A 144,179-nucleotide genomic window follows, 5' to 3' on the forward strand; every position below is an offset into this window, starting at 1 on the left:
TTAAAAGTGAGAAGTAATTAATTATGATCTACTATGATAGCAGAATTATTTACTGCTTAGTTAATAAATACTTTATTAATAAGCTTTAATTAAGGAACACTAGTAAAATGAAAGGATGTAGGATATAGGGGTGCTGAGTGAACTGCAGCAACCGCAGATTTCAGGATTGTGTAACTGCAACTGCTAAAAACAATAATGAAATATAATGACAAAAGAAAGTAAGCGTGTACACTATATTGCCAAAGGTATTCACTCACCCATCCAAATCGTTGAATTAAGAGACACTTTTTAATCCCACAAACTGGGAAATTTTACCTCCACATTTAACCCATCCGTGAAATGAAACACCACATACACACTAGTGAACACACACACTAGGGGGCAGTGAGCACACTTGCCCGGAGCAGTGGGCAGCAACTGGGGGTTAGGTGTCTTGCTCAAGGATACCTCAGTCACGGATGTGTCAGCACTGGTGATTGAACTGGCGACCTTCTGGTCACAGGGCCAGTTCCCTGACCTCCAGCCCACGACTGCCCAATTCGGGTGTTCCAATCACTTCCATGGCCACAGGTGTATAAAACCAGACACCTAAGCCTGCAGACTGCTTCTACAAACATTTGTGAAAGAATGGATCGCTCTAAGGAGCTCAGTGAATTCCAGCGTAGTACCGTAATAGGATGCCAGTCCAGTCGTGAAATTTCCACTAAATATTCCGCAGTCAACTATCAGTGGAATAATAACAAAAGTGGAAGCGATTGGAAACAACAGCAACTCAGCCACGAAGTGGTAGGCCATGTAAAATGACAGAGCGGGGTCAGCGGATGCTGAGGTGCATTGTGTGCAAAGGTAGCCAACTTTCTGAGTCATTCGCTACAGACCTCCAAACTTCATGTGGCCTTCGGATTATCTGAAGAACAGTGCATAGAGAGCTTCATGGAATGGGTTTCCATGGACAAGCAGCTGCATCCAAGCTTTACATCATCAAGCGCAATGCAAAGCATCGAATGCAGTGGTGTAAAGCCCCGCCACTGGACTCTAGAGCAGTTGAGACATGTTCTCCGGAGTGACCAATCACACTTCTCTGTCTGGCAATCCAAAGGACGACTCTGGGTTTGGCAGTTGCCAGGAGAATGGTGCTTGTCTGACTGCATTGTGCCAAGTGTAAAGTTTGGTGGAGGGGGGATTATGGTGTGGGGGTGTTTTCAGGTGTTGGGTTCGGCCGCTTAGTTCCAATGAAAGGAACTCTTAGTGCTTTAGCAGACCAAGAGATTTTGGACAATTTCATGCTCACAACTTTGTGGGAACAGTTTGGGGATGGCCCCTTCCTGTTCGAACATGACTGCGCACCAGTGCACAAAACAAGTCCATAAAGACATGGATGGGCAAGTTTGGTGTGGAAGAACTTGACTGGCCTGCACCTCCTGACCTCAACCCGATAGAAGACCTTTGGGATGAATTAGAGTGGAGAGTGCGAGCCAGGTCTTCTCATCCAACATCAGTGTTTGACCCTATGGATTATGGATGGGATGTCACTCAAGTTCATATGTGTGTGAAGTCAGACGGCCGAATACTTTTGGAAATATAATATATATTAGGCTAGTTAGACTAGTTGTAGGCTAGTTCTGTGTTTTAAACTTAAAATTTTCAACCAACATAATTATCTCCCACTCCTATTTCATTTTTTAGTAATAATCTCCCTCTAGATGGGTTTGTGTGTATCTTGACTATAGGTGTAACACAAGTGCTCCTGGCTAATATACATTTTTAGGTATTAAATATTAGTCCCTCACTGGCACTTACTAACTTGTCCTAACTTGAAGAGTGTAGAGTGAAGAGACTGCAGATTAAAGGAAAAAAAGAAAAGAAAAAAGAAAACATAAAATAATAACACAAACTCAATCCTAAAACATACACACATGCAAGTTTTAACTTTGCTCACATTGTTTTGAAGTCCAGGCCTTTTATTTTTATTTAGTACAAACCCAAATCCAAAACAGTTAGAACAGAACATGTAAAAAAAAACAGAGAGTTGAAAACAGTACAATCACAAATTATTTAATGTTGACCTAATTAACTTTATTGTTTTATTGCATATATGCTTATTCAAAATTTTATGTATTCAACATGTTCCAAAAAAGTTGGGACAGGACATGTTCACCATTGTGTTGCATAGACTTTCCATTAAAAAACAGTCAGTCAATCAGTGATCATTTGGTAACTGAGAACACCAACTGTTCAACTGCTCAACATTCTGAGGGTCTCTGTTGTCATATAATGCACATCATAATGTGCTGCCACACATATTCAATGGTTGACAGGTTTGGACTTCTTTTACTACCAAGTCACTTTGTTGTAACACATGCAGAATGTGGACTGGCATTGTCTTATTCAGGGACATCCCTGAAAAAGGTATAGAATAGATGGCAATATATGTTGCTCCAAAATACAGATGTACCCCTCAGCATAAATCCCTTAAAAAGCCAGTGCCTACTGGTGTGCCATGAGTTCTATTACTCACTTTGTAAACTAGGAATAGATCAGGCAGTTTGTACTGGAATCCCTTTAGTTACTGGATAATACTAATAGTGTGTCATAAGCCTTTCTGGAATGTTTAGGCATGAAGAGCTTAATGTCACCTTCACAGATGTGCACGTTATTCATGCCATCGGTAGCAACACACCCTCACACCACAAAGAATGCTTGCTTTGTGTTGATAAAAATCAAATTGGTCCTTTTCTTTTTTGACCCAAAGAACACAATATCCATTGTTTTTTAAAATAATTTAAAAAGAGGACTCATCAGAACACAGCACATGTTTCCACTTTGCATCAATCCATCACAGATGACCTTTAGCCCGGAGAAGTCGGCAGTGTTTCTGGATTTTGTTGATATACACTCACTGGCCACTTTATTAGGTACAGCTCACTTGCTAGTAAATGTTTGGACCCCTTTTGCCTTCAGAACTGCCTTAATTCTTCATGGCATACTTTCAACAAGGTGTTGGAAACATTTCTCAGAGATTTGTAGTCCCGTGCGAATTGTAGTCTCAGTTTCCTGTTCTTAGCTGACAGGAGTGGCACCCGGTGTAGTCTTTTACTGCTGTAGCCCATCTTCTTCAAGGTTCGACGTGTTGTGCGTTCAGAGATGGTATTCTGCATTCCTTGGTTGTAACGTGGTTATTTGAGTTCCTGTTGCCTTTCTGTCATCTCGAACCAGTCTGCCCATTCTCCTCTGACCTCTCACATCAACAAGGCATTTTCGTCCACACAACTGCCGCTCACTGGATATTTTCTCTTTTTCGGACCATTCTCTGTAAACCCTAGAGATGGTTGTGCATGAAAATCCCAGAAGATCAGTAGTTTCTGATACTCAGACCAGCCCGTCTGGCACCACCAACCATGCCCCGTTCAAAGTCACTTAAATCACCTTTCTTCCCCATTCTGATGCTCAGTTTGCACTTCAGCAAGTTGTCTTGACCACCTCTACATGCCTAAATGCAGTGAGTTGCGGCCATGTGATTGGCTGATTAGCTAGTCGTGTTAACAAGCAATTGTAAAACAATTGTACCTAATAAAGTGGCTGGTGAATGTATGGCTTCTGCTTTGCATAGTAGAGTTTGAACTTGTAGATGAAGCAATGAACTGTGTTTACTGACAAGAGCTTTTTGAAGTACATCCCAAGCCCATGTGGTTATATTCATTACAGAATCATGTTGGTTTTTAATGGAGTACCATCTGACTGAAAGTCATTGACATTCAGTATTGGTTTTCAGCTTGTCCTTTTTGCACAGAGATTTCTCCAGATGCCCTGAACCTTTAATAATGTTATGGACTGTAGATGTCGAATTTACTAATACAGGTCCAATACAGGTATTTGTGTTCATTCCACAAACTTCCTAGTCTTGCTTTGCCCCTGTCCCAAGTAGGCATCAAATTAGGAACTGACAGATTTACAGCAATCAATAAGGTTGATGAGGTAAAACATTACAAATCTCTCTTTAGTGTTGTCTTAAATTGAATAGTTGTAAAAGACTGCTTTTATTTGCATTTTACCGTCACTTGCTGAAATAAAGGTACGAAACTGTCACTGGGGCAGTACCCCTCTTGTCACTTGGGTGGTACCCACAAAGATACATCTCAGTAACTTTAGTCTGGGAACATAATTGTACCATAATCAATTTAAAATTATATTTTTTATTTAACTGACTCCACACACCCTGTATTGTCTCCATCTAGTCTCTTTTCATAGGATTAGGTTAGGATTAGAAAAAAGTTATTTAATGACCACAACTGGACCTTAAAACCACTCTTTTATCTTTGAAGGTACATTTACATTGTTTGCATTGTTGGAATAGTATCTGCACAGCAACTTTATTTCTAACAGTGTGTTGCTCCAGCTTTTTGTTTATTTAGCAGTTACAGTTAAACAATCCTGAAATCCGATGGTGATGCAGCCCCCCTCAGTACCCCTACTTCTCACGTCCATGCGACCAGCATATTGCAACGTCCACCATGAGCTGAAGAATTCCTCCCTCCAGTCATCTTTTCCCTTTGCATATCTATCATGTGTCTTCTGACAGAAGGAACACTTTAAACTCTCTCTCTCACACACGCTCCCTGATACCTCCCTGTCTTTCTATCTCTGTCCGCTTGTTTGTGCCTCTCTTTCCTTTGGGCAGTTTGATAGGCAGCTTGCACATATGGAAGCAGTCTCATCAGTAATAATGACTGTTAATTTCAAAGCGAATACGTCCACAGTGCTTTCTTTCTTTCTTTGAATCACACACTATTTGCAACGAGCTGTGAAAAAAACAACAAAATTTCCCCCAGTCCGACTGGGCCTGAGCAGTTCCCCTTATCTGCTGAACTGCCACTGAACTGGAGAACTAACCAAATCAAAGTCTTTACCTTTTACGGTGAACGGCTGTATCTGTAACACACACACGCACAGCACTGGATGACATTCCTCTTTATTAATGAGGGTGCTACTAGTCTGCTTGGAGCTGTTTCTTCTGTTATCTCTTTCTGTTTCTCACACACACACTCAGCAGATAGAAAGTGCTCATTAATCTATTTGCCGTTTAGCCAGATTGTCTCATTGAATTAAAACAGTTCTAATTTTCTATTGTGCATTTCGTATTCTCAGTAATGTGTTTAGTACAACCCTAGGCAAATGTTCAGGTTAATAGACCTTCAGGTCTAAGCGTGAAGTAAACACACTGAATTTCTTTGTGAAAACAGTGAAAGGAGGGCCCTTTTTAGCAGCAATAGTTTCCAGACAGCAGCTCTTCACCTCTGTAATCTTTTCATTCCTTCCTTCGCCTTCATTTTTATCTCTTCGCCTTTCATCTCAGTCTTCAGTCCGAACTTCTCGTGCTGTTTTTGGTGATATAGCTGATCATTTACTCTGCTTTGGAAGCTAAATGGGTCACAGGCAAATACCACAATAACAAGTCGGACCCAGCAGTACTCCCAGCATCAGATGCTGGGCTCACTTGCTGGTATATGGACAGTCAGATATTTATTATTCGCTAAGCTGAAAACAACTATCCAAATTCTGTTATGCTCTGATAGGATATCCACCCTGGCATTTGCAGGTACATCTGTTGAATGGGTTTCACTAGTTTAAGCCCATAAAATCATTGCATACTAAGGCTTATTATTCAGTAACTACAGGGACTTCAGTGCAAACTAGTTGAACTATTCTGAGGTTCTAGAATTGTGTAATAAAACTTTGACAGGCCCTCTCCATATAAGGGGTTGATGGAAACACTTTTTTAAACAGTTGTCCGCTCTACACACTGTGACAACAATGACAGTGTCAGAGCAAGATATAGCCACTGGATTGAAGAAAGTTTGTAAAGTTTATGGCATCTTGTCTGTAAAAGCTATTCAAGATTTTCCTTTAACTCAATTAACAAGTAGTAAATCAACTATGCTTGCAAGTTTGTTGATAAGAATACAACTTTGTTTCATGTGAGTCTGTTTTTAATTTAGCACCATTTAGACAGTCACCAGAAGCCTCGTAAAGTTAAGGCTGAAGACAACGTAGGAGAGACCTCTTCAGTGCTTGGTCACAAACAATCAAGACAGCCTTAGTTGGCTGTGCCAACATAGGCAGTCTGAATAAGTCTAGTGTGCCCAACATTTTGATATATTTCTTGCATAGGTTCATCGTCATTCTTTAAAAGCTACTTTATGTTTTATGTGTACAACTTACATTGAATTGCAAACTCTGGTGCTTTCTTATCCACCTGCAGGTGTTTCCAGCATTTTTAAAATGAATTTTCAAACTTGCAGTGCACACAATGGAGGTGTGGGGAGATTCTTGGCCACATTTGAAAGATTCTACAAAATGGGACTTGGCCTAGCTTGGCTGCATCTTTGGCTTTGAGGCGTGTCTAGAGAATGCAGCTGCATGCTTCTACACATCATGCAAAAACAATGACTGCATTTACATTCACTCAGTAATCTGATGATCATAATCAGATTTCAGCAGTTAACTCATTATTCAGATGATTATGTAAACACCACACTCTGATCTAGACATCTGATTAAGAAATCTAATTGAGAGAGCTGTATTTTAGCTCAGTAATCAGACTTCTCAGTGCATGTAAACTCTTGCTCTGATTTCTTTCAGATTTCTCAGTCTGTGCATGTGCAGAACAGACTGCTGTGACAAAAAAAGCTAGACAGAAAACACTTTTGGAGCAACTCTGAAACCAATAACATGCTAGACAATTAAAAGATTTTAATATTCTTCATTTTCTAGATGACATTTATTCATATTTTCAGATAAAGTGGCACTGTCACACTTGGCTCCTCCCACTCCCCATGTGCTTTTTGTTTACCTTTTGATAGTCCAAGTGCTTCTTTGTTTTGGTATCCATAGTCCTGCCCCCTTGTTTTGTGACTCCACCACCTCGCTCCCCTACATTACAGGCACAATGTTTTTTTTTTGTTTTTTTTTTAAAGCAGCGGCATAAAGTTTGAGTTTTACTTGATGTTTACCTCATGTCTTCTGTGAGTTTATTGCCAGTTGCAAAGCAGAAATCTGATATTGTCTGACTCATGTAGACCTGGAGTTTCATATTATCTGATTACTCAAGTGCATGTAAACACATTGATCGGATTACTAACAAAATCTGATTTTCTGCAGTTATTGGATTATTAAGTGCATGTAAACACACTCAGTGACTTGTGGTTAGATGGTTTGTATATCAGTTGAATGATCTCTTTCAAAATTCTTAGCTATGTTGAGAGACAAAACCCACTGATACCTTTTTCTAGTATGTAGTTCTCAGTTACTTTTCTATTTAACATGTTACTTAATTGCAAGTAAGTTATTTATTTAAAATATTTTAGAAAGCTTGTTGTCTTCAGTGACAGTTTATTTGTGAATTTTGAGGTTTTCATACTGTGTAAGTGAATCTGCAGATGCTAAAATTCTGCTGACTCCCATTCAGTTGTGGAGCGATCATGGATGAACTTATCTCAGATGTCATTGGTTCTTCATGGCTCTTCATTTTCATTTCATACTTTATACTGTATCAGCCCTTAAAACTTTAAAGAAGCCACATTTGGTTCTGATTTGTATGTTTTATGTTGAGAGTAACACTGGGACCTTTTAAAAGGTGTGTGTGAGCAACGGTAAATTTCATTTCAGCAAAGGTAAATTTCATTTAAAAGAAACTGCTGCTTTGCTTAGAAGCATAAACTTATGTAATTGCATGAACTAAACTTTGCACACTTGTAACCAAATCTACTGCTAGGCTGTGATTTTTCTCTTTTCTTTTAGGCAGCTTTTTCCTAATCTTAAGTGCAGAGTAACTTAGAACTGTTTATTTGCTTCTTTCTTTTTTTGCGTGAAGTATGATAACAGAAACTAAAAGCAGACCTGAGTGTGTATTTGCGGACCCCCCACAAGCTAACTATTTATTCCACAAAGTGACCGCTGGAGTCAGTCAAAGCAGAGCGCTCTCCAGCCGGCCTGGGAGACAGTAAGAAGAGTAAACTCTCTGAGTCTTAGACATGTGAGAGAGGAAAGGTTAGCTGCTCAGCTGTACACACACTGGGGGAAAGCATTTAGGCTCAGAGCGACTGGAGTTGGACATTTAGATAATTGCAGTGCTGAGGTAAAAGCCTGATGTGTGGCAGAGCTTTCAGCCGGCTACTGCACATAGCTGACATTTCAAACCAGTCAAACCACACTGCTTCACAATGATAGCCACTCTGTGTGTGTGTGTGTATGTGTGTGTGTGTGTGTGTGTGTGTGTATGTGTGAGTGTGTGTGTGTGTGTGTATGAGTGTCTTAGGAACACCTGTCCCTGAACCTCACTCTTCTTCACGGCTGTCTCACACACAGCCTCACTAATTGCTGATTTGGCATAGTTATTCTGACAACATTCCAAGGCCCAGTTACAGGAGAAGACCATTCACGCACACATGGACATATGGACATATGGACACATACTTAACCACGCACCTCACTTCAATGTCAGAAACAGGCAACAATTTCCTTTCTTTGCTTATAGCGCTTATAAACATTTCCCAATGCTGCTTATGAATAATGACTGTAATAGCTGAGAAAGTGGCAGTGTCTGTGCTGAGTAAAGCAGGATTTTGGAGCTGAGCTGTGCTCTCGCTGGGCTGGGGTCTGGCCTTTCTGGATCTTGGAGTGTCCAATAAAACCACGAAACCTCAGATGTCTTATAAAATAGGAATTATCATTATAAATCGTACCCTTTCAGACTTTAAGGCCCTGTAGAAGCGCCATTCATTTTCCACAACTGCACTGCTCACACATATTTATTATTCTTTATTATACACTCAAGCACACACAGTCTTTTAAAGGCATATTTTGACAAAAAAGCAAATCTATGCAATTTTTTCCTTACCCTAAATGTAGTTAACCAAGACACATTTGATTGCTGACATTTGCTTCTTTAGTTTTGAACTGGATGAGGTTAATGTAGCTAGCAAGTCACTGAAGCTTAAAGCTACTCTTAAGTATTGTGCAAAACGCATAGCTGAATCATCAGGCACTTGCTTCAAACTGCATGAAGTTATCTCAAATAGACTTGCTTATGTGGCTTATGGTGTGGTATGACATGCAGGCCTTGAGATGCTGCTACTACTGTTAATTATGCATTGTTGTTTTGCAAGAAGAGCACACTGGCACGCAGTTTGCACAAGGCTTATTGTTGACTCTAAGCTCCTTTTACTTGATAGCTACATTAACCTTGTAAGTCCACTGCAAAACTAAGAAGCAAACCTCTGGCATCACATTAGCCTTAAACGTGCAATTGTCTTTTTCACAGATGTCATACTTAACAGATTAGTCTCTATCCACACATACATTATTCACCTAATATCTATCAGTTCTATTCTGATTGGCTGTCCACCCTTGTGTGCAGTGGCAGTTTGATCAGTCTGATGGGAAACAAACTTTCTACGAGGAGTTGCCTGCTGTGTGAGCCATGACTGAAATTTTCACAGCAATATTGTCGCTCTAATCTCATGAATTTCATGGCATGACATCCTTAAAAGTTTTTCAAGATATTTCCTGGAAGAATTTCGTAGCTTTTAAAAGAGATATCCTCATGAGTTTGCCATAGCGTGTTTTCCTTTAGACCCATTTTATGAATCGCGAGCTCCTGCACATCCCTGTCTGCCAGAGGACCCTTACCTTCAAAGTAGGTGGGTCTTGGCCATATTAAGTAAAAAAGTGTACCAGACAGTTAAGGGTTTTCCATCCATCCGTTTGATGCAAATTTTGAAAATGTGCATAAAAAACTGAATGGCAAACCAGAAATATGGAAAATCTAGAAAGACAGAGAGGTTTATTGATAAAGAAGAAGTGCAAAAAATGGTGATGGAATTTAATGAATTATTGATTGAAAGTTGCATGTATGGTGCTATGTCCTCTCAGAACTGTTTGCTCCTTTGGCATTTGCAAGGCTTCAGTGGGCAGCGGTGGAGTGGACAGCAACTTCAAGCCTCATTAAAGGGGCCTTTGCTGCCTTCACCCAGCGTCTCTGGACTTTTTGGGCTACAGGCATGTACAGCTGACAGAGAACCGTCAAAACTGCTCTTCAAAGAACTAATAAAGGGTTGAATCTCTCATTGTATATGCCACGCATAGTGGGTGAGCCTTGACTCGTATCACATGATGCAAGAATAGCAAACTAGTTATGCAGTTTGCATGTTGCATATTGTTGGCTTTAAGTTCCCTTTAACTTGTAGCTCCAATGCATTACAAAGTATGGAGATGCACATCAGTGGTAAAAGTGGGCAACTTTTTCCTGAACTATTCCTTTAGACCCAAGTGTGATGTTTCCAGGCCTATGAGGAACTGTCTTACTCATCTCTGAACGTCCAGGACACACAGTTCACATTCTGCTGCAGTGCTGGAACAGACTCCTCTGCAGCGTCTCCGAGACTCGATAAACACAGGCCGCTCTCAGCGAGGTGGGGAGTCCCCCAGTCTGCCCCAGCCAAGGCCCTGCGCCTTCCAGCCTGACGTTATGTTTGACACATCTCTCCTCTTGCAGCTTTTCCCTCTCACTTTCTTGTCATTTTTCCTCCCCTCCTCCTTCACTCCTCCCCCCATGCCTCTTTTCCTGCGTGCGTCATAAGCGCTGGTGTCTGCAGCGGCTTTTTAATAGGCCTGAAAAATGTCGCCACAGACTAACGGTAAACAGCATGTCTGGTCAGAGCCCAGTCCCAGCCAAGCCCCCTTTCTCTCTCTCTCACTCACACACACACACACACACACATACAAGATGTGCACATACCCTCAAGCCCCATGTTTTTAGTTTATTAAATTTAGCAAAAAATAAATTCTGCAATCCTGCCCTCTCTGTAACCGCAGTGAAGCTATTAATTATGCGTAGGCCTCCCAGTTTCAGCCTGTTACTGCATACCCCAGATCACTGTGCATGTGTGTGTGCTTCAGACCACTGCGCTCTATGAGTGCCCCACTACACAGTTAACTAGCAAAATTACAGAGGGGGGCCTGGCACGACATGAGTCCGGCACATACGGTACACACATACACACAGAATGTGTTCTCTCTGTTTTTAGGTTTGTTTATGCAGTGGACCGTTTTGGTCTGTTTCTCTGGTCAGAAAAATATTCAAATATGTTGACTGAGGACACAGACCAGCACAGACTACAGAGAAAGCAAGCCACACATGCACACGCACACATGCATCACCGAGGAATCCACAGGCGAGAATAGAAATATTGCAAAACACATTACCAGTTAGCCACAATGATGCTGGGGTAGGTAGTTTAAACTTTCAAACAGGAGTACACTGGTGTTATCATAACGTCTCCGTCAGCTGTTATTATGTGTGGAGAGCTGTCGTTAACTGTGACTATAAGAGCTAGGCCTTCAGTTCAGACCATAAATGTGAAAAAAAAAATATATATATAATTATTTATTATTATTATTAAATAATAATAAATAATTTTTTTTGCTAATGCCCCTATGGGATTCCAGTACTATGTACTACTATTATACAATGCTAGAGTAATATTAGCTCTTACAAGTTGCTGATCATGCTGGTGTGATCAAACCAAGGCAAGGCATCACAGCATAAAAAAATTGTTTGATGTTGAGACCAAGACCAAGCAAAAGGGAGATAGAATAATATAAATAAAAGTCATATTTACACAAGCGTAAAAGTATACTAAATAGGATGGGGCTGGCATTGCATTTGTCATTTAACTTGATATCTTTGTCATTTTTGTTATCTATGGAGAAAAACACATTAAACAGTAGAAATAGTTTTTGTGGTGGCCAGAAAAGATTATTAAACTATGTTTCATATATGTAGCAGTTTTACGGTGACTCTTTCTGACATACAGCTGCTGCCACTGTTTTTCATTTCACACAGCAGTCATGCTACCAGCGAGTGATGCAACTTCCAGAAGGCCTAAAGTGAAGTTTTATCTAACAGCAATTGGTCAAACCCGCTGAAAACTGATTGGTTGATTGCACTGCCACTTCCTACACATGCTGGTGTGACACTTTGGCCTTTCAGACCAGCTTCTGAAATCCTAGTCAGTAGTAGAGCTTGCTTGGCGGTACCTGGGTACCCAAATGTTGATCTTTTAAGGTTCAGCAGAGTTAATAATACTTCTTGTAAAACTCCTTAGGAGAAATAGTGTTGGACAAAAAGGAGATATGGGATCCTTCTGGCCCAGAAGGCTCTTAATTATAACAGCACCAACACTGAGAAGACTCTTCATAGTGCACGCAGTGAGATTCCTTTCTTTCGTTTAGCAACAGATAAACATGAACATTATTATCCTGGCAAAACTGAGAGAATGTGTGACTATATTGAGAGACTATTGCTGAGGTATAGTGTATGTGAGCTGTAGAAGACTCCTTTATCTTTCCATCTGATCTCATTGTTGGCCAGCAGAAACTATAAAGATACTAAGGAGATCATTTTTTTATTTTCCTTTCCAATGTTACCAGATAGCAGCGCGAAAGAAAAATCTTGCTTGGACAATTTTCTGTTGAACGTTTCAGGATTCAGGAACCTTTTTGTCTCCAACAACAACATCAAAATGAAACTACATACATGAATTACAGATGTTTTTTTTTTTTATTTCATAAAAAAAAACATTAGTCCTTCTCTGAAGAGGCGAGGAAAGAGTTTCCCTACGTATTACACACACTGTCTAAAAGCACTCATGAAGTATGATTACGATGATTGTCCATAAACACATGCTCTTCAACACTGATGTCTAAAGTGACACTGAACATTCAGTAAGATGTATTTCTCTAAGCTAGTCTAATAGCTAACAGGTTTCCATGGAGAATTGAAATAAACTCAAATAAGGTGTGTGTGTACTGCTGCGTGTCACCCTGTAAAGCCTGAAATAATCAATTAAAAGTCAGAGGTGTTAGATTGAATGTTGTTGTTTTTCTGCATCACACTTTGTATATTAACGTTACTCGCACAGGCTCAAAAAGAAGGTCCAGCTTGATCTTTTGATCTCATGTGCAAAATTAACATTGCACTGATAAGATATGGTGAAAGTAGTAGATTATTCACTTACATCCTCTTAAGATACGTTTTGACTGAGTTCTCTTTGAAAACTCTTTCAGTGTGCTCGCAGTCATCAGATTCATCTGCTCAGGAAAGGTGTCTGAATCACAACTGACATTATAAAATGCTCTGCATGCAACCACATGTCCACCAGAGAGGTCTCCAAATCCCCAGATCTTACATAGTGTAGCTGTAAGCTATTTCTGTATGGATGTAGCTAGTACCAGCTTGGGGAGAAGCTTGCTAACGTCAGATTGGCTTCAGTCTACATACTTGTTTATGATGGGATCAAGATGGGGTTTTGGCCCTGGCTAGCTGGACAGTTTAGCTGTCCAGACCATAATAACTAACAAGCTTATGCTGACTATCCCCTTTACACTCTGTACACTGATGTAAGTGTGGCCTACGAGAAGGAACATTAGAGAAAAAGGAAGAGAGTGAGAATGCGAGAGAGGGAGAGATGCAAACTCGTCCCCCAGTGCAAACACAGCTCCGCAACAGTAGCGTTCATTTAATACTGGCTCTCCCAAGCACTGCAAACACATTTGTGAAAGAGGCTCTTTAACTGCGAAGTATAGTCTACACACACATACGATGAATGAGCTTCTTCAGCTCTGTGGAGAAGTGCAGGATGTTCCCCTTCTGGTCGTATTGGAGATTTTAGACTGCAGGGAACCTGCAGGAGTCAAAAACCAACACACGATTTTTGATTAAAGAAAAAAGGTCTAAAGAAAGTTTTACGGTCCATTGCTTAATGTATAAATAAATAATAAATAAATCTAAATGCAGCACATTCCTCATAGCTTTCTCATGTGCTGCCTGGTTCCCTCTCACACCGTTTCTGTTTACGCTCTTTGATCATTTTTTCTTTTTGTTTATGCCCTTTGTAATTTCTTATCTATTTAACTGTAAATGCTGCAATGGGTTGTTTTTCTTGAGGAGAAATGAATAAAAAATGGAAAGCAGCGAGGCTAAAATGAGAATGTGAAGTATAACAAGAACTCGCTGCTGAATAATGCATTCATCCAAGCAGAAAACAATATAAAATAACAATCAAAAAGAATAACAATGAACGCATGCAAGAAATCACAAAAAGATTCATTTCATAGTGTGTTTATTGAAAATGTTTTTGATTGACAGTAAAGTTCTGTCAGGCACAGACTGCGAGTGTAGAGGTTCAAACCCACCTTGTCTCTGTGGGGTGGAACCGAAATACAACGGAATGTTCCAGAGAGCAGAGACACAGACCAAAAAGAAGGTATTCATTTCAAACTGTTAGTAAACTTTTGTTTCCCCATTCATGTGTTAGACAGAGAGAGGAGTAGATGGAGGCTGAAAGACCTGGGTACGCGAATTCAGCAAACTTCATTCCCTCAAAACATATGAGAAAATAAAAAAGTCTACATGGAATGCATTGTCTGACTACGTCCTTTGTGAGAAAGTACTGTCACTTCTATCAAAAAGAATCAAGTCACACACCTATATAAAATCTACTCGATGTACAGTAATAATCTGCAAATTAAAACTATAATTTAACTTAATATCTTACTCCTAATAAGAGCTGAATGGCGCTATCGAATAGAGCTAAAAGAAAACAAATTAAAGACGAATGGATGAATGGTCATCTGACCGTATTGCTTATCATTCCAACCAGTTCGAAAAGTGGTGGGAAAAACAACGATGTTTCAAAGCGCTGTCACAAAGTTCATGTAAACATTTTCCAGGTCACTGGAAGTGAACTCTCTTCAAACCCCAGAACACTTCTTGGCCCTACCTCCATCTTGGAATACGAAAGCATCAAGATGTTTACATCTTTGTACGTAAAGTCTAGACAGAAATCATAAATACTTGAAATAAATAATGCAGATTTTTAAGTGGAAGGGGAAAAAAGACCAGCTGTACTGAGTGAAGTACACAGTGCTGGTGGGGGGGCTTTCAGTAGTAGAGCAGAGGATACGGAGGTGAGCCAGGGGTCCAAGGGTCAGGAGAAAGCATGTTCTAATCAATATACATGCAACTCCAAACAAAACGGCAGTTAAACACCCGGCGCTCTCTCCTTTAGGAGAACGGCCTCCCTCGCCTGGAAGAAGAAGTAGAAGTAGAAGAAGAAGAGACTGAACATTCCGCATGAATGTCTCGGATGTGTCAGGCTGACAACAACAGTAAAGAAGTGCCTTACAAAAATTTGTTTTAAGAAACACCCTGCTTATATCCCTGTTGCTGTGGCTGTACATTCAAAAACCTCTAGCAAAATATCGAACCCTCGGGGGCCAGGCACTTGATGAATATAAAAATGGGCCGATAAGAAGAAATCAGAGAGGAGAGAGGAACAGCATCATGCTCATCAGGTATCAAATCTACAGTTTTCTCGTTTTAGCAGCAAGCACGTCACCATGCTGTCTCTTCCTTCGTCCCTTTATAGATTATTGCCGGTTATCTGTTCGGAGCGCAATTGTCTAAATACACCCTGAGACCCAATCAAGACATCTCAGAATGCTTTGCTTAAATTTACATGGTCAGAGACACTCGAGTAACATCAACGCACTCTCAGATCGAACAGCAATGAAAGGATCTGTGCTCATTTTACATACTCAGAACAGAAAGGAAGATGAAGAGTTTGGCACTTTTACAAATGTAGCGACAGAAGATTACCTCGGTTCGACATTACATTTCCGCTTAGCATAGATGAACAAAAAAAAACAAAACAAAAAAAAAAAACCACACTTTTATAAAACGGTTTGACCATATAGTTACTACTGTCTTAGTTTATGCTTTTGGGTTTTAACCACAAAGCATTCCTTCATATCATAGAGCAACATAGAGGACCACAGTGTTCATCCTCAGAGAAGACTGTCAGACTGTCACTGCTGTGATATATTTATTTTCCCCTAATACAGCTTTGAAGAGAAACTCTAATGTTGATGTAGTTATATGATGACTTTTTTAGAGCTTGTATCAAATGATAAATGCTGAGAAATTCATGACTCAGTGCTGCATTGTGTATTGTGTGCTTGACCCTCTAGAATTCTGCGCATTTCTTCTCTGGAGAAAGTCATGTGTGGTCATCATGTGGCGCAATTCAAAACTGAAATCACAGTCAAAACAACATAAAACATTTGGCTTCCTTTGTTCGTGTCTCAGAATTTGACTTCTGATTCATTGTGTTACACTGATACTTATATTGCCAATAGTGTTTGTGTACATTCCTGTCACTGTAAACAAAAAGATGGAACAACAAAAAGAAGAGGAAGAAAAGATGATGAAAATAACAAAAACCACTGGCTGAGAAAATGTTGCACCTCTGTGGTAAATAACTTATAAAAATTAAAATCTGAAAAAAAGAAAACAAAAAAAACAAAACCCTTTGTTTACAGTACCAAAAACCCTAGACTATAATTTTAGACCTTAAAATCCTTATGTTAAGTCTATAAATAGCTTTACAAATATACATGTTAATTCAAATAAAACCTTTGTTTTGCTTTTTAAGATTAAATGTTTACATGACCTCAACAGTGTATGCTCATTTGCAATACATGGTTTTCTTAAAACTCGCTTTAAAAATCAATTTCTTTCTCTTACACTGCTGCTGATTGCAATATGATACATATTTATATCTATATATTTACAATAGAAAATTTAGATACATACAAAGCACACAATTATATTCGCTCAAATCAAATCTCACATGTGGGGCTCTTTTCTTCAAAGTTCACTGTGAAAAAGGTTACAGAGTAGAAAAAAACATGAAACTGGCCTTGTGTTTGAAAGCAATGATTTGAAATCAGATATTGCGGTAAATGAAAAAAAAAAAAGCTTTTCCCACAACTTCCCATATTGTCCTGTATGGAATGCCACTCTGTGTGTCACTCCAAAGTGTTGCTGCGCTGTGACACGTTTCTCCACTTTTCTTCTTTGCCCTGTCCAGCTGTTTCTGCACTAGTTCAGTAGGCACGGAATGGTTTCACCCTTCAAAATGCCGAGAGGAAAGGAAAAATAAACTGGCCGAGTAGAAAAATAGGAATTCTCTTTTGAAAAAGCAGAATGTCGGTTTGGAAGCAGAAGAGGAGCAGGAGCAAGAGGGAGAGGACTAATGTCCGTCCTTTGTGTCCACTCAGTTCAGACTCTACACACAGCCTTTCCCACCCTCCAGCCTCAGTGTGTGGGGCTAGAGGGCTGGAGTGCTCTGTGCAGTATAATGACACTCAAGCTGGTCCACGCAGCTATATGGAGGGCTATAGGGGGTTTTCCTACAGCAGGGTCTCTATGACCCCTGAGCCCTCTTAACTGTGTTGAACGTTTAGGGATCTGATGTGTATACGATGCCGTTGCTGTGGTGATGTTAAGGCCGTCTATGTCCGTATGACGCCATTGCTGTGGTGGTGTTTAGGTAGGCAAGGTTCATCAGGCAGGGGGTCATGAGCAAACACAGAGTCGTCACCGGACGAGCAGGTGCTGTTGGAGTCTGGACAGGTGGGAGAGTACTGCTCAAACGGCACAGAGAGATCCAAATACTCCTGTGGAGTTCATAAACACACACAAATACACTCAGGTTTATGATAATGCATAACAGCTGAGTACACAACACTCATTATGTAGTATACACTGCAATGGCTCACAGACCAAAGGTTTGAAAGCAAAGCTAACTTTGTAAAAATAAACGTGAAAATTGTAACAGACGGTTTAGAACAAAAGGCTTTGACTGACAGTTTGCAGCAATAGTGAAGCCTACAACTAACAGATCCTTCATTCGTTTTGCTCCTGGTGCTCACACCGCATTTTATTGCAGTGTTATAACAAAATTAAGAGCTTTGTAAATAAAAACCTGGTCATGTAAAGGGCCTGTTCTCAAGGAAGAATGTGAAGACTTTACCATATAATACAGTAGAGCACAGGTTCTCAGACCTGGTCCTGGAGTACCCCCTGTCCTACACATTACAGTGTTTTCCCTGTTTCCAACATAACTGTTTCAACAATCCAAAGAGGAAACACTTTAACATGTGCAGAACAGGGGGTACTCCAAGACCAGGGTTGGGAACCTGGACTCTATATTAAGAGCACTGTAAATCATGTAAATCAATGGCTTTGTCCCATTTAACATTTTGGAATTAACCACCAGGTTGGTAACAGTGTATGCATGTTCAGATTGGGCATAGTAAAAAACTAAAATAGCAAAATTCTTGCTTTCTTATTATATTTTTTATTATGGCTGTCAAACCAAATCATATTATGTATCACATTATGTATGTATTATATTATGTATCATATATGCAGTCTATGGCTATAAGTCCTCCGAGAGTCCTCTTGCTCTCTCTTTCGTTCTTGTTCATATGGCTCTTTTCTTGTTACAGTGGGAATTCTCAAGGGTAGCTGGATATTTTCACTTTGCTAAAGTGAGTGGTTGGCAATATGCAAAAAATATTACATCAAGATGCTTCAAGAATATTTCACCATACACTGTATATCACAATATTTTTTGCTCACATCTGTTGTGTTGAAATAGGCAAAAAGTCGTTCTTCCAGCATTTAAAACTATCAAAAACTGAGTACAAATGATTTTCATGTAACATTCCAACAATTTAACAATCCAATTAAACAAGACTAATTATGCTCAGTGTTCTATTATGCTCAGAAATGTTTCTGGTGACATAATGTATCACAAAAAAGATAAACATATTTCCCAACCCTAGCTGAAAGTATAACTTTAAAATGCATTTAAAAAGAGGGCTGCAATCCCAGATATTATAGTAACATACAGTGAGAGAACAGCTGGAGTTCAGCATGGAGCACTACATTCAAAGGGTTAAACTTGGGAAATGTGTTTATGAGGTTAAACATTTTCTGGTGTTCATAATTTATCATGTTAACACTGTTAAACAAATGCACTTGAACTGCTGTGTATATTTGGAGACACTGAGAAGGAATGTGATGAGGAGAGAGACACAGAGAGAGAGAGAGAGAGAGAGAGAGCGAGAGACAGAAAGAGTGAGGATGAGAGCGCTCTTACATCAGTCGATGTCATGGACAGCACTCTGTCGTGATCTTCCACCAGCTGTCTGAACGTGGGTCTCTGAGAGGGAACAGCATGCCAGCACTCACGCATGATCATATACCTGCCAAAACGACACAAGCATCAGAAACATCCTATTCTTTCATTCTGACGAAAACAAATCTCAATGAAAATAAAATCACGGATGTAAGAATATTGCTCCTGCTTGAAGCTAGTGATAAAAGAATGCAGTATGAAATCTGTTTTGAGTGGCTTGAGTGGCGTACAGTTCGTGAGTGCAGTTGGCGGGCTTGTCCATTCGATGGCCTTCCTTCAGCAGCTTGAAGAGCTCCTCCACAGGGATGCCAGGATACGGCGAGCCGCCCAGTGTGAAGATCTCCCATAGCAACACCCCGTAAGACCAGCTGCAAGAGCAGAAGAGGCCAAAGGTGAATACACGCCACCAAATAGAGAAAGAACATGGGTGGACAACAGAGAGTAAAACCACAATGCTATATGGACAGTGTGATTAGTTCAGTGGGCGAGGGATTGCCATATGCCATTTTTCTAGTTTGACCTTTTGAACCATCTCTAGTTCCAGCCTGAAGTTTAATGGAAAGTTCCATCGATGGCTGTCTTGACAAAACCAAAGTTATTTCCAGCTACTGACATGTCCTACATTTGTTTACCACTGAAATACATCAAGTCCAATGTTGCATTTACAAGACAAACACAGCAATGATGATGAGATTCACCATTTAAGGTACAATGGGAAAATTCAAACAAGAAGCTGACGAATGAGAAGCTGACTTCAGCCTCGTAAAAAATCGAACATCGTGAAACACTTTACAAGATAATATTCTAATTTTGAGGAAAAGTTTCCTGCCGGAGATGCGAGAAAACCAGCTATAGCTGAGCTAAAGTGCAAAGCAAAGTAAAGTAAATCTGCATTTTTAGACTGAAATGTATTTACAGCCAAGATGTCAAAATGGACATAAGATATTGTGGCTCCCAAGGTGGCTTGATTAACATTTGGTTTGCCGACCTCTGGGTTAGGCTAACACGCTGACACACAAAAACTCACTGAACTGTTGATTTGCTTATTTGCATTTAATCTAATATTGGTGTTTTTTTATGAACAAATAAATGTTTATAGCCCAGATAAACAGCTTTACATATCATTTTTTCAGATGCTTAGGACTTCTGGACAGTACTGCATTTCTTCATTAATTTGCATCTTTAAGCTGTTTAAACACCTTTGCAAAGCTTCAAACCTGCTCTCTCTCTCTCTCTCTCTCTCTGGGGTGTTAGGTTGTTGGCGGATGTGAGAGAGCAGTATTGTTGGTTCTCAGTGAGGCCTATAATGTGTGTCTGTGATATGAGAGGCGAGTCTATTAAAGCAGTGTGTGTCTATGTGTATGTGTGTGTGTGTTATCACAAGCTGTTCTGTTAACCCAGGGCTCTTTTGTTTGGCCTCATTCCTTCCACACCACCACTGAGCAGCGCTAATCAAATTAGCCACGCTAAAAGACAACAGGAGCTAAGAGCCAGTTAACGCTAGCCAGCTAAACTCCTCTCTCTCTCTTCCTCCCTCTCTCTCTCTCTGTGCTCCTCTCCCACATCCACACCATAAGAGGCCCAATGAATGCTGAATAATTGGCCCATCATCACATCAGTATCCATTCATTAGCTTTATGTCAGACTCAAGTCTTATTCATTCATATCAGCAGGCAATGAAACAAGAATTCTTTGGGAACACACATACACATACATAAATACATACATACACCACACTGGAGAGCTAAAAACAAAACAGATCGTCTGAATTAAGGCCTATTTCCAGCACTGCAGTGCCTAGGGGAGTGTGCTGATAATATGATTTCACTACAGCAATCCCACTGAGCTTAGGCAGCAATGATTACATTCCATTTGAGACACATGGGAAAAAACAGCACTGTGTGTGTCCATGAGAAGACCTGAAGGACTACTGTATTGCTCTGTGACACACTGACATGCTAATCAAAACCTGGTGTTTGAGCAGACAATGAACAGAAACCTGTTCTCCCACCTCCCCATCACTATTAACGTGGGATGGAATGTGAGTTTGCTGGTTTAGGTATAATAAAGCATGGCGGACAGTAAAACATACACACACTTTCTCAACCCCACGCATGGCTGTGTTTGATGCTAATACCCGCAGTCATGGTGTTCAAACAGTGGCATTCCTCCGCCGGTTTATGAGCGGGCTGGATGGAGGGATGGCATGATGGAGAGAAAAGATGGAGTGAAGGGGAAAAGAAGGGATATAGGAGGTAGTGTAAACTCACACATCGCTCTGGTGCGTGTAGACCCGGTCAAACAGCGCCTCCGGTGCCATCCATTTAACGGGCAAACGACCCTGAAAGCACACAACGGTTTGGTCAGAACAAGAGAAAAGCTGAAGTGGCAGAACACACAGATGCCCAGATAATATCAGTAGCGCTTCTGGCTAATCCTCTACTGTCCCATCTAATACACAGATACTCCAGTAGAGCACATCTGATCATTCCCACTAGCTGAAGCCCAGTGAGATCCAGAACTGTTATCATAAATAGGGTTCTCCTGCTGTCCACTCGTATCGCTTTAGTAAAGCTCTTTACAGTATGGAAAGTCAGTATTAACCCCTCAAAACAGTAGGTTATTATTCATTTATTAATCTCAAGATTTAATCAATACCTAATTGGGGTAGGGGAGAGTGGGACATAAAGTGAGGTCACACAAAACAAGGATATTTAACTTCAAGTTGAATGTTCTTTTAGACAGATATTTCTCAAGATTAGATTACTGAGTTGTGTGCGTACGTCAGAATTCACACCAATGTTATGTCAATCACCCCCTTTATGGCTGTAATACAGCACTATTTGAAGCATATCATTCACAATGAAACAATTCACAGTGAAAGCTAGCCAGGCTAAAGTACAGCATCCACATGGCAGAGTTAGTTTTAAAACTGCAACTACAACTAAGCCTGCTAAAATAAGTCCATATCCTCACACATATGGAGTTAGTTGTAATGATCATAAATGGGAGGTGGTTTGTTGATATTTTAAAATGCTTCATTTTTATCTACCATGTTTCATTGTAATATTCATATAATCTAGGTGCAGTGCTTTGACCTCAATGGATTCTAACATAATAATAATAATATCTACATGATTTGACAGTGCCATCAAAAATAAAACACAGCATACAACGTAGCTTTTGTCGCTGGTGAATAACTAGCACAACAGTGCAGTGCCTCTACCGCAATGAGATTAAGAATCATGTCTGACTTACATTGGTGGTCTTCTTGTAGTAGTCTATGTTATGCACATCCCTGGCCAGACCAAAGTCTGCAATTTTCATGACGTTATCTTCCGTCACCAACACATTCCTGGCTGCCAGGTCCCTATGGATACACTTCACACACACAGAAAAGGAGAGGTCACAAATGGCCCTAAACTACTCTCAGGGACCTTGAAGCCCTGCACAATTCATTTGTATTCATATAATCAAGTGTAAGAACACATCAATAAAGCATTCATGAGATTGAGGTGTTAGAACAATATGTAAGTTAATGTGAGTGTAAGTGTTTTACCTTCTGAGAGGCCAGGTACTCCATGCCTCTGGCCACCTGATAAGCACATGACACCAGGTCTTTGAATGTGAGTGTCTCGTTGGGAATCTTACAGGTGTCGAAGGAGTAGTCCATACCAGGAGGCCTCCGAGCACGCAGATACTCCCTCAAGTTCCCTTTAGAGGCATACTCAACCAGCACATAGAGAGGACCTACACACACAAACACAACACATTTAATTACAGTCATAACATCCAGGTATGTGGGATGGTGTGTTTAAGTGTTGTTTTTGTAAATATCCACATGATTTTGTAGGAAAACTAGTGAAAAACCGAGCTTATATCCTTTAATAGGACCACTGAAATGGACTGACTTTGTAAAGTGCTTTTAATCAAAATCAGAATCAGAATAAAACCATTGTTTTCCTCACTGAGATTAGAGTTAAGAGCTAAATATAATATCGTAACACTTGAAGGCACTTTCATGATACACTATATGTGTCACATTTCATTTTTCTGAGGTTTGATAAGTTGGAACAGGCAAAAACACCAGTAGTGCCACATTTAGAGAATACTATCAAAAACTACCATGATGCATTGTACTACATTGTACTATTATACTGCAGTGCACTATATTCATATAAACATTACTAATTATGATCTCTTTCTAATGACACAGGCAGTTGGTTACTTCTTCTTAGGTACTGACATTATAGATGATGACATAATTTATCACTATAATGATGAAATATGTTCATACTGCCCACCTCTAGTTGTTGCTACATATATGTAAATACATATAAAATATATAATATATATGGGACATAGATATGGCTTCATAAAAAGTATAAAAGTGGCATAAAAACAATTTTGTGTGTGTTCACTGACCATCTTGTGTGCACGCTCCAAGCAGGTTGATGATGTTTTTGTGTTTACCAATCATCTTCATCATCTCCATCTCTGACACCAGATCAGACAGGTCCTTATCTGTGCCATCATCTTAGAGAAAAAATATTAAAACTCTTATTATATCCTTAAAAAGATAATTACCCAACAGATTTACATGCTATGACAGCATTTACTGGTAGTGCCTTTGTCTCACACACCTTTGAGCATCTTTACGGCGACCGTGAGAGGCTTGTTGGGTTTCTCTTTATCGATCCCAATGGCTTCAGCCATCACCACCTGCCCAAAGCAGCCTTCCCCAAGAGCCTTCCCCAGCGTTAGTCTACAGCAACACACGCAATAGGACAATCAACTGAATTAAAGGAGCTAAAACAATACTGATTTATAATGAACACATAGGAAAACAGTCAAAAAAAGAAAGCAATCTAAATGATCTGCATTATCTTTTAAAACCCAATGGCCTCTATGTGGGCACACACTAAATTATTTAGTCATGAAATCATTCATAGTAGTTACTGATTAATAAATATTAAGATTAATATAAGCTCGCTGTTTAAGGGGTTAACATTAGCCTTGATATGTATCTAGAAGGACAGCAAGATATAATTTGTTAATGGGTATCATAATATTAGCCTGTGTAAAACTGATACTGTAAATGAGCCCTCTGGCTAATCAGTATGTTTTTTCAATGTGTGCTTTGAGCATTTTGACCAATCATAGTTCTAGATGAGTGTTTCGACTAATTAAGGTATTCACATAAACCAAAAAAAGTAAACTATTTTGGTCAACATAATGCAGGCCAATCTTAAAACATGAAATTATAATGTATGCTTCAATGTGTATGTGTATATGTGGCAATGTATGTAGGCAGGGAACTCACTTTGAGCGAGGAAACTCCCACTTGGGGTCAGAGGGCAGCTCCAGTTCAGAGACGTTGGGCAGCATGGGTCCATCGCTGGACGATAGGCGGGCGATCCTGACCAGTGGAGTGTTGGAGTTCATGGAGGAGTTAGACTCCAAGGACACCTGCTTGAAGGAAGAAACAGAAGAGCATGTTGTCATCTCTGCCCAAGAGAAGAATACGAGGAAGGGTGTGAAATGGACGGAGGGAGAGAGTGAGAAGGCAAACGCTGAGTGTGTATGAAAGTAAAGAGATAAGGATGATGGTGTGTTGTGGGAAAAGCAGTGGCCGCGATGTGCTGGACGGAACTCGTCTCTTTGCAAGCTCTGAGAGACAGAAACATGCCGGCTGTCCGTTCTTCTCAGCCACAGATCCACACAGAGAGAGGAGCCTGCACCTGCCAGCTAAACCGAGACAGAGCAAAAAGACACGCAAACACACACGCACGCACACGCACACACACACACACACGCACACGCACACACAGACTTATATGTATTACTGCTGTCATCTCGTATCCTAAAGAAATGCCTCAGGGACTGTCAGCTCACCTGCTGCTTCTTGTCTGCTGCCATACTTATTGTCAGTGTCTCTCGTTCTTTCTGTTTCTCTCTCCTTTCCTCACTTCCTCTCTGTCTCTCTTGTGCATTCTCTTTTTGGTTCACCCTCTTGTCTTTCTTGCTCTTTCGTTCGCTCTCTCTCTCTCTCTCTCTCTCTCTATGTCTCTCTCTCATGTTCTTTCCTTATCTCTCCCTTCTGTTGTGTTTCTGTCCTTTTCTATGGATTTTTCTTTCTTCTTTCCTTAACTTGGTCTTTCTCTCTCTTCCTTTCTCTCTTGTCTGTCTCTCTCCTTTTCTCTTGATTATGCTTTCTCTCCTAGTGTTCTCTGTTTCTCTCTCCTTTTCTTTCTTACTCTTGGTCTTTCTCTCTCTTTCTTTCTCGTTCTGTTTCTCTCTTGCTCTTGGTCTGTCTCTCTACTTTTCTCTACTGTTTCTCTCTCTTGCTCCTGTTTCTTTCTTGTTCTGGGTGTTTCTCTCTCTTATCCTTTTGTTTTTTCTCTTGTGGTTTCTCTCTCTCTTTCTCTGTTACTCTTGGTATTTATCTCTCTCCTGTCTGTGGTCCTCTCTTTCTCTCTCTCTCTGTTCTCCCTCCTTCTCTCTCATGTACTAAGTCTATATCTGCGTCTTTCATACACTGACTGTTCTATCTTTCCCCTCAGGTTGATGGATGGTCCTGCTAGAAATAGAGAAAAGTCTATCTCAATGATCTTTTCTCCTTTTCTCTTTACCTCCAGGGTATTTCTCATTACAAACAAACTTAGCTATCTCTCTCTCTCCCCTCTTTCTCTCTCTGTCTCGCTCCCCTTTCTCTCTCTAGTGGTGTGAACATCAAAAGCTCAGTCAGTGATGACTCAATATAAGTGCTGTCAGAGCTGCTTTTATAGTCGACTCTACAGTGGAATATCAAACAGCTGAGAGACAGCGGGAGCATGAGGTTCCTCACAATCACCACACACATTCGCTCTCACTCACACCTGGGTATGAAGTGTCAAAGACAGGCAGGCAAAGACATCACTCCAGCTAACACTGAGATGACACCTGAACAAATAAGATGATGACTAGAGACAGGTCAAAGAATCAATGAACTTTCATTGATTGGAGCTGAGGTAGGCTGAGATAACTGTCTGTGTAGAGTCCAAAGAGGAAGAGAGAGAATGAATGAGAGAACATAGGGGAGAATCTGTTTGTGTGTGTGTGTGTGTGTGTGTGTTTTCAGCTGCAGCTGCTGCCGTTTAAAATCTTTAAAACAACTGAGAGAGACTGGGTTGCAGTGAAAGTGAAATATGATCCACACTCTGGCAGTCATGGGACAATATGAATAACCTGCTGCTACATTACAGCTATGACAAACTCCCATTCTCTCTCTCCCACGCATACACACACACACACACACACACACACACAATCCATACTGTATACTCAACTCTGCATACAATAGTATGCAAAATCATCCTTGACGTATTTAATTTATTTCACTGTTGTCAGAATAAAATCTCCAAAATGGCAACTTTACAGAAGAATGGAACCTTGACTTTTTTTCATTTTGGTCCTTTTCTTTTGGTACATTCATCATGAAATTTTAAAACAATATTAGGGGAAAGAGGCATTTTCAATTTATACCAAAAACTGAAAAATGACAAAAACGGAGACACAAGTTTTTGTTCTGACAGCAGCGACTTATGAGAAAATTGCACAGAAGTCTTAAGTTGCTCGTTATACCTCTCAATCATAAAAGCTTTAGGTCCTGTTCATCTAACGGTGACAACCTCCTCAGAAATATCACCTGAAAAATGAATATATTGTACCTCCTGACCATTTTGACTGGTCTGCTATATCAACCACCACAACATATGCTGCAGAGTTACAGTGAAGAAAGATAACTGGATTAAAACTAAACGAAAAAGAAAGAAAGAGAGCGTGAGTGGGGTGGGGGGGTAGACTGATCAAATCTTGTATCTACTTTCTGTTACCTGTCTCTTGAGGGGAAATTTGGAGAGCTTTTGCACAGGAGGAGTGGGCAGGGTCTTCTGCGTGTTCATGCGCATGCGGCAGAGGATGATGATGATGACAGTGAGGATGAAGAGCACGCAGCCCGTGCCGTAGATCAGGAAATCGGCGTAGTCGTCCTCCTTATCCAACTCCACGGCTGCCACAGGGCATAAAGGTTAGAAACACGCATTGGAATATGATTTATTCAGTATTAACACTGAATTGCTATTTTATTTGATATATTGTGGCCTGTGATTAGCTTTATTGGGCCCCATTTATCAAATCAAACTGGAAGAAACCTTTACCTGCGCATTGAGAAACGTAATGAACAAAAAGGCAGTATTCAGTTTTAGGGAGGGGCGTGGTTATTTGAGTATATGAATACTGAGTACCTGAACTCATCTTTGAATTCATATCTTTGTTATTATTTGTATATATGTATGTATTAGTTGGGTGTTAGGTGGTTGGTTAAATTACAAGACCTAAATCACAAAGATAAATAACAAAATCAAGTCGACAGTTACGTCATTGCTTATTGTCAGTGTCATATCAAATTCACACTTTTTTCTTTTTTAAAATTTTAAATAATTTGAAAAAAAAAAATAGCTGCATGAATTATCAATCCTTCAGTGTTTTCTTTTTTTATCCATAATAATATGAGATATTTTCTCTTTGGGTTGTATACAGTACTGCGCAAAAGTTTAAAACGTCTGGGAAAAGTTGCAGGTCACTGAGTCAGTGGTAAGATAGCAACCAGCTGACATATTTCTTCATGAATTCAGGTTCAAACACATATGCTTAAGCATCATTTGTGCTGAAAATGCTGACAAAATCATAATCAGACATTGTTTTTCCAAGTAGCACTAGCTTAGCTTTTTTGGCCAAGTTACCTTATGTCTGTGTGTTTAGGAAACCCTGCCTTTGGTAATCTTGCATGGAATGATGCCACATATTGTACTGAGGTAAAAGTGGTTCCACATCGATTTGTCTGCATGAAACAAATAAGGATCTGGAGGCATTTTGAGTGGGTTAAGAGGAGCTTCTGGGCATTTATTTATTGAGAAGAGTTTGGTGACAGTCTAGGTCCAGTATTTGTTAGTACCATCAGTCCAGCATCTCCAGCAAACTTCAAATACCAAGCATGTCTAGACTGAACAACTGCATCTGGGATGAATGACAAATTATGTTAATTAGATTTTTTGCCATTATATTTCTTTAAACAATGTGCTTAGGTGCCTGAGGTGACTTTTGCACAGTACTGTATATGCAAATACTCAAACAGTAAACAAGGTTTCAATGCCCATCCCTAATCCATAGCTGAGCACATCAGTGTCTATCAGTACTGTGTTCTTCATAGAGCAGGTCATTAAGCTAAAAGCCCACAACCAATTTACAGGCTCATTACAAACTAATTAAGCAGCTATCATGCGCCCCTGCAGGTACACACATCCCATAATGCTCCATTCCCAGGGGAGACCATTATTCATGTGGCATGAGTATCCAAAGCTCCCCAGAACAGGCAAAAAAAAAAAAAAGCTTTTTTAATTAAAGAAGAGACTTGCACGTGTTTGTATGTGTGGACGGCTGAGGACTAAATGTGTGTGTGTGTGTGTGCGCCGGTTTTTACTGCAGCTCCCCGCAGCGGTGTTAGGAATAGAGTAATGAAAGTGAGGTTGAATAGCATCAACACACACTGAGCTACAAGCTTAGAGCTAAGAGCGCCTGACATGTTATGAAGCCTCAAACAGAATCAATGAATAAAACCCCACCACATTCAAAAACCCATTCTCTACAGCCCACTTTTTCTGTTTTACCCTGTAGGGACAGTAAAAAGCTCCTCTATCGTGTTTCTCCCATTATCCATGCAACACATTCAGCAAAGAAATTTAGTTTTTGCATTTAGAACTACAGTAATGTTTAAGAAATAATAAGAAGACAACGGTGAGAAGGCAACACTTCAAAGAAGTACAAGAGGAGTTGAACCCTCTGAAGTTTGGTTGTTAATGCTAATGTGGATTCGCTATACTACTTAAACATCAAATAATTTAAGTAATCAATGGCGATTACTCATTTTATTTCATGCAGCACTTTGCTATTGCTTTTGTTAGTTTGCTGCTCGTTGATTTATCTGTTGCTCTCCCATGAGAACCATCCAGCGTAGCCCATTAAATGTGCTAGAGATTTTGTTTTCAAAGCCATTTAAAAGCTGCATTTGAAAGAGATGGACAAAATCATGGATTCTACCATGACAACATGGAGCACATGATTCATATCATCCCTACATACTCTTTTATTTACGAGCACAAATGTGATATCAAATGACAGTTTTCAATCTACACATTTGACAGAATTTTGTTTCAATGAGCAATAATTCAAATCAAACCATGTTCATCTTTTACTTTGACTTCAACTTCTGAGGATTAACATGAGATGCATGTAAGGAAAAGAAAGGCAGAAGACAAAGGGCAGTGAGTGGTCAGACAAAGGGAACAGCTGGTTGTACCTGGTATAACGGTAAGCCAGGCAGAGTGATAGGTATAGCCAATAGAGTTCCCCGCAAGACAGGTGTACTCGCCCGCATCCTCATAGGACACATTGGTCAGGAGGAGAACCTCCAACTCCTTATCCGTAGTGTTAATGCCAGCCGTCTGGAGGAGAAGGGGGCGGAGGGAAAGGGAGAAGGGGAGAGAGAGAGAGAGAGAGAGAGAGAGAGAGAGCTATAAACCACAACCCCTGAGAGACAGAAAAGGGTGAAAATGGAGCCCATCACCTAGAAAAAAGCAGTTATCCCATCACCAGATAAATATCAGCAAAGCTTACTGATGACACCTGGCTGCCACTGAAACAGCCTAGAAGAAATAAAGACCATCCACCTTATTGCCAGCACCATCAAGCCACATGGAAAGAGTGTTTGAAATGGTCCCCTAATCACTATTTACTACACTGGAAAGGCAAGTTACAATAACATTGCGTTTTTATTTAGTTTGTATTTATTCATTTTATTTTATTTAGTTTGTCACAAAAACTACTACTTGAATAAGTAAACATATGAACTGTCACATTTTATCATGTTGTTAAATAAATCATCAAGTGTTTGCCAATCCAAACTACACTCTGAATGAGCTCACTTGAAAAAAACACTGCACAAACAGCAATAATGGAAGCCTGGTGTATGTTGTATACAGTGATAGACAATGGCAGCACACAGAAAGCTCTGAATTTACATGCTGATGTGTTTCGCTGTGGCCAAATTCTCTGCATCGTGGATGAAGTGTGCTTGCTAGGGCTAAGAGTACACTCCATATGTTATTCCCCACTGTTTTCAGACACCATTAAAAAAATGGAAGACTGAAAATAGCGCTCTATATGTTGAATAAGGCCTAGTCTGGGACACCAGAATTTACATCCGGAGTGGGAGGTTGATTTGTCAGAGGTTTAGGAGCCTACGCTTTCCAGACTGTGTGTTTTCAGTGGCGCTTCACTGTGTTCTGTGTCTGTTTCCTATTTAAGTTGAGTTTAAAATACTCTGTGGTGAGGTGGCCATTAATGTCTTTAAGGCTTCTTCAAGCTCTCTGTAGTTAACGCTGCCATCCATTCATCAGAGAGGGCTGCCAAGTTTGTGTGTACGTCTGTGTGTATGTGAGTGCAAGTGTGTGTGTGTGTAGTAACGGTTCAGTTGTGGGTAGCAGTGTATGGGAAATCAATATAAATGTGTGCGGATGTATGTGTGTGTGTATTTCAGTCCTGGTTTCCATTATAGTTCAGACCCTGTGTTTCGCATCGATTGGAGAAGATGAGGAAGTGCAGAGTATAATGAAGCAGACACAGATGCCCTGTGTCCTCAAAGCAGGCCTGACATACAGTCCAAACACAAACAAGAGAGTGCAAAACAAAAACTAGAAGTCCACAGAAGCCACCGCCACCGACAGGAGAATATGATTCACAGCTGCTGTTTTTTGGGAGGCTATCTGAGGCGTTTGGGGGCGGGGTTTACCTGTTTGGCGCACTCGCACTGTGAGCCAGAAAGAGATTTCAGACTTGCCTAAAAAGTTGGAGCCTGTGCAAGAGTACTGTCCTGCATCCTCCTCTGTCACATTGGACAGAGTGAGGGTAACAAGAAACTCCTTACTCGTACTGTTCAGACTCTGCAGAAACACACACACATGCATGCATACTTAGTAAGGGCCAGCAAACTCATTAACAAAAGGGGTACACTAGGGGTGGGCAATATGGCAATACTGTAGGATCACAACTTGAGAATTTTTTCATGATACACTATCAGAATATTTTTAATATTTTGATTGATCAAATTCTGAGTAGTGCAAAATGCAGTTGGTCAGTGTTCTCTAAGTACTGGTGATACCCACTGACGAACCATGTCTATTAGAGCTAGATATTTTGCCATAAATGTCCAGAAATGAGAAGAACAGAAGCTAATTTCCACTCGTCTACCTGTGATTTGATACTAGCTATAAGCTTACATTGGTGCAAAATAATAAGTTTTTAGATGCAAAGCATGCAATGGGACTGGGTTGTAACTCATTCATTGAATTCAGCAGGCTGAAAATTCTCGACATGGAGTTGCTGTTAGCACTCAAACAGTTTCTAATGCTTAATAAAAACAGTGTTTTGAATAAAGGACACTATAGGCCGGTTTTGTACACCCAGATAAACGTAATCCTAGACAACAAAGGCTTTTTAATGCTAAATCACCTCTGACATTACAGTTTTTGATAAGACTTAATCTTCAACAGAGACATTTGAAGCCTTTCAAAGAAATTCCATGTATTTTGTTTGAATCTTTTAACAGGCAAACAGACATAAATATATTTTACTTTGTGCATTGCAGTTTTACAGTGACAGTTTATATTGATATATCGCCCACCCCTAGGGCACACATTTATAATGAGTCGCAGTGTTCTCCATCTCTCTCACACACATCATGTACTTCGATACCATTTCACTGTCAATGATGGTAACCAATACAGAAGGAAATCAGAAATCTAATATAAATGCACAGAACAATTTGAGCCAGCAATCACTGCCATCTGCGCTGATGATGCTGGTAATCTCTGCATTGATATCAGCATCAAACCAAGCCTTAATTCTCTCCTACACGTTTCAAAGTGCTGATGAGTTTAAAAGCAATTCCGCTTTCCCTCTTATTCCTCCAAACACATCTCACACTCTTTTATTTCACTTCAATTACACATGTGCTTTGTTCTCTCTTCTCTCTCTTCCCCTCTCTCTCCCCAGACTCTGTGCCACATATGATCTGTCGCTGTGTGCTGTGGGACGGGGGAGGGGGAGGGCTTTTGGAGGTTGCGCAGATGAGTGCAGTGGGGAAGGGTGCGCGGCTCCCACTAAAATACTGTTTCAATTATATGGAGTCGAAAATAGAGCGGCGGTCTGGCCAGCCGACTCTCTCCCCTCCTCTGCTTGCTGACTCGGCCCTTCCCTCGCTTCCCCCGCTCATTTTTTCCATGGCTTTTTCGGGCGCCTCGTCCCTCGCTCCCTCACTCCTCCTCCTCTCTCTGCGGAGAGAGAGCGGCTGTCTCCCCGCGTGACGCCAGAGCGGCGGTTAGCTTAGCCCAAACCAGATGTGTGTTTGTGTGTGTACCTTCTCGCTCCCTCTCCCTCACTTTTCCTCAGTAGAGAGACTGCCCCCCCTACAATCTCTCCTGTGGCAGGCTGCAGAGGCACTGCTGAAGGAGTGCTGCTAACATGGGTTGGATGTGTGACTTTTCCCTGTTTTCTTTAGCTGGAGTCCAGGGCTCCATCTAAATAGTGGTTGACTGGCACAGTGTATCACCTCATATACAGAAAATCAAAGGTTCAATTACCCATCCAGACAGGAATGCCACTGATATGCCAATAAGAGCAGCTGATCTAGACTTACAACACCACATTAACCAGTCATTGTATATCATACTTGATTTAGCATCTGCTAAATACATAAATGTACAACTTAAACAGTCTTTTAAAAGCTGGCTAAAGAACTTTGGTTCTTACCATACCACAAAAGAACAGTTTCTGACATATTTCATATTAAAGGGCCCATATGATGGAAATTGAACTTGAAATTGAATCTTGCTTTCTTGAAATAAAAGAGTTTCATGTCATATATAAACACATTTTTCCAAAACATAACTTTCACTCCCCACTCCAGCCCTTATCTGGAAACTAAGCTGCAAAAACATCCCATTTTAAATTCACTGTTTCTCTGAAGTAAGGAAAACTAATACATTTACCTAAGTCCACCTATTCAAGCTGGCTTTAGCCCTAGTTTAGCTCTATCCATTCTCACTGAAGTTCTAAATAGTGTTTCAGACCAGAGTACTTATTAATTGAGGCAAAATACAGAGCAGCCAATCAAAACAGTGCTCAATTACATATATATCAGTCTTAAAGATGCAGAGATGTTTACAATGCTCATGTAAAAATGAATTATGTCTGTTTTTGGGACATAAAAACACACTCACATTATAAGTGAACCTTAGGGGAAAAAATAAAATACAAGGTAAATGTGGGATATGGACCCTTTAAAACAATACCCTAAAACGCTCTATCTACACAAGTGAAAGACAAAGAAAAAGATAGAAGCAAGTTAATGTTAAAAACTATTTAATGCATCTTCATCATATTATAATGTCCAGCACAGTCTACAGCACAGTCTGGTCATTTCCCTGCTCAAACATACCTAATAAATCTGGTAAATAGCTGATGCATTCATTTAATCAGATGTTTTTGACTGGGTGCACCTGGTCCCCCTGGACCTGAACTGGGCACATCAGATCTAAATTGTGCATTTCTTATCTTCGAAAGAGGATTCATGTTTCATAAAAGTAATTTGAGATGTCATAATTTATTGTAGCTTCAACTAAACTATGAAGCAAACCTCAGATAACAAACATTTCTCTGCTGACCGACTGAAATTTGGGTGGTATTGGTGTACCTTGAGAACAGTGACGTAGGGGGTGCCGTTGGGGCCGAAGCGGCTGCCGTTCACCTCAATGTGTTTCAGCCACTGTATGTGAGGCTGGGCATCACTGTACACCTTACAGTAAAACTCCACATCACTGCCCACCACCACCGTCTGATTGGCAGGCAGACCCGCCTGTAGGATGGGCCGGTGTGGTGAGCGCTCTGATTGGACAAGAAAAAGGCAGAGAAAAAGGTGAACAAATGCATAGAGGAAAAGGAAAGTGAGATTTTGCTGGAAGAGTGAGTGCATGTGCTTTTACCTAATACATCGAGCTGGTAAGTTTGTGTGATGGTCCCGTATTTGTTCTGCACTACACAAGTGTAGTTCCCTCTGTCTGATGGAACAGCACTCTCCATTACCAAACTCCACTGCTGATGCCTCAGCTAGAGGTGTAGAGAGAGAGAGAGGGACAGAGAGAGAGAGAGAGAGAGAGAGAGAGAGAAAGAGAGAGGTAGAACAAAATAAAAAATAAATTGTAAAATAGAAAAAAGATTATACAGTCATTGTCCATATGCAAGTCCACATTTCAATTCCTCACTCTTATAACCATAACTTACATAATCTTATAAACAATCAGTTTCCTAGAAATTACTAAATAATTTGTAGCAGTTACTGAATATTTTGTTCATTTGTATGTAATAATACATATCACAACTGCAATATCTATCAATTACAAAACTGGTATTTGTCCATGCAGCCCTAATAATTAAAAATAAAGCAATAAGCCATGAGAGGCCTCTTCATGTCGTGCCTAAGAACACCCATCCCTGTGATGAAATAGCAGTAATGCACAGCCCCAAGTGGCTTGTTGCTTTTACAAAACGGTGGCCAACTTAAAATATGATTAAAGTCAGACTTTTTCAAGAAATAATTTATTACTAATAATTAACAGCATCAAGCAGTCCGCCAAGAAATGTTGTTCCTTTAGAGTATGGTATCGTTGCCAAGCAACCATAGTCACTGAATGAAGGGAATGTTCGGTTGCCCATTACTGTATATTGCATCATTTCATAAATTTTGTAACTTTTTGTAGTGTAACAATGAGCATATGATAACACTGCACTGTTTAAGGCAAAACCTTCACTTTTGGTCACCAAATTACCACCGCCAGTCTTATTTAGCACCAATCCAGTTGTACCCCTCTTCTCAAATGCTGGATGTGGCAGCCCAACGTTGCAAAATATAGGGATATTTAGGGAGTACAGAGTCATTTGGGATCCAGCCTAGGTTTGACGCCATTTCTGATTGAAACACAAACATCTGAAGTATGTTTTTTTTTCTGTGCTGTGGCATAGTAATAGACAATTCAGTTGCTGTGAGGCAGACATAGGTCTGAGTATATTGTGGATTTTACAACAACTTTGAATGTGGCTCAGTCAATCATATTTTCGCATAGTTTATATACAAAAAAGTCACATTTTATTTCACGTCTATTTTCTAACATCCCTTTATCCCTTAGAATTAAATAGGCTTATATGTGTAAATCGGCTCTGTTCTGACTGGCTGCCCTATATTGTGCCTAATTTAAAGAGGACTGCAAAATTCCTTATAACTTCAGCATAAATGGGCAGGGCTAAACGGCTGGAAACTGAATAAGCAGGTATATTAAAATTTCATGACATCACAAAAACAATAAAAAAATGGTCTGGTTTTAAACTTTTAGCCATGCATACATAACCATCAAACTATACCAAACATCAAACTCTAATTTGCTATATTTCTACTTACTACATAGTGCACTGTCTAGGTCATTAAACTGTAGACCTCTACACCCGAATAGTGCACAAAATGTCAGAAAAGGAGTCATACAGCTTTACTTGAATATAAAAGGCTTCTCATTAGACATATAATGTACTATTTGGCCACACAGCCTGTTATTTCATGACCTACATAGCGCACTACATAGGCAGCAAATGGGGAGCCATTTGTGAAGGATTAAACGAAGTGGCTGTAAAATTGTTCTTGTTATTAAAGTGTTATGTGTAATGTACATGAAACCTGCTACAGACCAAACAGCATGCAGACAGAGTTCCTCTACATGCACACATGTCTAAACGCCATGTCAACAGTACCACTCACATGGAACAGTTAACATCACCAGACTTGGAAAATGTGCCGATAGGTCACAAAGTATGGCTCTTTAGTGTTTACACAAACCCTTAACCTCTACACTTACACTCGCATGCACATACACACACTCACAAAGGGCCTACCACCCATTCATACTACTATGAGAGAGACTGTACTTATAGACGCATGCTTTCTCTCTCTCTCTCTCTCTCTCTCTCTCTCTCTCTCTCTCTCTCTCTCTCTCTCTTTCCCTCTCTTTGCACTTTGGAGGTCGGAGTGGAAAAAAATTTAACTGTGTAAATATTATGGGCTGTGTTTTCGCACAGTCGCATGGTAACACTGACCGGCCTTACACACACATGCCCCAGAAAGTTGGCAAGTGTGTCCGGTGTGCCCCTCGCACCCCTCCCCCTGTTCTGTCGCTTCTCTTCTCCTCCTCTGCTCCCCCCAACTCTCTCTTGCCGCTGCTCTCTGAGTCAATGACTCTTAAGAGGCTGCTGACGGACACGCTGCATCAGAGTGTGTGTGAGAGAGATGGGCTGAGTGTGTGAGTGTGTTGGGGAGGGGTGAGGGTGGAAGACTGTATTATTCTGAGGTTGGTATCATGTGAGTTTGCAAGATATTCATCTGAGTGGCTCAGTGAAAAAAAAGGCTTTAGAATTCTCAGCTGTTCCTGAAACAGTAAATCAATCCAAATACTATCTACTGAGGGGGGGTTAAAGCAGAGTATGAGAGAGAGAGAGAGAGAGAGAGAGACAGAGAGAGAGAGAGACAGAGAGAAAGAGTAAAAACTGAGAAAGAGGGAATGAGACAGCAAAACAAGAGAGAAAGAGAGTGAGGGACAGCAAAGAGGGAGAAAGAGAGTGTGCAAGGAGGTACGACAGAGAGACAAAGAAATAGAAAAAGAAAGCAAAGAGAAAGAATAAAAAGAGAGAAAGAGGGAGAGCAAAAATAAATAGTGTGAATAATGAGAGGAATAAGAGGAAGTAAAGCTTTTTGAGAAAGCGAGTAGAGAGAGAAAAAGAGGGAGCAAATATAAAGAAAGAAAGAGATAGTAAAGAAAAAGATATAAATCAGTGAGCGAGAGGGAGCAAAAGACAACAGATAAAATGAGAGAGCGAGAGAGCAGAGAGAGGTGGAGCAAGAAACAGGAGAGCAAGAGATAGAAAGAGAGAAGAATAAGAAAAAGAGAGGGAGCAGATAGAGGGAAAGAAAGAAAGCATAAAAGAGAGAAAGATGGAGAGAGAGCAGAGAGAGAGGGAGCAAGAGACAACTGGGAAAGAGAGAGAGAGAGTGTGAGAGAGAGATAACCAGGAGAAAGTAGAGCTCAGTGCGTTTGTTCCACTGTAATCCCTTTCAGCATTGTGATCGCTCCAGATTAAAGAGTTTGGGGATGAAGCTGCAGTTCGGAGAAAGAAACAAACACAGGGGATGCCGGCAGAGAGACAGAGGACAGTAGAAGAAAGAGAGAGAGGGAGAGAGAGAGAGAAATAGGGAGAGACAGACATCCAGATGTTGATAGCAGGTAAAAGGAGTAAAAGGGAGAAGCAAAGGGCAGAAAGTTGAGATTTCTCTAATGTAAGTGAGTATAGGATTTATGGCGGTGTCAGGATGGTGCAGGCTCGTTCAGACAGCACAGCGCTGCTTAATTTGACCCACAGAGACAGGAAGCAGAAACTACTGACCCCTGGGCCGGTCATTAAAACGACAAAACTCTCTCACTCTCCCTCTGCTTTTCAGAGCGGCGCAGAAAGCATGGCTCTAATTGGAGACACTGAAGTTCCAGCATCAAACAAATCCATCAATCTTTTACGGACTGCCTGTAATTACATACACACAGATGCACATGCACATACACACACACTCACACACGAGGATACACACAGTTACATGAAAGATTGATCAGAGTTCTGAAGGCTAGTATGCATTCAGAAAACCTCACATGAACACTGATACAGCCCTCTGACTACTTTTAAACAGAAAGGCTCAAAGAAAACCAAAGTAGTTTAGCAGGGACGTGTACCAGCAGAGAGCAGAGAACCTGCCCTTCCACATTCACTGTTCACACACACACACACACACACACACACACACACACACACACACACACACACACACACACACACACACACACACAGACACACACACAGACACACACACACACACACACACGTAACTGGAAAAATTTTCTTAAAGGGACACTCTGGACAAGTTAAACCCTTGTGTGGTGTTCATGTTTTGTGACTCACATTACTGATTTTTAAACCAACAACCAGCTATAAGAAATGTAAATATGTAAAAATACCAGATGAATTCAAAATATCATAATTGGTCAACTTAGGGCTATCCTTTAGCAGCTGTAGCCAGTCAGCAGCCCGGCCATGTTGTCCACCCTCACACACACACAGACACACACTAAAAGCAGACCATGTAGGAGGAGAACAGAGTGAACAGCACCTCCACACTGTTTACCCCAATACCACATGTAATATAACTGTGTAGGGGTGAACAGAGTGAAGTTGCTGAAAATGAGCAAAGACCAAAGAATCTGAGGTTGAAATAATAATAAAACACATAATTTCTTCTTTTGGGAAACACTGAAAATGGGTCCCACAGACCTGAACATCACACAAGGGTTAAAAATAAACCATCACTACATCTGTTGTAAATACGCCCACTACCTCCTATAGTGGCGCTGCTGTAGTCTTTAGCGTGAGATTTCCTGGTTTAAAGACTAGGAGAACCTCCTTCTGATGATGTATCTTGAAGGTAGAAGTCAATTTTGAGAGATTGATTTAGGGTCAATACTTGAGGGAGGGATGTTTGAAAAGACATAAACAATATAAAGTTGTAAATGCTGCACTACAGAATAGCACATAAATACCATATCAAATACTAAATTTCGGCTGGAATTCCCTTTTAACTTTAATGTACGTTAATGTTACAAGCTTTTATTCCAAGGCAAGACTGATTTATGCAAATATCTGAACATTCACTTTAAATAAGTGTTCCATAATAAACCTCAAACTGAAAGTAAGAGTAGCCCCCACTGAAGGCCATTTAAGAAAGTCAATGACATAGATGTCTTAATACAGCGCTGCAGACGGACTTGTTGATTGAGCTGTTTAATGTGTCGTAAGACGTCCAAACACACCAACCCAACTCACACACAAAAGTCTCAGTGTGTGTGTGTGAGTGTATGTGTGTGTGTGGCGTGACTAACCTGTAGCGCCACAGATTAGCATTTGAACAATGAGACCCTGGTAGCCATATGTGACCATGACGATAGCCACGCCTCCCCTGTCAATCAATGGCTCTCAATCGCCACGGCAACACCTACACAGACCCGCCCCCTTCTGATGACTCAATAGAGGGATGACCCTTGACCCCTCAGCCCTGCCAGTCGGTTCAGTGCTCGTGCACGTGTGTGTGCGTGTTTGTCTATACAGCCGAAAGCTGTGGGAAAGTCAACTGTTTCAACAGCATACTAGACAGTTTTGAACAATAAGACTACAGGCAGCGGCTAATTTTCTTACATCTAGAGCTCATTAGGCATTCGTGGCGCATTTACACACTATTTATCAAACTCTGATCACCAGACCTGAAAACAAAAGCCCTATTACCTCACTCCTGACTACAGCTCACAATAGCGACACAAAAGTACACTATATCCCGTATCATATACAAAGGAGAATCAGAGGAACTTTGAATGGAAAACCGGATCAGCCATTAATCTGAATAGTACAACTGCCACTTAATTCCTTTTCAATTGTATAAACCTACAACGCACCACTCGTGTTTTAGTCCTGATGGCTTTAACACACAGAAACATGGTTCACAACAGACTTAAAACCCTGATGCTTGCCTATAAGGTCAAAACTGGGCCAGTCACTCACTCCCTTTGAGCTTTAAGCACCATCCCTCAACATGTACAGAATCGAACAAGAAGACTCTTCTCTGCATCCAGCAGATTGAATGAACTTCCCCTGTGAGCAAACAGCAGTCCCTCACTGTCTTCAAATGCTGACCGAAGACACATCTCTCTGTGTCTACATTTAATCACACACTTATTGAGTTTTCTTATTGAATGCCTTGTGATCACACTTATGTCTTATGTATTTTGCATTCTTGTGATAACTTAGCTAAAGATATTTTCTGAGTGGACAACAAAGCACTTTTGTAAGTCACTCTGGATAGATGGCATAAATGTAAATAAAATATTCACAACACATACACATTGGCAGGTGATACAATCTTTTGAATTTTATTACAAAAGTGAATTATGTATTATTGCCGGTAGGTGCTGCTAGACACTTAAACTAGCCTCAGCTTTTAAAATTAAAGCTCAGTTTTGAGTAAAAAAAGTTGTCTTTGTCACCACAAAGTCAGGATATTCACATTTTGTCTTTGATTGTAAAACACAATACTCACACATTCAGGGCACATTTACATATGCATGGCTATGAGGGTTATGACTTTAAGTCTGTTGCTTTAACAAAGGTTGAAGGAACTCATTGTGAAGCTGTCAGACGGAGTCTAGAGCCCTGACCCTGACCCTGTCTGTGTATCCATGTGGATGAGGGTCAGTGGTGAGGGGGGGTGGATAATAATAAAGCTGTCAATTCCATCTTCAACTCTGACCATACAGATGAACTTATCACTGCACAGCTGAGCATCAGAAACGTGTGCCAGTGAAAGACAGAAATCCTCACGATTTTACCTAATTCTGAATTTATTTCTAATCTACAATGTAGTCATAAATTTGGAAATGCACTTCAGTTGTGGGCAGGGGTGTGGCAGTGTTATAGTTGTCTGTCTCGCAAAGTCTTACCATATTAAAAGCTAATTGGTTTGGTTTATTAAGTCTGAGGGTAGTGCTAATAAAATCCATCAGGAATATTTGAAAGTCTACAGCACAGATGTGAGTCTCTGTGAGTTAGAACGGATTTGGTTGTAACATTCCACCTCTAAAGTCTGTGTGTGTGTGTGTGTGTCTCTGAGTGTGTGTACTTGTTTTTGTTCATTTTCCAAGGAAAAATGTGCTGACCACAAAAAAGCAAGCTACAATGGCAAGATCATCAAATAGTCCTGACTTTGTAAAGTGCTTTTTACAAAAACAATGTTTTTTTTAACTGAAAGCTGTGCAAAAGTTGAAATAGAAAGATGAAAGCTTTTTATATATTTAATTTCTGTGCCAAAGTCAGATAAAAGACTTTTTATTTTATTTCCACCAAATGTGCATTAAGTACAAGTTATTAGTTTTCAGGAGATTTTTTGTAAAGAAGGTGAAAATCAAGAGAAAAAACTCCCAATCACTGTGCAAAACCTGGTAGATCACCAAAACTGCAACCATCAGATAAACAGTCCTTAAAGCTCTCATCTTCAAGAAATATTGCTTCTGATATGAAACAATCCACAGGTGCTTCTGTCCACCCCAACACTGTGAGAAGACAAATCAACACTATCTAGTCAAAGTCTGAAAACTAGTCTGAAAAGAATGTGAAGCTGTAATAAATAGACAAAAAGGAAGAAAAAGCGCAAATTGAACAAAGAAGCTGTTGGCATTCCTAGAACAATGGACTGACCACCCCAGAGTCCAGGCCTCAATATCACAGAATAGGTTTTAGGCTCATGAGAAATGGAAACTGAACTTTAGAGGTGAATATATGTTCCCTGATGCTAATAACATTTTATCTGACTTTTGCACAGTATTATAGGTACATCCATATAATACATGTAGTATATATCGCTGCTGTTGGAGCAAAACATTTTCCTGTTGCTCTTCACATTGTTTGTAAATCTCATAATGAAGTGACCAAAAGAAGTGACTCAAAATGACTTGGAAAAATGTCTGGTTCCATTGGCTTTCAATAAAATTAAAGTGCATTTTTTCCTTCTCCTGTAAAGTTACCATTTTGGAGATACAAGGTTTTGTTCCAACAACAGTGATATGTATGACCCTACATTCTGACACTGGACATTGCATAAAACAAGTGTGTGTGTGTGTGTGTGTGTGTGTGTGCATGAGAGGGGTGTGTCTCTATGCTCCTGAAGGCGTGGAGAGGTCAGTGTTTTATTTCTAAACATCTCTTTCTAGATCAACAGTTGTTATAAGGATACATGTTAATAGCCTAATAACACAGACTGCACTAAAAGTATGTGTATAGATCTGAGTACATCTGAATGTATATACTTGTACTTCTTCACTGGGACAGCTATGGTTGAAAACACGACAGTATTTAATTAATTTATATCTGTCTGTAGCTCTACCACCAGTGAGAGAGAACATGCAAACACACACCTACTTGTAAAAATACATAAATAAATAAATAACAGGAGGACCACTCAAAGCACTGATACAACTTCTATAATCCTTTCAGAGAGACATCAACAGGTGCACGTTCCCCAGAGAGAGAGAGAGGATAAACAGAGAAGGAGAGAGAAGGGGGTGCAATGTAAACTGTTAATATCTAAATGCTAATTAACTGTAACCCCCCCCCCTCACACACACACACACAGTCATACACACACATCACAAAGAGTTCAGCACTCATCTCACTGGCCAAGGAATGTACCTTAATGCCACCCATCCTCTGTTCACCCTTAAACTCTTTGCCGTTCTTCAGCCAGTGGATGGTGGGCATGGGGTTGCCTGCAGCAGCGCAGCGGAACTTCACTGTGTTGGCCGCAGGAACAGCCAACAGCTTCTTCTCCATCCGCTGAGGATGCGTCCAGTATGGTGCTTCTGGTCAGAGGAATAAATATGTTTTATTAATACATCAAACACTTATTATTCAGTTAAAAATGTTAAGACTTTTTATATGAAGCTAATATACATATTATAAAAGAAAATGAAATGGGCCCATACAGTACCGTGCAAAAGTCAGAGACTACATTTGAAGCAAGACTTTATCTCAAAGTTTTTAGCACTGAAATTTTTCCATAAAAGTCAATATCATGAACTTCAAGGCTGTTTTGACTGGAAATCAAGTAAATTATGGGTAGCCTCTGGCTTTTGCACAGTACTGTATAGAAGATTTGAGGGGTTAAAATAATCTAAAATCTACTGCATAAATGTACTTTTTTTTAAACGACTGCCTCGATTACGGCTTTTAAAAAGTAAAAGAATCCTTATTTATTCTATGGTAACAGACCATATCAAATGGTACAAAATTACAGTATAATCCAGAGTGCATGTTTGCACTGTTTCTCAAGAAGTATGTTTATATGTGTGTATGCGTGCGTTTGGGGTCTATAGCCATTTTCTAAAGTGAGGGTAAGGGGTGTTCCCTTTCCATGTATGTGTGTGTGTGTGTACTCGTGTCTCCGTGTGGGTGAATGTTTATGGAAAATTTCTCTTGCACACTGTGGCAGCGTCAGACTGGCTGCCTAATTCCCAGACTGAATAAAGATTTGTTTGGAAAGGAAAACACACACATATACACAGTAGGAGTGTGAATCTATGCTTGAGAGCCGAGATTCTGAAAGACCTTTCTTCAGAAATATTAATGCACCCTGGTAGTTCTCAACCATAAAACATCAATCACTGATTTTGACTGAAATCGTTTTTGATCTCTTAGGTCAACACATACTCCGAGATGCCTGATAGAACTACACCCAAATGAACCCATTCAACATCAACATTTATACACATCTAGCCAACACTGCAAAAAGTGGAACAGGGCAGACGTTTCTGGAAGTTTCCTTTGATGTAAAATAGTAATTTTTTTAATGTAAACTGCTGTCATTTAAATGTTGCTTTGTATTGTTTTGTTCAAACTATTTTTGTGAATTGAATGAAAACAGTTAAACTGTCTGTATCCATATAAAGTATTTTTTTTAGGTTGAGCTAACAAACCATTTTAACAGTGAATGTTCCTCGATGTCTGTGCTGAAGTTTTATGAATGCACGCATTGTTGGGGTGCTGTGAAGAAAGGAAGTACTGATAACCTGAAGAATAACTTGAAGGTCTGAAATGACAACTTCATAGGAGAGGGAAAAACATTCCCAGCCTAAAAGCTGCTCATGTAACTTAATAATAGTATGTATGCATGTGTGTGTGTGTGTGTGTTTCTCTATGTGTGAGTCTATTGTAATCTGTAGGAAATGTCTCATTGCCTAGGGGTGGGCAATAAAATGAGTTATCCTCATTTAAATAGGCTTATCTAGATACATTATGGGTACTGTCAGTATTTTTACTTCTCTGATGTATTGTCTATATCATAAAATGACAAATTGAGTTTTCACAAACATCAGAAAAACTAAACATCATTTCTACTTACCCTAAATACACATATTGTGCAAATGTATTATATCAAAGTAGAGCTGTAATGATTCAATACCACTGCACCAATGAGAACTATGCCACATGGTGTGATGAAAGCCATGAGAGGTGGCGTGAGGATGGTGACTAGTCCTGTGCACCAGCGAGAGCAGCGAGAGGTGGGGCGAAGACGACACGGAAGCCCTGAGCACTGACGGGTACAATATTGTGTTGTATTGTACTGTATGGCAGTGCATTATATTGTATCGTTGCATCGTGGCTAACATATTTGCATATGGCTAGAGTGTACTAATATGAGCCATAATTTCACACACTCCATATTTGTGCTGTATTGAAACATGTATTGAGTCCAGATACCACTGTATCACATTGAATCGCTATTCAAAAGTATTCTGATGTTATATATTTGCCACATTGTTGGCCCTATTCTTTTTATGTGTGTAGTTCTAATCCCAGGCCTGTTTTCAGCTCTCTAAAACTACTGCAGCTGTCAGCAGCTGCTTTGCCACACACTTAATCACAGCAAACACAGCAGTGGTGTGCAGGACGAGTGAATGGACACAATCTAAAGTGGGTGCTCTACGGCAGACATCAGGATGATCCGGCCAAGTAAGGAAACAGGACAGGCCTTCATCTCATCTCAATAATTCACTCCAGACCAGATTAAGCCTGTGAAGCCATTTCACACAAATGCACACACATATATAATAGACTCACAAATAGAGAAACATGCATGCCTGAGCCCAATTTAGGGACTTAAAGAGAGAAAGTGGGCAGAAAGTAGCCACAGCATGCAAATGATTCTAAGCCAAAATGACATTTTTTTTTCCCTGGAAATTGCTTTTTATTGAAAATAAACTGGAAAATTTCTGACAGATACAGTGAAAATGCAGATTTAAACCCATCATTAATTATTTTTCCTTCCCTCTGTTCTCTGTCTCTGGCTGTTAGAATGCTGGTATCAGAGATCAGAGTGTGAAGGGTGATCTGCATGCTGGAATTTCCTCTGGCATAATGAGTGCAGGGGTCCGGCACACACACACTCTCACGAACGCACGCACACACACACAAACAAACAAACACATGCAGTACTGGCACATTACACTTCTGTGAAAGTCTCAGATGATTTGCTGCTGGTCAGTAGAGCATGTTAAGCAGGAGGCCAAGAATGGCTCAGCCGTCTGTGTGTGTGTGTGTGTGTGTGTGTGTGTGTGTGTGTGGTATTTTGACCTCTCCGACACTCTTGTAGAACTCACTAAGGACAATCAGAGCTTTGAGTGGACGACCGCAACCCTGCCAAAATAAGCAGAGCACAACTATACAGAGCTGCCTTAAACACTGCTGGACAGTGTTGGCAGAATGCTTCAAATGAACACACCAAAACTGAACCACCACCAAGCCACTGTTGTAAGTACATTTAGAAGAAAACTCAGTATATGTCGCTAGACCGTTAGAGGCCCACTTTGTGCAGTGGACCAATCATTGATTAAGAGTTCAGTTCATCAAGCAGCCCACTGTGCTGTATGAACTCAAAACACACCATTGTTTTGGCCAAAGGAACATCATTTTGTTTTGAAAAGTCATTTTCTTTTCCGCAATGGAGTATTGACCATATGCATTCATTGATTATAATTATTTTCAACAAAGTATCTTTTTTGGCCAAAATGAAGACATTTTGACAAAAGTGCCCCTCAAAAAGCCTGTATTTTTATGTCTGTATTGTCTGTATTGCAGTTCCTCTGTAGTCAGTGTGTTGTTTCTTTGTAACTACATATATTAAATAATACTCAATCGTACCAACTCAAACTGTGATGACATTTAATATTTCACAACTGATTGAATTGTTTCCTAAATAACTGCAACTGAATCATATCACTGTGAGGTCACACATGTAAAGTACAGTTTTTCAGTTCCAAAGCTGCCTTAGAACTTTATTAACTTCAAATAATAAATTTAACAGAATGCAAAACAGTTCTTGTTCTATTAACTCTCTATTTGATGTTTAATGAGCTCATAATTTTCAGCAGCCAGGTTTCTTGCTTTTTAAGTTAACATAACACATCTATTACACAGTGCAGAGATTTACACCATGGGTCATGTAAAACTCCAGCCTTAGTGACATCATCGCAAACCATGATATGTATCATGTGCTCAGTTTCTGAAATGCAGCTGGTGGTAGTCTTGTTTGAGCATAGCAAGTTTCTATGGAGGACTAAGAGCACCTCTTCCTTTCTTTTCAGCACAGAATGGAGCTCTCTGTGCACACAGAGGCCTGATGTATAACAGAGTGATGTCATCAGACTACTCACATGTTCTAAATCCACAAAAAAGATGAACTTTCACATGATGGCTCTCTCTCTCTCTCATTAGAGGTGGATTACTGGTCATTAAACTCTAAAGGGGTTTTAAGTTTTCTCCTAATCCCCCCCACCTACTCCCCTACCCAGCAGCCACAGGCAGTGCACACACACACACACACACACAATGCTTAATTGTTTAACGGCAGATGGATTTCTCAGTTCAACATTACGCATTATGTCAAAAATGAGCTCACACAACTCTTCCTCCATCACCTTTGGTCTGAATCTACTTAACACACATGAATACATTCTTATACCATATCAGGACATGCAGTCATACACATGCCCATAAATGATATATAATGTTGTCAGCAAAACAAAACCATCTAAGATTATAGAAAGATACCAATAACTCTGAGTTGGTAACTATTTATAATTACAAGACAAGGAAAAACATTCTTAATTACTGTATTTTCATGTAAAGAGATTATATTCTATATCACTGTGAACCTTTCCTGTTGGAACATTCATCACAAAATGTTCACACAATGTAAAGGCCTATTGGTAAGTTTTGATGTGAGAGTGACAAAAATGTTTTAAGCCTTTCAGTTTAAAATACGAAATAGCTTTTGTAAAAAAATGCGTTTTAAAAAAGTTGTCAGAAAGGAGAATTTTGTTGGTGTTGGACAGGTGGGTTAGGCCTGTTTTTCTAATGCTGACTTCAGACCTCAAGTGACAAGGCATGCTCAGAAAGCCTACACCACTAAATGACTCTCAAGCATTGTGTTGATGAAATAGAGAGTGATTTTTCACTAGCAAGTCACTAGTTAGTGTGCAAAAGTAGATGCAAAGTATACTTTAGCACTTCTTGTGTGCATTGTCGCCGCATGACGCATCTTGGTGTCTCGTGTAAAATGGACTGCAGTTTTCTGCATAGTAACAACATTCTGTCCAGATAATATACAGAAACAAATATGCACACACAGCAACCCTGACTGTCAACTTTCTGTCTGTTTTAAATTTTCACTTGAAATAGTGTGTAAAGCTAAGCAGGCTCAGCTAGAATCACATTAGATCTTTCTTTCTGCTTCCTCTACCACCTATCCCCTCTGTCCATAGAGCCACAGGAGCTGTCAGCAAAACACCAATGATCTCTCTCTCTGCCCTAGTTCACACACACACACACACACACACACACACACACACACACACACACACACACACACACACACACACACACACACACAGTATTGCTGGCAAGCCTCTGTTTTTCGGTTCCATAGGAGAGTAGATGATGAAATGAAATGCAAGCTGAAATCATGAATGACAGGCCCAGAATGAGCTTATTAAAATACAGAAAAATGGAATGAAACATCTAATTCCAAAAGAAGAATTTAAAATGAAAGGATGAAATGAGGGAACACACCATTTCCATTACCTGCATCATCTGGCTCTTCATCGTAGTCTTCATCGTCACCAGATGAGAGAGAATCTGAGAGAGAGAGAGAGAGAGAGAGAGAGAGAAATAGAGAGATTATGTTACCTCACAGCACAGTGGTTTTTCTCACACAACAATGAATCTGTTCATAATCCACTGAAAGGAGAAAGTGAACTGATAACAAATCAAAAGCAATTATTGCACACACAGAAATACAACTTTTGACAATGACCCCCCCCCCCACCACCCCCCAAAAACACAAACAAACACACACACACACACACACACACACACACACACACACACACACACACACACACACACACACACACACAGTGGTTAATGGCTGGCAGATGTTAGTAGGCACTCTGTAAGTAAAACGTCCATGAGATTTCTGACAACAGCTGTATTATTACACAACCCCTCTCTCTCTCACACACACAGACTGAGAGACTCCTCCCGTATGGTAGTTCTAAATGAACTCATTCAGAGGGAGGAAAAAATAACATGACCCTGAAAAAAAAGAGATTATTCTTGCAGTTCAACAGTCGTTCACACAGGTAGCGGCTCAGCACACACACACACTTTACACACACAGGGTTTCACAACTAATCACTCGACTCTAACCCCAACCTGACTTTAGCTCTCACTAAACACCCTGTCTTCCTCTGAGGCTGGGGGAAGGCTAAAGCCACTCAGACCTTACACAGCTTAAGCCTTGTGTGGGGTTCAGGTCTGTGGTACCCAGTTTCAATGTTTACCAAAAAGAAAAAAATGATGATTTATTATTATTTCACCCCCAGATTCCTAGGCCTTTGCTCATTTTCTGTGAAGAACATATAAAGTAACACATTTTCAATGACTTCACACTGTTCACCCCTTCACATTTATATTATATGTATATTATATGTGGTGTTGGGATGAACCCATGGGGCATATAAGTGTGGAGGTGCTGTGTCCCTTTACTCTGTCATTTAAAATCAGCAAGATTTTAATGAATCAATATTAAGGTACACTGCACTCATTTACACTAACAACTACTTAATTCTAAGTAGGCTGCCCAGATGCCAGAGTCAGTATTGATGAGTTCTGAATAATACACACTCTGTCTAAAAAATCGATGCATCCCTAATTTTCATATTAGTTCAAGACAGCAGGTTTTATGCACGTGAGCAAGTTGTACCAGGCTTTACAGCACAGTGGTTAAGTAATTTGCTTTACACTCCAGAGTCAGAAGAGCACACGTCTGCTGTAATAGTAGATATAGCTTCTTGCCCTACATTACCACCAATGAGTGCATTTGCATGCAGTTAATAATCTTATAATTGCAGAAAATCTTTTTTTTTTTTCATTAATCCAATCAACATGTTTACATGCACTTGAGGAATCAGATAATTGGAAACTCCAAGTAAGGCAGTAATCAGATTTGTGCCTTGCAACCAGCCAATAAACTCACAGAAACGTTAAACATAATGTAAAACTCAAACTTCATGCCATGGCAACAGTTCACCTGAAAATATTAACATACATCATCTAGAAAATGAGTATTTAAATCCTTCATTTCATCAAGAATGTACTTGGTTTCAGTGTTTTGCTGCCATCTTGCAGCAATGCTGCTCGCTTGTTTCCGGTACAGCAGTCTGTTCCGCACATGTGCTGACTGAGAAATCCGAAAGAAATCTGAGTAAGAGTTTACATACACTGAGAAATCAGATTACTGAGCTAAAATCCAGCTCTCTTTATTGGATATCTTAATCAGATTTCCAGATTGGAGTATGGTGTTTACATGACCATTTGAATAATCGGATAACTGCAGAAATCTGATTATGATCATTGAGTGCATGTAAACACAGTTTAATTACATCACTCAGGTGCTGTATATGTCTACTGTATTTTGAAATGTTCTATCATATCAGGCCCTAACAATGTGCTCATCACAGAAACTCACTGTGATATTGATATACATATGATTAAACAGGCAGCCCTAGTGTATACTGGGCTACATTACATTTCTGTGTATACAAAAATGTTATCAAAGAGTCTGGTTATGTGTGTAGTCTGAGTCTCTGTTGTGTGACGAGGTGTGTGTTTGTTTGTACTGTTTTACTGATGATGAGATGTTTCACAGTCTTTGGCCTCCTTCTAAGGAACTCAGAGTGTGTATTTGTGCTGCCGGTGTCTTTGTTCTGTGCTGTTTGAGTGTTCTGTTGAATACTGGAGTGTGTGTTTTTGTATTATTGGCAGTAGAGGCATGTGTTTAAGTGGCTGGAACAGGATATTGCTGTCTTGTGGACATTTTATCGATGTATGGTAATTGGTGCAGAATTTGTAGCTGATTTTCCCCCCTCTCTCTCTCCCTCTACTGACGGAAGGCTGCAGAGAGGGGCTGACTGGACTTGGAGTAATGCCAAACACATGTGCGAAAGAAAGAAAAACTCTCTTTTCTTTCTCTCTCTCTCTCTCTCTCTCTCTCTCTCTCTCCATCTGGTTTAAATGATGAGGTGATTCCAGACAATTGCTTTCTAATTAGTTGTCAATGAGCGACTCAGCTGGTGTCCCTCAGTTTCTGAGTTTACAGGACCTCCGTCTAACCCATGCTACCATTTACACACACACACACACACACACACACACACACACACACCCACACACACACACACACACACACACACACACACACACACACACACACACACACACAGCACACACCCATACAGATCTGAGCATTCCATAATTGGAGTGAGAGTGAGTTTATTTTCTTTGAGTTAATTATATTTTGTCCTCAGAGTATAAACGTGTTTTACCCCCTCTGCATGTGTGCGTGTGTATGCGAGGGTGTGTGTGGTTGGTGGGTGTGCCATGTGCGTGTCTGAGGGTCTAATGTACAAAGATAACTGTACTGTACCATTTGCTCTCTTTAGAACAGGAAATGAATGAAATGTTGATTGCTGAAAATCGGGGTGGACAAATATAAAAATTTGCCCTGGCCACTCAGGTCACCAAGCCAATTAATGCTGTAGCCAAAGTTAACCCTTGTGTGGTGTTCAGGTCTGTGGGACCCATGTTTAATGTTTACCAGAAGAAAAATTATGTGGTTTATTATTAATTCAACCTCAGATTCATTGGCCTTTGCTTATTTTCTGCGAAGAACATATAAAATAATACATTTTCAGTGACTTCACACTGTTCGCCCCCTACATATTTATATTACACGTGGGGTGTTGGTAAACCCACAAGGAATAAAAGTGTGGAGGTGCTGTGTCCCTTCACTCTGTTCTCCTCCTACATGACCTGCTGTTAGTGTGTGTGTGTGTGTGTGTGTGTGTGTGTGTGTGTGTGTGTGTGTGTGTGTGTGAAGGTGGACAACACAGACAGGCTGCTGACTGGCTACAGCTGCTAAAGGAGAACCCTATGCTGACCACTTGTAATATTTTAAATATCATCTGGTATTTTTATTTACTGCTTATTGGTTTAACAATGAAATATATGGTGGGTCCACCAGACCACTGAGTAACAAAAACATGAATACCACACAAGAGTTGAGAATATAAATATATAGAAACATATTTGTCATATATGCATTGTATTTATAATTAACAAACAGGCTCCAGTACCAAAAAACAGCCCCTCTGACAATGTTTATTAAAACTTGCATTAAAAAGAATTTTGCTGTGGGGGTGACTGTAGTAGCCCTCGCTGCCTATCTGGCCCCTAGTGTCATGCGATGATTTGCTGTAATTAGTTTGTATCCGACCAAACATTTTTATTAAAATTTGGCAAAATGTGAAATGTGGTATGCAAAACGCAATGTCTACTCCTGCTGAAAATATGAAACAACAGCCCACTCTTCAGCTCCTCTTCTTCTTACTCTCCCTCTCTCTCTCTGAAATGAGCATTTAAGATGTAACGGACTAAAACACTGTCTGCCACGCCTCTTTGAGAGTTTACTCTGCATGGAGTGCGAGTGTTTTGTGCTTTTTGTTTCACAGTGTCGCAACACATCATTACCTGTAGGTATATCTGACAGCATTATTTCATAAGAGCAGTGGGACAGGAATTCTGATTGGCTGCCAGCCACACACACACACATGCATATCTATCAGTGCTTTACAAGCCTAAACACGAGCTACACGGCTCCATTGTGAGAAAATAGCAATCATCAAGCTCCAATTTAAGACAGCAGGGGTGAGAGACGGAGAGAGAGAGAGAGAGAGAGAGAGAGAGAGAGAGAGAGAGAGAGAGAGAGAGAGAGAGAGCGAGAGTGAGAGTGAGAGAGAGACAGAGGGGGAAAGGGGTGAGACAAAAGAGAGTGTAAGAGAGACAGAGAAAGATACAGTGGGAAAGTGAGAGAAATAGGGAGAGAGAGAGAGAGAGAGAGAGAGAGAGAGAAGGACAAGATGAAGCGTGCACTGACCGGTGATTCTGACAGTGTAGTTGCTAAGCAGTGTGTTGCTGTGAGCGTGTCTGCAGGAGTAGACGCCCGAGTCCTCGTATGACACGTTGATGATGCGCAGCATCTTCTGGCCCAGTCGTGTACGGTTGCTAGGCAACACAGTTCCGCCATCCTTCTGCCAGACGATGGGCATCAGGAAGTCATGTGGCGTGCAGGAGAGATCCAGAGTGTCCCCCACACCTGCAACATAGTCCTCCAAAAACACCTCCGCCTCCACTTCTGCCTCTGCCTCCGCCTCACTCGATGGCCAGTCTGAAAGAGTGAGAGAGAGAGAGGCCTTTAAAATTCACCCTTGTGACAGTACACACCGAAAAAATTACGAATAAGTATACCTAATAAACCACCTTATTTAAAACATTATTTAAATTTCAAATGTAAAAGCCTCCTTGTCATGAAGAGCACATAAAATATGAGGAATTTATCTTAGAAAGTGCACACATGAATAACATGTAACAACAAATAACACATTCATAGAAAATAAGACATATTAGCAAGAGAACAAGAAAATAATATAAAAGATAAAATACAAAAAAGGGCAAGGTACTAATACTATTGCTAAGTTCTGATATGAAAATTTTGCTCATTGAACTCAGTATTTACAGCTCAGTATTTACAACTCAGTATTTATAAGTATTTACCTACATGTGAGACAAACTAATGTTAGAGAGTACCAAACAAAGTTACATTTAAGTTGATGTGGTCCCATCTTCACTGCAAGCAGGCCAGTGCCAGAGCTTTAGATACAGCTTTTACTAGGATGATGATGAATTGCTGATGAAAGCGAATTGTTTAACTACAAATATATTTTAAACATCTGAGAGAAAATGTGATTTATGTTTTTGGTCATTTAATCAGGAATATGTTATAGATTTCAGCTTCTTTCATTTTATCAAGACCAGGCTTTTAACATCCTTTTGGGCATTAGTTATTAGTCCTCTGTCAGGACTATATATGTCATAAAGTCGCAATTACAAAACTCTGCAGATGTCTTTATATTTGAAATGGTACATGAAGAAGAAACGTGTGGTGACACTCAACCCAGTCTTTTTACATCTATGGCTCTGTCTAACTAGCTAACATTGATGCAGTTTAGGGTTAGGGTTAGGGTTAGGGATTACATTTGCACTGTAATGTTATTCTCCTTTTAAGTTCAAGGCCAATTAATTGCTAGTATTATTATAATTATTATTATTATTCTGTCGTGAAATAATGGTGCTGCTAACCTAACATTAACCTAAAATGAACTCATAATACTATGAATCATAATACTGGTAATGTTACATCATTAAATGTCAGTAAAATATTTGCCAGTGGTGTTTATATTTGGAAAGTGACTTAACTTCAGTCATGTTTCGATAAGCAGCCCCTAGGGGGCTGGACTGTGGGCCTGCAATCATCCTTGATTATAGGCTTTCCAGATAACAGATAATCCTCAACTAATAATGGTTAAATAATAACTAAAATAAGAAAATCTGCATCCCTAATATGTATTCCTGTTCAAGACTGTGAACGTCCTGCAGTAATGTCTGCTGCTTTTTTGAGCATTAGTGCAGTAGGTGTGTCTGAGAAGGAATCAAAGCTTCAAACGGTCATTCCACAGTCGGGCCTAAACACACAAATGCATAGTGGGAAAAATAAACAGACAAACATGTTTACCCGCCACCCCACTGATCAGCACAGAGACCCTGCAGAGCCGGAGATGGAGGCACCGACGGCAAATGAAAATTTAGCCTGACTGAGATTTTCCTTCATCTCACACTCTCTTGCCAGCTGCCCCCCCTCCTTCTCTCTCTCTCTCTCTCTCTCTCTCTCTCTCTCTCTCTCTCTAACACTGTAGTTCTTAGTCTCTCCCTCTGTGACTGAGTGACATCACTTCTATTCATCTTGTCACCAAAGAGCTGCGTCTGCAATAAAGAAGTATCTTTTTGCCTGCGAGTGTGAGGTGGAAGAGTAGAGCAGATCGCTTGCAGACGAGACTCAGACGAGACCCGGCTTGAGCGGAATACAGAATCAGACGTATGAATTATAGATCACCAGGGCACAGCTCACACACACACACACACACACACACACACACACACACACACACACACACACACACACACACACACACACACACACACATGCCTACACACACTTACACACACGCATCCATGTACACATGCGTGGGGAATTCACTGTGTGTAATTGCCTCACTGTGTAATCAAACAGATAAGAGCTAAATCGTGCAGAAGGAATCCTGCATTTTATTGATTATAATATTTTTCCCACCGTGGATGGTTTTAACCCCTTAAACTCACAGCTTTGTTATGTCCTAGGGATTATAATTAGGGTTTATTCAGTATCTACATGGACTGCAATGCAAACTGACTTCATTGTCCTACACTACTTCTTGATTAAGATGGGCAATATAATGATATTTATCTTTATTGTCATACATTCTTTTACATTTATGTACATTTTTTGAACACATTGTGGATATCATAAACACTTAAAGAACACTGATCAACTGCATACTTCTTTACAAAGAGAACATAATTAGTCTTGTTTAGACTTATTGTAGCACAGTGTGTGAAATATGTGGTCATGTAAACACCATTCTCCAATCTAGAAATCTGATTTAGAAATCAGATTAAATAAATCTAAATCCGATAAAGAGAGCTGGATTTTAGCGCAGTAATCAGATTTCTCTGTGCATGTAATCTCTTACTCTGATTTCTTTCGGATTTCTCGGTCCGCAAAGGTGCGGATTCGGAAATAAACAGTGTTGGAGCAAGATGGGGCAAAACACTTTTGGATGCTGAAACCAACTTTATTCTCAACGAAATGAAGAATTTAAATGTTTTTCATTTTCTAGATGATATATGTTCATATTTTCAAAGTGGCGAAATGTTTAAAAAATCCTTTCACATCCTTTTAATGAGTTTATTGGCCTGTTACAAAGCAGAAATCTAATCACTGCTCAACTCATGTAGACCTGGTGTTTTCACATTATTTGATTACTCAAGTGCATATAAACACATTGATCGGATTACTGACAAAATCTGATTTTCTGCAGCTGAGGTTTTCAAGTGCATGTAAACATAATCATTGATAAATAATGAAAGATCCTCTATAGACAACACATTTCTGCTCATTTATTACACAGTTACTGTTTGTTTGCTGGATTTCACATACTGGACAAAAAAAAACATACAATGTGGGCTGTGAAAAAGAAATGTAACATTTTAGATTTTTTTCCAATACATACAGAAGTGTGACATCTGTAGAGATTGTGTTAACTTCTTTAAAATCACAAAACATATCATTGGTCTGTGAGTGTTCAAACTTTTTGCATACGACTGTAGAAGTCCTTAAGAAAATTTGGGGGTTAATTAAGTTTGACTAAGTAATGATTTATAGTGTTGTATTTAAGATAATATTACCCAGTGCTACTCACAAGGTCATTTATCCATTAATAAAAAGGTAAAAATATTAGTATGTCCTTGTATACCTGTGTATTAGCACGTACTTGAATACTTGTAATAGTAAGCCTTTGGTACATCATTTATTGAAAGAACGTGCAGTTGTGTGTGTGTGTGTGTCTGCATGTCTGGGGAGTGAAAATCCCCCTAATGTGTGGAGGAGGATAATAAATAAATATCATAAATGACTCCTGTGAGTAGTCTGTGGAGAGGTGTGTATAGAGGAGAATGGGGCCAGTGTGTGTCGTGTGTTTTTACAGTGCTGATATAGGAACCTCGCGGGGGCTGTAGCTCAGCCATGTTTCAACCATTCATGAAGTCTTCACACAAGCCTACCTCCACTGCCTTGGGTCCAGTGCATAAACACACGCGCTCTCAGGACAGTGTTTCTTTGATCAGTGAACGATGAAATGTTATTGTGCTATGCATGGCAAACAGTGAGATTGGAACAGTGATTCAGAGTCAGCTGCTCTGTGTAAGACAGCAAAGTCAGTAAAACTGTTTCTGCAGCTTTACTACAAATAAAACATACAGGTAAATGGGGCATTTGTGTGTCCGTTAGACTCTGTATGCGTGTGTGTGTTTATGTATGTATGTCTTCTTTGCATGTTTACGTGTTTGAATGTGTTATGTGTTTGTGTGTGTGTAACTCAACAGAAAAATCAAATTCCATCGTAATTCAACAATTGCTTGAAATTTCTGAAAATCTTTATACTAGTCTTTGTTACTACTGTTACACACACACACACACATAACTATTCTGTTCTTTTGCTCCTGTTTCCTGCTGTCATCAGCCATTTGGCATAATCACATTAGCTGTCGACCCCCACTGTCATACGACCTTCAAAGTGCATAGAACATAAAACACACACACACACACACACACACACACACACACACACACACACACACACACACACACACACACACACAGGTTTGTTTTTTGTACAATGTCAGGACATGGGTCCTTACATATCTCCAAAATGGTAAGCTTACAGGAAAAGCAAAAAACATACATTATTTTTAATGTAAGTCAATGGAACCACTTTTTTCCCTCCAAGTCATTACTGGCCATTTCTTTTGGTCCATTCATCATGAAATTTACACACAAAGTAAAGGACAACAGGCATTTCCAAATTATGTCTGAATATATGAATACATATTATAACAATATTATGTGCCAAATAAATGGATCTTGTGCTTTGGTAATCCTGACACTGCAGCCCTTTCTTCTCTGATCTTCCTATAAAGTTTGAAATTTTTTGTCTTAAACATGTATGAAAACAAACACACAGAGAGTTATTGTCTTACTTGCTCCTCTCTTTTCATTCAGCTGCTGTTTTTTGGCTAAGAGTTACATAAATGTGCATATGCTTGTTTGCTGACTGTATTAAAACTGATGTGTTAAAAATGACGCACAATGTTGTTTGTATTTTGTCTGCGTGTCCAACCAAAGCCAACACACTTTGTGTCACCTTTAACGCATATTTAACATGACACAACACAAAACGTGTTGAAGTAGCTACAAAAAGTGTGACGGTAATAAACACATCATTTGTCAGCGTGAGAGTTTGTGTGTGCTCTCAGATGGCGGATGTAAACACCTGTGGATAAGGTCCTGAGTGTGTGTGGCTGCTGTGAAAAGGCTCCAGTGGAGAATAAGAGAGAGGGAAGAGTGATCAGGGTTCAGAGTGAATGGGAGGTGGGAGGGGAGAGCTTTTCGGCTTGTTGCCTCTTTTCTTCTGCCCTGTTGAGGCGTGTGTGCGAGAGAGAGTGTGTAGCGCCGCACACCCCCCGAGGAAAGTCTAAGACGGGGTTGCAGCATCCAAAGGCCTTCTCACACACAATCCCGCCTCACTGCACTAATTAGTAACGGAAGCTACAGCATTCAACCTCACAGTCCCCTCCGCCTCACCAAAACCTTTAAAATACACCCACACCTTGTCTCTGAGCTAAGAAATTCACTGTCTTTTCTGTCTTTCTCTCCCTCGCTCTCATACACACAAACATACCCAACTTGTCTTTCCACTTAAAACTCTCTCTCTCTCTCTGTCACACAAACACACATAAACAAGGACTAGGCTGTCTTAATTGTCATTCCACAGACAAAATGGCCTACTTTCAAGCCCTCATAAACTGTATGGTATAAACTCTCAAAACCACACTAAACGTGCTCATATGTTGAACACAGCACAGTGTTTTTTTCATAGACAAATTAGCAGAGTTAATTCTCAGGTTTGGGATAACACCCTCCAGTCTTGCTCAATCTTCCTGAAACTCACAAGCAAGCACTTTTAAAACTATATAAGGAAAAGATGACAATTTATTACAATTTGAGTTCAACAGAAAGTTTAGCTATTGTGCTTTGTGGAAGAAAAAGCACTACAATGTTACATTTTCGACACATTTTTGTCAATTCAAAACAGAAAAATGTGCGGACATGAACCTGTTTGGTACAGAATAAACACATGTAAATTAAATTTATTAAATATCCAACTATGCAATTAAAGTTAAGCAGCTCTAGACCTTGATGGATTATACTACTCAAAGAGTAGTAAAAAACTGGATTTATATTACATTATTGATGTTCCCTTGACGACACAGCAGGGAATCAACCTTAAATCCCAGTGGCATAGCTAACATCTGCACTACTACACATTGCTTTCAGTTGACACTTTACCCCTTCATTCAAATGTGAGATGTGTGCAATACTTAATTCTTTCAAATGATCCGGTATGAATTACATAAATCAACAATAAAAAACAAACTCAGAAAGTAAAACTTTACAGAAGAAGGGAAAAACAATGAAACTTGTCTTAATGTAACTTGAATGTCAGGTGTACTGAGGTAGAAAACACCTGAAAGTGTGCACTGCAGTGAGTCCCCAGGATTGGAGTCGAAAAACAATGACAAAGTAATCTGAAAGATCTGCTTTTCAAAATTTATACAGGTCCTTTCAACGTGAAATGGTTGCACAACATAAAAGGAAACTGACATTTTCAAATGGTGTGAAACAAAACAAAAAACAACAACAACAAAAAGGGTTACAAGGGTTTCTTATGACAGTGATGAAAGGCTTATTCTCTGAGGATATTGTCAGTACTGCAGAGTAAGACATTGCTTATTAGAGCAGGATCAATAGATCAGTAGTTGGTCATTTGCATGTGAGTGGACGTGGACACTAGGCAGAGTTGACACCTTGCCCTTTCACCTCCTGACCCCAGGGAGTGTGCATCCAACCGAAAGGACCTGCACATGGCTGCACACACACACACACACACACACACACACACACACACACACACACACACACACACACACACACACAAACACACACACACACACACACACATATACACTCTCTCTCTCTCTCTCTCTCTCTCTCACTGCTCTGCTGTTAAGAGCTCTAGTAGTACACAACACTCCAGCACTGCAATACAGAGAAACGAGGCAGCACCCATAACAGAGTTGTCATGTCACTCCCTCAGGCCCTTTCTGCTGCTTTTTTCATCTCCAGAAGAAAGAATAAGGAAAAAAAAGAGAGAGACTAGTCAAAAAGATGAAACACAATATTTTGCTTTAACTTAAAAAAGTTAGTGTTTGGGCTGCCTTAACACATTGAGTTGATGAAATTTTGAAAAGCAAGCTAACAGAGCAAAAATCTGTTTTTTGCCCTATGAACCTCTTATTCACACTTAACATTTTAAGGCAGCCCTGACACTAACCTTTTTATGTTAAAACTCCCATTTTGTCCAGTAGATTCAACACCTTGAATGTTCACTATTTGACAGGCGATTGCCTGGGGTTAAATGGTCAAACTAGACAAATTGGAAGGAATGATGGGGGGTACAGAAATGGAGTAAGAGAAGAAAACCAATGACGGTATATGGAGCAGAGTCACACAGAATTTCAGCAGGTTAGCTGATTTCTGTGTAGTAGCTCTTCTTTTTCCTTCAAATTAGAAAGAGAGAGAGAGCGAGAGAGAGAGTGAGAGAGAGAAAGAGAGAGAGAGAGAGAGAGAGAGAGAGAGAGAGAAGTGAGGGGGGGTCTCTCCAAGCAGGAACACTCCTAATCCCCTTCTTCCCTTCCCTACAGACTCTGACACACACAAACAACTGGCAACAGCTGCTCTGACACACACACATACACTGAAACATACATGCACACACACACACACACACACACACACACACACACACACACACACACACTTACTACACTGAGATACCCACACACACTCACAAATACACACATACATGCACACTCATTCTCTTTCTCTCTATCTTCCTCCTGCCCCCACCCCTCCTTGTCATTGATTTTTACAATTTTTTATTAAAAGAAAGGACAAGCAATGCCACCACCTACCCACACCAACACGGGACAATTCAACATAATACAAGGACACATTTAGCACTGGAAACGTTAAAGCTTCACAACATAAACACATTATAGAGTTAAGCACTCAAGAGGAACTTTACATCATTCCATGCATTAAGAGTTTATTCTTCTGAGTGAAAGTTCCAGACAGAGGATATCCAGGAGTGTGTGAGGAAAGTGGTGTATGGACATAAAAAGTAGCAACCAACACTGAATGATGACTTTTTTGCTGTTGTTAGGCCGCCCAGATTTTCAGACACTGTGTTACTGCTTCAGCATCTGAGAGCATCTCCTCAAACAGAGTCCGGCCCTAATGAGCACAATAGGATCTGTTACTGTGTACTACAAGCCTCGTTACACCTCTATAATGCATTATTAATGCACTGACTAACTTACTGAAGCGTTCTATCAAGTCAGAGATCGAAACATATGAGGTCACAGAGCAGCAGAACCGCACAATCATCTCACAATCATCACAGGAAGAGAGTGAGCATGTATGTCTCCTGACCACTCTGCCGATAAAACAGTGCCCCTGCTCTTCAGCACCATCAGTATCACTGTGTACCGCTGTGTGTGTGTGTGTGGGGTGCGGTGGGGGATGGCGGGGTCGATTCATGGGTGGCTAAGGAGGGGTATGTGCGTGTGTGTGTTGGATTTCTTACAGCACATAACGGGCCATCTGTTCACGACTGCCAGCAGCAATATAAGAGAGCTGAGGGAAATCAAGAACACACACACCCATACACTCTTTCGCATACACCCAGCACACACACATGGCTCTTAAAAAACACAACAAACACTTTTTACGCATAAGAAAGGCCAGTATGGTTTATAGAGCAGACTGATAAGCTGCTTCTTATCAAAAGAACAGAGACAACTTTCCCTCAAGAGACATTGCAATCAGCCAGACACAAAGCAAAAGTCTGATACATGCGTTTGTTGCTGATAACATCAGGATATTTGGTCATACATGTACTGTACACACAAAACATACATAAATCTACTTAATGTAAGGAATGCATCAACAGCACATCAAGATATTATGTCAGTGTATTCAGATGCTTCTCTACTGCTACTCCACTGATATGCTGTTCATGTGTTACTATAATCTGTTAAGCATTTACTGATCATCTACAAAGGGCCATTCCAAATAGAGTGTTACTGATTTATCCAATATTTTGACATTCACTCAGATGTCTTTCTTGAGATTTGCTCTTCACTTTGTGATGTCTGGATATGAATTTTTATTAAAACCTCCTTACTGATGTTTTACAGCTTTCTCAGTCATTTTACAATCATCTGCAGCTCCGTTCATCATTCTGGACACACCTAGCATCTCTTCATTTTTAATCACAGCTTTCTAGCATCCTGCTAATTCTTTGAAATATATAAAGTAGAACAGGACTATCATATTAGAATTGTTTTATATATTTTTCTGTAACCCGATTGGCCGTATATGATTTCAAACTTCTGAACAGTAGTGTATGCATCTTACATGTTATATTATGTAATTACCTATAAGCAGGGCTGGACAATTTGACAATATGTATTGTTATCATGATTCATTTTCTCACAATACAATACACTAGGCTCTTCTGAACATACTGTGGACATCGTCAGTACTCTAACCAAGTGCAAGTTTCATTACAAAGAGAGCAAAATTGGTCTTGTTTAACTGGATTTTGTCCACCACAATGGCAAATATTGAATAAAAATTTTTGATAGTGTTTTTTAAAATGCTTCTTTTTTCTCTGTTCCAACTGAGCAGATATCTGAAAAAAGAAATAGTATGACCTATCATGTACTGAGAAAATTCTTGAAGTATCACAATATGATATTTTTGCCATATCGCCTACCTCTCTAAGTAATACAAATTTTCTAAGTCTAACTCAACACCCCAGCTTAACATCAGGATTAGCCCATTCAGTTTAAAAATTGTGCAGTTTTTAAGTTCCCTCTTGTGGTTTCCTTTGTTTTTCACTTGATTTTCTACAAAGTCAAGATTGTTTTGTGGGCACTGACATTGTAGGTTCCCCTGTTTTTCACTTTCCTACAAACTCAGGAACACTCTGTTGGTCCTGAAAATGTACAAAAACAAATGAACAAACACACACACACACACACACACACACACACACACACACACACACACACACACACACACACACACACACACACACACACACACACATGCATACAAACACACACACACACTAACAACTATATATGAGGAAAAAAAACACAGAAACCTCTGTTCCATTTCTTGGAACCATGACCTAAATTTTCTTTCAAAACAGTGATTTAAACTCAAATTCCCATCATCCCACCTGACTGCAACATTAACAACCTAATCAACAGGCTGCAAAATGTTCTCCAACAACCTTCAACTCTCTCACGTCTATCACTCACTCAATGTATATCTGTGTGTGTGTGTGTGTGTGTGTATGTGAACAGGTGGCTGTAGATTATGCTCAGAGAGGGAGAGTCACTGTGTTCATCCATAATTCATTGGCTGACCTGCAGCGAGATTTCAAAGAGCATTAATGAGGGGAACACACCCCAACTAACCACATACAACCGTGAACACACGCACACACACACAGGAGTGCACCTTTGAGTTGCGCCAGCAAAGTATGACACTCCACTCACATTTGAATTTTTATTGGCCGAAATATACGGAAAGGCCTCAAAGACAGAGAGTGGAATTCATCCAACAAAAGAGTCTTCAGCAAACAAATTTCAGCAACCTCTGTCTTAATTAAATCCACAAATGAGGATTTCACAAAGAGGCAGATAGGAAATAGTCCTGGTGAACCCTAGAACCAACAGCTCCGGACGGATAGAGGAGAAGTAAGCCTATAAGTAGTTTACCCATTTTAATAAGGAGGCACAATGATATCGGAATCATATCATATCAAAAATTAACATTGGGCAAATGTTTAGATTCGATTGGATATAGATCTCGCTGTTGTCAGAACAACATCTTGTATCTCCTAAATGAGAACTTTACAGGAGAAGAGAAAACCTCCTTTAGTTTTAATGTAACCTAATGAAACCAGATTTTTTCCATGTGGTTTTTGGCCGTTTCTTTGTGTCAATTCATTGTTTCGAAATTTACACAACATAAAGGGCAACATGCATTTTCAAATTATGTCAAAAAATGAGAATTCATCGGCTATATATATATATATATATATATATATATATATATATATATATATATACACACACACACACACACACACATATATATGTGTGTGTGTGTGTGTGTGTGTGTGTGGATTTAGGTCCACTTAATTTTTTTACAACTGTTTACGTATCAGCATGGCAGACCTGTACACAATAAATACCCAACGTTGGCCCAGAATTCCCATATCAGCGCATCCCTGTTTGTCAATGCATAAGCCCAAAAGCCAGTTAGTGTAAAAAGCTCCTGATTTGGGAATGATAACTGTAATGAGCAACTTAAGCATCAAACAATGTTATCTGAACAATTCAGTGGGTGAATATTATTCATTGTAAAGCAAAAATGCATTACATGCCCTGACTGTAGCCATGACATGAGCACAACACTCACATATACACACATTCACGTCCCTATCTGTCATGTAATCCGCTCTGCAGCGCCCAATCCATCAGCCTCTGGATTGTGTAATAAATCACCAGCTCAGACTGTGCTTACACAATAACAGCTACAAGCTCTCACTGAAAGTGCCTAGACTGCTGGCACTGCTCTTCATCCACTCCCACACACTCACACACCACTTACACTCTACTCCAGAATGTATTTTCTTAGTTGACAAAATTCCTATTATAAATGGCAAACTCTTACATTAAAGACGAAAGCATTTATTTACAATGTTTTTATCTTGTCAATAACTTAGTAACTCATATAGGAGGAACTTGAAAATGGCCTAAGATTGAAATAACACTTTGAACACTCTGCACATCAAACGTTTTGGCACACCTTAGCCTCATTTGAATTTTGTCACTTTCACTGTTACTTTTCAAAAAACCCTCTAAAGAGTGTGTTAACACAAAATAGCTACATACTAATATCTTAGATATGTATTCTTATCAAAAGTATACCAATAAATCTTTTCCTTTTCCTATCTATCAAAGCTAGGTGTCCCTAAACTTTTGATGGGCAATGTGTGTGTGTGTGTGTGTGTGTGTGTGTGTGCGTATGCATACATATAAAGGCAATATTTGGCAGAAAAATAAATACATAAAACACGAAATGTATAATTCTAAACATATAAATTATAAAGAAACAGGGAGAGAGAGAGAGAGAGAGAGAGAGAGAGAGAGAGAGAGAGAGAGACTGCTGACCTGTGGGCTGTGCTGAGGGCAGGTGGGCACTGAGTACGAACGGAGGGATGATGGAGGAGAGGTACAGGAGGAGGCAGAGCGCGATCATCCCGGCCTGGGGGCGGGGCCCAGGGTCCTCACCACGGCAACCACACTCACACATCCTCTACACACCCATGCATTGTGCTAACACCCACTCTCACGCGCTCTCACACACACGCTGCGTAAAGCCACACACACTCACACACACACAACACACGTGTGCCTGGTCCACTGTCCACCTGAAACACAGCAGCAGAGAGAGCCTATTTAATATTCATCAGACACAAGCACGTCTCAGTGAACGAGAAACAAACACTCGCATAGTTTAAGAGGTGAAAACTCTAAAATGTTCCAAACATGCTGAAACGATAAGAAGTGTTTGCTGTCATTCTTCATGGGACACGCTATTAGTGACTGTTAGCTGTTCTGGCGGGCTGATGTTGACATGCTTTCAGCAAATTGCTTAGGTACACTGTGCTGAGAGAAACAGGGTGATAATTGCCTGGACTGAATAAAACGGGATTGTTTCGTTGTATTTGTCTAATGCAAGTTTATATTGCTGGATTTGTTGTAAACTCTCCCTTTTAGCTGCTTCATTCTCTCTCTCTCTCTCTCTCTCTCTCTCTCTCTCTCTCTCTCTCTTCTTCTTGTTCTCCTTCACTTGCTCTCTCCTACCGCTCTGAAACACGTCTTTCGACTGAGCTAACACAAACACACTTATCTCTCTAAAGAAAACACACGCTCCCCTCGCACACTGCGGCCTCTGTGTGTGTGTGTGTGTGTGTCTGTCTGTGCAAGATTGTGCTTTGCCACATAGAGAGTTTACATTAGTCACAATAAAAGGAATGTAAAGTGGTCTAAAATGCACACATGCACTCTACGATTTTATACCCCACAGTGGGTTTTCTGCTTTGAGTATTAAAGAGCTCTGTTGTCTTATACTTTAACTCCTGTTATTTTAGAACAGCCTCAAACACTTTCAGACACACACATAGTGTTTGTATTCACGTTAAATGATGGAATTTTTGTAGGACAACCACAGATGACACACACACACACACACACACACACTCAGACACACAGACACATGTACACACCCTCCTGAGGCTGGCGCGGAGCTGTTTTTCCTTCTCCTGATGAGCAGAGACTCATATCTTGGTCAGCACAAACTGAGAAGAGGTCCAACTCTGAGAGTCTCTGCTCACCAACACACACACACATAGGGGTAGCGGGTTAAGTAATGGTGTGTTTTCTCTGGCTGGGCAGAAAAGCAGTGTGTTCAGCGCTGTAGAGTGATAGTGTATCAGGTCTATTTGTATGAGAGAAGGGTGTATTTGTGGAGTCTATCTTCAGTGTGTATTTCTGGAGCATGTGTGTGTTTGTGTGCGTGTGTGTGTGTGGCTCCTGAGGTACCTTACAGTAACACACTGATTGGAGCTCTAACTGACGTAGCACCAAACTCACAACTCACTACACTGTGAAAAACAGAACAAGATTTGCAAGAAGCTGATTTGAAGTGTTTGTGAGATTTGATTTGATTAAAAATAAGAATTTTATTCATCTGAATCTCAAATTTCCTCCCAGGGATCAATATTGTACATTTGTCTACTTATCTACACTCTTAAATACATATGTTCCAGAAAGGCATATTTGGGTGGTGCCAAAGAAGAAGCACTCTTGACTCAGTAATGAACTTTTTAATGGGCAGATGTGCTCATTTGAATACCCTATTTGAAACATTAGAATCTGTTTCATTTAAAAAACGAGGTTTTCCATGACATGGGCCCTTTAAAAACCTTCCCAGGGAACCAAAAGTGGACTGTTAGGTCTGTTATCTGTTGGGGTGTAATGATATACAAAATTCAGAATTTGCTTTGATACATTTTTCAATGCAGCAAAAAGAAGAAATGGCTGAAAATGTGCTTTACAGTAATATGTTAATGTTGCTATTTTCAAGTTGTTAAAAGATTCAGCATTACAAAAGGAAAAAAATCTGAAACCGAAGCTGTGCTTTTGCATCTCAAGTCAGCCCCATATTAACACACTAACCACAAGCTAAATATAATACAATACAGATACAATATGATACACTACAATACAATAAGATACAATACATCCCTACTGTGTATTATTTTGCTTTGCTTTACTTTAACCCTCTAGACTCTATACTTATTATTCAATTATTCCTTTTTAGGACTGCTCATTCTAAATTAATAATCTCAAGGCTAATTTTCCACTTCTATGAAACTTAGTTATGTGTTTATATGAGTGAGAAACTGAAGTTTTGGCCCACATACAGACCCTTAGGGTATAAGAGGTTAATCAAAGAATTTATTTTGACTTGACTTAAACCAGTTAAACCACTTCTTACCACATGTACATTTCAGGCTGAAGTGACAATACACTTGTATAACAAACTGCTACTACTTTCTTTAAACAAGGTCCCATACAAAGCCCCGCAATTGTGTAGTTCGCGGTGAGAGGTCAAAAGGCCGAGCTAAATCTCAGCGGCTGAATTCAGTCTTCAGCACAGCCTTTCAGTAACACACTGCCTGTGCTTTCATGTACTTTATAGCTAATGCTGGAGTCTAAACACACAGCAAGTGTGGCGGGCAGGACAGGCTATTATGACTGATCAACAGTTAACAGTGCAAATTGACCAGAACAGTCCATATTTATCCATGGGATTTACAAAGAAATTGATTTGGGCTGCTGCGAAATATGAATCCTACCAGTTTGGCCTGTAAATGAACATGCTGGTTACCACATTTAGCTTTTTCTGTTTCTCTCTCCATGCGTCTCTGATTTGGGACAAGAATCAAAGGGAAATATCCACGAAAAACATCTCATACTGAGGCTAAAGCAGGCAGAGGCTGTAGGCTGGATTCAGTCACTAGGCTGCTTGGCACAGAGAAATGTTTGTGCATCTATGTAGCTGTGACTATTTTGTGGTAATGGCCGAGGCACTTAAAATATGTATACACACTTTAACTGCTCCAGTCTGGGTACTAAATATCTAGTGATGGTTAAGACTTTTGTTTTTAAGCGAGAGAGATCAAATGAAGAGAGAGAGACAGCGAGAGAGAGAGAGAGAGAGAGAGAGAGAGAGAGAGAGAGAGAGTGAGAGAGTGAGAGAGGAAGAGAGAGAGAGATTACTGCAGCATGCTAGACACATTTTACAAAAAAAAATCTGTAAATTGTAATAACTAAAATCCAAATCAGCCAGCCTGAAAAAAGACTGCCATTTAACGCAAGACTGCAAGAGCGCTGGGGAAAAGCTGAAAGTCTGAGATGTCTTTATTACAGTTTGAAGGAAATCCTTTCACAGTCTCTCCTCTATCTCCCTGTGTGCTGTGCTGTAGTGTAGACGCTGTAACCCATTTTCACCAAGCTATATTAAAAAAATCCCTTGAAGACAAAATGTAGTCTTAACAGCTACTCCTCCACAACAACACAGATGACAATAGGCTCTTTTTTTAATAAGGTGGAAAAGCAGCTGTTTGCCACTAAAAACAACCATTCCTTTCAGCAGGTCACAGGAGGGCTTCAGGAGACACATCAGGAGAAGACAGCTCTTCAGGTCTACCAGGCGGAGCCCTTTATTGAGCCTGTTATCCTTACAAAATGAAATCGCAAAGAGCTGCTGATTAAAAACAGGACGAGCATGACATGGGATTGATCTGAGTTTGGTGCTGCACAGCTTTCGCTGTTTGAGCTCCTCTGAGTGACGCACTGAGCTTGACTTGGGCTCAATCAAGAGGCTGCTCTTTTTAAGTGCTGCCACAGTTTGTCAATGGGGCCAGTCGAAAAATCCTTGTTTCTCCTGGAAAGAAGGGCACCTTTGCCCAGATTTCTTCTTCAAAACGTCAAAATTGTTTAGGGACACGGAAGAAATGTCAAGAGTCGGATGGAGAAAGCTGCACCCGAAGTCAAACTCTAGATTGAGCCTCACTGCAGACTATTCAGCTGAGACTCCCAATCTAATGGCATAATTTAGCTCAACACCTGGATAAACCAGGTGCTGAAAAATGCTCCAGGGGTCTTTCAGGGCAATCTTGCTCTTAATTTGTTTTGCTACTGTATGTTTCAGGAGATATGAGCCATTATTTTAGCATCTATGTCAAACCAGCATCATTATATTTGCCTGCAAGTTTAAAATAAACGCACTCTGCTCCAGGGGAGATTCCACCACTGTATATTAAATAAAAAAAGGCTAGTGCTGGCTAAGGCAGCCTGCATTGAGCATGAGGGACACGGTCCTGAACGAGAGGTACTTTAGTGGTGGTGCCTAATCACCCCCGGTAGCCCCCCGTTAACACCTGGGGAGACGTTAACTGACTCTGATGTGCACAATTGGTTTCAGATGTCCAGCGCCTATATACAGTAGCGCAGAAACGGACCCACACTACACGGGCCAAAAATACACAGCCCTTCTCGGGTGACTTCTGAGGGAATATGCAGTAGTGTAGTAGCCCCCTTTTTGGCGCTTATTTTTGAAACTATTTTAGGAAAACGCCGCACAACAACAACTCGCCACAGGAATTGCAGACGCCTCGCGGCTAAAGGTCTGTTGTGGTTTTGTGAACCTGCGCCTGTGGTTCAGCAGGCAGAATTAAGCTAATGAATTAGCCTAGTTTACCACTCATTAGCCTGTTAACACGCTTCGTACAGCCCAAAAGTAAACGATGGATAGTGTCTCGTTTAGCTTCCAACACCGAAGACTGATTAGTTTTTCTTTCTGTTATGCTAAAAACATCGCAGAACATCTAAACAGCTTAACAAGAGCCTTAGTGGAGGAGCTCAGGTGCTGTCTGCTTAATAGAGTCAGAGCCGCGATAACCGTCGCTCTGGCTTTGACTGAATGGGGCGGAAGGAGGCTGCGTCCAAATCCACACACTGCAACATTCTATACATACTCGAATAAACGTACTGTTCTTATACACGTTCTGCGAATGGAGGCACACTCTTCAGGGCGGCAGGGTTCGACTTTGGACGCAGCCTAAAACTCAACAGACCTGTCTACGGCTACGACAAGGAAACGGCAAAAAGGCACATGGTTGCTACTGACATATTTGCAGTCAATAAACAATACCAACAGCACCAGCAGGTACAACAACGATGATGATGATAATAATAATAATAATAATAATAATCACCTAAAGTCTCCCGAGTTGTCAGTAATCCTTTCCGCAGGTAACACAAATTACACCATAAATCGTTCAACCGCTCTCAGCTGTGTGGAGCTCAGACAGATTAAGTTAGTCCACCGGGCTCCGTTCACTCACTCACTGCTTCAGTTCATCCAGACGGAGCAAATCCAACAAAGTTGAGTTCTTCGCGAGCCCAGTCTCCTCGTTCCTCGCCCTGGCTGGCGCGCGCTCGCCTGCTGTTAGTGCTGAACAGAAAGCCTCATTTACTAGCAGCCCAACTCGTCCAAGTAAATGGCAACGTCAGAAAAGCCCAGAAGTTCGAGCCAGATGTCTCATTGCTGGGACCTGAACTCAGGGGGCTCCGCCGCCGGGAGGTGTGTGTGTGTGTGTGTGAGAGAGAGAGAGAGAGAGGCGGCGGGGGGGTAAGAGTGAGAGAAGCAGAGCTCCGACCTCCGCGCGCTCACGTCTGGCGCTGTGTGAAAGCCTGCCACGGACTGCCACTAACAGTTTAGAGAGTGAGAGAAAGGGGGGTAAAAAAGAGGAGGGATCAGATTTCAGCCCCAGTCCCTTCTTCGCCTGCCTGCCTGCTGCTGCTGCTGCTGCTGATGCCCCCTCACGAGCTCAGGGCAGAGAGAGAGAGAGAGAGAGAGAGAGAGAGAGAGAGAGAGAGAGGGTGGGGTGGGGCTTAGCGCCGGTCACGCCCACACCAAAACCCAATCGTCCAATCAGCTTCTCTCCCTCCAGCGGTCGCTCACTGTCAAATTAGCTGTGCTCAGCGATCCCAAACCGCTAGCAGAAAAACCCGATAAAACACAGACTGGCGCAGGAGCCGCGTGTGCCTCTCCAGTACAGAGCAACCACAGGTAGATGTTTCATACAAGAATGCACCAACGAAGCTTTATTCTGAGCAACAGCTAGCGCAAAAATAAGCTTGAGCGTCAGCTATCTGGACTTCATTAAAGCCGGGCTGCGTGGTTGCAGATGGCCAGTGAGCACACATTGAGTGTTCAGATAACGCTGTTAAAGTGTATTATTGAGTTAGCACCTCATAGATGTCTGATATGAGCTGCAGCTGGTTCGGTGTGGCTCGGCTAAACAGTTCAAACGCTCCAACACTGCGTTTCTTTACTGAGTGTAAACACTGCTTGCTGTGTTAGATATAACAGCAGACTGGAAACAAACTCTGTTAAAAGAAAGTCAATTTCTCAGCAAGCTGGATAACGTGAGCCCAAAGAGTGGACTAATTAATCCCTATTACCATTTGTATTGGACAGTCTTGAATTGTGTCTTAAATTCCCAGGTTTATCATATGCCTTATTATTCAGCAGGATCTTGTAAAACAGTGCGGTTATTTTTATCTTACAGAAGTGAGTACAAAGCCTGGACGTTTAAAGGGCCGATAGCCTACATTTCTCTTGTTTTGTTTTCCCCCTTGCAGTCGACTTTAACGTTTCTGTGATTTTATGCAGCAAACACGGCCATAATTCATTTTTATATGACTACTTTACAACCTCTCTCTACTCTTAAAATTAAATAGGCTGTGTTTGTTCATGTGCCTTTGAGACTAATATATGTAAATGGACTCTCTTCTCATTGGCTGCCCTGCCTTATTCAAAGAACAGGATTGAAACGTTCCTTAGAACTTCAGTGCATGGGTGGAACTAAACTGCTGTGCACTGAGAAAGTGGATATATGTAAATATGTTGGGTTTCATGACATCATGATCACAGTGAATTCAAATTGGGCTGTTTTTACAGTTTAGTTTTACATATATGGACTGTGTGAACTGCAGAGTGAACGGTGCATTTTGAAACTTGAAAGTTTATGTACTACATCAAACTGAAAATGAGGTGTCCCATAATATGGGCCCTTCAGGGGGTTATGCCTAACTGAGAAATCAGTTGTGAAAAGCCACAAGATTATACACTGATCAGGCATAACATTATGACCACCTCCTTGTTTCTACACTCAAAAAATATTTAAGGTTCACGACCGGACCTTAAAACAACTGTTGTACCTTTGAGGGCAAAAAAAGACCTGTTTGGAACAACAGTGAATAGGTTAACTGGAAACAGGTGAGTGTCATGATTGGGTATAAAGGGAGCATCCCTGAAAGGCTCAGCCATTCACAAGCAAGGATGGGGTGAGGTTCACCACTTTGTGAACAACTGCGTGAGCAAATAGTCCAACAGTTTAAGAAAAGCGTTTCTCAACGTACAGTTGCAAAGAATTTAGGGATTTCATCATCTACAGTTCATAATATCATTAAAACATTCAGAGAATCTGGAGAAAACTCTGCAAGTAAGCGGCAAGGCAGAAAACCAACATTGAATGCCCGTGACCTTCGATCCCTCAGACGGCACTGCATTAAAAACCCACATCATTCTGTAACAGATGTTACCACATGGGCTCAGGAACACTTCAGAAAACCACTGTCAGTGAACACAGTTCGTCGCTCCATCTACAAGTGCAAGTTAAAACTCTGCCATGCAAAGCGAAAGCCATATATCAACAACATCCAGAAACGCTGCCGGCTTCTCTGGGCCCGAGCTCATCTGAGATGGACTGACGCAAAGTGGAAAAGTGTCCTGTGGTCTGACGAGTCCACATTTCAAATTGTTTTTGGAAATCATGGACGTCGTTCAAAGAAGAAAATTGCAAAAAACAATAAAGTTTATCCGTTTGAACATTAAATATCTTGTCTTTGCAGTGTATTCAATTGAATATAGGTTGAAAATGATTTGCAAATTATCGTATTCTGTTTTTATTTATGTTTTACACAATGTCCCAACTTCACTGGAATTGGGGTTGTAGAGTCAGAGACGATAGCTCATCTGCTGCTGTGTTGGTCATCCTCTAGTCCTTCATCAGTGATCACAGGACGCTGCCCACATGACACTGTTGGCTGGATATTTTTGACTGGTGAGGTGTTGTTTAAAAACTCGAACAGCACTGCTGTCTCTGATCCACTCAAACCAGCGCAACACACATTAATGCACCACCACCACATCAGTAATACTGCAGTGCTGAGAATGATCCACCACCCAAATAGTACCTCAATAGTCCCCAGTAGAGTCCATGGGGTCCTGACCACTGAAGAACAGGGTAAAAGGGGATAACAAAGTATGTAGATAAACAGATGGACTACAGTCCGTAATTGTAGAACTACAAAGTGCACCTATATAGTAAGTGGAGCTGATAAAATGGACAATGAGCACAGAAACAAGGAGGTGGTCATAATGTTATGCCTGATGGGTGTAGGTACACTGTTCTGTGCAGGTACATTTTTCGTCCATCACAGTACAAACAATGTAAATGTGCCCTCAAAGGTACAACAGTTGTTTTAAGTTCCAGTCGTGAACCTTAAATATTTTTTTTCCTAGTGGAAATGTTTGTATTTGTACCTTTTCATAACCTAATGTTTTAAAACAGAACAATAAAATAAAAAGCCTGGAGACGAGATGAGGTGTGTGCAGCCACTACAATTTAGAAAATATAATTTCTATGGATTGTGGTACAATAATGTTCCCTCACTAAAGGTACTGAGATGTACCCTTGAGGGTACCACCCCAGTGACAGATTCATACCTTTTTTTTCTGAGAGTATGTGTATGCTCTGATAGCTGATCGGACAGCACCATGTTCTAATATAGCTCACACTTCAGTTCTCTTCAAAATGATGCAGAGACTGATACTACTCCTGATAAGGCACAAAACACCACTCGCTTTAAAACTCAGCAGTAAAACCATAATTGCTACGTTCTTTTGCCCTCATGCACTTTTTGGCTTTATTTTTTATTTTTTTCATTTAATTTTAATACTTGTCAAACTGTAACACTTCTCCTCATTCATCAAAGTCACGATCTGTGCTTTTACAACAACAAACCGATGACAGTGATAAAGCTGAAGGGCTGATGTGGATGTGCTGCCACCTTAAATTTGCAGACTGAGCTTTAGATGCATATGCTGATAGTCAGTAACCTGATAAAATGTGTTTTGAAGCTCTGATTGCACTGTTGACAGGAACTTTTTAGAAATGAAATCAAAAACCTTCATTTATTGAGTTTTATTGGCTTGGTGATTGTTTATATGCAATAAATGTGATGGAAGCAAAAGCATCTTAAAACCCATTGGCTTTAAGTGTAATTGTGCTGCTAACTGTGTGAGGATGCATTTGTGTGTGTGTGTGTGTGTGTGTTCCTTGTCCCTACCTGGATCATAAAGATGTCCCGCGTGTGTCTTGTGAAGGCTGATTAGTGGTGTGTAAGTGCTGATGAGTGCTGTAATTCTGTAGAATAAGCAGTAAACAAAGACTTAATTACTGCTGCAGCTGTAAACATGTTTGCACTGAGAGCTTTATGAGACTATAAAGAGGAGAAATTTCTTCTTAATCACAGACACACCGAGAATGTGTGTGGTGTGAAAGGGTGTGTGTGGTGTGAGAGAATGTGCTGTCCTTCAGTAGATGTCCATCTGTGTTTACTCTAAGTGAAGACCCGTTGGCTCCTAAGTGTTATAATCAGCGTGTAAACGTGAGGACCCAGAGAGTCACATCAGCACCTCCACATACACAGAGAAAACAGTTAAACTCACATTCTTACACACTGTTCTACATGGACAGTAAAACGTGCAGCATGTGTTTATACATATTGCACACTGGGGGAACCCACAGGGCCTTCTGGGCCTTCACAGAAATACATATCTGTTATTTATAGTTTATTTTTTTATTTCATGTGATAATCATGTTTGTTGTGTTTAAACTCTGAAAGTATTGTAGCAATACATGATACTCATTTCATTGTTGACTTTTGTTTGGAAATGAAAGGGTTATATTCTTCAAATGGAATAAAAATGAATCCAATTAGGATTATTTTGTATGTGGTATCTGAGTAGATACAAAAGAATGTGTTCTCCTATTGGTTAGGACTTCAAGAGCTGAAGGCCCAACACGTAAGGCATATTATATAATAATGAGGATCTGACTGCAGATGTTTTGATTTCCACTGGATGAGACCAATTTTGAGATAGAAAACATTAATCTAAATCTTCTAGAATTCCTAGATATGCCCTAGACTGTATGAGTAGACTGACCAGTGTGTTTCCGTCAGCTGTTAGAAATGGGAAAGAGCGGCTGCTCTAGAGCTCTTTACTTAAAGAATCACTGTAAAGTTGCTACCTACAAGCTAGTATATGTGTTATGTCTGTTGAAACCTTCAAATAAGACATGCAAATGGTTGTTAGCTTAGCACGGGCATGCTACAAGAATCCATTAGGTGCACAAGCAGAAATAAGCATTATCATAGAGGTGGGTTTTTTTGACATTTATGTCCTGTACTGAAGACCTAGCTCTAATAGTCACAGCTCATCATTAAACATTTTGAGTTCATTGAAAATCTAATAATAGGTTATCAAATCTATGATCTGTGTTTTGTGTTCCGTAAACTTTATTATTTAAAGTTTACTAAAGTCAGTGGTTTAAGGCACTGTGGTTACATACCCAGTCATTTTTACAACGAATTAAGGACCATTTTGTTGGTCCTGACATTGTAGGTTAGGTAGTACATATTTGTCCAAGTAACTGCAATTGTATGGAGCCCTGCTGGTGACATCCCATACAAAGAAAAGTAATGCGAGATCCTAATGTGTGACAACGATTTAGTAAGGCGCCCTCCCACAACTTACAAAGTTGTGGCCATGCATTAGCATCTCATTCCCATGCCTTACTAAGTCATGAACATGACTTAATTATCTTGTTTGCATTATTGCCTTAATAAGTCGTGGCATTATTTATACACCTATTCTATTTATGCATCTATTAAAGTACATGCCTAAAGTGGTCAAACTGACTGATAAACTCTCCCTTCCTAGCAAGTATACTTTACAACTAATGACAGACAGTTTGAGCTCAAATAAACAAACATTATTCGTCGCTGCCCTTTAGAGGTCACCACTCAGATGTTAGAAGTTTTTGCTCAGCAATTGTGTTTCTGCTTTCTTTTGTTTACATGTGTTTGATTCAACTCAAGTGTTGAAATGTACCTAATCCACATTCAGTTGGTTGCGAAATTGTGAAAAGCCTACACATGCAAATGTTTGTAACCTGTTTGTAACCACATGTAATATAAATAGTATTAATTTTACTCAACAGTAACATACACAATGTATTTTACATGCTTTACTCAACATTGAAAGTTTTTTTAGGACACCAAGACGTTATTAAAAAATAAGTAATGTGCCTTTATTATCTACTCCTAGTTAAAAGTTTTCTTCCCCGTTGATATGAGCGATTCTGGATATGAATTGTGTAACAACTTCATTCTCAATGTTTCTCTGTAATTTTAGAGTCATATGCAGCTCTCTTCATCATTCTGAACACATTTACATACAATTCTTAATTTTTAATATCTTCCTATTAGTCACGTGAAACCTGTGAAGCTGCACAGTACTAGCATTGCATTAGAATAAATAGAACTTTATACATCAACTTAATTGGTTTTACATTACAGTAATTCCAACCTTAGCAGTGACTGCAGGTCCCCTTCCCTGCCTCACTTCAGCGGCGCGTTGTCACAGTGCACCAAAGTCAGTAATAGCATCCAGCACAACCAGTACTGAGAGATAATGTATTCATGCATTTATTGACAGGCTTGACTCAGAGCTGTTAGCAGTGACCACTGACCTGTGTGTGGGTGCTTATGGCAGCATTTTAGCAGCACTCTCGCACCAATGGAAGCACCAGGCCACTTCCATTACAGCTTCCATTACAAAAAAAAGGCAAAACCAGCCAAAGATTCAACTAAAGGAGAGGAATTTTACAGCAGTCTACCATATGAGCAGAACTGGCTCAGCAGATTGAGTGTGTGAATTAGTTTGAAGCGAAACGTATGGGATGAAAGGTCTGTTGGACATGTGACCTCCATCGCTACGCTGTGGGGTGAGAGTGTTTGTGAGGAGGAGGATGATAGAGAGTCAGACATTTTGAAAGCTGATAGACAAACTAGCCTTACTCAACCTCACCAAACAGCCCTGTGACCCCTCAGAGCCACCAGTAAGCATATCACTGCTGTCGGAACAAAACCTTGTATCTCCATGTTTCAGTTTTTGACATCCATTGAAAATGCCTTTTTATGATAACTGGACAAAAAAAGCCTGGTTCGATTGACTTACATTAAAAGTAGAGTTTTTTTCTCTTGTGAATTCTGTGAGTCAAATGTGTCAACCGATTGTACATAAATATGTACACCACAAAATTGCTTTAATTTTTGACTATGTTTGGCATGAAGTTTGTTGACACATGTGAATTATATACAGTTTAAAATCATTATTGTTCAGTTTACACAAGACAAGAGGGTAAGGGCTTCCAGTTTTATAGTCACCTTCCAAAGACAGGTGTAAGCCATTTGATTAAAAAGACTCATGAATGAAATGAGTTTACCGGCACTGTATTTCCTCCTTTCATCATCAAAATGGACAAAAGTATGGATAACATTCAAGTTCAATACTGTTATTTTTTTTAACTATCAATGTAACTTTATCCATTTTTTATGACAGCATACCAAAGTTTCAGAAGCCACATAAGCACATTTCAGTATTAACTTCAATAACGTCACGCTTAGCTATTATTAAATAATATGAGCTCTTCCCCAACTACAGATCCATAAAACAGCTTTCAATTTTTTGATGTACACAGCTATACTTAAAATTTGGGTGTTCTTGTGAACTGACATGTTTTGTTGATTTTCTAAGTGAAAAGTTACATATCTTCTGACATTTTAATGCATAATCACCATTTATTTGCTGAATGTATCACATTGGACATGTGAACTTGCACACGACTGTGTATATATTTAGAGTCCCCTCTTCTGAAACCCAAACTATGTCATTGTAATCTGAGGGAATACTGGCCAAGTTTCATGTTGATAGTGGTTCACAAAATCATAAAGAAGTGACTTCAGCTTGCTGAAAACAGCTCATGCCTGACCAGGTACCTGGAGAATAACAATACACAGGAGTTTTAAAATTTCCAAATATAGTAAAATTAAGTCTGAACCCAATTACATACATATCGCTGCTGTCAGGACAAAACCTTGTATCTCCTTTTTTTGTTATTTATATTTTTTGATCTAGTTTGAAAAAGGCAGCTGCCCTTTTTGTTGTGTCAAAATGTAATGATGAACGGACCAACAGAAATTGTTCAAATTACTTAGAAGAAAATATTACAATTACTTCCATTGAAAATTAAGAATGCTTTTCCTTGTCCTCCTTTACAGGAGAAGCTAAAATTTTACTTTACTTTTAATGTAAGTCAGAGGAACCAGACATTTTCTGTGTGTGTGTGTGTGTGTGTGTGTGTGTGTGTGTGTGTGTTGACTCTTTTTGGCAATTCAGCTCTTATCTGCGTGCATACTTTTACTGATAACCTTAGAAGCTGATAATGATGTATTTGTTTTCCTTTGAGTTCTCTCTATGCTTCTCTCTCTCTCTCTCTCTCTCTCTTTCTCTCTCTTTCTCTCTCTGTTGTAATCATTAAAGAAACATATCTTGCAGTTAAACCCTTTTTTTACAAGAAGAAATGTCAGATGAAATCATCAATGCAATTTTTCTTCTTTGTTTTCGGTTTGGGGATTCAGAATGACTTACCTAATAAGTTGATTAAAACAAGACCAAAACTGTATTATAACATTTCCTCACTTCCTCAGGCAGGAACGTACATAATTCTGTGAGCTTATTGCTCAATATTGACACAGGTTTAAAATATGTTCATTTATGTATTTGCCTGTTGACTTTCTTTACTTTGATGAAGAAAGATATCCAGAGTACCAGTCAGATAGCCAGTGAGCTTTCACATTGAGGTCTCTCCATGTTGAGTTTACATTAAAAGTCAGCTTCTAGCAGACAGACATGTTTTCTGTCAAAACTACGGTCAGTTAGTCAGTTCTCATGTCATAAAGCTGGATATCAGACTTAATATTTGATGAATGAGCTCTGATAAACCCAGGAGTGGAGATTGCACTGATACACTCTGAGCCTCTTTCAAGTTCCTGTTCTTCAAAATCCAATAAACACTTGTATGCTGTTTACACAGATATAAAAATATTTGGACATGAATATTTGCAAATTTGTAGGGCTTTGAGGCAGGAATGATGATCCAAGCTTTTTTTTTTTTGGTAATCCTGTTTATGAGACATTTTTCTACCATTTTTCAACATTTGCCTATGTTTTATAATTTCATATACTTTTTTTATGAGACCAGATAGCTGAGAACACTGGAAAACAACATGTGTGGACAAAAAGCTTCTAAAACCAGTTGAACCCAGTTTTTTGGTTAAGTGATAATCATTTCTATTCTATATTTCACTGTGATTCATAGGTAGCTATTCATCATTCTACGTACAGTCATGTAAGTGCCCCCCCTTCACACACACACCCCCACACACACACAGCAGAAGCCGTGCATTGATTTCCCAGAGAACAAGGTTAGGCAAAAACCTTGTATTATTTAGATTTGACGGTTTTGAGCAGTGTGAAATGAAGATGTTCATAGACCTTGATATTAGCCGTTTCTGCTTGACAGCAGAAATGATGCAAGATTGCCCAGAATTGAGCCTTTCTCATAAGGCTCAGTGCTCACATTAGAACTCTATTTACATCCGTTCTCTCATTCTTTTTCTCCCTCTCTCATTCTCATATTAATGAGAGCCATGATAGAGAGGGGAGGGCAGAGAGGAGAGAAACAGCAGGTCACGGCTGACAACATATTACCCATCATCCTCTCTGCGCCACAGGGACCAGTGTCATCTCACTCTGAGAGCCCCTCAATTTCCTCTGTGTGGGTGAGTATGAGTGTTTCTGGGGAAAAAGCCTGGGTAGGGCCAATCTGCCAGACCGCCAAGGAGACAAACAATGCCAAATGAATGAAGCACAATTCAGGCATTGTAAAGCACTGACTCTGATCCCTAATCAATGTTAAACGTTACTCAGCAACAGGATACACAGAAGAGATATACATGAATGAGCATGTCAGTTCATAATCACCCCAAGTTTAAAACTATATTTTAGAGCAGGGATGTCAAAGTCTAAAAAAGCCACTAAAAATCTCAACAAATCCATGGACCAGATGTGTTTTTATTTGATTATTACTTAACACTGTGCCATGACCCCAACTGGCCATTGTTTATTCAAAATACGCAAAAACTACAATGGCAAAAAACAGGCACTGAATTATTAAACAATTAAAAAATCTTTTTAAATAAAAACTAATTGTTTTATATAAAACAGTAGACTGCATTAGATGCATTATAACTGTTAATTCTCTTTAAATGTCCTTAATAAACAGTACTTTTCTTAAAACTGCATATTTGCTTGAAATAGACACCTGGCTTTTTTTATTTTTGGTCTTATCCCACAAATTGTTGGGGAGATGGAGGGAGCCCACATTATGTTGCAGTGCATGCTGGGAACTGTAGTGCAGCTGTAGTGAAACAGACTAATATTAATTGAAAATTTAAATAATTTTGCATGGGGTTTCCAAATGGGATTGTGCCCCAGGTCTGATTTGGCCTTGTGTTGTCACACTGGATTTAGAGAAAAGGTGAAAAATTGACTCCCTGAACCAAACATAGTTAATCAGTTAATCATAGTTAAGCAGAATTTTTTGCTTTGCTTCTCCAGTTTTGCTATAGGCTATTGTTGCTAACAAATAATAGAGGTTTGTACTTGCCAGTTAGCATGGAGCTTGCTTACTGGATATTTACTTCAAACTACAACAAACCGAGCTGTAATTTCAAATAGGCTTTCTTATGTAGTTTCCGAGACTGTATGTCAGACTGTTATGTATAAAACTGGACAAAAACATGGACATAATTTCAAGAATACTGTTACTGTTCTCAGCTTAACAGTGACCTTTGTCCATTTCTGTTGATAATATTATGACCTACAGTGTCAGAAACCAAATAAGCAAGTCTATTTGAGATTATCTAACTGACTGAGTTTGAGGAAGGTTTGTGATGATTAAGGCATGCTTATGTTTCTGTAAAGCTGATGCAAAACATGGTGACTTTACATGATTTCTCAGCTGTTGCCTTTTTTGGCATGTAAAGAACATCATACAAAAAAGTTCACAGATTCTTCTTTTTTTCTCACAAACTACAGTTTCGAACAAGCAAACACATGACTAGGAATACACACATGAGTCACATTTAATCTTTAACATATATCCCAAAATAAGGACATTTTTTATACAGTGATAGAAAACAGGGAAGCACACCCTTACAATTAGCAATAACTCTACACACTGAAACGTTTCACTCTGGTCAGCGTGGACATATACATCCTCTGGCGGTAGAAATTTGACCATCATCAAATTCTCAGAATGGATCGCCAGCAAGACACCTGGTTTCATAGGGTTGATTGGATGCTAATAAGCTTCCGTTACATGTTAGCTATATTATCTTTGTAGTTCCATGTTAAATTTAAAGAGCCAAATTTCAGACACCAAACATGTCTGGGCTGATAAAAAACTATCACTTTAACACCTAAATTAAAGTCTGGCAGGGCAGAGTTTAGCCTTAAACCAACTGAAGTTGATTGGGCTTTAATTGAAGTCAGGCCTGGAGTGGGATCCACTCTGCTTCTGTCTTTAGCAGTGTGAGACTGCTGGCCAGTGGAGAGTTTAGAGTGTGTGGAGGCAGAGCTGTTGCTGATCCATATCCAAACACAGCAGCACTGGACCCTGATCCAGGAGGCATCCCTGGAATTCCTGCCCCCCCTCTGCCCTCTCCACCCCAAAGCCCTGCTCCGTCTTCCCCTAATCTCCTGCTCAGACACCCAGAATTAACGCCACATTCTGCGCTGATAAGAGTTTAATACAAGCCTCTGAAGCATCAGGCTCCTATAAAGCTGATAGTCAACAGACAGATTACACGCTGCATTTCTCTCTGGTGATTTTAGCTCAACGTCCGAGACATGATTAGAGCCCATTTATCAGGCAGGGAGGACCACTTTCAGATGCACACGCACGTCAAGACGCTTGATGGTTTCAGGGCATGGAGGTAATATCAAACATAATGTTTGGAGAGCTCATTCCTCCCACTCTCCTATAGCTTTTGATGAACAATATCCATAGTTAATCCATGATGGTGCCCAGGAATGCTAGTTGTGAAACTTTTTAGTTTACAAATTGAGCTTCTTAATGCCAAATTAAGACTCATAAGCTCCTTCATTGGGATCTCATTTGAGGCATGCATGTAGCAACCATGCTGTGTCAAGCACTGAAGGCACTGTGGTCATTACTATAATGACATCTAAGAAATACACTCAAAATTTCTGTTAATGAGAACGTTTTTGAGATGAATCACCTCCTCTCACTGTACCGTATCAGTCAAAAGTTTGGATACACCCATAGAAGGATTTTTCTTATTTTTACTATTTTCTACATTTTAGAATAATCATAAAGCACACACAAACCTATGAAATAGCACTCATAGAATTATGCAGTGACTAAAAAAAGTCAGTTAAACTGACTTAAAATTAGCCTCTGTTTGCCTTGATGCTCACTCTTGGGATTATTTCATTCAGCAGAACATGACCACCTGACTGATTGCCATGCTTCCTATCGTATTGCCTGAAAAACCATTTGAGTCAGTCAGCTGCATCAGAGGAGGCCACAGTCTTGGGGCCATGTGTACACAACAAGCTGAGGAGCAGCTGGTCCTGAAAGCTTTATAACTGCATACGGGTATGATAATGTAAATGCTGCTCCATTTAATGTGAAATGGAGAATTAGAAGATAATAATAATAATAATAAGAAGCCAACATCGGCCTTGTAGAAATGAAGACTTAAAACAACAATTAGCACTGTTATTACCAGGCCTGTAGGGCAAGTGTTGGAAAGCAATGTTGACAAATTAATCTAAATATTGTTCAGTTTTGTTTGTACCGTTTTGCTTTTTGCGTATTTACTCTGGTTGTTAAAAAATGTGGGGCCTCCAGGAATAATAAATCAATGTCAGTCTACTGAAATTGGTGCACTTAAACACATAAAAATGGTTTAAATTTTTAAAAAATGTGTGTGTATCCATGCATGTCTAAACATTCATATGCACCAACATATGTTAACATCAACATATGTTTTGTTGATTTTCTAAGTACAAATAAGTTAAGACATTCCTGCCCATTGTAATACACTTTTACTGTTGCTACATTTAACATAGCAGGAAAAATAATGTAAAGCGTGGCCTGTGCAAAGGTTATGGCTCATTTCATATTATATTTCATATTACATTATGTTGTTTTTCCCCAATATGTTAAATTCAGCAAATAAATAGAAATTGTGCGCTAAAGTTGGTTCCCTGTAAATTCCACGTGGCACAATCCCACTCAGCCCGCAAAATTATTTTAATTTTCTGTTAATATTAGCTAATTTCACTGAGAGCTGCACTACAGATCCCAGCATACATTGCAACATAATGTGAGTTCTCACTCCCTCCCCAACACGGGACAGCACCACAAAGTGTTCAAGCAAATGCAGTTTTGAAAAAACTACTGTACGCTGCGGAATTTTAAGGAGGTTTATGAGGACAGTTCTCTGTAGTTTTGGGATATTTTGAATAAACAATGGTCAGTTGGGGTTGTGGCTAAATGTTAAGCAAAAATAAAATAAAAACTCAGCTGGTCCCTGGATTTGTTGAGATTTTTTAATATGGATCTTTTAGTGGTTCAGCTTGACTCCCCTGCTGTAGAGGATGTGTTAACTCCTTTTTACTTAGAAAATGGACAAGCATGTAGTTTGTCCTTGTGTTCATGGGCCTGCTGTGCTAACACAGCAAAGCTTCATTAAAACTCTCATGTGTCTGAATGCTGTTTTCAGCCTTAACCTGATTAGTATATCCAGCCTCCGCACTACGTCTAATGAACAAGTGTCCTAAAGAGCTGTGAGTCACAAGAGCAAACAAAGAAACACCCTCAGCTGTTCACACACACACACACACACACACACACACACACACACACACACACACACACACACACACCCATACAGATGCATAAACAGGGGACAAACACGGCAGTCCTGTTGGTAGCCAGAGTGGAGCGTCACAGTGCTGTTTGCAGAGGGATTTTGGGAGTAAATCTGCTCCTACATTCCTATTGAGATTCAAACTGAGCCGTGTGAAAGAGCCGGATTACTGCCTTGGCTCTAAAGACACCACTGTACACTCACTGTGCGGCTTAGGAGCCCAACACAAATCACTGCGATGGAGTTAAAGGGGGGTTGAATTTGGCACTCTAAATGTCTTTACTCTGTGATGTAGTCTGTTTTTATCAAACTAACAGTGTTATCTAATCACGCAGCACGAAACCGAGACCGATATCTTACTTAAATAGACAGAGCAAGGGAGTGTGTGCTGTGTGTGTATCCGTGTGCGAGTGTGTGTTTGTGTTGGCACCCTGCCCCAGTGACAGAGTGCAGTAAGTTAAGGGTTTATTGAATAAAGGTGTGGGTTGAAGACATTATTAAGACGAATGGTCATTGGGAGCAGTGCAGAAAAAATCCTAAGAGCTTTATAAAGGTTGAGAATGAATTTTAAAGGAATGGTATATTTTTCAACCAAATCTGTACTGGCTGCATCTTTAGCATATGGTCAGTTGCTGCAGATAATCATTTTTCATATGTTTTCTTGTGCTTAGTTAAGAGTTGAAAATGTATGGACTGGAAACAAACTGATTAATGGAATCCATGGGGTCATCACTGAAGTCTGTCATATATGCAAACAAGCACTTTTGTATTCTTTCATAGAAATGTCTGTCAAAGATATATGGAAATGAACTCCTTAAATGGCCACAACCCACCAAAGCTTTACCTCACCCGTCTATAATTTAAAAATAACTCATCCAGTTTGCATTGTAGTCCCTGTAATTACTGAATCATAAGCCTTAGTATATAATAAGCCTGGGATTTTAAGGGGTTAGGCTATAAATCTGTCTAATTCATTCTTTCAGAGATGGGGCTGATTTTCCAGTGGGAACGTGGCAGGTTGTTACCAGTGCAGTCATTAATGTTTTCATAGGCTCCACCTAATTGTACATGAATACCAGCACAGTGAAAGTGAAAGTAACCAGATTTTTTTGTGTATTTTTCCAGTGTTTAGTTTGTAAAGTTCTTAAAGTTTAAAGCTGTAATGAACTGTATTGCCAGAGTGTGAAAGTTGTAATTCTGAATTTCAGCTAATGTACAGATGAGGGACAAATAATAGGAGAAACCTGAATAAACATAACATAAACATAACATAAAACATATGCTTCCAGACAGCATGTCACAATTAAGCAATTAACATCCTACCATGCTTTGCGGTATGAACAATTCTGAGCAGTCCCAGTTGACCTTCTGCATCAAGACAGTAAAAAGAAAAGATCCAATTGACTTTGGAATTTTTGTTTGGTGTCCATTATGGCACAGAACATGCAGGAACTTCAGTCACAGGTAGAGTAACTAAGTGTCATCTGCATTTGTCATCTATGGGAAAGACATCAGTAAATATGGCAGTGTGGTTAAACATGTACATTCAGTGAGCGTGGTGTGGTGCATTAGTGTGATATGTAAGGAAAATCAGAAGATCAGTTGACCCTCATGTGACTGGACAGATATTCTGATGAGTTATCCTTCACCATATTCTCCAAAGATGGGTGAGTGCATGTGTGGAGTACACCAAGAGAATATTACGGGCCGGAATGATTGACATCTACAATTAGAGGACATACTGACTTTGATTTGCTGCAATGGTTTTGGCCCACTTGTCCCTCTAATGTGGAGGGGTCACTGTAAATCAATACTGTCATTCTGATAACCACCTTTATCCTATGATGAAACATTTCTATCCTGTTGGAAGTGGTCTCTTCCAGGATGACAAAGCACCCATCCACAGAACATAAGGAGTCAGTGAATGGAGTAAAATGATGGTCTTCACAGTGGCCAGATCTCAAGCCTCATCTCTGGAAGAGTTTAGACTGACAGGTTTAGATGGCGGTGACACCGCTCCCCACCATCATCATCAAAACACCAGCGGAGAGAATATTTTTTGGAAGAATATTGATACTAGCACAGTTCATTCTAGCACAGCTGAGATGACTGGTGACTCATTGGCTGTGTTTATATGCAAAACATTTTGCCAATCTAATTTAATACATTACAATTATGGATTAAGGCTGAGGTGTTTCTATGCACTCTACTCAACAGCTTTGGAAAATCTCCATTTACATGGAGTAATCCGATCTAAAGTTACATGCATACGTAGAGCACCATTTAATGTAGACCATGTTTCCATGACAACGAGCATTACGTGCATCCAGTGAGAAATGAACAGCAGTGATCAGTGCTTGAGTTTTTAACTGCTTTAAAATGATGTCACACTCAGGAAAGAAGGGTGAGAGTAAGACATCATGCTCTGAGACACATCAGCGAATTTAAAGAATAAACTTCGTCTCCTCTGCAGACCGGTTTCTGCACCCGCCATGTTGAACGTTATAAACTTTCGCTATGATGTGACGCGAATGCGCAGAACGTACTTACACTTTCTGACTGGGAATGTAATTAGATATGGGCATTTACATGGTTATTATTCTTCTATTTAACTGATCATTTACAGGACTACTGACCTCATTCAATCGGATAGAAATGTATACTAAATGGCCTCAATCGGACTAGTCTATCCTGAGGTGTATACATGGATATGTATTTTTTCCAATTGAGCTATTAATTGGATTATTAACAGATTATTAGGCTGCATGTAAACATAGCTGTTGTGGCCCAAAGCCTTACTAAGACACTTGTTTTTGTAATTTGTCACTATTTATTCAAACACTTATTCACAAAATTCAGCAATTGATGTTTGAACAAGCTGTTTTTTTAGTTGTTTAAAATATTGGAAAGAGTGTTTATAAATTACTGCCCATGGTGATTGATGGTACGGTCCAGACATCACAGATAGAGATTATGTTGAAAAACATTAGGATATTCCTTTAACGTAAAATGCGCCCCCTAACATTTTACATCCGCACTGAAAAGAGTCAGCGGCATGTGTCATTGCCTGTGAAGACCATGCCCTTCTCTGTCTTTGGCTGGCTCTGAAGAGGGGCCAATCTCATCTCAGCGAGGAAGCAAATCCAGGGAACCGATGACATCATGCTTTTTAATATTTCATAGCTTTCTAATGTTGTTTCAGCTCAGCCTGATACCCAGAAATGAAATATTTTCTACCATCTTACAATAAGCGCATCAATATGATTTGGTTTCCACATTTCCCCCCAACGGCTTTTCCCACATCTGTCCGAAAAGATCCTCTGTGTGCCCCTGGCTCCAAGCAGCGAACATCACTCAGTGGAAGCGTTTAGCGAATCTTCACGCGAACATCTAATGAGGGACGTCTGGCAGACAGCACAACGGGTGCAGCGTAACATTTAAAGGTGAACATGAAAAGGAGACAAAGGCAAATTGATAATGGTGTCGTTATAATTGGTGCAGAGCTCGTAGGTAGATGAAATGAAGGAAAAGCTATATAAATAAATAAAAATCAGAGGTGCCTGGCATGGTTTGATTTGATGTGATAAATGTCCAGCTCTGCTCAGAGGACTGTAGGAGGAGGCTTCTATTGATCTGCTTTTTAGCAGCCAGGCAGCCATCTGCTGGCCTATCAGCCCAGAGATTTATACACATGCCCACACTGCTGCTAAACCATACAGACCCATTCAGATAGGAAAATCATTTGCAGAAGTATTAGGTTTTTATTAAAATTCATTGTGTGTTCTCTCTTGGCTAAAGTTAGCATGATGTCGGAGGAGTGCAGAGTGGTTTTCTCAGTGAGAATTCTGCACTTTATTCAGGCTTATGTGTATGTGAGTGTCCTAATATCTTTTTCCCAAATGACCATGAATTAACCAATGCATTCAGGGAGTACAAGATATCATTATTAAGCCTAAATCTTTAGCTTATATCTGAGCTTACATCTCTCACCTGCAGGCAGTAATACCTATATCACTACACTGGTGCTATAGCCTTATTGCTGATAATAAAGGCCGAACTGTAACACTGCTGTTATTGATTATAATCTGTATAATACTGTAATCCTACTGACAATACTAAGACTACATTTTCACATTGCTGTGGATGCTTTATTAAATTTGGTGATCTTTATATTGAGATTTCAGTCTGGCTCACATGATTCACTGCAGCAGTCAATAGCTTGGCATAATAGTACATAATAAAAATGTCAATATACTATGCAAATACTAATGTTCCAGTAAAGTAGTCCTTGTGACTGCCATTAATCTACCAGCTGGCTTATGCATGACCACATTAACAATGTTAAACATTAAAAACTTGTGTAGTGGTGATAAAAACATTGACTGCTGTGTCCCTGGTAGTATCCAGTGTCACGCAACCAACCAGGCCTCATTTTAGGGAGGATGCAAAGAGATACCACTGATGTTAATAGGCAGCTCTGAGTTGCAAGCCCTGTTAAAAACCAAGCTCAAAATAAAATAAATAAAACAGCAATAAAACATAAATAATAAAATAAACTAAATGAAACAGTTTCCATCCTGTTAACATGGATAATACTGTGTAAGATTTCCTTTGGTGTTAAGAGAAACAGAACAAAACAGAATTGTTAAGTAGGCCTCAGGGAGCATGGGTTTATTAACTTTAATAATGATATAATAATAATAATAATGATAACAATAATAATAATGATAATACACAGGAATTCAATTTTTTTCAGCTCCACCCAGCACTATTAACTGGGCTGCGCTTGAAAATCAGTGATGCTGATGAGACAATCATAAAAGCTTTAATGCAATCCAAGAGATGGAATCAAAGTAAATTGCCTTGATGTACTTTGATTCTATTTATCATTTGAACCATACAGTCATTTGCAAAACTTTGAACAGTTGTGATCAAATAATATGCATTGTTGATTTTCTAAGTGAATATGTATCGTCTGAAATGAAGAAGCTTAAATTTGGCAGTTGCATTGTGCAAATTGTAGTGCATAATTATTTATATCTGCAGAGTTAAACTGGAATAAAATACAATAGTGTGTCATAACCTTTGCACAGGCCATATTTATATTTTATTTTTTCTCCAATATGTTAAATTCAACAAATAAAAAACTGTGCATACAAATATGCAAATGTGCATTCTCTATAGAGAAACACACTAAAACCACAGGGAGGTGAAATGTGTCTTCAGGGCTAAGGTGCCACATGTAACATCCAAAACATGAGAAGACGCAGTATACAAGACGGTAATGGTCCAAGACTGTCTCTAGCAGTACATCAATATCAGTATGTGTCAGTTTATCACTGACAGTTTCAAAGCAAAGCGACATCTTCTTGACCAAAATCACCTCCTCATTTGTTCTGAAACCTCCTCCTGACTGTGATTGGTCCTGATCACTGTATCATTTGTTCTGAGACCACCCTTTGCCTGTGACTGAAGTGGGTTTCTACCAGTGCGACCCCGAGTGCTGCATTAAGTTCTTTCTTTCTAAGGTCCCATATCATGTACAAACAACTTTTTCTTGCTTTTTTAAATAAAACAGTTTTATATCATTTGTTAATGTTTTGCTCTCCAGTCCATACAGTTCATTTTTGCAAACAAAGCTATAAAAACAGCAGCAGTTTAGCCCCTCCCATTTATATGGATATTGTAAGGAATGTCTGGACTTTTTTAAATGATGCACAACACAGGACAGCCAATCAGAACACAGAACATCATCACATATCAGTCATGTACCAGTATTAAACAGCACAATAACAAAACCAACCTGCTTAATTCTAAGAGATAAACACAGGTTAAAAAACTGATATGCAAATATAAATTAGGACTGTTTTTGGTGCATAAAACCACCATATAATCATCATACATGGATCTGAGGGTAAAAAACAAGCAAATGTATGATATAGGTCCTTCAAGAATATTTACAAGAGTGGCAGTAATTCGATTTTCTTTATTTTTTTCAGTACACTGCCAGACTGCACACACCAACACCATTGTCACTGTGCTGGAAGATTATCCAAATAAGAAGGGAGGGAATGAGTTTATATAATAATGGCAGCACGTGTATGAGTATTTATACACAGAAGACCAGCCGTCTTTCTGTTAATCCATTCCCATATTAACAGCACAAATGGCTGTACACGTTATTGTGGCTCCAGAGTTAGAACAGTAAAGCTGCGTGGAGAGGCTGACCGCACCCACTGGACAGATGAGAATTAGATAAAGATATTATATAAAGATAAAGAAATTATATAAACCCATAACCTTTGATTCCAACTACGTCTCAGTCAGAATTAATCTATGATTATTATGGATGTTTACACACTAGGATTCTTAATGTGAGCTAATATGTGTGCACACTCACATACACACACACACACACACACACACACACTTTATGAAAGAGCAGATGAAAGCCTATTTTCAGCCTATTCCAGACTCTATATTTAGCTGGTGAATTTTTCAGTTGAAACCCCACTGATCAGACCAACATCAAAAAGAGAGAGAGAGAGAGAGAGAGAGAGAGAGAGAGAGGGGATCAGTCTGATAGTGAAGTAATCTGCTGCAGCAGTTGGGAGAGAGGGACTTAGAGCGATGGCAAAAGATGAAAAGGGTGAAAGGAAGAGAGAGAGAGAGAGAGAGAGAAAGAGAGAGAGAGGCTTCTTCTGCTCTAATCACTTTGGGGGCGTGCAGAGAAAAGTGCTTCGTTTCTCCTCTCCTCTGTCCATTTTTACACTCATTCCTTGTCCCATCAGTGTGCTGCAGGAGATCTGTCACCATCAGATAAATGCTTCACCACTGTGTGTGTTCAACTGCTTTTACTTAATAATCTCTCACACTAAAAGCCTCGTCTGAAATGAGTCAGAGAATGCAGGGTTGTGTCTGATACAGGCTGCTACATGAGGCCTTAGACACACACACACACACACATACACACACACACACACACACACACAGTTTCATACATTGTAAAGACATGTGGTTATGCATGGGACATATTATTACATAGAGGTTCTATGTATTCCCCCATGTATAATAATTACATGTCCCATATGTATGTAAGCATTTATATGTAGTAATGTATTATATGTACATGTCTGGAAAAAAGTTTTGGGACCTCCTAATTATTGAATTTTTAAGCTGAATTAAGTTGAATTTTCAGCCACACCAATTACTAATAATTGGATATTAAGCATATATAGCCTGGCAGTCTCAATAGATAAACACTGGCAGTATAATGGGTCATACTGATGAGCTCAGTAAAACTTGGAACTGTCATAGGATCCAACCTCTGCCACAAGTCAGTTTGTGAAATGTCTGTCCTGCTAGATCTGCCCCTGTCAACCATTGTATAATGGAAGCATCTTGGAGCAACAACTGCTTAGCCATGAGGCGGTCGCTGAGAGCTGAAGCGCACAGTGACTATCCTTTGTTGAATCTATCATAAATTCCCTCTGGAAGCAACATCACAAAAAGAACTGTGCATCAGGAGCTTTACAAAATGGGTCTCCATGGCCAAGCAGCTACACACGAGAGATCATAATGTATGATGCCAAGCACTGGGGGAGTGGTGTATAGCACGCTGCCACTGGACTCTGGAGCAGTAGAAACATGTTCTGTGGAGTGATTAATCACACTTCTCTGTCTCAGTCTGATTGACAAGTCTATTTTGGCAAATTCAGGAGAACGTCACCTGCCCAACTGTGTTGTGCCAACCATAAAGTTTGGTGGAGGAGGGATAATGCTATGGGGTTGTTATTCAGGGGTTAGCCTAGACCCCTTAGTTCCAGTGAAGGAAATCTTAATGCTTCAGCAGACCAAGACATTATGAACAACTGTATGCTTAAGTTTGTAGGAACAGTTTGAAGAATAAACCTTAGTGTTCCAGCATGACTGTGCACCAGTGCAAAAAGCAAGGTCCATAAAAGCATTGTTTCACGAGTTTAGTGTGGAACTTGCGCAAAGCCCTGACCTCATCCCCATCAAACACCTTTGGGATGAACTAGTACGGAGATTGTAAACTGGGTTCTCTTGTCTAACATCAGTCTGACCTCACGAATGCTGTTCTGGATGAATGGGACAAAATTCCCATAGACACACTCAAAAATCTTTGAAGCTGTAACACCTGCAAAGGGGGAACCAACTCAATATTATTGCCTATAGATTTAGAATAGGATGTCCTAAAAGATCCTGTAGGTATAATATGTGGGTGTCCCAATACTTTTGTCCATATAGTGTATATGATATAAAGCTGTCACATGTATATCATACATATGTAAGTACCTGTAGTAATTATTTACAGTCAGCAACAATAAACATATAATTACCAGTATGTAGTAAAACCTTTCCAATTCCATTCTATGAATGAATTCATTCTTTAAGAAAATGTAAAACACTTTACAAAGTCAGGAGCACATTATTGTTGCTGACATCATAGGTTTGTTCTGAAAATGTACAAATAGGATCACACACACACACACACACACACACACACACACACACAAAATCAGCAATAAAAACACAAACCCATTACACGTTACAGCTTATCAACATCTTGAACAGTGCAACACTGTCTCCATCATTCAAGGCTTGTTCAAACCTGTGTGTCTAGGTGTGTGAGTGTGTGTGTTTGTGTGTCTATCACACCGTGATGACTTCATTTGAGCTCACTCATGTCACTAAGCTCATCTGCTAGCGTTAAACGAGTCAAACAGCCATTTCAGCCCCCCGCTAACCCCATAACCCCACAGCAGCACACAGAGGGAGGGCAACACACAAGCTCAGCTTCAAATAAATTCCGCCAGGCACAAGCTGGTGGGTGGCTGACACACGAAGAAACCCAAAAACCCCACAAACTCCAGAAAGCCCAGCCCTAAATCTCTCTCGCTGTCCAACAATAGCAGGACGCACAAAGGCCAGCCTCAGGAGCGTGAGCCTGTGTAGAGGATTAGAGCCTTTGTTGGCAAAATACAAATTACACACATATCCCTGCTCTCTCTCTCTCTCTCTCTCTCTCTCTCTCTCTCTCTCTCTCTCTCTTTCTTTCTCTCTCTCTCTCTCTCTCTCTCTAATGCTTTCTCCTTTCTAACGCTCTCTCTTTGTCTTCTCTCTTGCTCTCTTTTCTATCTCTTTGAAGCTCTCTGTCTTCTCCTTCTTTTTATTCTCTATAACTTGTCTTTCTCTCTCTCTCTGCTAACGTTCTCTTCTGTTTCTCTCTAACTCTCAGTTCAGTTCATCAGTGCTTTATTGGCATGAATGTATTGAGATACACTATTACCAAAGCAGTTATCAAGAAACACAAAAACACAAATAACAGATAGATAATATTCTAGATTATAATAGAACACTAGATTTAGAAAAGTTATTTACAGGGTTATTAGTAATCAATAAAAGGAAAGGAAAATATAAGAGTCAAGACAATTTCAGAATATCTAATAAACAGTAATAATCTATAATAGTTGATTGTCAACTATCAATAGTTGATAGTCGATTGTCCTCACTGATTGGGTCTCAGGATATGACAGGCTATCTCATAACTCGCTGCGTGATTGTTCCACTGGCTCTTCTCTCCTAATATGTATGGGAGTTTCTCAGTGTTACTGCAGAGCTGAAACTCAGGACAGAAGCTGCTCACTTTCTTAAAGAACTCATTTCTAATGGAGTCATATTTAGAGCACTCAGCTCAATCTCCACCACTGAGAGCTCCCAGTGAGAGCACCAAGTCTGTACATCGTCAACACTTTCCTCAGTGTTTTCTCTTTAGTTGTTTTTAGGTAGGTCACTAATGTAATCTCTATTTAGGTCTGAAAAGCACTGATGTTTGTGCTGTTGCTGTGTAGTTTCAGTCCAGTGATGATGTAATTGTGTTTTGGATGATTATAATGTGGTTGGGCCTGATTTTCTGAGTGAGCGTGCAGAGAGGCTGATGGGTGTTGAAGATGTTGTTGGGTTTTAGATCACTGACACTAAGGGCCATTTAAAACTCAATATTACTTGGTATTATATGTTGTTTTGAAAAGTGTTCTATATGGCACCAAAAAGGGTTCTGCCATTGTTGCGATGTCAAGCTTGACACAATAGAGGAGCCCTTTTTTTGTACAATATAGGACCCTTTTGTTATATAGAACCATTTACAGCACATTCTCCATCAATCTGAAGAACACTTTCACAACGCCAAGAACCCTTTAATCACACAAAGGATTCTTTCAGTTTTCATGTTTCTGCATAAAACCATTTGTTTTACTAAAGAACCCTTCGTGAACCATCATTTTCAAATTCCTCTATAATAGTTTGGTTCAAATTAATCTCCAGAATTAAATATGGGGCTGATGAGTCCTTCATTCTAGGTTGTCAGGAAATTTCAAATGAGTTTTAGAACAGCCAATTTGAATGAATGGTCTGTGTTTTTTAGCAATTCATTGAAGCTGCCACCAGTGTTCTCTTCAGGTATATTGTAATTTGGCTGTGGTCTGATAAGGGTGTTATGGCTTGACTATAAAGGCTCTCAGGAAAGTCATGTCCAGATCTCATGGCATAGTCTACCGTTCTGCTGCCAAGAGCTGAGCTGAACGAAGGAGTCCCTTATAGGCATCCATTTACTATGTAAAGACCGAGGCTTCAACAGAGCTGCGGGAGGCTCTTCCTATGTGCGACTTATCTCAGTTTTCTCTGGGGGAGTAAGAAGGAAAATTAATATTATTTCCTTTTATATCTTTGAGTGCCGATAAAGTCAGGTTGTTCTACTCTCTCTCTCTTAAGCTCTCTCTTCCTTTCACTTACTCTCTCTGCCCGCTCCTCCTCACTCTCTCTAATGCTCTTTCCTGTTTAACTCGCTCTCTGTTGTCACTCTAACACTCCGTCCATCTCATTCTCTCTTTTTCTCACTTTCTCTTGCTCTGTCTCTCTAGTGCTCTCTCCTTCTGTCTACTACTCTTACTGTCCACTGTCCTCTATGTCTCTCTGTCTCTCTTTTTCTCTGTCTCTTTTTCTAGCATGGGGCAAAGAGCACTTCGGCAATGCCAAGTGATGCAACTCAACTGTAATAAAAAATTCAATCAACATCAAATATTAATGGACAATATCTTTCATCTTCCAAACTTTTCACAGGGTCAGTAGGAAGAGCAATTCTTCTAAATATAAACTTTCAGGAAGCAGTTTAAATAAGAGGTCACACAGAAACTAATGCTGCCACGCACTTCAAAACACCATGATGATCCATCTTTGAAGACTGCAACTTGCATTTAGTAGCACTGCTTTAAAACAGTTTAGACTAGCATACTCTACATACGATGCACTTCAGACGCTTGAAGCCAGTTTGCATCCTTTTGATTTTTTTTACGCAGCTGTAACGAGGAGCAATGATGAGGCGGACGCATGTACGAAGACATTCGGGGGAAATCCAGGGTCATGGTCATAACAGTCCAGGTTCAGAGAGCCAACATGGAGATAAGGAGGTACAGACATAACGAAAATGAACAAGAAAAACAAACAACAGGGGCTGGAAAGTCAAACACCATACAACACAAACAACACATATACTTCAAACAGTACAAACAATACATACAATATATTAAGCACAAACCATACATCAAACAAAGACCAGCCAACACACAGGGGAAAACACAGGGCTTAAATACAAGAGGGCTAACAAGGGTAACAGGACACAGGTGGAAAACATAGGTGGTAACAATCAGGGGTGGGGTCAGAAAACAAGGGGGCCGGACTGGGAAGAAATCAAAACGAATGCACATGAAAGGAATAAAAAGGTAAACAAAAGCACATAAGGAGTGGGAGGGGCCAACCATGACAGGAGCATACAAATTTTTGCTGTAACTTACGTAAGACAAATCCCCACAATGACTTTAACTTTTTCCAACAGAATACGGTAATTTACTAATGCACAGCCTGTTCAAACATATTATTAAGTATTAAAATACCTTCACATGAGTTAAAGATCAAACTTCACACCCTGGCTTTTTTTAAAAACACTGCTCCACTTTATCTGAAAATATGAGCATACATATCTAGAACATTGAAGAATATTTCAAGAATATAGTTGGTTTCAGTGTGTTGCTGCATCTCGTGGCAGTGCTGCTTATTTCCAGTACTATCGCATGTTTTCACACATGCACAGGCTGAAAAATCCGACAGAAATCAGAGTAAGAGTTTACCTGCAGTGAGAAATCCGATTACTGAGCTACAATCCAGCTCTCTTTGTCAGGATTTTCTTAAATAGATTTCTAGACCTTACTTTGATCTAAGAAATCTAAATATGCTGTTTACTTGACCATTTGAATAATCAGATAACTGTAGAAATCGGATTATGATCAGATTATTGAGTGCATGTAAGCATACTTGTTACTTTAGTTGTTGCAAAGAAAAAGGGCAAGATCTAAACAGCTCTCTAACTGATCTTCAGCTACTGCAAACCAACAAAATAAACATGCTCATTTGTATTAAAACACTTTGAAAATGTACAAGTTTTGATGGGCAGGACAGACTTTACAGTATAAGCATATAGTATAAACATCTCCTACTGAACACACACACACACACACACACACACACACACACACACACACACGCACACACACACATATACACAAACAAATATTGCATCACTGTCTTCTCCCCAAACTCGTGAAACAAAAAAAGTCTTAAAAATCCAGCCCATTTGAATACACTTTTTAATTCATGCTATTACTGTCAACCTCTTTCTCTCTCTCTCATTCTGTGTCACATACACACACACTCACGCTGTCTGAGTGCCTGTGTAAACCTTTCACCTCTGTGCCAGCCTGTGAGAAAGCAGTGGGTTGCCAGATTGTCTAGCACTGTGTTTTTCCTCTTAGTCTTGGGCACTCGCTGCTCTTTGAAGAACACGCTGGCTGATGAAGACCAGGTGTGAATATGTGTGTGTGTAAAACCAAAAGCGAGCAAGTGAGTGTGTGAGACAGAGACAGCAAGAGAAAGATGGAGTGTGTACATGTGTGTGTTTGTGTGTAATCCAGACAGTTTTTGTATTCTGCAGGAAGAAAACTGAATGCAGCTTCTGCAGAGAGCAGAGAGAAAACAACAAATCAACATAATATTAATGTCACTCACCACCAAAAAACACCCAGAAAAAAATTGATGCACTGAATTTCGTTGAGTGTAATAAATAATAACATAAATGCTTGCCAAACTTGACTAACACAATTCTTGCCAAAAGTTACACTATGTCCTCTTTTCTACTATTGAGCAAAATAGTTCTGAGCATGAAGAGTAACCATTCCTGTGATATTTCCACATGGACAAGTTTGGCATGGAATGTGCACAAATTATAGTCTGTACAGTTTCCATTGTACGGTTAGCTAAATATGTTTAGAGCCACAGAACCATTTGGGTGGGATGGCTTAATGACTGCTGATTTCTATACATCAATCACTTTTGTGCCAAAAACATTTCAATAAAAGTGAATTAGAAGTAAGTTCACCTCGTACACGGTCATCAAAGACATGAATACAGTACATGATTTTCATTCATTTCATCATTAGCCATTAATCCCAGATAGTAAGATATTTCTGTTTGCCTATTGATGGTGAAGCTGGCTGCCCACTGGCCCACTGGTGGTTGTACAATTTCCACTCATAGTCCAGTTACTTATTTTTCTTTATTTGTTTCACTATCCTTTGCAAATTAGTTTAGCAAATTAATAAAATAGTAAATTAGTACGGTCAGTAACAACAATAAAATTAAAAAAAAAAAACATTGTATATTAGGTCTAGTCTAGGGGTCAGCAACATGCAACTCCAGAGCTGCATGCAGCAGTTTTACTGCCGTGTTGAGGCAACATAATCCTCGTTTGCAGTAAAATAAAGCTCTGCTAATTCTAATACAGTTTTAACAATAAACGGTCTTAAATGCTAAAGTTAATGTAGCCTATAAGTGCTAATTCACCAACCTTTAACCCTTAAGATTAGCACGCAGACTGCTAGTCACCACAGCAACACAGACAACAATCTCCCCTAGCTAGTAGCTAACAAAACGGCAAAGGGAAAGGGTTAGGAGAAAACAACGATAATCCAGAGACAAATGGACTTGCGTTTATAAGCACTCAGGTGGTTTCCTGATACATTTAAACTGAGAAACTGTCAAACACTAAAAAGTCACAAAGTTGAAGTCAGCTTGTTATTCGCTAGCTTCTTGAATTTTTTCCCGTTTGGTCTTAAATCTTAGCCTGAGGTGACAGAATGTAACTGCTGCACCATTTAATTCAAACAAGAAGCTGGCAAATGACAAGCTGACTTTAGCCTTGTGAAAAGTTTTACAATAAACTTTTCTACTTTTGGGGAACAGTATCCTGTCAGAGATGCAAGAAAAGCAGCTATAGCTGAGCTAAAGCTTAAAGCAGAGCAAGTAAATCTGCATTTTTGTTCATATTATTGTATTTTAGCTTATACTAGGACATTAGCCCATACTGAGACAGATTTAGAGCAAAGATGGTAAAACATAAGATGGACATAAAATATTGAACCTTTTAAGGTGGATTGATTTTTGCTGAAAGGACAAAAGGCTCTTCTTAATATTTAGGTTGCTGGTTTAGGATGATTAGGTTTCCCTCAGGAGAGAGAAGGGGATTAAAAACTAACTAATTAAACCTTGCATGGAGGACAATAATTTGGATGGTCTAAGGGTGACTGGCTATCTGTCAGCAGGGTGCTGACCTTATCAAGCCAGTGGATTGATATTTGCTTGCTATAAGGAATCTAACACAAATGCTAAATGTTAAATGGTGCTGCTAACTAGGAGAGGGGAGCTGGTTAGCATTAACATGATAACAGCTTTGCTCACCACAGAACAGGTTTTATTCTGGCCAACTGAAGAACTACTGACACAGGTTTAGATGATACTGACTCAAATCTGATGCAATGAAGTTGAATGACTGGTGTTTGAGCAACAGAAAATAAAATGAAATACGTTCTGAAGTGTTTGGATCTGTACCTCTGTAATCTAACGTTAGCATAGCTACCCTACAGATCCAATCTGTGCCACACACCACAGTACAAGTTCAGCCCCAACTGACTCTACTGACAGAAGCATAGATAAAGTGTCTGAGAGTGCAGAGGCGAGTAATAGGAAGTTGCGTGTTGAAATGATAAAAAAACACAACTGTTCTGTGGTGTTTGGAACTGCCACTTGCTAACGTTAGCTAAGCAGTACAGGCTTCACTGGTTCCAGCTCACAGATCTTGACAGATCTTATCTGACAGCACAAAGTTGAGTGGCTAATGTTGGAGTGACAGCTGCAATCATACATGTTTTGTAGTGTGTGTGCATGGCTATATCCCTTTAGCCAACATTGTTGTGCATTTTCTTCAGTATGTGCTGGTGCTGGTTTAGCAGCACAACAGATGGAAAAAGAAACCATTCTTCTGAGTCTTTGCTGGGACAGAACAGCTTGGTATGGCCATGGGAACAATGGCAAATATTCAGACACACCTTCTCATTAATGTATTCAGCACATTAGAGGTGCACAGGTTTTCACCTCAGCGCATACTATCTCAATAGAATAGCATTGCTAATAGAATGGGATGCTCTGGAACAGCCACAAAAGCCAAGATCATTGTGTAAGCTGATAAATTTCAGCTAGAGGGGTTTAAAGGCCCACAGCACTGGGTTGTAGAGCATTGGAATTCCGTTCTACAGATGGTTCTATGCATGGTTCTGTGGAGCTCCATCAATATCTATAGTACAATTATATTAACACATACTGAGACATATTTATAGCCAAATTGGGAAATTTTGTTCCCAAGGTAGTTAGATTTTTGTAAAAGGACAAAATGTTTACTCTTCTTAAGATTTGGGTTGCCATCTCCTGATCTAGAGGCTTTCCACAAGAGTAGAGGCCCTTACTGCAGAAATGGGGGGCAAAGCCTTTGCTTTCAGAAGAAACATTGGTTGAACAGGAGTCTACAAACCTTTGAACATTCACTGCATGTAAAGTGAAAGACAAAATCGAGCTTATGTAATATATTTTCTTCATGTGGGCGTGTACACTGTAGACATTTAACCCTAATAAACTGAGTGATTTTTTCAGTGCTGTACACACAAACACACAGTTATATGCTTACTATTCTGCTGTTGTCATCATTTCACAGTTTGCTCTTTTCATGCACAGTTTGCTTTGAACCCTAATTAATTGAATCCTCTTTCTGAATGCAAACTACCTCATCCCTCCAACACTGTGTACATTGAGAGTTCTCCAAGCGCTCGTATGGAAATAGGGTGGAGTCGGTGGTGTTTATTTTTATCTGGCTTTTATTTATTCAGCTCTTGTGACCTTCATTTCTTTTTTTAAGCTCTTCCACTGCCTTCAAGCTATAGTGACCACACTTGGCAGCCTGAACCTACACTTATCTACCCTATATCCACTGTATGTGCCTGTAGAAAGCATTTCTTCAAAAGGTTTCCTTTTTTGTCCACAAGTTCCACATAAATCTCCCTCTTCTGCTACTCAGACAGCTTTCAAGCTTCTACTTTCCAAACCAAGGAAGAAACTTAGAAAGGAAGAAACTAAGCTGAGAGCTGTGAAATATACCAAAAGCATTTGCAAGTAGCAGATTCATGTTAGCAAGGATTTGCAGGGATTTTTCCCACTTAAATGAAAAGTAAAAAAAAAAAAACATCATTTGGAAAATTGTAAAAATTCAAAAGAAGTCAGAGTGTCTTACTCCTAACATAACCTTAATTTTATGGTTTAACTTTGTCAGTCCTCATAAATTGCTCACAAACTTTTCTCTCTGTTGTTTAAGTGTACATTTATCACATTTTAAACCAATCTCTCACTTCTCTGTCTCTAGCTTTCTCTCTCTTGCGTCATTTTCTCTCTCTCTCTCTCTCTCTCTCTCTCTCTCTCTCTCTCTCTCTCTCTCTCTTCTCTCTCTATCTATCTCTGAGAGGATCTTGTATGTTTAAGGCATGTCTGTCAGTGGTGCAGTGCTTAAATCTAACTTGCCAACCAAAGCAAAATTTACTGAGATGTGCTCCTGCTACTACTACCACAGTGCTAAACACACACACACACACACACACACACACACATGTCCGTTACTATGTCTGTGTATGGTCAGAGTGGTATGTGTGTGTGGTAAGATTTCTCTAGCGTGTGTTCAGACAGCTGTATGCAGCCTGTGTACCCCGCGCTGAAACCAGAATGTTCTGAGAGGAGCACAGAAACAGCGTTTCAGCTCTGTGTAAACAAAATCTCCTCTTTTAATAGAGCAGCTCCTGAATTACACTCAACCAGTAACCCACAGAACAGGCTCTGATTGCAAAAACACATATGCAAACAAACGCAGATGCACAGAGATGCCCACACACCCACACATACATACACTGGCACACAAAATTTTCCTAAACTTTTAAGGTTTCAAAAAATGTTATGTCACATTCAAAAAGTATATGCTTTTGACCTGTAAAAACAAACAGACCTAAAGATATAGTCAAACCCAAAAAGGTAAATGTAAAAAAAAAAAAGTTTGATCTGTAAAATGAAAGTAAAAACATATGCATCCATTTGATCTGTGAAGTCTAATTCAAAATGTATACATCCTTTGCAGAAAATGTGTAACGTTAAATTATAAAACCTTTGATCTGTGAAGTAATCAAAAGTCATCGTTCTTTTGATCCATAAAGGCAATTTAAATATACATCTTCGTGATCTGTGCAAAGTTAGAAAAGATCTGTAAAGTTAACTAAAAAACTTTACATCCTTTTGATCTGTTAAGTCACGTTCATAAAAGTTTGATCTTAAAACTTTCCTCTTAATATTCTCAGCTGTAGTATGATTTGCTTCTAAATGATGTGTTTGTCATTCTTTATTCTTGCAGCAGGTTAAGAAAGCATAGCATTAGTGTGAGAGTAAGAATGTGCTGCAGTCTGTGTGTGTGAGAGAGTGTGAGGTGCAGACAGCCTATTAAACCCATGTGAAAGCTGATGTTTAATAAAGAGAGAGCGAGATGTCTGTGTGTATGCACCACAGTCTGGACTTGTTTTGACAGGAGGTTCACATCTCAAGAGATCTGTCTGAAAGAGTAACCCACGGCTCACTGTGTCTGGGTGTGTGTGTGAGTGTGTGGGTGCGTCTGTGTGTGTGTGTGTGTGTGTGTGTGTATGCACATGTAGAATGCCATTCGTCACTCAAACCAAAGACAAAAGCAGCTTTGAACAGTACCGTGTAAAACCCGAGCTTTATTGATGCGCAGTAAGACACCATACACACACACACACACACACACACAAAAATTGTAACACAATCAGTCTCAGATTGTTAGTCAATCTATCCAAATCTGATATGAATGAGACACATATAACTTAATTTAGCGTCTCGCTACTAAACAGCCTAGAGCGACAGACTACTGTTTGCAGATATACTCTCAATATGCCACTCACATACAACACAGAACAAATACCCACGAATACCATATACACATGGCTACAGCACAGTATACATTCTGAGAATTTTGGCTTTAACTCTTTGTCTCACAAACTACACTTGAAAAAAAAGTCAGGCTTCAGTTGCATTTTCTTGTTACTCTGATAATGGCAGTCAATACTAAGCACTTACCAATATTAAATTGTGCCCTGAACGAGCTTAGTTTACCCTTATTAATCCTACAATGGGGAAATTTCACCTCTGCTTTTTAACCCATCCATGCATAACGCCATATACACACTAGTGAATGCACACACAATAGGGTGCAGTGAGCCCGGAGTGTTGGGCAGCCCTATCCACAGTGCCCAGGGAGCAGTTGGGGGTTAGGTGTCTTATTTAAAGGCTTCAGTCACGTACTGTTGGCTCAAGGAGTCAAACTGGCGACCTTCTGGTCACAAGGCTGGTTCCCTAAGCTCCAGGCCATTACTGCCCCATTAGCTTGTGCACTAACTTGGAAAAAAAAAAAAACACAGTTCATCCAGTGGAATAGAAAGATATTTTCAGTTCCTCGACATACACAGAGGAGAACTAAGCTGTCAAGTCTGAAAGGCAAATATGTAGACTTCCCAGTGACTGGAGCCTCCGTGAATGTCGTTAGTCAACTCCAAATCCTAGCGAAATGCCGTAACATGAATGTTGATATTTAACTCTTAGACATCTACAGCTGTTCTTACCACTTTGCTATAGTATCACGTTAGAATTATGTTAGATTTAGGGATTAACTGATAATCTCATTAACCTATAATGAACAAAAAACATACTTTTTTTAACTTTCAGTTGAAAAATCTATGCATGAAGGTGCAGGAGCGCAAAACTGTTCCAGTAGCTGTACTTAGTGATGCTCCATGTTTTCTGGAATCAAATCAATATTGTGACTCCTGTTGATGATTAAACCATCCTAAATGTCATTTGAAGCACTGTCAGAACTTAGCCCCTGACACAGTGTGGAGGTGGGCTACAAGAGATTTTTTATTTAAACGTCAGGTTATTTCTGTTGCGTAGCTTTAGGCTACAGTCTACAAATGTGTTCATTAATGGTTAGCCTAAATTCTTTGTTATATAATGGTTACATAAAATGTAGTGCTGTGTTTGATGTTTTCATGGGTTGTGTTTGTGATTTTAGGTTTGTTGGTTTAGCAATTAATCATCATGTCCAGTATTGTCCAGTTATTTGTCAAAAGAACTTTTGCATCCCTAGTTAGATTTTCATGACCTAAGTTAAAAGTTTAGGATCTTCACTTTTCACAGAATTTTTCAGCTTGTTCCAGTGAGCTTCGAGTGAAATCTAAGGGACACAAAAGTGTTGCAGTGACACAACTGATTCACACTGTAATCTGAAAAAACAATTGGTTGCATATAATCATAGAAAATGATTTACAATGTAAAACAGCATACGTGTCTACCTAAACATGCACTCGCATGTGTATATATGTATATATAGGTGTTTTTTCTAACACATCCTCATCCATACTCAGCAGAAGAAGAGTGCCATTGTTTCTCACAGTGCCTCCGGCTGCTGGGGAAAGTGGAACAAGAACAGTTATCAATCAAACTAATCTCCCCCCCCCCCCCCCCCCCCCTCTCTCTCTCTTTCTCTCTCTCTCTCTGCTGCGGGGTTAGTGCAGACGTTCCGTAGCAGGTGTCTAAAACCAGCAGCGAGAAATAATTACCATCCCACTGAACTCAACTCCACTTACAGCCTTTCCACACCTCCACCCCTCACGTCTCTCACTCTCCACTTCATCCAGCTCTCCCATGCCGTCTAGCCCAGAGAGAGAAAGAGATGGGGAGAGAGAGAGTGAGAGAGAGAGAGAGAGAGAGAGAGAGAGAGAGATCCTCTTAAGCAACTCTTCTCTCTAGAGTGTGCTGAAGTGGCCAGTCTCTCAAGGATTTACTTATCTGTGCTTATGGGTGTGTATGAAGCGTTTCACTTCAGAGCTCATGTGTGCACGTGTGAGTATGTGTACGTGTGCCAGGGTCTGTACAGTAGTATTGCCACCTCAGCCCTGTAAAATTCCAGGATACTCAATCAGTGACTTGATTTTTAAAATTTTTTCAGCAGATGTCAGTTCAGATGCAGAATCTAATCTTCATACTAAAGTGCTGCTTAGTGCCTAAACATGTCAAACCATTGCACCATTCCCAAACAATTGTCCCTATATTCAGAGAGCTATTAACAATTTTAAAGAAAATTGACTGCATTAAAAGAACCTGCTTAAATTTAAAAAGGAAAACTAACACATAGAAATGTTTTTTGACTTTTTTGTTTTTTTTGTTCAGGAACAGAACTATTTAATTTGTGGACAGTCAACTAACAACCTAGACAATCCAAGCAAATCTTAGACAGATGGCAACCATACAGTAAAGTAGTGCGCAGCTGTCTCAATATTCAATTCAATATCAATATTTCATTCATTATGACATTTACACACAATGTAAAGGCCAAGAGGCATTTTCAAATTGTGCCAAAAACTGAAAAACACCAAAAAAAACAGAGATAAGAGGTTTAGTTAAGAGTGTTTAATGTGCACTAGTCAGCAGGGCTATCACTTGGGAAGTGCAAACTGTTTAGAATATTGCTCTTTACCAATAAACAACAACCTTGTATCTTCATGGTAATTTTACAAGGAAAGACAAAACACTTTTAATAAAAGTTCAAATAAATTAACATGTAAAATTATTTTAATTCGAGTAATTTTAGACCATCTGTCTTGGTCGATTCATCATTACATTTTCAGACAATGCAAAAGGCTTGTGTTCAAATAATGTAGAAAAATTAAAAAATTTAATACTTTTTTTTCTTTGTTTGTTTTTTTTTTGGGACAGCGACAAGTAGCAGCCCATGATCTGTGCTGCCGGGCCAGCTGAACAACAGCAGTCAATACTCATGGCTCCTTCCTCAAAATAACCTCTTTGCCATGACCTCTGTCTTACTTCTGTTTCTGTTCTTACTACTTATCCTTTGTAAGTTCTCAAAAAGTTGTTTAAGCCCAATTGGAAAACACTGCATATTGTGCACTTGGCATTAAAAAATAATAAAAAAGTTGACATAATGTGGAGATTATGTCTATTATATTTGCTGTAAGAACGGCCAGCAGGTTGGTTGCACGTGAATGGTTTGTGAGATGTTGTGACCTCAATTTGCTTTTTCTCAGTTCTAGATCTACATGACATCAGATGAACCCTGCATAGGCTGACTAGCCAAGGCCCCACTTACCCCTTGAAATGGGTTCCTTTACTTTGCTGTCTGTTTTGTGTTTCTCTGGCTACTGGATATTTCAAATGGGCCTTTAAAACCTCCAGTTTTTTATCAATAATGCTCAAAGGTGTCATCATGAAACTAGTTTATGGGCTCCTAAGTGTTGGCCCTACCTTTGGGAGGTCATAGGTTTGATCCCTCGTGATGCCACAGCCACCCATGGATGGGAGTACAAGAAGGCACAATTGGCCTGAGTCCAGGGTAGGACAGCTCTCCCTGTCATTCTAGCCATTGCTGGTGTCTGTTATCTATATGTTAGCTATATGTAACAGAACTGGCAGATAGTGTTCTCTTCCAAATCTAGCTAAGCTGTCTAAAGATCTTATTAGTGGTTTGAAAAGATGTAGTGGCACTTTATATGTCTTAGAAGAAGCTCAACTTTATAGAATGGTCTGATAGATGGAGACCTGGCTAGAGGCTAAAGAAACTAGTTTACACGGCAGCATTCAGGTGAAGCACTACTCTTCTCTTGCACCCTGATGCTTTTAACCACAGCTTCTGCCTGATTTGGCTGTAAATAAACTGGAATCAGAATTGGCCATAAAAATCATGATTGCTGCACTGCTAGCATATATCTATGCAAAGAGATCTCATGCAGGGTTTTTGCATGAAGGTACTATAAGCAGAAACATTACTATAAACATGCAAGTGTGTGTGCGCGTGAGTGCAAGTGTTTCTGTTAATGTCACTATGGGAGTATTACATTGCCGGAACCATTACACACAGTAGCACATGTGTTTGCCAGTTACTTTTGAAATATCAGGTCCCTGCTGAAAGCATGCAGAGAGAGAGAGAGAGAGAGAGAGAGAGAGAGAGAGAGAGAGAGAGAGAGAGAGAGAGAGAGAGAGAGAGAGAGAGAGAGAGAGAGAGAGAGAGAGAGAGAGAGAGAGAGAGAGAGAGAGCAATGCGTTCAGTATATACATTGCTGCTTTGATTTCCCAGTGTTTACCCTGAATAACTGCCATCTTCTACAGTGAGATCACCCTGGGACTCTAATTACCCAAATCACAGAGAGCAAGAGAGGGAAACAATATTTAATGTTCTCAAGATATGCAGCCTTTTAAATGAGCGCAGGGAAAGTAGAGCAAATTGTGCTGCAGAGAAATCATGCACAAAGATTGTTTTTTTTCCTGTATTCACAACATTTGAGTTCAGACATCAAATAATACTGGGCCTGGAGGTGTTTGCATGCTGTTTCTTTGTGTATGCGTATGTGTTATTGCTGTGGGCCTGAGGTCACGGTTGGGTTGCGTTCTCTCCGGCTTGTAAATGTAATTAAATTGCTCTTTCCACCTCTTGTCTAATTAAAGTGTTAATGTTCTTTCTTTGGCAGCATTGGCTTAAGTTTTTCATATATAAACCACAGAGAGCTGGTTCACTGAGGACAACCAGTATGTACATTTAAGTGTGTGTGTGTGTGTGTGTGGGTACACAAATTGTGTGTATATATATATATATATATACATGCTGTGGGTGAAGCCTGCAGCTATGTGCTGAACTTATAACCTCTTTTACAACAAATTCTCCTCATACTTCCCTCTCACACATGCCCTAGTGATGCGATGATGGCAGAGTAGAACAGGCACTGCTGTAGCAATTCTGCAAGCATTCATTACCTTCTCAAGTAATGTTATAGTGCTTATAATGCCTTTTACCATACTCTGCACCAGTCCTTTACCTTGTGTGTGTGTGAACACAGTCACACTGAGTGAAACAGAAAAGCATATTACCTCCTCAACCTGCATTCACTGCTATAAACTGCATGCAGGTAACCCTGCTGGCTTAGAGCAATCATTTTTCATGTGTAGGAGAGATGAAGCAGGCCATAAACTGAGAGAATAATACAAGAAAAACTTTCCATTTTTAATCCACAAAGAAGCACCTTTCACGTACAGACCTACAGAGAAAACCAGGATACGCTGCAAACAATTCCACTAGATATTACAATATTCATTAGCAGTATTATGCTAGCAGGTTGAGTGAGGTAGTTCTTCTAATGTTGGAATGTAAAGTGATAGCTAGGAGAACATTTCTCCTCATCCAAAATGTTTGGTGCTCAGTTTAGCGCTGGAGCCAAGCTGGGAACCATTTCCTAAATTTTTCTTGCATTTTTATTTTTATTTTATTCGTTTTCCAACCTCTCTTAGGCTACGTTTACAATGCAGGTAAAAGTGGCCCGAATCTGATTTTCTCAACAAATCCGATTTCTTTGTTTGGCTGTTCACACTATCTTTTAAATGTGATCTGTATGCGACATTAGTTTGAACAGATCAGCTCCTAAACGGATCCGCATGCGCAAAAGAACAGAGCTTCACTAGGCGGCTCGTCCAGAGGTAAACGGCCATGAAGGCCTGTGAACGCCTGTCGCTCCCGGAGCTTTCAGTTTCGTCTTCACCAGCATCACAGGAGCGATTATGAAGTTCCAGTGATTGACAGCTGGGCTCATCACCCACAGTGTGTACGAGTTCGCTGTAAAAAGGGGCGCGTTATTCGGCCACGCCCACTTCTTTGGTTCGTGTCCTCAGATTGTTTAAACGCTGCAGCCTCGGGCTCCTCCGGCTGCACTCGGCCGTTTCATTCGAGACCTGTTCAAAAACGGAGCGGCTGTGAGTTTCTTCTATTTTTTGTACAGAAACATCAGTCTAAATATTTATGAGTCTCTCTGGACGATCCTCGTTAAGTATTGTTCTTTTGCGCATGCGGGTCATTTTAGGAGCGATCTGTTCAGACTAATGACGCATTCAGATCACATTTAAAAGATAGTGCGAACATCCAAACAAAGAAATCGGATTAGCTGTTTTCATTACTTTGCCTTTAAGGCTACATCTATATTACAAGCCTCATTGCTCAAATCCAATTTTTTGCTCAAATCCGACAGGATGGTTCACATTCGTTTAGATAAGGCTGCATTCACATTACCTTATCTAAATGAGTGTGAATCATTGCGTCAAAGAGATCGGATTTGAGCAAAAATCCGACTTGAGAAATGAGACTTGTGTAAGAGCAATTACTCGCAACTATTCCAATAATTGGTAGTTTGAATAAGCTGTGAACGTTTTAGTCTTTTAGCTGCTGTTAAATGAAGAGAGTTATCAGTGTGACGTATGTGAAGGGGTGGAGTTGTGTCGAAGAAACAGTCAAGAGTTGTTATGGTTTTTCTCTCAGACCTGCAGCACTGAGTAAATGGAGCTGTTGTGTTTTCTACATTAAAAGTGGCTCCACCGAACTCAAATGCCAGGTCCTTCACTCTCCTTTGTTTCCTCGTCCTCGCTACCTATCGCCGACCGAACTAACCCACAGCCCCGAGTCTCGGTAAGACCGTGAAGAAGTGAACTTTAAGTTTTACGCTTGTAATGTGACTCAAATCTGTCATTAACGTAAACGAAATGACCCGCATGCGCACATCCTACTCAGTAATGTCACGTGAATGAATCACTTGCATCACGTGCATCATCAGTTGCAGTCTAGGGCCAGTGGTTATGTTAAAGGGCCGCTTTCCTTTTTAGCTTATGGTGCTTTGCAGGCTTTAAGAAACAAATGTATGCATTCAATATCATTCAACATATTTATACAGTTTTCAGTTACAATTTCACAATTTACAATTTGGCATAATCTGAATTCTATATTTCTCATGTTTCATACAAACACATTAACAAATGATCACCTTTCAATGTCTTTTGTGATTTAAAATGCTACTCATTTTTTCATATAAAATTTCTTCAACATCAGCTGTCTTTTATGGTTTGTATGTTTTCTTGCCAACAGTATTCTTACTGTTTAATTTCTCACATCTTATACTAACAGATTAACAAAAAATCACCCTTCAAAACTTTTGCTATGCTTTACAATGTTATTCACTCTTTTTCTGTTTCATATTCAATGGGCTGCCTTGAAACTCCTCCTGCTGTCTCCCATCAGAGTCCTTGGATATATTCTCAACATTGGCTGCACTGGCGTATCATCTCTACATTTGCTGATATCTGGAGTAAAAAATAAATAAAAATCAAAGCAAAAACAAACCAATATTTTGAAAAAACCCTGTTTGAGTAACACCACTGAGATTTAATGTAACACCGTAATAACTTCTAACCAACCACAAACCTGCACACATTTACAGATGCCCAACAGATAAACTGAGTCACATAGAGCTTTCTGACATCACAACCATGATGGTGCTGTGCTTGTGGACACAAAAGGGCCTCACACTCAACCTCACTCTCGTCATGTTCATCTGTCTCTCCCTGCTCTACTATGTCTTCCCCCTCTGAGCCAATTTCTCCAGCTGACCATTCTTCCTGCTCATTATGTGCAGTCTCCTTGGCTCTTCCCTCACCTGAATCCTCTGGCTCTGTCTGACTTTCTGGACAAGTTTCTTTCTTTTCTTGGAAGAAGTGCAAAATATCATTTTTCCTCTTCAATTAAAAAAAACTACCCAGCAAAAAACAATTGTCAAACCACCACTACAACAGGATTGCTCCATTAGCTTAGCCTTAATTTCCTTTGGGATTATTAAAGTATTTAGCTGTCTAACCTAGCTAAGATAGCTGAACGTTAAACACACAGCTTCGTATATAAATCACGATTATATGAACAGTTTCGACAAAACGTTTTACCTTTAGTTCTTCTTTGTTTCTCTGTTTTAGAAACATTTAGCTGGTGAAATGAAATAAATCCACTGAAAAGCTGTGTGCCCCACCAGGGAAACCTGTTCCGCCGCCTAAAAGGGTCGGACTGGAAAATTAGTTTTTACATTATTGTACTGCTTTGTCGCAGTGTGTTCGCAGAAGTTGAGGAGATTCATGCCTAATTTAGGGGGGCTATGGGGGGGGTCCAAGCGTGTTGTGAGAGGGGTTTCTGACATTACAGAAACAGTGACTTCGAAACAGACAGCTTAGTTTCTATATATCGACTGCATGGACTGCACAGGAAGTGAACTATAAGTTTAGAAATTTTAACAATATTTGCATACTGTTTATAAAATATGTAATTAGAAAAAGTGAAGAAGAATTGGTTTGAGATGGTAGGGGCTCGTAATGGAAGTAACGGAGGAGTGAGCAAACTGAATGCCTAGATTTTGCTTAAAACAGTAGTCTGAACTTGGAAACCTGAATTTTGTCCTTATTTTGTCCAGATAACAGTAAATAATTCAGTGTCAGACACTAAATAAATCTGTTTGAGGTTATTTGACATCTCCAGGCAGTTTGAGGTGTGTAATGATGTAGGCATGACTATCGATTTGGCCTGACTACCGCTGTAAGTTTGTCAGATTGAGTAGTGTGAACACTGAACCCAACCACCCAGAGTGAGGAACTGTGAGTCCTGAGCAACAGATAAAAAGAAGGCAGAAATGTTTAGCTCCTGACTTTAATCATGTTTTCAAAAAGAAACAAAAATGTTTCTGTATTATGCAGCACCTGGTGAAAAAGAACTAATCAGCTATTTTTTGACTGGCAGTATTGAGGATTTTACACAGTACAAAGTAACTTGTTACAGTAATATGATTATTTTTCCTGTAATAAAAGAGTGTAATACCTTACAGTTTAACGCCACTTGTGGACCCACAGTTTTATAACATGCTTCTATAATCTAAGAATAACTCAGCCAGTTTGCATTGAAGTCCCTGTGGTTATTGAATAATAAGCCTTAATATGTAATAAAGCTGGGATTTTAGGGGTTTAAATTCTTGTTAACATATACATATAACATAACATATAACAGTAAGGGTGGGCAAAACTATCATATCACAATACTTAAGGCATTTTCATGTTACATGATACTTATTGCGATGATTTGAAATACAGACACAATGCAACAGTGTTGGCACATTTAAAAACAGAAACTCTGGGCACGATGATTTTTATTCAACGTTTCACATATTAAATCTAATTAAACAGAAACAACATGAAAAATGTATTTTCCCTGTAAAATGTAATGGTCAAAGGTGTTGTCAATTTACAGAAATAGAATGTAAATTCACAAAAACAAATGATTTTGCAGACATTTTAATGGTTGCTACAGTAATTATTATGATAAAACACTGTCATAACTAATTTAGCTAGTGAAACTGTTGAATTATAATAAAAAATGCAATATTTCTAAGAAATGAATTGATTGTAATTTAACAGATTTTTACCATTATTGAGAAAATATGCTTTTTAAATGGGTTTCGTCACCCTTTTTGTCACTGTCGACTTACTGTTGTTTTATGACATTTTTTTTCAGTGGGATTATGCTATCTTTTATGAAACTCCTATATTTCTATAGACATTTAATAATCTGTAACATCTGTAAATACTTTAAATAAACGAATACATCTATAAACATACATTTCCTCTATATAGATTATATGTGCAGGTCCTTGTAATCGTGAGCATGTGCTACCTGCAACTGCAGACTGTGTGACTTCAATCATGAATGTCAGCAGTGCAGTGAGAGTACAGGAAACACTCTGTGAGCAATCTATCCAAACATCTAATGATGCTAATATGAAACTGTTGGGTAATCATTTCCCTGCTGAAACGAGAAACTTCAGCTTCACTTAAACAGGAGTGTCTTGACTTTCATTCAGGAAAAAACTCTGTAAACTTTAAATTTATTGTTAAAGATTTTATTTGAGATGTTTCTTTTTAATTGGTTTCCCCTACTAGTTTCCAGGTTTTACAAGCAGCATGAGCTTTCCATTTTCAAGCAGGAGTGGGTGTGTCTTGTTCAAAGGTTGGATAGTGACAGGCATTTTAATGATGTTTGATTGGTGATTAATGACATTACGTTCTAACTATATCACAGAAAGGAGCACTTTGGTTCTCCCCTGTATGACTGCTACAGATGTGTGTGGGTTTTACAGTCTAACTTAGAAGTAAAGCATTGAGTAGTGAGAAAACTTTGTCCAAGTAGTATTAAGTACAGTAAACATATTACAGTTTGACAGAAGTAATTCATCATTTGTAACAGATTTGACTTTTTTTAAGTAACTACCCCAGCACTGTAGAGTGGGCTGTAAAAGAACGTAGCATTTCTTGTGTGCATGTTTTAACAGTTTATATGTGAGTGTGCCTGCATACGCCCGTTTACACAGTGTGCTGGGCCTGCAGTAAACACAGACCCGCTGCCACTGCTGGCCAATAAACACCTTTCCCTCAGAGATAAACCCTAACTGTGCTATACACGACGCCTGCTCCATACAAACTGCAGCAGATAATCCAGTCCAGAGAGAGAACTCCCCCTACATAAAGCACAGCAGCATGAATTACACACCCCACACCTTCCGAGAAAGATTAATGACATTAGTATTGCTCTAATTACAAAGGAGCCGCTGTGTGTTCTGGTTATAACTAGGTAATTGTGTGATAGGATTAGAGTGAGGGGAGTAGCAGGATAGCATGTTTTATTAAATCAATTGGACTAAACTGTGTAATAACTCACCACAATGTATACGTTTTGACTTCAGTGTGAGCCATACATCAGCCAGAAATCCACCCACATTCCCTCCGGCATTTAGCATTAGTCCACATACTTGAGATAGCACTGTCTGCCTTAGGGTTAGTCAACTAGTGTCTCATTTAGTCTAAAGGATTAGCTAGTGTAGCCAATCAGCTAAGACCGTTGGCGTACTGCATGACCAAGAAATAGATGTAAGACTGGATTTCACTTCATGCCGGACTGCGTACGGGTGTGTGCGCTCTGTCAAAAGTTGATTCTTTAAGAATGTAATTTCTCTCCTCTGTCTGTTCAGACACGGCTGACACTTCGAGAGGCCTCAGCTCCTAACAGACGAGATGGAGGAGCCTGTTCCAACAGTCAAAGTAAATACTTGAGTGATGAGAAAAATGAAACGCCAGCTCTTCAGCTGCTACAAAAAAAGAGCCAGAGTGAGTGAGATTAATAACACGCTGCTATTTATAACTCCTCTTTGACTGCTTGATTTGCTTTGAGGCTCGACTATGGACAGGTCTTTTATACTGTACACACTAAAGTCTGGAACAGACAGGAGATCAGAAGGGAAAATATATATATAAATATTTTTCTCTATCCACATGAACTACTTATCTGTAAGGAACAATTATGGAGCAGTTGAAGAGGGAAAAAGCCTGAAAAGATAAAAATAGTTGATAAATCACAACTTTGGGTTTGTTTAATGCTGGCAGTGCTCTTTGATGAATACTGAATCTGACCCAGTTCCACAATAACTAGTGGCACTAGAACAGAGAGCTGCAAGCTTCAACAGTAGCAGCTTCACAGCTTCACTACAGGAGGCAGAGAGAGAGAGAGACGGGGAGTGTAGAAAGGATAGTGAGCAAAAGAGTGACAGCAGAAAAGTGAGAAAGAGGGGATTGAGGAAGGAAGGAGAGAGAAATTAAGAGATCTGGGGGGAGAGACAGGAAAGGGGGAAAGTATCCCCTCCCACCCCACTGATCACACTACATGCCACATTTATGTAAAAAATTATAAATATTCATTTGTTCATTCATTAATATAATAATGAAAGTAATCATAACATTATTATTATAACTATAGTAATTAATATGGTTGTTAATTGTCATTATCAATGTTTTTTTATAACTGTCATAAAACCTTTTCGATATTGTAAATCTCACAGTTGTGCTAATAACATAACGAAAGATAGATAGAGAGAGAGAGAGAGAGAGAGAGAGAGAGAGAGAGAAAGCTCAAACGAACAAGAAAGATAGAAAGCGATAAAGAGAGAATAAGAGAGGGAAGGAGAGATAAAGATAGCAAGAGCGTGAGAGAAAGAGGCAGATATAGCGAGAGATCGAGATAAAGATGAGAGAGTGATAGAGGTAGAGAAAGAAAGATGGAGAGAGAAAGGCAGAGATAGAGAGAGAGATGGAGAGAGAAATAGAAAGACAAGGAGAGAAAGAGTGATAGAGAGGGGGCAAGAGCGAGAGTCAGAGAGAGCAAGAGAGAACAAGAATGGGAGAGAGAGGCAGATAGAAAAAGATCAAGATAAAGATAATGAGAGAATAATAGAGGGAGAGAAAGAGCAATACAGAGAAAGAGAAGAGAATGAGAGTAAGAGAAAAAGAGGCAGAGACAAAAAGATAGAGATATAGAGAAACACAGAAGTAGAGCTCAAGAGAATGAAGTAGAAAGAGAGAGAATGAAAAAGAGATGGAAAAAGAGAAAGATAGCTAAATAGAGGGAGAGAAAGAGCAATACAGAGAAAGAGAAGATAATGAGAATAAGTGAAAAAGAGAGGCAGAGATAGACAGAAAGATAGAGATATAAAGAAACAGACAGAAATAGAGATCAAGAGAATGAGGTAGAAAGAGAGAATGAAAAAGAGAGATGGAAAAAGAGAAAGATAGCTAAATAGAGAAAGAGAAAGAGAGAGAGAGAGAGAGTCAGTTGGTACTGGCTGACCCCAGCACTAACTTCCCGCAGCCGTCAGATTGGCAGCGTTCACTCTGTAATGACTGCAATTTATTTCAATTAAACTACTGTGTTATTATTGTAAAAATCGTTAGAGTGGCGTCTGGACGATTAACGTGTTATTTGAAGAAGCATGCAGACGGAGGCAAATTAACCGCCATTCCCCCACTGTCCTCCTCCTGAAGGAGTAATGAGAGTGTCCGCTGCCCACTTTTAATCACTTCAACTTTCTTCATTTGTTTACATGTAATTCATATTAAGTGATCCTAAAGCTCTGTAGCACGCTAACACAATGCACTCCTTTGTGGCATCCATAATTGCAGCAGTCGTCATAAACGGATTTGGAAACCACTACATTCTCTTGCATTAAAGCCCCCTTATGAAACATACATAAATGTGTTAATAATTCTGAGTTTATTTCCTGCTGTGACTGAAAAAAGAGGCAACATTCCTGTGTATTTGGCCAGTGTTTTCACGGTTTGTATAATGATTTGATTCATGGATACCAAAAGCAGTTTGTGCAACACCAGGACCGAGTGTGTCCTGCTCAAGTTTTTCCAGCCTTCCCATCCGTTTTTACTTTTTATTATGTCTGCTTGGCACTGCAAGCATCTCCGGCTCTGACGGAGAGATGGAGAGACAGAGGAGAAGAGCAGAAGAGAACAAGAGAGAGAGAGAATGTGAAAGAGTGTGGCTAGATGGTTTATAATGTGCAATTTTAACGCTCCTTTGACTAATAATCGAGTATTGGAATGCTTATTTCATACAATCCTCCTAAATGAGATTTCTCTGCCTTCGGATTTAACCTGTCCATACAGACAGCACTGACCACACTACATCTCGTCATGGAAAATATACAGGCAGTTAATAAGCAGGCGTAAGTGCACAGTCACTGTAACTATTAACAGTAACAATACAAGCTGAAAGCACCATAACTACAGCTACAGTGTAGCATAAGGCCAATTCAGCACTCACTTTTCATTGCTTTATATAGTTTTCTTTATTTCTTTGACCAGCTATACTATATACACATGCACTAATGAGAACACTATTGAATGTGACTGGACTGCATTCTGCTTACTGCAGGGTTTTAAAGGTAGAAGGTTACAGTAATTATAAGAGACATCAGCACTACTGTACTTAAGGCAATTAGGCTTCAGTATAGGTTAAATATAGCTAAATAACGCTGCTCTCAGGGAGTGTCTCAGCCTAAGGGACTACTGGAGATGTTTATGCTCAAGGCCAGGCACTCCTCCAGGACTCCAGAGCATAGTGCAAGGTAAACAGGAGAGAAAATAACCTGTTTAAACTCGCAGATCATACATGGAGTCCACACAGGATGCAAACGACAGCAGAGCAGTTAACAGTCGATCTTTTCTTATCTAGCCCAGGGCACTTCAGCACAAACTTAAATCTCCTACAACTGCCAGGCCAGATTTTCACAGTGAAACAACAATCAACGTAAATGCCACAGGAACGCGCCCATGCAGATGTAGCAATATGTAGCGGAGGGGTTTTCTGTCATGCTGGAATGACACTGACAGAAAAACAATCTGTCTGGATCAGCAGGAGTTGCCACAAGATCTTACCAAAGTAATGCAGTACTGAACAAAACTTTAAGGTGTCAAAGAGTTTTTTGGAGTGAACTTTCCATTCTCTGCATTGTTAGAAATAGAGGTTCTGTGCAGGTACATTTTTCCTTCATCATAGTACAAACAATGTAAATGTTCCTTTAAAGCTACAACAGTGGTTTTAAGGTCCAACTCTGTGTTTTTTCCAGGTAAAAGTACATATGTACAGAGCCCAGTTGGTGACATCCCATATAAAAAAAAATAATGTGTGGCCATGCCTTATTAACATGTGGGAACAGGATCCTAATGCCAGTGACAGAGGTGGTACTGCCCCAGTGACAGTTTAGTATCTTTATTTCTGAGAGTGTAATCTTCCCAATCTTTCAAAGCATTGTTCTCTAAAGAACCTTAGCGTTAATGAGCTGCGACAGTGTAAAGAGAGAACCACTAGGATTAGAGAACTTACACATAGCAATAAGGTTCTATGAAGAAAAGTGCAGAAATTCTAATGCTCAAAAATAGCTACAAATATAGGCTACAAATGGTTCCTAGCTTGAATATATGATTCTACACCCTTAAAAAGATGTTTTTCAAGTTTTAGTAAAGACAATAGTTCCATACAGAACCATGAACTTTCAAAGAGCCATTTACATTCGTAAAAGGTCCTTTGCATCATGCATGGTTCTTCAGACTGCTGGAGAATGTGTAGGTTCTATGCAGCACCAAAAAGCAATAGAATAGAACTGTAGCAATAGAAGAACACTTTTTGGTGGTAAATAGAAGCCTTTTCAAAAGAACCTTTTATAGGACCATATACAACACAATGTACATCGGTCTTAAGAACCATTTCACCATGAACCAAGAACCCTTTAAGCATACAAATGGTTCTTTGAGTGTTCATGGCTCTATAGAGTCATTGTCTTTTAATAAAGAATCCTTGAAGAAGTATCTTAAGTAAGTAGAAAACATTTTTTTGAGATAGAACCTTTACGTCAGGGGTACTCAAACCTTGTACAGGTGGTCCAGCACTTTGCACAGTTCCAATCCTAAACAAACAGACCAGGGGCGGATTGACGAAAGTGTCTTGAGAAAAAAACCTTCTTAAATGTGTGTTTGTTTTCTTCATTTTTAAGAGAAGAGTTACAAAAAAATGTTATTCTTCAAATATCCTCTTAAAAATTCTCTTATTTTCTTACTGTTTTCTTAAGAATAATTCTAAGAACGTGTTATTCTTGAAAATATTATGTTCTTAAATGTTTTCTCAATCTTATGACAGTCTCATACATGTCTTCGGCTGTAAGAGCTGAAAGGGGAGTATCTGAATTGATCATCGTCTTCGTCTCATGCTTTCCGCCGTCAACCCACAGTTATTGTATTTTCCACGGAGGATGATTTTTTTCTAGTTTAAACCAGGTCTAGTCCTGGTTTGCTGTTTTTTTTTAAACACTTGGTTTGATGTTTTTCCTCCACTTTGCTCCTGTAAGTGGAAATAACAGTTAATACAAATTTAGAATGTATCTTGCGTCATTTATGGTATGTGGTAAATTGCACTATAGCATACATAAGAAAATAATGAAGATTATCTTAAGAGAATATTTGAGAACTTCTTAAACTTTTTTGAGAATTGCATTTAACAACGTTCTTATGAACTTCTTAGTGTTTGTCTTAAGAACCCTCACACGTTTTTTCTTAAGAAGGTTAAGTGCTGCATGTGAACTCTCCAAGGTGGAAGATCTCCAGGACCTGGATTGGACACCCCTGCTTTACATTATATGGATGTTCTTTAAACTTTACAAAGGTTCTTCACACTCACATGTCTAATGTACAAAATTAGAAGAGAACATAAAAGGTTCTTTGTGGAACCAAAAGTAGCCCTTCTGTGGCTCAACTCCCAACAACCCCTTTTTAGCACCCTTATTTTCAAGAGTGTGGAAATGTACATGCAAGCCAAGAACTATTTAGGAACTAGAACTAATTTGACATGACAGAAAATCTCAAAGAATAAAAAGAAAACGCATAAAGATGTGTGTGAGTGTGCCAGGATTGTGCCAGTTGAGAAATGTACACTGCAAAAGCAAGTTAAATGAGAAAAGTGTCAGCGAAGAAAGGGCAAGCTGAAAAAAAAACTTGTGTCCTCTTCCTGCCTCTGTGGTTTATGAGCCATAACCACTATGAGAAAAACAACACATATTTACTTTATAGCACCATTATGAGACACAAACAAGGAGAGAGACAGTGGGCGACACAGCACGAGAGAGAGAGAGAGAGATACTTAAATTTTTGCCTAAGACAGGGCTTTATGGTTCATTCATATAGCCATGAATAACTGCATACAAAGGTGTTTATGATAGAAGGTAGAAAGAGAGAGAGAGAGAGAGAGAGAGAGAAAGACAGACAGGGACAAAGAGAAAGAAAAATGTGACTATAAGTTAAGCGAATGTGTCAGTGGTGGAGATTTACAGAGTAAATATTTTCAATGTTTCTCTCTCTCTCTCTCTCTCTCTCTCTCTCTCTCTCTCTCTCTCTCTCTCTCTCTCTCTCTCTCTCTCTCTCTCTCTCTCTCTCTGGAGGTACTGCTGTGTTGGGATGGAAAAAGCTGAATGTCTATAAAAGAGAGGTTTACTGAGCTCTAACAGCCTGTGCATTTATATCCATTAAAAACACACATAACTAACACTTTGGACACTTAAGAAGCACTGCATTCTGGGAGATTTTAGCAAATAAAACAAAATGGGGATAACACACTTCATGAGAACACTGACACACACCCATAACCACACAAACACACACACTCGCACACCAGGCTTATTTTGTTGACACTCTGGTTGTGTGTCTTTGCCGTGCCCTGGGTGCTCACTAGAGAGTGAGTGGGTCGTGGGGTCCCTCCAGCATGGCCCCAGCTCACGGAGTCCAGAGTAACCGGAGAATCCTCTCAGAACACCACAGCCTCGCTTTGATTTCACCCTGTGAGCTTCAGAACAGGCCTGTGTGAGCTCATACTGCACCCCAGCACTCCAGTCACTAACCCAGCGGGTGGGGCAGCCTGTACTCCGTAAGCTCCTTTCAGGGTCAAACACACCACACAGAATATCCACACCCTCGACTGACTGTCTGTGATTCTTCTGTTCGTTTGAAGTGCACTATCATTCAGAGGTTTGGATTCACCCGTCATATTAATGTTTTGCTTATTCAATAATAACTATACCTGTACAAAATAAATAATACATATTTTAAGCTAGACGCTTTAGGCTATTTAAGATATTTCTGTTCATATTTGAACCATTAAATGACCGGAACTGACCAGCAGGTCTAAACTTTTACACACATCTTTGATCTAAAAATAACTGTTTGCGCTGTTCACTTACTGAATAATAAGAATTAGCATGTAAAGATGTCTGCAGTTTTAAAGGATTAAAGTATTTTGATTACATGAAGTCGTTAATTATAACTTTATTCTCACTACTACAGCATCATATTGTGCAACCAAATTGGTTTTACTGGGCTGTCAAAGTTGTGAAATAAAATATTACTGCCACTTTTTTTTTAAACTATATTTTTTTAATACATCTGCCTAGTTTGACCCCTTGAACCATTACAAGTGAATCCCAGCTGCCAAGGCTAAACTGAGTTTGCCCTTTGGAAATCACAGTATTGATGTTCAGTTATGAACATGTCTCATTGAAATGTGTGTCAACATGCTATAACATTGTTATAACAAAATGCTTGTGTAAGTAATCCAACTATGATTAATCTCGATTAAGTACACAAATTAATGCAATCATTTGACAGTTCTAGAAAATAACCCAAAAAAATACTGATTCAAGCTTTTGAATGAAGATGAAGTTTTGCTCCGCACTGTATTTTTTAACAATCTTGATAATATCAGACAACACTATGGAGAGTTTTATTCTGTAGGGAGTGGTTTCAAGTGGTTTAGGAACTAATTGCCTTTTATATTAAGAGGTGGAGAATTATTCTTAATCAAGATGAAGATTCTGTACCACATGTTTGCTGGCTGTCAAAAAGGGCCTATTTACAATGCTAGGATAGCGTTGGCAAAATCAGCCTCATGATATGACTTAAATGCAGTGAAACAGTAGATTAAAACTGAAGCCAGCTGGCCCAACTGGTCTAAAGACTCCAGATGTACATGCAGTAATCACTTTGATTGGGTTTACTCTATTGTTACTGTAAAGGATTAATGACTGATGGATTAGAAAAGCCGCTCAGGCTAATCCTGTTAAACGACACCCTAACCCTGCTGCCAATAAAACTTGTGTGAAACTGTATTATCAGTGATTAGTCTTGCATGACTTTTGCATATACTTACAGTCCTATTGCTCATTCCACATAGTATAGAACAGCAGGGTACAACAGGGGAAAATGCCTCCCACTTATTTTCCAGAGTGTTTTGAATTTGTGCCTGTAAAGCCTACAAGTCAGTAACTTTTCCAAATGGTTCAGTAGGTATTTTGAAGCTAATATGTTAACTATAATTATATGAGAGTTCTGTGGTCACCCACGTTCCTCCTGGGGAACTCTTTTCTTGACCCACTTGATGTGGCTAATGAAGAACTTCTGAAGACAATAATTAGATGGATGAGGTGTAGTGGATTAAGGTTAAGCAAAACTCTGCAGGGCAGCAGATGTCCAGGAGAAGGGTGATGACCGTTGAAGCGAGAAATGTAGGATGATGGATGTGTTAAGTAACATGTTGTGATACAAAGGGAAGGCATTCAGGAAAACAGGTCTCAGTTTTTATCATTTTCTGTGTGTGGGGGGGTGAAAAAACATTAGATTCATTCATTTTTAAAATGCTGTTTAACCAAGAAAAAGAAGCTTAAAGTTAATAAATTCTTATTAATATTAGTATTAAATATTAGTTTTACAATATATTACAATGAAAACCTGATGGATATAATGAAAGATACAAACACACTTAGAAATCATTTTTATGTTGTTTTTTTTAAATTGTCTGTTCTTCCTTTGTTTTACTCCACTAATGCATGGTGTCCACATGTGAGGACAGTTCAATAACTTTTTAATAAAAGTGATTTTTGTGTAAAATGAAAATTAAAAAAAAAATCTGAAAACTATTTCTACTAATTTATGCATGAAATGGTTAAGACAGCTGACGAGTAGTCGCAAAGTGTGGATGGATGGACTATGCATTTTTCCAGAAGGACTGGACCCACTATCTAGAGGGGAGTTCATATAGATTGAGGAAACCAAACATTCACAGTGAAGTCATTCTGAATTAGATTTGTATCAAAACACAAACAGAGATCATAACAGCTGCAAACCTACCATTATGTCGTGATTGGCCCCTCCCAGTCTTCCATTTGCATCTGTTTACATGTCCATGTGCTTCTTTGTTTGGTTTCCTCCCTGTTCTGCCCCCTTGTTTCTTGACTCCGCCCTTGATTGTTCCCACCTGTTTTCTGCCTGTGTCTTGTGAACCATTGTTATCCCTGTTGTATATAAGCCCTGTGTTTTCCCATGTGTTTGCTGGTCTTTGTTTGATGTATGATTTGAATTGTTTTGTTTGGTGCTCATTCTGGCCTCCATAGTCTGTTTATCCTGTGTTCATTTTTTGTCATGTCTGTCCCTCCTGTTCGTCCGTCTCATCATCGCTCCCCAGCGTTACACATTGCTAACTTTTTTAAGGTTCAGGCTACACTAACGTTAGCCAAAAGTGTCACAGAACTCAGACTTAATTTTTGATATAGTTTATTTTAATTGATGAAATAATCTACACTTAAACTCATTCTTTACCTGAACTTCCCTGGATTCTGGGAGGCATATAAAAACAAGATAATCAATTTCTTTCAACAAAAAAGTAATTTTATTTATCCAACATAGTTTACTTAAATTGACTAAACTCTATGTTATTTCCAATGTGACTTACTTGAGTTAGCTTAGGTTGGTCCAACTTGTCTTATAAAAGTTGGTTTAGAAGTGGTCGCAGTTGTGCCCAGTTAGTTTAGACACTCACCAATAAAGAACGTAATAATACATTTTCACGATTACAAGCTGAAGCAATAAACCAAAATATAATATTCAAAAACACATCTAGGGGAAACACAGGAAAGATCATACAAATTTGATAAGTAAAGCAAATGGAAAGACATGTCCAATATGCAAATAGATGGAGCCAGCAGCCAATAAAACCAATAAAATCCTGTGCCAATCTCTGCAGCGGCTTATGGCAACAGACCGAATATCAGTAGTTTAATTTAACTCTATGATCTCATTTGAATACATGAAATCATCAGAAAACTTCCCCTAATACAAAATAGTTGAGTAATTTGGGGTAATTTAAGCATAACAGACTTTGTTTATTTGGGTATGTGTCCATGATACCATGTGGAAATTCCCTGAGACACAATTCACTCTTTTATTTGACTTGATTGACTGATTTAACACTTGGGATAGTTGCACTCTTTCAATGCCATTACTTATAAGTACATTTTGAAAATCTATTCAATTGATATCAACCGTTTTTTCTTAATACGCACAAGAGTCAGTTCTATGTTTTTTTGAGTGTATATCAATTAATCATAGCCAATTTCAGAATGTCTTGCAGTGTCCATCCTTCTTTAAGACAAGCTGATGGCTACGATGTTACTTTGAAGTCATTGTCATCCAGTTCCCTTCCCAGAAAAGCAAAAGCAGTTTGGTTAAATCGTGCTAGCTAGCATATTTTACACACGATGAGAAACCTCAGGCTGAGATTGATGCTTTTTGAACTTTGTTGTGTTGAGTCTGAAACTGGAGCTGAGGTTTTAATGAATGTCTGAAGAAAGGAGACTTGTGGCTCCTAGTATGAATCTGAGAAACAAAACAGTCTGCACTTAAACCTATTTTACACTTCAACAATGAGCTGGAAATACACGCCCGACTGGCTCTGTAATGGTTGCGCTGCACGGTGGAGAAACATTCATTATATCATGCCATGAACAGAAAATTGCCTAATAACTATCAAACATACAAATTGCTGAAAAGTATCAAGTACCAGAGATCTGGACAGTGTTATGAAAGTTGCTGAAAATAATCAAAAATAGAAACACCTCTAGATGTGAAAAAAGTGTACTGTTCAGCCTCATTTCTTTGCTGGGAGTGGAGGGTCCTCATAGAGAATATTACTATTAAAGCTAGAAGTTATTACTTTGCATGAAGGCCAGTTTTATTTTATTTTCTGTTTATCTTCAGTTATTTTTCAGTTATTTTTAACTATGTTTACATTCTTTACATTGTGAACCAGTGAGATCATTTTGAGGCAGTAAACAACAAAACATCTGTATTTTCTCTGTTTTCCATGGGTAAGATTTGCTTGGTTTGAAGGTTGTGTTATTAATAATACTAATTAATAACTAATAAAATAAAATAATTAAGATTAATATCATTCTTTTAAAAAAGCTTCCGGCACGAGGCATGAATATGACATGAAGATCTAAAGATGTGTGCACAATCTCCCACTGCAGATTTCTCCTGGACTCGACTGCGCTCCGGCTGGACTGAAAGGGGCCTTTTGAGGTTCCTCTGTTTGATTTCACCTCTCTCTCAGTAGGTTGTCTTGCTGTGGCTGTAAGCAGTTTTGCAGTATGTTAAGGGCCTGGAGAGGGAGTTTGTGTCAAAGGCACAAAGATGACAGGCGGGGTAAATGCTTTAACACAAAACCACAAGAGCTCTCTCTCTCTCTCTCTCTCTCTCTCTCTCTCTCTCTCGCCATCTCTCCCTCTCCCTCTCCCTCCCTGTCCCTCTCTCAATCTCTCACTCTCACTCTCTCCCTGAACTCGCCTGGTAGGTTTTTGCATGCCTTTTCTCTGACTGTATGAAACTGCAGAATTATAATTAATTAGTGGTCGGAAAAAATAGCGACTGGTTGGCTTCGAGTAAATTATATAGTAAGCTTCCAGAAAGAGGGCCAGCCGAGAGAGAGAGCGCGGGTGACTTCTGCCACAATAGAATAAACACACACACATATAGACATACACATAAACATATATACAGATATATGTGCAATACTGTGCAAAACTTAGAGACCACCCTGCATTTAGCTAATTTCCAGTCAAAACAGGCATTAATTACAAGTTATTAATTTTAAGGAGACACTGTATTTCTGAGATTAAACAGCTGCATAATAGATATAGATAAAATGGGGCTCATAATAACGGTGCACCTTTTAGACCACCAAAACTTTCCCCATCAGACATCTTAAAGCTTTCATCTCTGAGAAAGAGGAGAAAGTCACGCTCCATTCTTGTCTCAGATCTAAAAATAAAAAAACAGGTGTTTCTGTCCATCCCTCCACTGTGAGAAGAACTCAACACTATGATTCTGAAAGGATGTGTAGCTGTCAAGAAGCCTTCACTGAGAAAAGAAATAGACAACACAGAGGACAATTTATCCTTTACCCTGTCCTTCAATGGTCAGGACCCCCACTGGTCCCCCGCAGAGCAGCTATTATTTGGGTGGTGGATCATTCTCTGCACTGCAGTCATACTGACGTGATGGTGGCGTGTTAGTGTGTGTTGTGCTAGTACAAGTGGATCAGATACAGCAGTTTTTAAACACTGTCCACTCTATTAGACACACCTATCTTGTTGGCCCACCCAGATGTAAGGTCAGAGATGATAGCTCATCTGCTGCTGCACAATTTGTGTTGGTCACCCTCTAGTCCTTCATCAGTGGTCAGAGGATGCTGCCCACAGGATGCTGTTGGCTGGATATTTTTGGTTGGTTGGTATTCTCAGTCCAGCAGATACACTGAGGTGTTCAAAAACTCCAGTTTCTGATACACTTGTAACCAACATAACACACACTAATATGGCACCACCACACCAGTGTCACTGCATTTCTGAGAATGATGCATCACCCAAATAATACCTCCTCTGTGGTGGTCTTGTGGAGGTCCTGACCTCTGAAGAACAGGGTGAAAAGAGGCTAATTATTAAAGTATGTATAGAAACAGTTTGTTGTTGTAATATAGAACTGCACAATGCACATTTATGGTAATTGGAGCTGGAGGAGGTGGACTTAATGTATTAAATAATATGTACAGTATTTATATATATATGTACATACATACACACACACACACACACACACACACACACACACACACACACTCGCACACACACAGGGTTGTATTCAAGGCCGTGGGGGATGTACGTAATACAGGGCACAGGTAGAACTGAGCAAACTTACTATTTCTGTTAATGCCCTCAGGGACATAATGGCATCTGCAGTGATTTGCTGTGTGCAGGGTTACACTTCTGTGTGTAAATCAGAATGAAGCTTTTACACTTTCCTCTCTCACCCATATGCAGTTTTGCGAGGTGAATGTAGCTTTTGTTGTTGTGCTCATTGGTTCATTCAGGCTATGTTTTTTTTTTCTTCAGAGAGGTGGTTCCACCCCACTAAACTGAGCCCTAGTCTTTGAGCTCAGAGCAGAGAAAGGCAGAGAAAAGTGTGCAGAAAGTGATACTGCAAAGATTGTGCTGCTGCTGCTGTCTCGCACACTGCGCTCTGGGTCATGTTGTTTATTTTAACTGGAAACGTTTTTCTAACATTTTGATTAATGTGGTGCCCTGAGTGCTGTGGCACCCACATCATACAGATAAGTACACACACGCACACACACACACACACACACACACACACACACACACACACACACACACACACACACACACACACACACCAGACAGATAACTGCTTTCTCTCCCTGTCAGTGTAGAGCATTAAAGAGAACTCTTTGAAAGTGAGAGCAGTTCTCTGGGTACACACACACACACACACACACACACACACACACACACACACACACACACACACACACACACTCACACACAAACGAAGGCTTTGATTTTCCTCTCTGTGACTGCTGACCTCTAAATATTTACAGTGGTTGGCAAAGGCAGTGACCAGTTGTGTGAGTGTGTGAAAGACTAATGCTCTGTTCTATCATTTTATTTTTAGTGTGTTTATGTGATGAGATGCTGTAAATTTAGCGTTTTTACAGTCATGTTAATTAAAGCTTTTAGAACATAGTGAAATCTATTGATTCTGTGTCCCTTCAGTTCTCTTAAACTAACCTATTACATTTCAAACCTCACTGTATTTTATCCAATGGGGAACACTCATGTCTGTAATTTTTAATTCATTTTACTTAATTTACTCATCAAGCGTTTTGTATTTAAACAAACAAGTATTGCAGAATTTTTCCTACTTAATTGTTAAGTTTGGTCGGTATCTAAAAAGGGTTAAATCTGTCCAGTCAAATTTTTATTTCTACCAATGAAATTAAGACAGATGCAGCCAAGATAACTCTCCCTTTGTTTAGGACTTCAGAAGATTAACCACCAATGTAATTAGGAAGTGACAGTGGAATCAATCAATCAGGTATTCTATTTCCACAGGGCAGGTCCAATATTTGCAAGCAAAAAGATTTCACTTCAGGGCATCTGGGAGCTCTTGATTTGTCAGTGACTGTCACTATGAACCATAGTCCAACATGGTTTTAATCAGTTGTTAGAAATGAAAAACAGCAGCAGCTGCTCTACACTGTTAGAAAAAAGGTCCTAAACCTGCTAACATATTAGTAAAAAACCCCAAGGAATTAAATCTCAACTGATATTAGCTTATCACAGATGTATGTTTTTCTCATGACTTTTGTGGACCAAACTGAAGTCCTAGTTCTGATAGTCACCGTTTGCCACTGGTTCTTTTGTATCAATTGTTTTCAGGTTGAATGAACTTTACACAACTTTTGCTTAAGCACAGAACATTCACACAACATTGATTATGCACAGAAATATTTGGTCTTTAATCAAGTTTCCACTAGAATTTTGTTTCCAACTTGCTTGGTTTCAATTAACTACAACAAACTAGTCTAGCTCTGTTCCATAGCTAAGCTTGTAGCCTACTATTATCAGAGGTGATCCAGCAACTGGAACAATCTCAGGACGGACTGGGTATACCTGGTTGAGCCTCTTAACCTCCCACTGCCCCAGGTAGTGCTGCTCTGTTGACGACACTACGCAGCTCCCAGATTGGGCATAGTCATAATGACAGATTTCCTTTGTAGGATCAATAAAGTATAAAATAAACAAACTGAAAACTCAACATTATGTATGGAGTCTTATTAGGTTGAATTAAATCTTTATTGAAAGCTTGTTCAACCTCACAGGAGCAGCTACGAAAGAATGTGTTTGTAAGTGGACCATGTATCTTCGTTTGAAGATTTACGCCTTTAAAAAGCTGATACCACATATAAAAGAGAATGAGTATTTGAGCTGGAGACCAGAATGCACTGGGTGATGGACGATTGGATTAGAGGTCATGCACCCTGCACTCTTGTACTGCTTTCAAACATCTCCATCAGCAAACTTCACTGCATCATGCAGACTTTTCCAATCAGAGCTCCTGCATAGTTTTGAGCTTATCAGCTGTTTAATTCTTTGGTGTGTGTGTGTGTGTGTGTGTGTGTGTGTGTGTTTGCTTGTTAAAGTTAATGGGCTTGAGCAAAACAGAAGCCTTTCCAGTGCAACAGCTGTAAAATGCAGAAAATTGCATCACACAGGAGCTACACACACACACACACACACACACACACACACACACACACACACACACACACACACAAAAGAGATAATTTGGCATTCTTTAACACATGCTCACATTTGTTATGTCATTTTACACTCATATGCATACACACACACACACAAACATACACACACAGAGAAAACACTATGATACTGCCTGTGTTCGCTTTCATTGTAATGTGTGTACGTTTGTGTGTGTGTGTGTGTGTGTGTGTGTGTGTGTGTGTGTGTGTGTGTATTGACACGCTGGCAGTGCCCAGTATTGGACCTGTTCTTAGAAGTGGTATCCCAGGAGTACCATAAATCTGTGACATTTCGTGTAAGGAATGTTTCTGCAATTTATCTTTTGTAAAAGCATGTGTGTGCATGTGTGTCGATCTGTGTATTTCCTCTATAGGTGTAATACACCTATGTCTTCCCTCAGCTGACAGAGATTGTACCATTTAATGCTTATTTCAACCAAATCAAACCAATCAAATGCCCAGTCCTTCAATGTGAAATGTTCAAATGTTATGCTTGATGTTGTCACTCTGCAACCCGGCTTGATTTGTATTAGCATTTGCATTATTGTTGGTGATAATGAAAGCATGTTGTAAATTGATTTCAAATGTTTCTCACTCTAAGCTCATTGAAACAAGCAGAGAAGGTCTGTGGTGAGTGTGGATTCTGAACTTTCCCCAGTGATAGTTGTGTTTGTTAGTAGAAAAGGAGATGTTTTATTCTGATATGAGTTTGATGAAAACGTAGCAATGGCTGTTATTTTTTGATGTCAAAGGAAGTAACAACAATAATGGATAGCAGCACTATCCACAGCACCTGGGGAGCAGTTAGGGGGTTAGGTTCTTACTCAAGGGCACTAAAGTCACGTACTGTCAGCCAAATGGATCAAACCGGCGACCTTCCGATCACAAGGCTGGTTCCCTAACCTCCAGCCCATAACTGCCCCCTAAAAATGACTCAGTTAACCCCTTAAATGGTCAGGACCCAAAGTTTTATTTCAAACTTATATAACCTAAGAATAGCCAGTTTATGCTGAAGTCCCTGTAGTTACTGAATATAGTATGTAATAAGTCTGGGATTGTAAGGGCTTAACCTCTTAAATGACCAGGACCTTCTGATAGATGCAAAATGTTGTCAAATTGCCTTTCCAATGTAGTTGCTGAATAATAAAGTTAAGAAATAAGCTTGAGATTTTTTATAGTGGTGACCTTTGACTAATAGACATTGACCTTCAGTTTGGGCTATAGCTGTCAAAACCCAAGTTTATAGTAGGGCTATTCTAGTAGTATCTAAATGCTAAACTAATAGTGGTGCAGATCTTTTGGGGCATCTAGGGTTAAACATGGACGTCTGAAGCTTGAAAAGGACGTTCCATATTTTTAACGTAACAGATATTAACAAATATTTTTATTTTTACATATTCCATTTCTAAAACTAACTGAAACATGGCTACACTAGAGCTCATGTTCTTTTGAAACACTGGTAGTTTACATTCTCCAAAATGAATGTGACACATTATACAGATACAATGGCAGGGTAAATGATCAGTGACATCTGTAGCACACTGAACAAACCATAAACAATGGCGACCATGGTAGAAACATTTGAATAGAAGCTGATAGAGCTTGTCCGCCACTACCCACATTGATATGACATTTCTATACTGCTTCACAATGATAAGCAAGCTTTCCAGAACAGCCAGCCTGAAATCACTGACACTTAGACATCGAAACTGCAAACATACATGGAAACAACTTACAGTGGCGATCAGGGATTTATCAGTCCTTAACTGCCCCTTAAGAGATAAGACTATCTTAACTCTCAAGATAGACAATAGCTATGTGAGTGTTTATGTGACTAGTGCTACTCATGTAGTGAAAGTGTAAAAAGCAAGGATACCTGTGCCCTAAGGCCTTTTGTCCAGCTCCTTTTGGAGGAGCTAACTTGACTGTATCTATTCAGAAACCACAGGGGAAAAAAAACAAAAACTGACAATTTTACGCTGGCCATTTCAGGATTTTAACCCTTTTTTCCCCAACCAAAAGTTAGCTGTCACAATTGGCCCCTCCCAGTCTTCCATGTGTGTTTGTTTACATGCCAATGTGCTTCTTTGTTTTGTTTCCTCCCACTTCTGCCCCCTTGTTTCTTGACTCCGCCCTTGATTGTTCCCACCTGTTTTCCACCTGTGTCTTGTGAATCCTCGTTATCCCTTTTTGTATTTGAGCCCTGTGTTTTCCCTAGTCAAGTGCTGGTTGTTGTTTGATTTGTTCGAAGTATTGTTTGATATGATATGCTTTGTTTGATGTATGGTTTGAATTGTTTTGTTTGGTGTTTCTTCTGGCCTCTGTAGTCTGTTTATCCTGTGTTAATTTTGCCTTATGTACTGCTTGATTTGTTTGATGTTTGAGGTGTGTATTGTTTGGAATTCTGTGTTTGTTTCGTTATGTCCGTCCCTCCTGCTCTCCGTGTTGGCTCTCTGACCATGGACCGTCTCGACCCTGATTATGGATTTGCCCTTAATAACTCTCGCTTGTCTTCGCACATGCGTCCGTGTCATCATTGCTCCCCACCCTTACATTAGCAATGAATATTGCTACCTTATTTGTAGCTTAAATACAGTAAGCTAGATGTGTTAATTAAATAAAAATGAACAAAATTTAGAATTTAGAAAACATTGGACCTTCTCTGAGGGGCTGGGGGGTTAATCAATGATATATTAAATTTAGATAACCAGATGGTTACCACTGAAAAAGTGATAAATTTACTTGCTTCAAATGTGTATATAACTTCCACTAGAATAAAATACATCACACCAAAGCAGATGCTGCTAAAAACGGGTGAACTGAACTAAAGGGCAACATTGTGTTAATGTAATAAATTATATTCAACCACAAAATAGAACACACATTTGAATCAAGTTACTTTGATCCATCACTTCAATACAGTGTACTAGTTCACTAAATCGAAGCCTAAAATTAAAAAAAAAAACTGAACACAAAGTGAGTGCAGAATAACACTAGAAGATCACTTTTACATCACAAAGACAGAAGAAAATCTGTCTACACTCTCAGTGAAGATGAAAACTGGCTGAAGACAGTTTCAGTCGACATCAGTAAGATGGTCCTGCTGAGAAGGATGGAGATCAGACTGAATTTCAGCATGAATCATGAGCTCTGAAATGAAAAGTAGAAATAACACGTCTTCTCCCGCTTATTTAGTCAGTGTTCTAAAAAAGTCATGCCTATGGCAGCTTTGGACTGCCATCCATTTAAAGGAGCTGGAGGAATATAGCATAGCAACAAAGGCTGTAATCATAGGGGAAATGCATGCTTGAAATTGGTTAGCTCAGACCCTTTTGAAGTGCGTTCCAGTCTCTGTACAGCACGCACAATTCAGTGCTGCAGTCAAAGGCAGCATGGATTTAGGGAATGAATGCTATTGAGCCGGCTGTGTTATTAGATAGATGGGACTTTAGCTTCGTAGTTGTTGATGCTTAGAAAAAATGTACTTTAGCTTCAAATCTCAAGAGACTTTTAAAAAAATTACTTAAAAGTGCTCTTTATCTGAGGGATTTCATATTTATATTTCATCAAGGGAACAAAATAAATCTGTTATGAACATTAAATGATTGACACCAACTGACTTATTTCTGTTTATTGTTTGTTTGTGTCATGACTGTTCAAAGTTCCCTTCAGAGGCATGCAGTTAAAGGGCTTGTTCTTTTTTTAAGTGATCTATTCACTCAAACAGAACAGTGGATAGACTAAGTTCTCTATTTTAAAAAGATGTTTATTTGAAGATCTGGTTAAAGGCGCATCATTTGAGGATGAGTGAGACAGAATTTTTAAGAAATATTAACTGGCTTGGAATGGTTGTTCACTTTTATTGCAGCAAAAGAAAGTGAATATGTGCATTGATTAAATATTGATGAAAACTTGAATATAGCTCAGTATAGACCCTTGAGATGCTCCTTTCTTTCTTTAGCTTTAGCTTTAGAATCCTAACATTAAATGCTTTAATTCACATGAGCGTATCTCCTTTGTTGGTCTGCAAGAACCGAACATATTAACACTGAACATATTGACACTAAACAGGTTTATTTTGAAGAAAAACACACCGGTAAATATTTGTGAAAATATTTGTAACAGTGCTGCTCTGGGAATAATGCCAGAGCCCACATGTTTTGTCCACTTGTTGGGCACTTTAGGGCCAAAACAGTTTTAGTATGTGCCTGAAACAATAGGTTGGAAAATAAAACTGTCAAATCCAGTAGGGTTGTGTGGTTCTGCCAGCTGGGAGGCGATACTGTTATTCATCACCCTATTACACGTTGTGTCACTGATGCTGAAGTTCCACTCTTCCAAGCACCCTGCTGCTTTTTTGCCTACAACCTAGTTGATGAAATAAATATTGTTTATATCTTAATTAGTTTCATACCCGTTATTTGTGCAAGTTCCTCCATTCAAATCATGCACACAAAAGGTTCCTGAGCACTAATCGTTCTCCATTGTGGAGAACCTTCACCTTGCTAAACTGTGAGTTTGTGAGTTACAGGTCAGGCCCATGAGGTGCACACGAAAACATGACAACAAGCAAGACAGCATGCTCAATCAGCATCAAGCACATCACATCAGCCTGGAGATAAACAGCACAAGATCAGCTGGACCCTATCCCAACCAACCTGTTCAAAAGCACCATGTATTGCCTGCCATGTATTGTGCCAAAAGCAGTCCAGACTGAAGCAATTCCAATACCTTCAGTGTGGAGAGGCCAGAGGTCGGGAACCCAAATGCTAAGAAGAGCCATTGTGTCAGGTTTCAACAAAAGTCTCACCACCTCGGGAGCCACAAGGTCCATTTTACTGAAGTAATGTTTCACCATCTTGACTGTAAATATGTCTCAGCATGTGCTTATGTCATAGTAAAGGCTAAAAATATAATATAAATGAAAATCAAGACTTACTTAGCTCTACTTTAAACTTTAGCTCAGTTATAGTGTCACGATTGGCCCCTCCCAGTCCTGTCCATGTGTTTGTGTTGCTTTTTGGTCTAGTCCATGTGCTTTTTGTTTTGGTTCCCAGTCCGGCCCCTTGTTTTGTGGCTCTGCCCCTGATTGTTCCCACCTGTGTTTCAACCTGTGTCCTGTTTTCCCTTGTTAGCCCTGTTGTATTTCAGCCATGTTTTCCCCTGTGTGGTTGCAGGTCTTTGAATGGGTGTATGTTGGTCTTTGTGCTGATTGTTTGATGTTGGATATGTGTATGTTATTTTCATTATGTCCGTCTCACCTTATGTTCGTGTTGGCTCTCTGACCATAGACCATGTAGACCCTGATTTTGGATTTGCCCGTAATAAATCTTGCTTTTCTCCGCACATGCGTCCATCTCCTCATCACTGCGCGTTACATAAATCTTTTTTCCGTGCATCTCCAGCAGGAAACGTTTTTGTTTTTTACAAGGCCAGAATGTTTTTTTTACAAGGCATTTTACAAGGCGGAAGTCAGCTCCTCATTGGCCAGCTATTTGTTCAAATTTTCCCATTCCTCCTTAAATGATGTAGAATGTAGCTCACTGTGTAGCTAACTGTTGCACCATATAATGTGGAATATGAAAATTAGAATGAGAAGCTGACTTCAGCTTTGCGACTTTTTTGTCTTTGATAGCTTCTTGTTGCAGATTAAATGTATCAGGAAACCAGCTGGTCTCCAATTCCATTCGTCTCTGAATTATTGATGTTCATCTTGAATCTTTCTGTTTGCCTCTTTGTTAGCTACTAGCTAGGCGAGATTGTTGTCTGTGTTTCTATGGTGACCAGCAGTTTGTGCACAAACCCTCAGGGTTAAAGGGTGAATTAGCAGTTATACATTAAGTCCAGTGTTTAAGATTGTTTATTGTCAAAAAGCTTTATTTTACTGCAAAGGATGATTACTTTATTTTTTACCTAAAAGTCTAATTCTGCTGTGGAGTTGCAACAGGGCTGCAAAAGAGCTGCATGTGGCTCTGTATCAATGTGCAGTGTAAACCTGAATTGATTTTAGTGTAAGTAAAACAACTAAAAACAAATAAAAGGAGTTGTTTGACTTATAAGCCGAAAATGTGCTTATGATTACTGCAGTTTCTTTTTATGTCAACCCCTTAAATGGCCAAAGCCTACCAGCAGGACCAAGATTTTACTACATGCTTCTATAACCTAATCATTTTAAAGGGTTAAGATAAGAAAAAGACTATGTTGCTCTGTTTGATTGAATGTAAATGTGTAGCATTATTAAATTAGGTTTTTACAATAATTTCTCTTTTTGAGTGCACTGAGTGTTGTGTAGCAATAGAGATTGAACAGAAGTTTGTTGAAGGCTGTACAATATTTAGCCTTTCCTGAAAGCTCCATTTGGTCTGTTCATTTAGTGAAGTCCTGCTGGAAAAAACCCAGGTAAGTGGTCCAGGTAGACTGCAGTGAAAGACTTGATCAGGGTGGAACAATGCCGCACTGTCCCAGTGGCCCGTCAGCAGGATGTGGCTTTCTGCCTCTGTACCTGCACAGGGTCTAATTTAAGCTGCATTCTGTCGGATTTTTTTTCTGATGGTCACAGTATGTGCCTAAGGAGCCCAAGGTGCTGTAACATTCGTACCATGCAGGATTCAGACATGAAGTGTTGCCTTTTGTTGCATGTTATTGTAGCACAGGGTTAGAATTATGCACATTTGAAGTAACCATGGCAACGGTGCCTATTACTCTCAAATAAACAATTCTTGCTAGCTAAGGAGTTTTTGTCCTTCAACCTGAATGTCAGTCTTTTGAATAACAGCAAAGTCCCATCTAAACATCACTCCCCTGCTCAATGGAGGCAACGGCGCATTCTTTTAGCAGCCCTGATCACACACACGCACACACATACTGCTGCCTGACTGCTGCACCACCTGGCTCTCTTTCCCTCCGCACACTCTTTTTTACTGTAAGACTCTACATCACCTCTCTGGGCTGGGATTGTCTCTGGGAAATGACGACTGTGTAAGAAAGACAAAAGAGTAATATAGTATTAATGAAGCCTTTATGATTGAGCCTTTAATTTTAAGCTCTCTCTCTTTCTCCCTCTCTCTGTCTCTGTCTCTCTGCGTAGGCTGTGTCTATGTAAGACATGAGGGGAGCATCCAGAGGGAAGGGCTTGTGTGAACACACTCTTATTTCATGCACAGACGCTGTGGAATGAAACATTACACACCGCCACTCAGAGTTTCAGCGCCTAATTATCTCTCGTCATCACACGATGGAGAATGAGCAAATATGAAAAGTGTTTCAAATGAGCAGCATTTTAAATTGAGCAAAAGTGTTGATGTAATCAGGGTGTTTGTTCATGCCAGTATCGCGTCCTATCATTTGCAGGGCGGAGATTGAAAGTTGGGAACCAAGTTGTTTGTATGTTTTATTTCTCTGAAGTGGGGGTTCGGGGTGAAAACGGTCGGCCTTCACCTTGAAGGTAGCTCACTGACGCCACAGGGGAAGTTTAGCGTGTTTTTTTTTTCTTTCCCTTTTTTTCCACTTTTGCTGAAACGTTCCTTTGACTGAGTCAGGGCTCGACACAGGGCCTTTCTGAGAGTCAGCACCACTCTGTGTGTGTGTATGTGTGTGTGTGTGCAGTGTTTTCATTGGTCTCCTCCCCAGTTCACTTTCACAGTACTCCCTTTTTTAAAGACAGCACCACACACCCTCTCACACACACTTACAAAACCCTCTTTCTCCACTGTACCCTCTCTCACAGACCCACTCACATTACCTTCTACATTCACTCCAGTATTTGTGATATCTGCAAGACAAAATTGTACCGATTACAGGTGAGGTTATAGTTGAGTTGGTGATACAACCCTTCACTCCCTCCACTTCCCTCATTTATAGCCCAAAGTAGATGTGTTCATTTAATCAGCCTAAAAAACTCCAGCCCCCGTCCTACCCACCACATCACTGTACTGAGACCCTGGTGATGTCGTCTTTAATAACTTGGTATAATCTGTTATCAGCATAGCTGAAACTAGCTAAGAGCACACTGAGGTCTGGACCTTGTTAGGTTTTTTTTTCCACAAATCCTCATTTATGAGATTTAATATAGCAACAGTGGCATTCTGTTTATGCCATAGCCCAGTCAGGGTGGAGCCACGGATATCACAGGCCTACCCAAACAAATGAGGAAGGGATATTTATTGAACTGCATTTTATTGAGCTGCATTTTCAAGATGGCATTTTCTTAGCCTTCTGATCACTGTGTAGCAATCATTGCTATCCACCAATGACACAAGCTTTCAATTCGATTTCAGCATGTAGCATGAGGACACTGAGCTCTGAGACACCAGATCTCTTTGTTTGATTTGCAAATTTTCATCTTTTTTCTCTTTCCTTTTCTCAGTGAGGGCTTCTTGACAGCTATACATCCTTTCAGCCTCATAGCACTGGGCTGTCTTCTCACAGTGGAAGGATGGACAGAAACACCTTTTTCAGATCTGAAGCAAAAGCGAAGCTTGATTTTCTCGTCTCTCTCTCAGAGATGAAAGCTTTTGGTACTGTTTATCTGATGGTGACAGTTTTGATGCTCAATCAGGGTTGCAGGGTTGTTAGGCACCCCATTTTCTCTCCGTCTTATCTTTAGTTTCACTCATTTTTCTTTGTTTTTCCATGTTCTTATACAAGTGGATTATCTACTATCTCTTCAGAATTATCTACTGAAAAATGAATAACTTAATGGTTGTTTTGTTTGGAAATTAACACAGTAACATTTGGAAATACACAGTAATGTATATGAATTTTTGCCTTTGTTTGATGATGTATTTAAAAAAAAAACAAAAAAAAAACAAACTCAAAAATCCCAGGCATGTCCCTTATTATTTAGAGTTATTCTTAAATTATAGGAGTGTGTAATTGAAGCCTGTAGCCATCTATTTAAAGGGTTAAAAGGCAGAATTAGATGGGGTTTTGCCTCTAAATTAAACAAATTAGAGTGAGAAAGTTCTATGTTTTCAAAATTGTGTTCAATATGCAAAGTAAGTATTTTTAATGTTTACACTGTAATGTTTTCACATTCGATGCTTAATATATTATATTGGAACAACATATAAGAAGTACTTAGATTGTAATTAAGCTTTGATGATTAAGCATAATTTTTCAAATAACTTAAATTTCACTCATTTTAGACTGCACACACAACTTATTGCACTGTTACTCCAAGACACCAGCACTAGTTATTAAGTTGTACTGCAGCTAAATGTGTTTAAGTGCATTTTAAAGTATAAAATGGCATCTAATCTTTATACAGCACTCGATACACTTAAATAAATTCAGCAAATAAAAAGCTTATTTAAGCATACTTTTAGAAAATAAATATATTACATTTAAATATATTGTTAGGAAACACAACTTACGCTTACAATTGTTTATCTCTTCTAAACTGGAACAACTTATGTTGCAATAAAGTTAACTTAAGAGATTGTTAAGGCACAAATTCTACTACACTCGAACTATATTTTATAAGTATGATCTTGGTTTACCCATATTTTCCTAGTTTACTATATTTACTAGCTAGTTTGCGTTATATTGCAACAAAAATGCAACGAAAACATACTAAAGCATGCTTTAAAAGTCTTGATTTAAAATGTACATCTAGCTAGAGTTTTTTTATACAAAGGCATCATTTAATTGTAGTACATATGCAATACGATGGCACACAGATAATTTAGTTGTAGCAGGAGGTTAAAAACAAAGCAGTGAAAACTTTCAGTTTGGTAGAAGCAGATCACACAGACAGCTCATCTAAGTTCAGAGGTGGGCTCGTTTTAATCCCGTTTCATTATCAGCCTAATGAAACATATTCATTTTCATTGTTATACCTGTCACTAATGTGATTTCACACTCCAAAATGGCGTTGTCGGTTAATTATCAAGCTAATGGAGCGTTCCAATTATTAGATTGCCCCTTCATGGCTCGTTGAGGAGTCATGCTCACACTCGCAACTGGATTATGACTGAGCCCAAGCAGTGAATTGCTGTTGATAATGAGGCAGATGTCTGTCCTAACACAGCAGGCCTAACACAGCAGGGACACACACACACACACACACACACACACACACTCTCTCACTTTCACGAACCCCCCCCATCCCCTCATTCACCCACTTTCCCCTGAAGTTTTAATTACCCCTCTCCAGACAGGGAGAGGTGCGACCATCCCGTGTGTGTATGTGTGTTGAAGGTCAGCCCTCGTAGCCTTGGAGTAACAGAGTTGAGTCGGGGTCTCCCCTTTCTCACAATGCTCTCCACCAATCACAGTACATCCTCACATTCTTTTCCATCCTCATCGGCCAGTCAGAACACACCATTTTGCCCCCTATAAAGCCAATCATGCTGATTAATTTATTCAGAGAAACCCCCCCCTTCTCTTTTCCTCACAGGAATGAGCGCACACTCCTTCCTCCCACACCCCCCAAAGCCTTGCTCTCTTTTTCTCCCTCTCTCCTGCCTTCCTCCCCCCCTTCCCTCTTTTCATTCCTTTATTGCGAAGAATGCGGCTTATTCTTTTACAGGCTCTTTTAGTATGTAACCCCTCTCTCTCCTCTCTTCTCCCCTTCTTTTCGCTCTTTCTTCCGCTCCTCTCCAAAGTAATTAGACAGAGGCGTGTAAAGAGGAGAAATTCATTTCTTTGAAAGAGATGGAGAACAAAGAGAGAGAGAGAGAGGGAGAAGGCGAAAGAGAGAGATAGAGAGAGAGAGTAGGACAAACTTATGCTGTTAAGTGTCATTGTGTGAGTCTGAACGTGGAGGAAATAAAAAACGGGATTACTGATAAATAAACCCTCCTCTCTCGCTCAAACACAGACACACGGTCCCTGTCCCCCTCTCCCGCCTTTTCTCTCCCTCTCTCTCTTCCCCTCTGCCCATGGCTGCAGGGTGAAGAGCCTGACATCATCGCTTCCTGTAGTAAACAGGTGTGAGAAGTAGAGCAGAGAAGAAAAGAAAGGAAGATAAAGCGCAGTGTAAAGGCCTCCCTGTGTAAAGGCCTCTTTCTGCAGCCCGCCGCTTAGCCTGATGTTCAGTCTGACCTTCTGTCTCCGAACCGTCTAAGAGCCCGGACAGCTCCAGCAACAAAACGGCAACATATTTTCCCCCGGCGCTGTCTTCTCTCTGAGCGAAGGCAAGTCTCACTGACCCCCCTTACCCACCATTATTTCATCAACCATTTAGCTATTATTTGTCTACAACACTGTGCAGACGTCTCAGGAGAAAAAAAAACAAAGACCACATTTTACTTTCAAATACATACATGAGTTTCATATATTCACTCAATAAAAGGTAACAAGCTTTTAAACAAGCTACTGATGTTGTGAGGTTTTGAGATGAACACCTGCATGAATTTGTTACCAGCACACCTGATTTAGCCCTTAGAAGTCACAGTTATTAGTTGACATTGTAACAGGGGCTGAACCCTGTATGGTACTATATAGAACTTTTCAAAAAGATTCTATGTAGAAACATATACAGCATGTTCTCCATGAATCCGAAAATCCCTTCATCATGTAAAGAACCCTGTAAATTATGCAAAGTGTTCTTTGAGTATTCATGGTTCTGTGTAGAACCATTTTCTTTACTAAATCTTTTTTAAGAGTGTAAACCACTTCATTATTTGCATGTTGAAATGGTTTTTCAGATTGGTGGAGAATGTGTATATGGTTCTTCACAGAACCTTTTTGAAAATTGTTCTTAAAAGGGTCCTGCTATCTATCTGTCTATCTATCCATCCATCCATCCATCCATCTAGAAACACCATCTAGAAACATTATCTTTACTAATACAGAAGGTGGGACCCTGTTTTTTTGGATGGTGTTAGGCCTGACGTAGGACTCAGGAACAGGGAGGAGACTCAGCCCTGTCAATAAAGAATGTCAGTTAAATGTAACTGACTGTAATTATCTCTTTATAATTCCAGATGTGTTACATTCTAAGGCTTGTTATTCAGTAACTACATGAACAACAATACAAACTGGCAGACTTATTCCTAAATTATAGAGGTGCGTAATTAAAGTTTGGTCATGAAGTACTGATTTGCTAAATGGCACATTGGAACCATGAACACTGGACTGCTCTAAGAAGAGGTGTGAAATATGTTAACGCTAAATCACAATTTACTGTATAGAGATTTATGTGTATTTACTCTAATACAGTTCTTGGGGTTTAAGATTAAGTTTAAGGTGAAAATAAATGTATCTGACAGCCCAAGATATGTGGTAATGTACTTCTTTCTTCCTCTTCTACCTCCATCACTTCCTTTGTTCTCTATGAGACACTCTCCCTCACTTCCTCTCTCTCTTCTGCCTCTCCTTCCGTTCTGCCCCGCTGTTGCTGTCAGTCTTGGCTCTTCTTTTTATCTCACTCCTTCTCCATGGTTATTCACAGTGTAGGACACACACACACACACATACACACACACACACATACACACACACATACACAGGTGCACCCACACACATGTGCATATACTAAAGCATTCAATTACATCAAACGTTATCTGACGCTGAATGTCACAGTAAACAACCAAATTTATGTATGTTACTCACACACACACAGATGCTTTGGAAGGCCGTGTTTGTGACTCACGCCCACAGATGCTTTGGAAGTTTGTGTCTATTACTGGTTAGATTGGTTGAGCAGATCTGTGTGGTTTTACTTTGTTCTGCAAAAGCAATTTGTTCAAACTCATAATCAAAGTGAAGAGTTACATTCTGCTGTGGTCATTTCCCTTTCTTTTTCTGGACCTACAGTAAAAAGTCACTGCCCACCCTTCAATTATGGGAATGTCTCCTCAAAGCAGCCATTAAGTACAAGTTATTCATTTTTAATACAATGCAAAAAGCAAAAATCTACAAGGACACTTTTTTTCACACCTCCAAAGTCCATCTTAGAAGTTCTGTTTTCTGCTTCTCACAATGCACATCATCTTAAACGCTCGCTTTCAGTGAGATCCGGACTCTGCAGTGGACAGTCCATTGGCCTTGGTGCAAATTTTCTTTTTTGTCTGTTTTCTCAGTAGGCGCGTCTTCACAGCTACACATCTTTTCAGAGCAATGGTGTTTTATTGAGCTGTCTTCTCACAGTGGAAGGATGGACAGATACATCTGTGGATTTTTTTCAGATCTGAAGCAAGAGTGGAGCTCAAAGTACTTTTTATCTGTGGGGGTCAGTTCTGGTGGTCTACCAGGCCCTGGAGGGTCATTAGGAGTCACATTTTCTCTGTATCCTTTAATCATTTTTTGAGCTCTTAGTTTTGGAAACTCCTGTTTTTTCACATATTTTCCTTCCACTGTCCTGCCTAATTGGGATAGATTATTTTATATCTAATACCTTAAAAAAAAACTGGAAACTGAATAAGTGACAAATGGTCTTTGCACAACTACTGGCAATGTGTTTGTGTGTATGTGTGCATCTGTCTGTGTGTGTGTGTGTGTGTGTGTGTGTGTGTGTGTATGTGTATGTGCATAAGTGTGTGTGTGTGTGTGTGTGTGTATGCGTATGTGTTGAAGAGATAGCACACATGCATTAAAGGATATTTGAATGTCATTTGCACCATAATACTTTTCCTCTGCTCTCCAATAGCTCAGTCTCCAGGGTATTCATTAGTGACGACACTGCACCACCCAACACACACACACACACACACACACACACACACACACACACACACACACACACACACAGACACACACACACAGACCTGTCATTGGATCATTCATAGTTTGGCTCCATTTTGACTGTCTGTATATCTGAAAGAGCATGCCAAGAACCAAGAACACACACAGAGACTGGACTGATGTGCTGCAGATTTGTGTGCCTGTGTGTGTGTGTGTGCATGGGTGTGTGTGTCTGGGTGTGCATGTGTGTGTGTGTGTGTGTGTGTGTGTGTGTGTGTGTGTGTGTGTGTGTGTGTGTGTGTGTGCACTTTCAGAAAAAGGTATTAAACTGTTACTGGGGTATGTTTTCATTACCTTCACTAAGGAGAGATAATTGTACCATATTCCATTGCAATTTGTTTTTAAAGTTACACTGAGTGTGTTTACATGCACTTAATAATCTGATAAATGCAGAAAATCAGATTCCCTCAGTAATCTGATCAATGCATTTACTTCCACTTGAATAGTTAGATTATGTAAAAGCTTCAGGTCCTATGTGAGTCAGACAGTAACCAGATTTCTACTTTGTAACCAGCCAATAAACTCACAGAAGAAGACGTGATGTAAACGTAACATAAAATTCAAACTTCATGCTGGGGATTTTGTTTTTAAATTAATTGAGAATGTATTTGGATTCGGCGTCGCTCCAAAAGCTTTTGCTGCCTCTCGTAGCAGTGCTGCTTGCTTATTTCCAGTACAGCAGGCTGTTCCCCACATGCGCAGACTGAGAAATGAGAAAGAAATCAGAGTAAGAGTTTATATGCACTGAGAAATCTGATTACTGAACTAAAATCCAGCTCTCTTTATCAGTTCTCTAGATTGGATTATGGTGTTTACATGACCATTTGAATAATCTGAAAACTGCAGATATTTGATTATGATCGGATTATTGAGTGCATGTAAACATGTTAATTGACTCCATACAACTTGTCTTGAGTCCATTAGAATGTTTGGTTTTAATAAAATGTACAAATGTGCCTCTTTCTACTGGGAAGGTGAAGGTCGTGTAGCTTTAACAGCTATTTGAGGAACACATTTGCATCAAGCCTGATGTTATACTTCTGAGGGTACATTTACATCGTTTGTACTCTGGGGGACTAAAATATACATGTCCAGTAATCTTTTCAGGAATGCAGAGGATGCTTAGCTTTTGTATTTCCTGTTGGATGACTGAAGGAAGACATGAGTCTAATTATTTATGAGTTTCTCCTTATATTAAGGTTAAAATGCATTCTGTGTGAAATTGTCATGTCATGTGCTGTTGTCTTCAGGGACATGAACATGAGGGGTAGACTGTGACTCGGGGTAGACTATGTGTGTGCATATGTGTGTGTGAGTGAGTGATGGGGGGAGTCTGTGGCTGCTTTGGCAGGGCTGTAAGGCGTCAGCGCACTGGCTCATGGGACATTCTGGCAAAGTGACATACCCACAGTATGTGCACACACACACACACACATGCTCACATACTGACACAGATACAGACACACAACCACAGAACTGCAGTTTAGATAATTAAAACCACACACACACACACACACACACACACACACTGCCATTTTCCAAATCATAGAATCAATCTCTCTCCCTCCCTCTCTCTGGCTCTCTCTCACTCTCTCTGTATGTCTCTCTCTTTCTCTCTATATGTCTCTCTCTTTCTCTCTGTATGTCTCTCTCTGTATGTATCTGTGCCCCCCTCTCTCTCTGTATGTCTCTCTCTGTATGTATCTGTGCCCCCCTCTCTCTCTGTATGTCTCTCTCTGTATGTATCTGTGCCCCCCTCTCTCTCTGTATGTCTCTCTCTGTATGTATCTGTGCCCCCCTCTCTCTCTGTATGTCTCTCTCTGTATGTATCTGTGCCCCTCTCACTCTCTGTATGTCTATCTCTGTGTCACTCTATTTCTGTATCTCTCTATCTCTGTATCTCACTCTCTCTCTCTCTCTCTATGTCTCTCTCTGGGTCTCTTTTTCTCTGCGTGTCTCTCTCTGTGGCTGTTTTTTTTCTTTCTCTTTAGGTGTTATCTGTCTGTCTTTCTCTCTCTACCTGTCTTTCTCCTCTCTCACTCTCTCTCTCTTCTTTCTCTGTATGTCTCTCTCGCTATGTTTTTTATTTTGTCTCTCTGTCTCAATTGATTGTCTCTGTCATCTGTATGTCTCTCTGTCTTCTCTCACTTTATGTTTGTCTCTCTCTTTTTAGTATGTACACATTCATAAAGAATGCTAAAAATTATTTTCTCAGAGAATATATTAACTTATAAAAC

At 39.6% G+C, this 144,179-nt stretch overlaps 1 protein-coding gene across 9 annotated transcripts; it reads right to left on the reverse strand.

Annotated features, from left to right (window-relative positions):
• Positions 1–14,163: 14,163 nt before the first annotated feature.
• On the reverse strand, positions 14,164–70,401 carry fgfr3 (fibroblast growth factor receptor 3). Of its 9 annotated transcripts, none has more exons than XM_037538627.1 (18): positions 69,884–70,401; positions 64,707–64,966; positions 52,495–52,785; positions 48,069–48,134; positions 42,633–42,799; positions 34,247–34,370; positions 33,958–34,148; positions 30,997–31,147; positions 26,978–27,159; positions 24,433–24,578; positions 23,753–23,874; positions 23,535–23,645; positions 22,669–22,859; positions 22,368–22,490; positions 21,380–21,450; positions 19,340–19,477; positions 19,071–19,176; positions 14,164–17,580 (listed from the first exon to the last, which is right to left on the reverse strand). In XM_037538627.1, the coding sequence occupies exons 2-18, from the start codon at positions 64,846–64,848 to the stop codon at positions 17,416–17,418; spliced, it is 2,487 nt and encodes an 828-aa protein (XP_037394524.1). In that variant the 5' UTR covers positions 64,849–64,966; positions 69,884–70,401; the 3' UTR covers positions 14,164–17,415. The 9 variants fall into 9 exon arrangements, with proteins under 9 accessions (XP_037394524.1, XP_037394526.1, XP_017545933.1 ...); XM_037538629.1 differs by having other exon boundaries at positions 42,633–42,802; positions 48,081–48,134; positions 69,884–70,400; XM_017690444.2 differs by having other exon boundaries at positions 26,984–27,159; positions 42,633–42,802; positions 69,884–70,400.
• Positions 70,402–144,179: the final 73,778 nt, after the last annotated feature.

This window comes from Pygocentrus nattereri, chromosome 5 (genome assembly GCF_015220715.1).
Source record: "Pygocentrus nattereri isolate fPygNat1 chromosome 5, fPygNat1.pri, whole genome shotgun sequence".
Lineage (NCBI taxonomy): Eukaryota > Metazoa > Chordata > Actinopteri > Characiformes > Serrasalmidae > Pygocentrus > Pygocentrus nattereri.

Coding starts and splice junctions, on each gene's coding strand:
- fgfr3 (XM_037538626.1), bottom strand. CDS start 64,848: ATGTGTGAGTGTGGTTGCCGTGGTGAGGACCCTGGGCCCCGCCCCCAG. Junction 34,371..42,632: donor AGAGGATGGGTGGCATTAAG/GTACATTCCTTG, acceptor CTACACCTCTAG/CTGAGGCATCAGCAGTGGAG. Junction 19,478..21,379: donor TACACGCACCAGAGCGATGT/GTGAGTTTACAC, acceptor CTGCTCTTGCAG/CTGGTCTTACGGGGTGTTGC.